Source organism: Diabrotica undecimpunctata, chromosome 2 (genome assembly GCF_040954645.1).
Source record: "Diabrotica undecimpunctata isolate CICGRU chromosome 2, icDiaUnde3, whole genome shotgun sequence".
Taxonomy (NCBI): domain Eukaryota; kingdom Metazoa; phylum Arthropoda; class Insecta; order Coleoptera; family Chrysomelidae; genus Diabrotica; species Diabrotica undecimpunctata.
The window spans coordinates 156,292,021-156,409,904 of NC_092804.1; the positions used below are offsets into that span (position 1 = coordinate 156,292,021).

Genomic DNA, 117,884 nt, shown 5'->3' on the forward strand with positions numbered 1-117,884 from the left:
GTGCACGTAAAAACAATTTCTCACGTAACACGGTAAAATAAACATACCTGTTAAAAATATAAAAATAATCATTATAATCCGAAATATACAAAAAATACTTATTATATTTTCTCACAGGTATACATCTACCACTTTTAAGTCTAATTTAGACATACTACAGAGTTAAAAATACCCGCTGTCAGTTAAATCACACATTTAAATGCTTAAATTATAATAATATATTGGTATTATGCTAGCATTAAAATGAATTAGTACTCAAAAGTAAATGGGTTTATAGTTTGAGAGATATACTTTGACCTCTATTAGCTTTGTTATATACAGTAAGCGCCACGCGACTAGACACACGGTTACCTAATTGCTTGGCTTATTTGATCCACTGGGCTAATCCGGCCCGCTCTCACATGTGACTTCAGCCGTCGTCGATCACAGATAGGGGCGCATGGCATTTCATTTATGACTGATTTCTGCGGAGAATTAAGTGGGTAGCGAAACTATTCAGAATTGTTTTTCCATTTAAAAAAATAAATTTTTAATTATGGAATATTCAGCTGCGGAAAAAGTTCAAATTGTCAAATGGTATTACCAAGGTAATACGCTTCGACAAATTCAGGAATTATTTGCCGATGCATTTGAAGACCGTCCAACTCCTGCATTAAAAACGGTATCGCGTGTGGTAAATAATTTTGAAAGGCAGGGATGCGTCAACCCTCGCAGTCACAAGCGTGATCCTGTTTTTGATGAAAATCAGGAACAGAAACAAGTGATGATTTGTGCGTGTGTCAATGGAAATCCTACAATGTCCTGCAATGAAGTTGCTGAGGTAGTAGGCACAAGTGCTACTACAGTTAGAAGAGTTTTGAAGAAAAATGGTTATCGATCATATAAAATCAAAAAAAGTCATGAAATATTTCCTGAGGACAATATTCGACGCATGTTGTTTTGTGAAACAGTAATGGAAAAGGCTAACCATGACGATAATTTTCTCAAAAATATTGTTTTTACGGATGAATCGACATTTACAGTACTAAATCGTCATAATTCATCCCGCGTACGTTATTGGTCTCGGGAAAATCTACATCGTTTTTTCGAAGTGCGAACACAGTATCCCCGAAAGTTAAACGTATGGGGTGGAATTTTGGGAGATAATATGATTGGACCATTCTTTATAGACGGAAACCTAACTGGAGCAAAGTATTTGGACCTACTACAGCAGCAAATTGTTCCGGAAATTCGTAGAATCGCTGGCGACAGATTTGATGACATCTGGTTCCAACATGACGGGTGCCCTGCACATAACAATTCTTTGGTGCGGCGATATTTAGAGATTACCTTCCCAAATCGACTAATATGCGGAAGACAAGGAACTATCTTGTGGCCGGCGAGATCACCGGAATTGTCACCCAATGATTTTTTCTTATGGGGACACGTCAAATCATCCATTTATGGTCATGACAGAGCTACTAATTTGGAAGAACTTAAATTAAAAATTGAACGTGCGTTCCAAAATATTAGCCCTAACACGCTTGCTAATGTACGGTCAAGTTTTTATGACCGTTTGGGTTACTGCCTTGCCCAGGAGGGTGGACTTTTTGAGCATATTTTGTAAATATTTTGTTTGTATTATTTATTTATATTTATGTATTATTTTATATTTCTTAAATTATATTTTTAGTTTGGAAGAATTTCGTTGATTTTGTTTCAAAAAATAAACTTATCAGAAAGCCCATTTTCATATTTTTTGGATTAATTACTTGTAATTTAGTATAAAATAAATCACCTCGAAAGTATTTTTTTTTATTAAAATAGTATAAAGTACACATATTTTACAATACAAACTTTTGAAAAGTATCATTAATATTTGACGCATTTTGTTTTGTTAAATTGACATAAATAATTATATTAAATTAGAATTGTTTTTCTGATAGGTTTTAGGAGTAAAATAATATCAAAACAAAACATATTCATAGCACTTTTTTTACAAATACTCGACCTGCATTGAACTGAATTAAACTAACTAAACAAGTTTTGCTAGTGTACTTTTCTCATCTGTCCCCTTTTCGGCATAAACAGTGCAACAAGTGTTTCGGCCCAGGATTGTATCAGCTCAATGTGCCCGTGTGTCTACTAGCGTGGCCGGTACGGTATATATATATATATATATATATATATATATATATATATACTGTGCCTGGTATTATGTTTGAAAATATGGGCAGTCACCCAGTTGAAGTTTTCATCAATCAAAACATCGAATATCGCTATTATTATAAATCATAATGCGTTATCTTTTATCGGCAGACCTATGCATTCTTCCAGGATATAACAATATTTGCCTGAGCGACCGAAACCATAAAATAGTTTATCAGGAAAAATCACGGTTCACCCGTCCAGTATTTTGCATTTGGGTGGGTAGGTAGGTATATTTTATTTTTAAATCAGCGAAAGCAGATTTTGCGAAACAAGAATATTTTTAGTATAACCATAACTACTAGAGCGTTCAGTTAAATTTAAATAGCGAATTGCAAGTGAGTTTGGTTGTGACTTCGTCAGTGCTCCTTCTAAACTTCTTTTACCCTTTTACGAAGATACTTTTAAAATGTGGCGTCCGTGGTGTGACAATAATTCTGCAGGTGAAGAGCCAGTGAAATCCTCTAATCAACTGGTAGAATACCTCTCTGATGATGCCAAACGTATGATGAAGCATGTTTATGAAGGGCTGTGTTCTGAATTATCTAAATCAGAAGCAATTGCAGAAACATATTTTTTAAGTAGAGTGCCCAAAACGACCTGCTACAAGATTGTAGGAGAAACATCTTCTTCTAGACAGAGAAGAAAGGAATGTGGCAAATTCAGACAAATAGAACACACACACGGTGTTAATAACACCGATATTTTTTATTTAAACTTTATAGAAAATGAAACTTTTTGGTAAAATAAAATATTTACTGATACCTACATAATTTGAGTATATGCGACGGTCCCATTTACACTTAAAATCAAATGTTTGCAAAATAATAATTTTTATTTAATTTAAAATTAGATATCTACGCTACTGTTCAGTAGACTACTGGTCACTCAAACATTGTTGCCAATTTGTTTGTATCTTACTCGCTCTTGTTCCCGTAAATTTTACAACAAAATTACGTGTCTAATATACCTTATACTTTAATTATTTCACAATACAATTCCATACATTCTTTATTATCCTGATAATATGGCAACACTGTACAAAAATGACAACGTCAACAATGAAATGACAAGCAACGACCAATAGGAAATGACCAATATATAAAAGTCAAACCAAAGCAGTCTCTAGACCATTCCGTTTTATGTGAAGACATTTGTGTATAGCCCGTTAGACAAAAAATATTCTCGTATGGATTAATGAGTGTTACAAAAATCTTTCAGAATGGCAGGATGACAGAAAATTAGCTGCAATTAAGTTGCTACTGAAAGCGAAGTATAAATGTCTAAAACGCCAAAAATGTATTTAAAATGCAGATAATGGAAATTATGTTACTCTTGAGTACTTTAATTATAGTATTTAATACCATAATACCAACTTAAATGTATCTAACTTACCAATCGATAAAATTCGTGATAATTTCTCACTTCTTGTGCATTAAAAGAATTATTAACAAACATTCTATCATAAGCAAATATATTGCTTATTATCTACATATCTACATCCCAATATACATAACAAAACCATAAATCAATTGTACTATACTAATAGATTTGTACTTTTTATTAAATTAAGTAGAATATTTAAGAAAATTAAATATATTTAGAACTTAAAAAGCGTTATAAACTAAACAAATAGACTATAAACAAGATTTTAATAAATTTTATTGTGCGATCACTCATTACTTTAAATGCATCACCAGGTATCTATATATTTTTTGATTGTATATTATGAACCAAAATATAATATCCCCGAATTTAATGTTCCATTCTGATACTGCCAAGTACGTGATCGTTTCTTTCATATAAAAAAATAATAAAAACTCCTGAATGTTAGTCGTGACAGTTAATAATACACTTAACATAACTTAGGTATAACTTGTTTTTACTACACCTTATTTGGTTTTAAATTAATGTTGCATAGCTACATACTCGGCCTTTGACTGAGTGCAGCATATGAAGTTAATAGATGAATTAAAAACCATCAATTTAGACAAAAAAGACATTGAGTTTATTAAGGCTATATACTGGAACCAGAAAGCAGTCGTAAAGGTGTACACTATATAAACAAATAATATACCGATTGCGAGAGGGGTCAGGCAAGGATGCGTCTTGTCTCCGACGCTTTTCAACGTGTACTCACAGGTCATATTTAGAAAAGCTTTATGGGAAAGAAAAGGGGGAATAAGAGTTGGTGGAAAAATCGTAAACGCCATGAGATTTGCAGATCACACGGTAATTATGGCTGAGAGTATAGAAGAACTACAAACTTTACTAGATGCAATAAATAGTGAATGCATTCAAAACAGATAAGGACCAAATTTATGATAGTATCAAGGAGTCCAATAAATAATGAACAACTAACTCTTGGTGGACAGCAAATAGAGAGTGACAAAATATAAATATCTGGGAGCTTACATCAACACAGAATTAGATCCAGACCAAGAGATCGAGGTACGAATAGAAATGGCAACCGTAGCGTTCTTAAAATTCAAGCAATTGTTCTGTGACAAAAATCTGAATACTGCGCTGAGACTGGGGTTTGTTGAATGTTACGTCTGGTCCCAACTATTGTACGGGGTAGAAACATGAACGTTAAAAGCGCAAATAGTTAAGAATCTTGAAGCCTTTGAACTTTGGATATACCGGAGAATGTTGAGAATTCCATGGACTGCCAGGGTCACCAATGAGGAAGAGCTGAGAAGGATGGGTCGAGACAAAAAATTGTTGAGAACAATAAAAGTACGCAAGACTGCATACCTTGGACACATACTGAGAAATGATAAATATAGTCTTCTGCAGGTCATCATGCAGGGTAGAGTCGATGGCAATTGTTTGTCGAATGCATTTGTTTCTAAAAAGACTGGAGATTACCCGACACTTGTAATGGGTGCAACAATATGCGAAGATTGAAAGAGGTGACATTTTTAAACCATTATTAACTGAAGATAACCCCCCTAATGTAATATTTTTTAAAAAAATTATAATTATTGGCAAATTAAAGCGATGTAATAGTTTATGTTACTTGTTTAAATACCAATATAAAAATTCCACATTATCTTACTAGCATAAATAACACTAAACAGCGCAGCAGTGACCTTGCTGGTGCAACAAGTAGGAGTGTACCAAACTATTGTAGTATTGCTGTATCATTTAGACATTACTTTAATATAATATTCATTTCTTGAAGTTTTAAACTCGTAAATATTTTGAGGTTAATGCATTTAAATGAAGAATCGGTGACATCATATACTTAAACTATTAAATATGCTGACAATTTTTAAAGAATTATTGTTTCAAAGTATATTAAAAATCAAATACTGACGTAATAATGTTCTAACGTAAATTAAATTAATTATATTGATCAGGAAACCATCTGATTTTACAAGAATATTAATAATATTTCTCATACAGACATACAAGGCATAAAATTGCAACAATCTTGTATATTACCAAACTTTTTGCAGACTATCGCCTACAATATGTAACATAAATATACATACTTAAGACATACTGTCACAGCTAGTTGGATCCATGATACTATGACTAAGAAGATAAGATATTGCGCATAAGTCGTGACGTAATTGGAGAGTTGCACGTTCGTAATGTCAGTTTTTTGTATGTATCAATAAATAATATTTAATAAATAGTTTGGAGATATCCTTTTGGGTACGATTATTGTAATTATGAAACCTTTATTTAATATTATTATTTTGCTAATTGAATAATTTCATCACAGAATGCATACAAATCCCATTTAACTTTAACAAGAATTCAAATTCTACTCTCCAATGACGGCATGCGCGAACACGACCGATTTTGTGCTACGAGAAGATCCTATCTTGTTAGTCATAGTATCATGGTTGGATCAATACTAAACATTTTTTGTACGGAGATGGATAAATAATCAGATTACAAAATTCTCAAAAAATAGCTACCACATATAATTATTAAGAGAAAAAAGAGAACAACAATTATGACCAAACTTTAAAAATGGAAAACAAAAATAAAAAAGGCTTCTTAGGTTGTTAAACGTATATAAACAAGTTTTTAAATAAATAAAAATTGAAATAAAATGGCGAATTGGTAATGAATCGATCTATGACGTCCCAAATGACCTGCATTGGTTTTAGATCGTATAAATTGTTGCTTTCAACATTCTTATTAAATCTTTCCGAATTAAAAACCTATAAATAATGTGAGATCGAATTATATAAAAACTGAGATAAAAATAATTGCCAGAATTTTTCCAAATCAATTAGTCCTTTGGTTATTATCTTACAACAGCAAAAATTTAAAATAAAATAACCTTAACTCAGTTTTTTTCTAAATTGCATTTTAGTTTTAAACTTTTCATTCCAAACATTCCACACTTAGATATATATGCGGAATGTACGATTTTAATTTAATGTAAAAATTCCCTCCTGCGGTTTCATGAAATACGGTTTGTAAGGTTTGTCGTAATATTCTTGATTCGTCGTGTTGGCATCACTCACGGATGCTTTAGTATCGTCAGGTTCCGTTTGGGTGGTATTGCTATGCATTTTGAACCGTTGGGGAATTACCCCGTGTTTTACGTGAATCCACCTGGTGTCTAGAACTTCACAGTCAATCTGCATGAGAGGTATTAACGACGATTGGGATCTTGTTTCTGAAATTTGATTACATAATTTAATATTTTGTTCTATAAAATTTGTAAGATTGTAATTGAAAGTACAATATGAAACTAAAATATTATTTTCCCTTAGCTATTTAGTATTCATAATGGTTAATTAGTTTTAAAAAAATGTAATATATCTCTGTAACAAAAATACGCTAAGTGCTGTGTCTCTTTCTAAAGTGGCTATTGGATGTCCAATGCTAGTTCGATGTTGAAGTAAATTGTATATTTTTAAATTTGAGAAGAAACTTTATTTTCTAAATACGTGGAGTATACGTGAATCGCGGTGAGACGACAATAAAATAAATGACAATTTGCTACAATTATGGTCTACCTCCAATAAAGGAAGAAAAAAATGTGTACTTACTATTTGGTAACATAGATGGCATTATTAACGACATTTTTGGTCTCCTCGTTTTGTTGTGATGTAGCGCAGGTAAAAGCATATGTTGATCCGTGAACGACACTACGTAAAAAGTATCATCTTGTCTGTTAATCGCCTCGAAGAAATCCGAATATAGCTGATCCGGTCTTACAGAAAATACCTGAATTTCATGTTTAGGCGAATCTTCTTCTTGGCGGTAATGTTTATACCTATAAAAAAATTAGTATGTTGGTTATGTATTCAAACGATAGGCATTTAATAAATATTTAGTTTGCAAATAAAACTCTGATATCTTCTTTCTCTTTCTTTAGACCTAGAACCATCTGTGGCTGTTGACTGTTCAACAATTGTACAACATTCCTTGATATCGTGGACGATTGTTATACAATTTAAAAATATGTAGATTCTTAGTATACAGTTTCTGATATACGGATTCTGTAGTTGCTCGTGAAGAAGTCTAAAATATTTTCCTTATCACTTTTCATTCGAGACGTTTCAGGTCATACCCGTCTTTCTTCAGGAGAGTAGCTGCTTCAAAACCGTAGGTCACAATGAGTTCTATCAGGGGTATCAGTTGCTCACAAAGAAGTCTAAAATATCTTCCTTATCACTTTTCATTCGAGGCGTTTCAGCTCATCCTCGTCTTTCTTCAGGAGAATCCATGTTTCAAAACCATAGGTCACAATGGGTCCTATCAGGGTTTTGTTTATCTGTATCCTAAAATGTTGACTTTTAGAAGTTTAAAAGTTTCCTTGTCAGTCTCATTTGTTCACCTGAGATAGGTGATAGTAGTAATCAGTCTCATTTGTTCATCTTTGACTTTATCTCTGTACTTAAATAATTGATATCCGTCATTAGAGTTTATAAGTATTTGAACTACGTTACATTTCAGAAACTGTGAAGATCTGCTTGAAAGAAGCTTCCATCGTGGCTTCGTCTTCTTACTGTAAATATATATGGTATATATTTACTTTTATTTTGGTTTACTGGTAATTATACTTCTTGCGTCGCTCCCCCAAGATCTTTAAAACTCATCTCTTCATGCTATCTCTTTACGACCTGGTATAATGATGTCACCAGCATAGGTGGTAATTTGCCTGGTCTTGATTAAGAAGTATCCGTAGATGTTAAATTTGATTACGGCTACGTGGAACAACAGGTTAAACAATTGAGCTGGAAGGGCATCTATTATTTACTTAACATCATCATCATCTTTCTAGCTTTACAACCCTGTGTGGGTCCTAACCTCCTCAATAATTTCTCTACAGTCGTCCTTATCCATCGTCTTCCTCCGTCAAGCACGTATTCCCATATTTCTCATGTCTTCATCGATGTTATCAAGGAACCTTGTTCTGGGTCTTCCTCTTCTCTGACCAATGGGTCTATCAAGGAGCGTTTTTCTAGCTGGATCAGTTTATTCCATCCGCATTACATACCGTAGCCATCTCAGGCGTCCTATATTTGCTATCTGATCATATATCTGGTTCCTGGTATATTCTATAAAGTTCTATTTGTCTAACTCCGTTATTAATATTGAATTATTGATTGATATTTAAGTATACAAGTAGAGGTACACAGTCTTTATATTTTGTATTAGTACGACTGCTTTGTTGTCAGTAAGAGTAATATATATCAATCTAACTAGGTTTTTTGGTATGCCCCTGAGAACCAGAACAGATTTTTAGTTTCGTTTTCGTCTCTTAACTCTATCAAAACTTTCATCAAATCGATAAATGGGCTGTTCATATTTATGTTAATTATGGCTCTATTCTAAGACTTATCCCAGCGTGACATGATCGATTGTAGATCGGTTTGGACAAAATCCGCACTGGCAGTCCACACTAATGATGTCTTACGCATAGAAAATTTTACTACCAGAAGCCCCGTATTGTCCTCTCTGGCGAACTTCCGGTACATTTTTCTCATCTTAAACGTTTTCATTAGAGGAACTTGAAAATATGCTTTTCATCTGTTTAGAATATCAGGTTATTTCACTCTCTCCTTACATCGTTCCATTTCCTGTATCTTTTTGTATGAATTGTTTATCGCTATAATTTATTTTAGATCGTATATATAATTTTTTTCTTTATATTGCCACTATCCTTTTAATGTTGTAATCTTTCCTTTTCTTTTTGTTTCGTGCTGTAAGTAAGTTATTCTCATTGGGTTCGTCTGCTTTATCACGACCATCTCTTTTTTCCTTTCTGGATCTGCTTACTTCGTTCTGTCGGTCGTTCTGTGGTCGCTGAACATTACTAGCATATCGACAATGATGTCCGAGGTACCTGGTCCCAAGGATGGGCCTCGTCTCCTAGAGTTTTTGCATGAGCGTGCATTTGACTCATTGTGTATCGAGCTCTACAAAACTATTGAAAACCAGCCTAGCACAACATCGTCGACATAATATTAGTGTTCAAAGACCCCCAAAATCCGCCGAGTAACGAGTTTGCATTGATTTTGTATTTCCATTAAACTCCAGGAGACGAGGCCCAGGTGCACTAGGTGCCTCGGAGACCATCGCCGTCATGATATTCGTGTACCCCAAAAACCTCCCAGTAGTAATATTAAACTCATTTCTTTCAATTATTTCCGAATTACAAATTTATCATTTTTCTTCACTTATGGATACTCACAGACACTTTTACGGGTGTCTGTGAGTGTATCGATCTTCACACTAAGTACCTAAGATTTTAAATTACCTAAGGACATAAAAACGTTTAATATAAAAAAATATTACCTTTTATAAGAGGTTAAAGAACTATCTATCCTATATTTCTTCTTCCTCTTAGGACGTGCTTTCTTTGAATTCCCTGTTGAGTTTATAGGAACTGACGAATTTAAATCTAAAGTAACTTTTGTTGAAAGATCGGCAGGTTTACCTATCCACCTAAAAAACATAAATTATAAAGAATATATATTTTTTTTTATTTTAAGAGGAAAAAGTAAATAATATACAGAATAATTTTGAAATATTATATTTATATGGCATTAAGCCACAATTGATCGTATTACAAATTACATTTTACATTTGTTTTTGACATTTGGATTTCTACTCTAAAAATCGTTTTCAAACAAAAGAATAAAAAAAATAAATTAAGGAGTTTATTACCTGTTGGCAATAAACTTTTCTGGAATGGAAATTATGGCCTCAACAATTTTGCTTTGATATAAAAGTAGATTCGTGAGAGTCCACTTCCCTTGCTGCTCATTTACAATTATCTGCCTACATTGCCAAGTTAGATGAGAACTCACCAAACTATCAAAAACCTTAGCAATAGAAGATTGCAAACAAACCCTTATATAGTTTATTAAATTCTTTCTCTCCCCCGACTTAAAAATATGTACATAATACTTTTTATTATATATTTTTCATTCATTTATGGTTATTCCTTATATCATCAATCAAATTTTTAGGTACGTCATTTAGGTATTTTTATCTCTGCCACATTTGTTACAAGTTGTGATTTTCGGTTTTTTGAATGTAGACATCCTGTAGATTATAAGTGGATTGCATAACATATTCTTAATTTATCACAAAAATAATTGTGGGTATTTAGTCGTGCAAAAACGTAATACTGCGTTTTATCTCTTGTTATCACTTGTTGTAATGTGTTAGATAATTCAATAACTTGAACGGCAACAACATACAGTCTATTCCACGAATATACGACTGTTTTGAATTCGGTATGAAAGTATTGATTTAAATGGTCCACTGTGCTTAATTGTACAATAGTAAATTCTCCTGATTTTTAAAATACGGTTATAAGTGATGAAATTGTGTACATTTATAGAATATTCAATTAGCAGTACAAAAACAAAACAAAATTACGAATTCTCTTCTTCTCCTAAAACTATTATCAACCATCAGATTCACAGTCATAATCCGATGCGATTGTAAATTATAACAGGATTGACTGCTTCGATGCGACATTCACGAATCCACCATTCTTTAATTAAAATTTCACATTTTTTTACAATGTAAGGTAGCGCAAATAATCCTAATCCCAAAACCTGGTAAACCTCAACACGAGACAACTTCTTAGCGACCAATAAGTCTAGTGTCATAGTCTGTCATGTCGAAAATTATGGAAACATTGCTAGGTAAGAGACTTAAATGATTGCAGAAAAAGAACTTCTACCGACACACCAGTTTGGATTTAGAGCAAAACATTCAACAATTGAACAGATCCATCGACTCGTAGAAGTAATCCAAAACTCTTTTGAAAGTAAACAACATTGCTCAACTTCATTCATCGATATGAGTCAAGCATTTGACAAGGTGTGGCATCAGGGACTACTGTATAAACTAAAAAAGGATCTAAAACAGAACGTGTATGACATACTATTCTTCTTCTTATTCGCGTGCCATATCAGAATTATCCGACGTTGGCGATCACCATTGCGAAGGCTTCTCGATCTTCTGCAATATGAAATAATTGTCCTGCATTTGATATCTGTGTCCATTCACCAATGTTTTTTAAACAAGAAACTTGTTTTCTTCCTACACCTCTACGGCCCTCTATTTTGACATATTATGACATACTATACTCGTACCTAAAAGAAAGATATTTCCAGGTAAAATATGAAGACGAAATAACCGGTATACATCTCATAAAGGCAGGTATTCATTAAGGTAGCGTTCTTCGGCCTATTTGCCGTGACTATTTACCTCCGATTTGTCTACTGACAATAAAGTACATACAGCCACATTTGCGGACGATACCGCATTAATGACGGTACATTCAGATCTGGTTGTTGCAACAGAACAACTCCAAGAAAACTTAAATAAAGTTCAGCAATGGACTAAGAAGTGGAAGATAAAACTCAATGAATCGAAATCAAGTCACATAGTATTCACTAAATGCCATAGCGAGTCACCTATATTACTCAACAATGCTCCCCTTCCAACGGTAGATACTGTAAAGTACTTAGGCTTACATATGGACAAGACACTCACCTGGAAAACTCATAAATGGAAAAAAGAAAATATCCTAATAACACGTATTATTGGTTACTCACAAGAAACTCCCAGTTGTTGTTGCGAAACAAATTACTCAAAATTCTTCTTCTTCTTCTTCTAATGGCGCTACAACCCTTTGTGAGTCTTATCCTGCTTAACAATGTTCTTCCATTCTGCCCTGTCGGATACTTTCCTTCGCCACTGCCTGATGTTCATGGTTTTAAGATCCCTCTCTACGTCGTCTATCCATCTTTTACGGGGCCTTCCTCTTGTTCTGTTTCCTTGGGGCTTCCATCTCTGGACTACTTTTACAGCTCGATTATCTGGCATTCTTTCTAGGTGACCAAGCCAGTTTAGTCTTTGTGATTTTACAAATCTGACAATATCTGCGATCTGCATTAGTTCATCCAGCTCGTGGTTCATTTTAATTCTCCACGAACCATCGCTGCATTGGGTTGGTCCAAATATCTTCCTTAGTATTTTGCGCTCAAATATTCTCAGTTGATTTTCATCAGTGGTTGAGAGGGTCCACGTTTCACATCCATATGTGGCCACTGGTCTAATTACTGTTTTGTAGATTCTCAGCTTAGACTCACGATTCAGTAACTTACTTACTCAAAATTAAATAAACTAAATACTGGATTATCATTTCTCTCGAAGACATCTAACAACGAAGACAGAAAGAACTAAGTCACAAAACATATCAAGCAGTTATCAGAAAAATTATAAAAATTGACATATTTACCCATAAGCTGTAAAAAAAGTTATATTGTCTCTACAATATTATTATTTAAATAAATTAATAAATCTCGAAAATATTTTTATTAAATGTTCAAAAATAAATTTATTAACAAATACATATTAACTAAAAAAAAAAACAGATGATATAAAAAAACAGGTGGATATTCGAATGCATCGATAAAGAGATGCGGGTTGTTATCCTCACAATTTCCCTTGCCTTTGTCTCTTCGGCAAATAACCAGATCTTAGTAGGAAGTGTATTGCCCTCTCGGCAAAAATCAGATAGTAAAAAAAGGTCTGGGGAAGCGTAGTGGCATTCAAATGAATTGCCAGTCGGACTCTATAAATATACGAAAAAAATGATCTCTTAATATTGCAATTCATTAAAAAAGCAGAGGATCAACTTACCACATAATATGTGAGTTCTCGATCACAACAAAACTACATATATACACGTCTGAATTCATCTTGATAGGGAACTTAAAAAACTGACTCACAACTGAGAATGAAATTGGGTTTTGGTTCTTTTATAAGTTAGCCAAAGCTAATTCATTTTTGGGGAGGGATATAAAGTTTTATAGTATTAGTTCTCATGAGAAAATCTACCACTTTTAGCTTTAATTATGGCCAAAACTAATAAATTATGAATACTCTACCCCAATCATAATTTCTTAAGAAACGGGAACTTTTAAGCACACACACTTGACCTATTCGAAGCAATAAAAAACAATATTTAGACAATAGGTTAACTGAAAACTACAGTCTCGTAAAAGGTTTTCAACTTGAAGAAATTGAAACATCACAATTTTAAGGCTCTATTCACATTTAAATTCAGGTCAATAAGGCACAATTTCTCTATTATTTCTCTTCCTGACCTTGCGATTAAGTAAACACCATCTGTAAACACTAGTATTTACACACTTTTCCATATTGTCCACTGTTGTAATTGGTTTGGACAAGCAACATAGCAGACTAAATTTCTTTTTATGTAATACTACAAAAATTGTTTAAAATTTTGACCATTCAATGATCAACACACTATAACAAACAAAACAATACATTGGAATATTTCTAGGTTGTAGATTGGTGACAAATAAACTTAATACTATTGCCGCCTCCGCAGTTTTGGTAGTTGGACTGTCGATTTTATTCTAACGCTTTTATACTCCAGTGTAAAAAGTTTCCTAATGGCATCTTCAGTGTCATAAGTTTCGATTATATTTGGGCCAATTCTCGGCTGCCTTGATCGAAGGCAGATTGTACTTTGGCTTGATACGATTGTACGAAGGCTTAATACGATTGTAAGCGCCGAGTTCAAAGCAGATTGGGGTATCATCATCATCATTTTGGCTTTACAACCCTGTGTGGGTCCTAGCCTCCCCAAGAATTTTTCTCCAGTCGTCCCTATCCATCGCCTTCCTCCGCCAAGCACGTTGCCAAGCCAAGCACAGATTGGGGTATTTTCCCCCCAATTTTGGGGTAATTTGAAAACGTCTGGGGGAATTTTTATAAGATGAAACGGTTGGGGGATTTTTTGGGAGGAAACATCGGTGATGATTTTAGGGGGCTATGTTTTTTAATGATAAATTAAATGTTTACATCATTTAATTAATGTATATAGAATTGAAAAATCACTGTTCCTACAATATGCACCAATGTTGTACAATGTGTTACAGTCTATAGTCTTTTTGAATTTATAAAAATTGTAATTATTTTAAATTTGAGGGATTTGAGCTTCAATTTCGGGGAATCTCAGTTCCTAAGTAGGGAATTTAGAAAATCGCATCTGGCGACTCTTGTTAAGTTCCTCTATTTGAAGTACTTGTCTAAAACCCCCCTAGGTAAAGCCGTCTTGTCAAGGAATATTCGTTTTCGTGGCCGTGGTCACGAAGGCCTACTCTACTTGAAAAAGCATGTATTTCATTAGCGAATTGTTTAATGACAGAACAGGAAACATAAATAAATTTTATCGTTTTAAATAAAACAGTAATATATAATATGTAATCTATACTCAAGGCGACATTGAACAATTTCCGAACATATAATTACGTATCCGTATGGGATATTGCTGACTAGTATAATTATAAAATATTTAATTGATACATTAATAATGATGGAAATATGATTAGATATTTTGCGATTTATGTATTGTTTACTCTCAATCTTAAAGCCATTATTGATAATATATGGAATCAATGGCAACACAAAAACGTATAACAAATTGTAAAATAAAATAGTTTATTCGGCGTTTCCGTTTCCAGAGCAACAACCGTTTTCAAAATAAGATTTTTGTAAAGAAATATAGTGAAAATAAAACAAATTAATCGTTCCTATGTTTAATCTTCTCTTTCACATTTCATATATGTAGTAGTTCTTTATTATTTGAAAAGGCACTAACATTAAATTGAAGCCCGCGATCAATACTGGAAGTCTTTATTACACAAAAAACACAAACTGTAGTGTTGTTATTTACAGGTACAAAATTGATATTGATACATAAAAATTACAGAGAATTGTTTCGAATTAAAATCGAACAAACTTCCCTCGAACGTCGTTAACTCTTTCGTCTTTAAATAGCTATCAATCGACAATATTTTAGGGCGTGACAATCTTAGGTATACCCCTTTCAGGCCAAAACTAAAATACCGACTGACTAGACTGATAAACAAATTCGCATCATCAAATCGCCAACTTTACGCATTCCAAGTACCGACCGCCGGCCAAAATGTATATTCCCTTTTCCCCTCAATGGCGTCTGTTGTCTTAGCATTATCTATCTATATATATATATATATATATATATATATATATATATATATATATATATATATATATATATATATATAAAAGATTGCATTTTATTCCAATTCAAATCCCACCATTGTTCTACACTTGTTTCGAGTTATATAAACTCTCATCATAATTGGCCATTATAATAAAAATAATATGCCTGGTACGCTAGCAGCGTCATCCATACGAAGTTACAACGTGTCGGGAAAATTCACTATCGAAAAGAAGTCTCCCGACTTTTTGTTGCTTCGTATATATATATATATATATATATATATATATATATATATATATATATATATATATATTTATACTTATGATATCCCCATTTGTTTGACATTTCACTTACTTTAGCAAATTTTGCAATACACTACAAGTAACTAAATTCTACTACTTTCTACTGAAAAGTTCGCGAGTGAATTTGATTTATTTAGTAAAATGAGGGCAGCTTTTCAAATTTTTCTTTTTGGATCAAGATAAACTAAATAATAAAAAAACACAACATTCTGTTTTAATTTCTACAGAATAAGTAACTTGACATGTTTTCTTGCGTTTGCATCAACAGCTATTGGAGGTCTTCCTTACTAAGCATAACGAAAATTTATTAGATCAAACAGACAGCAAAAAATATTCTGTTATGGAGTATTAAAAATTATTTTGCACACTAAAATAGTAGTTAAAAATTTCTCTTGTGAGGAAGCTGTTATACACTGTGTAGATCTGTGACCGTGAGTCGGACTCAACAGCACACTACGAAGGACAGGCTGGTGGGGAAGTTCTCATCCCCAACACAAGGTATTCCAATGGTTAGTAGGGAACAGGCTATGGATATATAGGACAAGTATATATAACTAAATAAACACCCGTGGATTAACTGTGAACATGACATGGTACAACAGCTATGTCATTAACTGTAGATTTTTTGATTAAACATAAAACACACTCATACATAAACATAGGCGCGCACATACAGCCAAACACAAATATATATATATATATATATATATATATATATATATATATATATATATATATTTATTTATATTTATATATATATACCACATGCACATATGCCCCAGACTCAATTAGGAAATCAACAGTCAGCCACAACACAACAGGCTCATAATACGGTGAGATTTGTTCTGTTACTACTACGCTCCCAAATTCCGAGATATAACACCACCGTGGTCATGGGATGTATGGCTCAGAGGAAAAGGTTCTAGTCAGATAGAGTTGGAACCTTCCATTTTAAGAGCAAACATAATTAAAGCAATGGCTGAAACAGGTATTAAAACAATCTATATAAGGGTAAAGTAATTCCTTCAGCTCCATTCTTTGAACTCTTCTAAAGTGCCATATTTTCCTTTTTCCTTTTTAGACCATAAATATCATGCTCCATTTCTTTTGAAAAACGTTTCCAGTGTTATAATTTGTTTTACGAAAACGAAATGTAATAAGAAATAGAAATATTTGTTTAACAATAATTAATATAATAATTAAACAATATAAATACATACAATAAAAACAATATGTGTTTAACAATTAATATAACCAGGGATAAAAGGCTGTGATAAATTTATAGCCTGGGATATCGAATACAGTGTACAATGTACAGATGCATCAATAATCATGAAAGAAGCAGACATGACAGAGAGAAAAATCAAAGAAACAGCTCTCATCCTACTTAAAAAAGAAAAATGTGTAGCAAACCTATCAGCAGAATGTAGCAGGCTTTGGTTGCCAATACTAAAAGAAGAAGTCAATAACAAGAACATACCAACAACAGCGGATTAAACGGAGTAGCAGACAACAATAAATATGCAACACACAAACACATAATCTACGTTTAAACAAATTTTTTGTCAACCAAAACAGGCTATTGCCTACAAGATCGAGGCAAGTGTCAACAGCCATTTTTGGAAAAACATACCCAACTATCAACTTGCTGGTTATAGTTTTCGCACAATTTTTTAAATATCTTTTTGAAAACGATTTCCGGGGTGAAACTATAATATAATATTATTAAAATGTAATTTTCATTACAATTAATTGTGGCTTAGCTCCATATAAACATAATATTCAATTAATTTATGTTCTATATTTTATACTGAATTTCCGAAAACATAAATATTTATTTTTTCTTTTAATTATATGGTATTGGGTCCAAAAATATTACAAAACTGAAATACTTAACGAAACTTCGAACACATTTAATAATAAAATTTTTAAACTGAAAATAGAATTTTACCTTTCTAGTTCTAAAACTAATCTAGCACTTTCTGTTTGGTTTATCGTGGCAGGACACATGAAAAACGGCGAAAAGGGGGAAGTTTTATTCTCGTTTGCATCGTTTTCTTCCGCCCATAACAAACCTCTTCCGTGGTGATCTGTTAACCTAGGTATATTAGAACGAACTAACTCAACTTCTGTTTTTGTACTAAAAGGATTCCTGAAAAAATACATATTAATTACCAAAAACTGTTAAGGTGAATAAAATTGGATAAAAATCGTAAAAGATTCGATATATTTTGTAAACTCAGATAAACTTAATTAACGTAAAGAAACGATACATTCTCAAGGGTCCATGATATTCCATTTATAGCTGAGTGCTTTCACTGATAGCGGTTTTAATACTAAGTTAAAGTATTGAATGAAAAAGATCTTAAACTTCGAGTTATGACGAAAACGTACTGAGAGATAGTGGGAAGCATTCAACCAGTTAAATTTAAATTCGGTAACTGAGATAACTCAGATTTTATCTAATAAAATCTACAGTACTCTTTCCAATAATGTCTCAGGGAAATAAATAAAAAAAATATGTTAACCCTTTCAGTCACAGAGTCCTCCTAAGAGAACACATACTTAATAACCATCATATTGCCGAAAACTGGCAATAGTGACAAGTGGACCTTACGAAATAGCATGTTCCCTGTAAAAGGACAGCACATATACCCATTTATGAATGATAGTGCTACCTAGAAACGAACGCAGTACCAATGACACTGTAACATTTTTTTAGTTTACTTTTTTATTTCCTTCAACATACAACCGATACGCCACTGGTCGTAACTATGTTTTGGCAATAGCGTCTTGTACCCTATTGCCTTATTGAAGGCGTAACAAATTACTGTAGTTAAAATTTATCTGCTTGAATAGAAAAATTCAACCCTTTGCGCGATCAACAGTTAAGATTCGTTACGCCATATATCTTCAATAGAGTTGGTCCTAATAAAAGTATAACGTTTTTTTTATCAAATTTCCGAGTAGGAAGTTTCTGTACGTATCTTTCGATGAAATGAGAGAACGGGAAATTTTATTTTGGGAACAGTTTGTTACATTTTTGAGGGAACGAAAACACTTCGGTGTGAGTAGTCAAAGAGTTAAGTCCTCCGTAAATTTCTTGAAGTGTGATCAGCAATTCTATCTTAGAAAGTACCTTAATCTAAGCTATATTAGATAAATCTATCTATATCTATTACTAGCATTAATTGTTGGTAATTTAATTTGCTCCATTCTAATACAGTTAAGTATAGTATAGTAAGTTTAAAGTCAGTGGGATTTTAAGTGTGCAGATCTGTAAGACAACTGTAAGTAATTATTCATTATCATATTATCATAAAAAGCGGAGAGATTGCTAAATCTTTGGTGATGCATCAGCTATCTTTTTCACCTGTCTTCAAAAGTAATTAATGCTGCTACCGGATTCCTTCTAGAGTCATCTCTAGTTATATATCAATTTTCAGCCAATCAGAACATTTACGAACATTTTTAACATTCAGTAAGAACATTTATTTCATTAAAAACAGTGCGAAACTTAATTTTAAAAAACAAAATGCGGTTCGTTTGTTTGCGCAATAAAAACTTTGGTGTTTTTTGTAATTCTTTAAATTTTCAATAGTATTATTTCATTTGCATTATTGAATTTAGAGTTTCTTTTATCTCGAGATATGTCCAGACAGTAAAGAGTCTACATTTTTTTCTCTTTTATTGAATTTTTAATTAATAGCATCTCTCTTCACTGATCGATTTACGTTTACATCCATCCATCCAATGGCACTACAGCCCAAATCGGGCCTTGGCCTCGTTCAACAGGCTTCTCCAATCATCTCGATTTACCGCTGTTCTTTTCCATGAACGCGTTCCTAGGCAGTTCCTGGCATCCTCATCGACTTCGTCTTCCCATCTCTTTTTAGGTCTTCCAACAGGTCTTTTCCCCTGCATTCCTGCATTTAGTAATTATCTGGGGATTCTATTCTCATGCATCCGGACCACGTGCTCTGCCCACCGTAATCTCTGCAGTTTAGTGTGTTGTGCTAGAGTTGGTTCGCTATATTGCTCGTATATTTCTCTATTATACCTAATTCGCCGGTTGTTGTTTTCACTTATTGGGTCCAGTATCCTACGTAATATTTTTCTTTCAAACACATCTAATGCATTGGCAGATTTCTGTGTCACCACCCATGTTTCACAACCATAACTTACTATGGGCCTGATTATTGTTTTATAGACCCGGAGTTTTGTTTTCCGGTGTACGTCTCGCGATTTGAATATGTGGCCCATCGCGAAATAGGCTTTATTTGCCAGCATAAGCCTTCTATTTATTTCCGGTTCTTCTTCATTGCTTGCGACCAGATCCATTCCTAGGTATGTGAATCTATTTACATGTTCTTGTTACGTTTACATGTATTTTCTATATATTGTGTATGTTAAAGCTAATAGTTTACCGTTTATTTTTTTTTGTTTGGATTCAACCATTTGTTGAATTGTTGTTCAATATATTGTTTTTGTTCAACTAACGCATTTTATTTCTCTACTACCAACACGTTCCCTGATTCTTCTTCTTAAGGTGCACTCTCCATTACTGAAGGTTGGCTATAACTACAGCAAATTGCTCTCTATCTTGAGCTGTTCTTAGTATAGAATGTGTGTCCATGCCTGTCCAGTCTCTTACATTTTTCAGCCGGGAGTATTATCTTCTTCCTGGACCTCTTTTTCCTTCCACTTTCCCTTCCATTATCAGTCGTAGGAAGTTGTATTTTTCTCCTCTGTAAATATGTCCTAGATAACTCGTTTTTCTGGTTTGTACAATATTTAGGAATTCTCTCTCAGTCCCCATTCTTCTCAGCACCTCGTTGTTGGTCACGTGCTCTGTCCAAGAGATCTTTAGCATCCTTCGAAGAGCCCACATCTCAAAGGCTTCTACACGTCTCATACTTGTAATACCGAGAATCCATGTTTCCACTCCGTATAGTAACATGGAATAAATTAATGTAATTGGTATCGAATATCCAGAGTTGATTAGGAATTTTTTCATTCTTTGAAAAGCAGACCTAGCACACTCGATACGAGCACGTTTTTCAACTTCGTAGTCAAGATCGTTTGTTATCCAGCAACCAAGATACTGGAATTTTTGAAAGGGTTCTATCTGTTTGTTGTAGATACGAATATTAATGTCGGCATTTGGTGCACGTGTAACAGCCATTACTTTTGTTTTATTTGTGTTTATATTCAGCCCCAAGCTATCTCCCTCTCTGGTTACAGCATTCAAAAGTCGTTCCCTAATTACATATTAGATTTAAGCATTTGCTTTGCTATATTTCGACCAGAAGAAAAGATCAAGCTATATCAGTCTTATAGGTAAGTCAGTGGACTATTTCCACCGAATATATTTTGCATTTATTTATATAGTGTGTTGACAATGTTTAACCAATAATTAAACTTCCATATCTTTTACATATTTGGCCTTCAGAAGATAGTTTCTTGTTTCTTATATTTCTTCGACACCGAAGGTTTGTTAGCTTTCCCCTTTTATTTACAAAAAGTTAAGTGACACCCTTTTTCTAACTTTATCTACTTTTCTATGGTAATCTTCCATATATTTCTCTCTATTTCTATATCGATCTATTTATCTATCCTATCTTATCTTATCTTTGATAATTTCTTCTGTTATACAACATACCAATTCCAAAAGCTATTTTTGAACTCACGACTCGCTCTCCATCAACCATCTGGCTGCCGTTCTCAGAATATTTATTGGTGACCTTTCTAGCAATATTCAAAAAAAGGTTACGCATGGTATAACCTTAATGACGGTATTCGACACACCAGCTAATTGGTTACTCAGCAAGTAGGAAATTTTATGTGTACTCTACTACTAGCGCACTCACCGGCTTGTTAGCTTGTAAACTCTCCCCGTGTACTCGAGCCTTTCCGGTTCGTTACGTTGTGGTAGCGCTCACAAGTCACCAGGAAACGAACAGAATAAATAACAATCAGAATGCCCAGTTTCAGATGCCGCCTTTGAAGTGTGTCAGCACGCGATCGCCATATTTTAAACGGAAACATAGGCTCGAATTGAGAAATTTGTGACAAGCTACGACCGAACTGTAATTTAAATTTTTAGAGATTAATAATTTAGTACATTTGAAATAATTTAATGTAATGTCTATGGTTGCCGTAAATAAATTAAACCGGATTAATTTTTCTATGCACACCAGATAAAATGTCACTGAACAGCACTTGTTCCGTTTAAAACATGGCTGATTCCGTCTGGATTCAGCCATGTATTGAATGAGATGGGCGTACTTATTTTTTCAAGCAGAGTGGACATTCTGATTGTTTATTATTCTGTGCCAATAGCGAAAATATTCCATTTAGAGTTTTCGGGGTGAGTCGATGTGCTACATTTCCGTAATTGCGTGCTGATTCATTTGAAAAAACATTAAATTAAAACAAACAAAGACATTAAATTGCCGATCGCCATGGTGAGTTTCGTTGCCGGCCGGTTTGGTCATGCGCGCGTACCTTAATAGTACAAATTACGAAAGAATGATCCAAATTTAATGAAACTACTGGAAAACTGCAAATAAGAATAATTCAATAAAAAAGTACTTACCTAACGAAATTTAAGTTTACGCCTATAACTAACAAACATATATACAAATATACACTGGGTTTCACGTTTCTACTTCCTTTACTAAGCGGGTTTACTTCATACTTTATCAATGCTTCTTTTAGCTGAATATTTTCCTGAAATAAATAATCTATTTTAAATATTTAATAGAATATTTGATCTAAATTCATTTTACAGTATTCTCCAAAATATTTACATAATTTACATGTTCAAAATGTGCACCATTGCGATGAAAATAAGCTGTATAACGATTTTTAAACAAAAAAAAAAAAACGGGTGTGGCAGTCCAGTGGGACTGCCGGTAGAAGTTATACTTCTATACACGCGTTTGCCGTTAAAAATTTATATAGAAGTCAATCTGCACAATCATTACATATGTAATGCTATAGGTAAGAGAGAGCAGAAAGAGAAAAAGAACTAGTTATATAGGTATATGATACATCGTTTGCTGTATATAAACATTTGACCTGTAATAGGAGTATAGTAAATGAAGGATTGTATCAATATTTTAATGAAAATATATATTTTTATTTTTATATATGTATAAAAGGAGTTGAATGCCAAAAAAAAATTTTTACACATAGTCTGCAGTAAAATTCATTGTTTATTTTGTTATTAATATAAAAATTACAATACAATAAATCCACTGCAACATAATTCAATATAATAATACAATATAAATTAAAATGTAATATTCATAAGTATTTAAAACTGCCAATATACATAACTTACTTTACGAAGATAAAAATAAAAAACCAACAACTCGGATTATGTTGTAAATTTTCATTTTATTTTAAAATTTATGTTTTTTGCGTATATTACATATATTTAATAAGATTAACGTGAGGTTTTTAAATATGTCAAAAATAAAAAAGAAAATTCATGATTGGGATTCGAACTCACAACCACCAGCGTACGAACCAAACACGTAAAGGATTTGCCAATTAGACATGACACTAACGGATTTCAAAATTGACAGTTCTCGGTAAAACAGTGTTTGTTTTGAAATACAAAAGCATAAAATAATTATAAACGTTTAATTTTAAATAATACAAAACATATCACATAAATTATAATATTAATACATATTATATTATATATAATATTATATATATATATATATATATATATATATATATATATATATATATATATAATATTATATATATAATATATATAATATTAAATATATATACAAAAGGAACATTTTTATTCTCGAGAGAGGAAGAGAGAGAAAATATATCATCTGTCTCTCTCTTACTCATTATCTTACATATGTAATGGTTTCACAGATTCACTCTCATGCAAATTTCCAACGCCGACCGTGCGTATAGAAGTATAACTTCAAAAGTTTTTCTACCACTTATTTATTGCTTTGAAGTAGGGGCGACTTGTGTGTTATAAACTAATTAAGCTACAATGCTTCCTATATAGTACACACATTTTTAACTTATCGATCCTTATAATTATAATATTAATTATTATAATTTAATTACGAACTAAAATTAGTGCCATTTAATAGATAAAAGGCTTTACAAGACTATTTTTCACAACATAATGCACCATATCAACGACACATAATCTTGATTTATTTATTAATCTTTAATTATTATAAACTATAGTAGTTTGCCCATTCGTTTCTACCAAAGAATGATTTTATGTATTGTTGACCTGTAGCATTTGAGAACTCGAAGGTCCAGCTTCATTTGTTGTTCTGAGATTTTCGATCAACTTCTGCTGGTGACTGGAATCCAGCTGCAGATATGGTTTTAGAGAGCTGGCATTTAAGTGATCCCTTAATTTAATTAACTCCTGTTCGGAAACACTTTGCTTGAACAAGGCCGACACAGCCGAAGATCGATGAGAACGGTTTTTTATTTTATGTTTTTTTGTGTCTATTCCAATTTTTTCAACTCAGGACAGTTTTTGAATCAAGATCCATCCTTCCAGTTGGGATGAACGGTAAGAAAGAGTCTGTCTGATAAAATCTTTGGTCCCCTTTTTTTCATTAATTTCAAAAATAATCTAACGGCATAAATTTTCGTTTGATAAATTTCTTACCAGCCATTTGCTGCCTACCAAACTTTTCGAACCGCCTTGATTTGTTTTGGAAAAAACGCTGTTGTATTCAATTCGGCCCGTAAATTTTCCCATAACATCAAATTCCTTCTGGAAAAATTTAATCTTGCAGTTTACGGCCTCATTGCCTCTCCAAGCAAGTTCAAATGAGCAAAGGTGAAAAAACTTTTTTTGTGCTCCATCGGGGGTTTCCTCGTCGTAGTTTTGGATGATTTTTAATAGTTCTTCGGTGGATAATGCTTTTGAACTGAGTTTTCTTTTTTCTTGAACACTTTGAAGCTGCCTCCGCTTGGTATCTCTGGCCAATCTTATACATTTGAAAGATATATCTGTAAAAGGGTTGATTTTTATGCCGTACTCCGTAAAATATTTTTTTTTAAATTTCAAAATAAAATGTTTGCTAGTTCCGTTATTGTAGCACATCTTTCAAGCGTAAAATTTCTCATCCCTAATAACTCCGAACATTTTCCGAAACCAACTTTTTGATTTCTTCACCTGATTGGCATCCAAATCTTGATTTTTCGTCTGGATTCATTATATCTGTCCAAAATTGATTACGCCTCAATGACGTTTGTCAAACTGACAACAATAGAATTACCAGACACCTTGGTGACGGATCTGTCATAATTTTGTCGCTGAGAAATCACCAGCAGGAAGGAGTTTTCTAAGTAGGAAACGTGGCGTTGCTATAGTCCATTTCCATCATATTGATAGCACATTATGTATGCAAATTCCTAAACTGTTGATACGGGTGACTCAATGAAAAATAGATATTTGTCAAGAAGTTTACAGAAGTATATAGGAAAACAATTTTAAATTGAGTATGACCACCAGGTATAAAGGTTGAAGCAGAATAGAATACAATAGTTTTGAGAGTTACTAATCCCTAAATAAAGTTGCCAGTGTCGGAGTGATGGAGATTAACAGGTACTAATGAATTTGCAAGAAATGTAAGATGTTTATTTTATTGGTTGTATACTTATAAAATAATTTGTGGCCGTAACAGGGGCCGATTTGTAAAAAAATGAATATTATTTTAATCAAATTCCATTTCAGATTCACTGCTTTCTTCAGAATCTAAGGAATCTTCAACTCCAATGTTAATTATTACCGGTTCCAGCATTGCATCAGTCATATTATCCAAATTCCACATTTTATTTTCTTCCTTGTGAGCATGACTAACAGCATTTTTTAAATTTTCTGGAGTTACTTTTGATAAGGAATGTTCTAATAATTGTTGTAAGTCTTCTAATTTAAAAGTTTTGTTGTTGCGTCCGACTTCACTCTTTACTTGAGACCATATATTTTCTATCGGATTCAGATCACAGTGGTATGGGGGTAAACGTAAAATAATTACATCACGGTTTAATGCCATTTCATCAATTATATATTTTTTATAAGCTGCTTTATGTTGCCTTACAATAGGTAATAATTCCTTTTTTGTCGAATTCTCCTTGCACTCAATTGCGTGTTTATCCAACCATTCGATTATCTCTCCTTTTTTCCATGCCGTTGTTGGCAATTTTTCTGCTAGTCTTGAATGATAACTAGCATTATCCATGACTATGACAGAATTTTTTGGAATTAAATCCAACATTTGCTCAAAATATTCTTCAAAAACGTCAGCAGTCATTTCCTCGTGGTAATCTTTGGTTGATATTGAGGCAAAACAAAACCGTATTCGTTTCCAATATGGGTTATTATGAGTCTGCGTCCTTTTCCAACGGGAATATTGTTTATTCCAGTAGATACACCTTCGATGAATGCCTGACGGGAACTTTTCACATTTGTATCAACCCATAGATATGGTACAGTATGACCTTCATTTAGCCAAGTCTCGTCCAAATAAAAAATTGTTTTCCCTTCTTCTCGGTACTTTTTAATAGTTCTTAGATAATCTCGTCTCCAACATACAATGTAATCTTTTTCAATTAAAACGGATTTTCTTCTATTCTTTTGCCAACGAAATCCCATCTCTCTCAATAGTCCCCATAATTTCTTGTTGCTTATGATTGGTAACTCTTCGTTTTCTCTAATTAATGTTTGGATTTTGTCCAATGTTGGAAATTCTTTGTTAAAAAAAAATGAGTGGACGCTACGTCTTATCATGTTTTTATGTATTTCTTCAATTTCCAAGGGTTTACTCCCTCCACCCTTCTTGGGAGATGAAACAGTTCCTCCTTTTCTTTCTTTTAGGAATCTATAAATTGTTGCTTCTCCAACCCCTGTCATATTTGAACACATGTTAACGATTTCACGAACATTACTTAAAGGGCGTTGATGTACAAGTGCATCGTGTACATTTAATATTATATTTTTCTCTCTTAGACTGAAGGCACCTTTAAAACTACACTTAACCGGGATAAAACCTGTTGTCGACGTCATTTTTAAATGCAAATGACAAAATATCGACATCAAAAACGTGGGTAAGACATGAACAATGTACATTGTTCTATGAACTTCATGAACAACTAAATGGAAGATGCAAACAATTTCTAATTTATATTATTGGCACAAGCTGTAATGTGGCATAAAAACTACTTAAATTATCATTAGTGAAGCCTTATCAGTAATTCCAGGTAATCGTTCAAAGAAGGTATTCTTTTTGTGTCAGGCGATAACTTGTATAGAAAACAATAATCATCTTTAAATTACTGTTTACATTAATTTATTTCGTGAAACATTGAATTCTCTCGTTAATCACACGTGTATAATTAAGTTAAGAATAATCGTGTGGCATATATACCGACGTTTTTTACGCACAAAAAAGGTATAGTGAGATTAGTGGACACTTATTTTACAGAAGATTTTTTAAAAGATAATGAATTGTTGACGGCATCTTAAAATATTAATTTTTTTTATTTATTTCAAAACAAGTATAGGGTGACGTCTATGGTTTTTTGACCTGTTAAGGATTTGCATACATAATGTGCTATCAATATGATGGAAAAGGACTATAAGGCGTTTTATCAGTTAAAAATATTCTAGTGAAATAGTCCGTAATATTTGTATAGAGTAAACAATGAACAGCATAAGCTATTTTATCGTATTAAATTACCCCTAGGAAAAAAATTTAGACCCTTTACATCATCGTTCGCTCTCTCAATACAATCCTGATGTATTAGCATAGTACTATCATCGTTATAGTTTCAAGGTTTTTGTATTATCACTCTTTCCGTTTTTTCTATATACCTATCAACGTGCAACGTTTCGCAAATTACTTTAAAAATACTACTTTTATCTATTATTAATCAGTTATTTTTCAATGCCGGATTCTAATAGGTATACTACTACTTCAAATTATCTGTACGTGTGTAATATAGTTGTAATATATACAACTTTTATTTATTTCATAGTAACAATTTAGACATTATCAGTTTGAACTGGATACATTATATTTTCAAATGAATATTAAATAATGGTTTAAAAAATAATCTGAAACTACAATTGAGTACAATGTTGAAGATTCGTAGTGAACGAATCTACATATTGTCCCTTTTTGTATCCCTCTGTGTCCTCAGCGTTTTCATTTTATTTTTTCTGATTACTTACTTCGTAAGTTCAAAAAAACAAATAAATAATAAATACTTCAAAGGGTACCCCCCATTAAGATAAGCAATATGCCCTCACTCCCAGATTTTTTCATTTTTTTACATTATATGTGAAAAATAAGGCTCAGTGGAATTTAACCCGCCATCACCCTCCTTCCGTCCCTACCTCCAAAAACGTCAATTTTACGTTTTTAATCATTTTAGGTGGGAGGCAACCAATTTAAAAATTTCAAAAAATTCACACGCATAGTTTAGGCTTTTACAACACTTTTTTTTTCGAAAAAAGCGTATAATTTTTTTTTCAAGGTGGTAGCAGGTCCTGTTCAGACTTTTCTGTAAATTCTATTTTGGCAACGTCGGCAACGCTGCATGTGAGCTTCATCGTCGATGTTGAAGGACAACAGGTGGCCTGACGGTCTGACGCGGGACATTTTGTCGAGACTCCGTAAGTGGAGGACTTACATATTTTTATTACAATTTTGTCATGTTGGTTTGAGAAATAAAATTCAAATAAACAAGTTGGTTTTAATTACATTCATAGTGCAATCAATAGCGGGAAGAAATCCCCAAACATAGTGGTCATTCGAGCGGATGGATGGATGTAAAATATAGTTGGTCAGTCATAATATTAAATATTATATTGCTGGAATTCCGAAATCAAGTTATGGGTACACGTGCTGTTGGATTATCGATTTTTTCAATACCGGTTCACGACGACAAAATTAGAGGTCAGTAAGATTGGAAGTTAGGTGAGTCCTTCTTTTCCTGATATTTCCTTTTAAAATATATTTTATATTTGAACTAGTTGGTTTTTGGTTTATTAAGTAATATTACATTTATATTATTAATAAGATGGCGGAAAGTTTAGTACGAAAGAGGGGAAATATTAAAGCAAAATTGACTAATTTTTCAAAATTTATGGATAATATTAATATTTTTGAGGGTAAAATTAATGATGAGCAATTACTTATTGAATTAGAAAGTAGATTATCTAGAGCGGAGAGATTGTTAGATGAATTTGAAGAAATTGAGGGAGAAATAGGGCTGTTAGATGAGAAATATAATAGTGAATCTGAGATAGTAAATTTTGAAAACTTATTTTATAAAACTATTTCGAAAGCTAGAAAGATTGTGAATGACAGTAGAGATCTCCCTAATAGTAATGATAGTCAAAGTGTGGTCAGTGAAGTACACGGTGGGGGGACTAAAATTAAATTACCTCCAATTCCGATACCAACCTTTGATGGTACTGTAGAAAATTGGTTAGAATTTAAAGATTCTTTTGAATCTCTTATTCATAATGATAAAAGCATTACTGACATTCAAAAATTTCATTTTTTAAAACGTGCGTTACAGGGTGATGCCACTAAAGTTTTGCAAAAGCGACAGACTACTTCAGTTAGTTATAATATTGTTTGGAAACTTTTGTGCGAGAGGTATGATGATACTCCTATGTTGGTTGATTTTCATTTAGATGCTTTGTTGTTGTTTCCGAATTTGGTAAGGGAATCAGCTGATCAATTAAGAAATATGTTGGATACTATTACAGAAACCTTGTTAACGTTGGAAAAACTTAACATTTCAGTGCAAAGTTGGGATCCCATAGTTATACACTGCCTAACAAAAAAGTTTGATGATAATACATTTAGATGTTGGGAGGAAAAACGACCAAAGGGAATAGTAGCTACTTTAGATGAATTTAAAGCATTTCTAAATGAGAGGGTAGATACTTTGAAAAATATTGAGAGAAATTCAAAAAAGGTCAAGGAAAATAAGGGGTATAGTGCTGGTAGCCACAATAACAGGAATGGAAATAATAAGTGGCAACGACATAAATCATTTGTGAGCACAGAGTCAAACTTAACAGAAACTAATACATTCAGTTTGACAAATCAAGATCCGTTTTGTCATTATTGCAAAAATAAACATTATATTAATAACTGTGAGGAATTTGGAAAATTAAGAACATATGTGAGGTATGAACAAACAAAAAAGTTGGGACTTTGTCTAAATTGCTTAAAAAAGGCAAATCATACAAGTAAATACTGTAAATCAGGTAACTGTAGGAAATGTGGGCAAAAACACCATACACTGTTACATTACGATACAAGACCAAATACAGAAACGGTAGTTGGCCGACCTAGTGGTAACAAGGAATACAATGGAGTGAAAGTTGGAGAAGGTGACAGTGGAGCTGGTGGTGGTTTGCAAGTTGGAACGTCTTCTTCACAGGCGTTAGAGGTTCTACAACACGTTGGGTCAGTTGTGTTGGATAATGGGATAGAGGTACCAGGCGAGATACTACTATCAACTGCATTGATACAGGTAATGGCAAAGGATGGCTCATGGCAAACATGTCGTGTTTTATTGGATTCTGGGAGTCAGCCAAACTTGATTACTTCTGAGTTAGCTACTAAATTGGATCTTCAACAAGATACGGTCACGATGAGAATTTTTGGTATAAATCAAAAGTCTTCTGGTGTTAGTGGTAGATGTATGGTTTCATTTAAGTCAATTCATAGTTCTTTTCAGAAAACAATTTCATGTTTAGTTGTCGCAAAGATCTGTGGTTTTATACCTAGTCAAAATCTAAATACATGTCAATTAGATATACCCCCTCATTTACCGTTAGCTGATGCTGGATTTGGATGTTCGGCTAAAGTGGATATGTTAATAGGGGCTGAGATTTTCTATAGTCTTCTTTGTGTAGGACAGATTAAACTATCTGAGTTTCAACCCATATTACAGAAGACATTGCTGGGGTGGATACTGGCTGGACCAATGCAGAATCTACAGACATTTAACTCAACTATGTGTAATTTAAATGTAGTTGACATTCAAAATCAGTTGGAGAAATTTTGGGCCGTGGAAGAAATTCCTCAGGAGAAGCAGGCATTGTCTGTCGGTGAATTAGAGTGTGAAAGGATGTTTGTGGAAAATACCAAGAGAGAAAAAGATGGTAAATTTATCGTTAGAATTCCATTTAAAGAAGAGTTGGCACAGTTGGGGGATTCTAAACTTGAAGCTAAGAACAGATTTTTGGCGTTGGAAAGAAGGTTAGAGAAAAATGTTATGCTGAAAGGTATGTACGACTCCTTTATGAATGAGTATATATCACTGGGTCACATGTCATTATCGGAACCTTCAAAAAGTGTAATATCTTATTACCTTCCTCATCATGGAGTGTTGAATGAAAATTCAAGCACTACTAAGTTGCGAGTTGTCTTCAATGGTTCAATGAAAACAAACATGGGCGTGTCTCTAAATGATATTCAACATGTTGGACCAAAGCTTCAGGAGGATCTTGTGTTGATTTTGTTAAGATTTAGACAACATGCTAAGGTGATCTGTGCAGATGTAGCAAAAATGTACAGAATGATTTGGGTATCACCTGATCAACGGTCTTTGCAGAAAATATTTTGGAGAAGTTCTCCTAGTCAACAGCTGGAAGAATACACTTTGAACACAGTAACATATGGGACGAGATCAGCTCCATATCTTGCAATCAGGTGTTTGAGACAGTTAGGTATGGATGGTCAAAAGGAGTATCCTAAGGCAGCAGAAGTAATTTTAAGAGACTTTTATGTTGATGACGTTTTAACAGGAGCAGAGACAGCAGACGAATTATTGGAAATATGTAACCAGATGGTGTCAATACTAAAAGCTGGAGGTATGGAATTGCGGAAATGGGTATCAAATGATGTAGAAGTTCAACGGAAGTTAGACAGTTCAGTTTTGGTTGATCAGGTACATTTTGGAGAGAAAGAACAAAACAAGACGTTGGGATTGTATTGGAAATTTAGGCAGGATGAATTGTTGTTTGAAATTGACTTTTTAGTTGGACATGGAAGGCACACAAAAAGAAATATTCTGTCAGATGTATCGAAAATATTTGACCCGTTGGGGTTGGTCGCACCTAGTGTGGTTCTAGCCAAAATTATGTTGCAAAAACTGTGGAAGCTGGATTTGAAGTGGGATGAGTCATTACCTTGTGAATTGAACGATGAATGGTCTAGATTAAAATCTGATTTCATTTTATTAAATAAGTTAGCAATTCCTAGGCAGGTCGTATGTTCTGGTGCAACGGTGGTTGATATGCATGGCTTTTGTGATGCCTCTATAAATGCTTATGGTTGTTGTGTTTATTTAAGAAGTGTGAACGAGTGTGGAGATGTTTCAGTAAAGTTGTTGTGTGCAAAGGTTAGGGTGGCACCATTAAAAAGCTTAACCATCCCCAGACTGGAACTGTGTGGAGCCCTGTTATTAAGTAAGCTGGCAGCTAAGGTCAAACAGGCAATGACGATAAACTTTAGAAGAACGGTCTTTTGGTGTGACTCTACTGTTGTTTTAAGTTGGATAAAAATGTCACCTAGTGATGTTCAGGTATTTGTGGGAAATCGAATAAGCCAAATTCAGGAGTTGACAGACCCAAAAGAGTGGAGACATGTGAGGACGGATCAAAACCCTGCAGATATCGTATCTCGAGGAATTTTTCCATCAAAACTGGTGGATTGTCAAAGATGGTGGTGTGGTCCAGATTGGTTGGGTTTGGATGAACAAAAATGGCCTAACTCAGTTCCTGAACAACTTAGTGATATGCCTGAGACTAGAGTGCATGTTGGAAATTGTCAAAATGCTAAGGATGTATATAAGTTTCCATTTCATATATTTGGTCATATAATTAGAATAAAAAGGTCTTTGGCCTATTGTCTAAGATACTTTAAAAAACTCTTGCATAAAGACACATTATCCGGTGCTTTAACTCCTGCAGAGTTAGCACATGCGATGGATATTTTGGTTAAGTTATCGCAAAAGGAATCATGGGCGCAAGAGATTAAAGAATTGTCTAATAAAAAGCAATTGTTGTCTAATAATACCTTCCGCAGGTTAAGTCCTTTTCTTGATGCGAATGGTATCCTCAGGGTGGGGGGTCGGCTGCAATTGTCTAGTTTGGAGTATGCGAAGAAACATCCAGCTCTATTAAGCTCTAAACATCCGTTAACAAAGTTGTTGGTTGAGTGGGAACATGAACGTCTGTTACATGCTGGTCCACAGGCGGTTTTAAGTTCAATCCGTGAGCAGTTCTGGATAATTGGGGGTAGAAATTTGGTACGATATGTCACACATAGGTGTGTACAGTGTTTTAAGGCCCAGCCTGTTCCACTTTCTCAAATAATGGCTCCTTTACCTAAGGATCGAGTAACGCCATCACCTCCATTTTATGTGACAGGGATGGATTATGCTGGTCCTTTCCAAATTAAAAGTAAGTATGGGAGAATCGCTAAGTGGTCCAAATGCTATGTATGTTTGTTTATATGTTGCTCTACTAAAGCAATTCATATTGAGTTGGTGTCGGAATTGACAAAAGAGGCGTTTATCGCGTGTTTTCGTAGATTTGTTGCCCGTAGGGGTAAACCATTAAAAGTAATATCCGACAATGGTACACAATTCGTTGGAGCTAATAAAGAACTGAAATTATTGGGAGATTTTTTATTGTCTCATTCACCATCTTTAACAAATGCTGTCAGTAACGAAGGTATTAATTGGAACTTCATTCCAGCAAAGTCACCAAATTTTGGTGGTCTATGGGAGGCGGGAGTAAAATCATGTAAAAAACATTTGAAAAGAATTTTGGGAAATTGTACTCTTACATTTGAGGACTTCTATACCACTCTAGTTCAAATAGAAGCTATCCTAAACTCACGACCTTTATGTCCTCTGTCCTCAAGTCCTGATGATTTTGAATCTCTTACCCCGTCTCATTTCCTTATTGGACGACGACTCACCTCATTACCGGACCCTGATGTTCGAGAAGTACCTATGAATCGACTATCTAGGTATCAACACATCCAAATGCTTCAACAGCACTTCTGGACAAGGTGGTCTTTGGATTACATTACTAAGATGCAACAGAAGGGGAAGTGGTTTACTGAAAAACCAAATTTAGAAGTTGGACAATTGGTGGTGCTGAAGGAAGATAATCTTCCTCCATGTCAATGGAAGATGGGACGTGTAAGTGAAGTGTATGTTGGGCCTGATAACAAAGTTCGGGTTGCGCGTATTAAAACTACAAATGGCGAATATAAACGCTCAGTTTCAAAAGTGTGTCCCTTACCAATTGACAGCGTGTAACCTTATTTTTATGTACTTATTTTTTTCTTTTTTACAACATGTTTTGATTTTATGTGACATTTATTTGTGTTGAAATAATATTTCAAGGTGGGGGAATATGTTCAGACTTTTCTGTAAATTCTATTTTGGCAACGTCGGCAACGCTGCATGTGAGCTTCATCGTCGATGTTGAAGGACAACAGGTGGCCTGACGGTCTGACGCGGGACATTTTGTCGAGACTCCGTAAGTGGAGGACTTACATATTTTTATTACAATTTTGTCATGTTGGTTTGAGAAATAAAATTCAAATAAACAAGTTGGTTTTAATTACATTCATAGTGCAATCAATAGCGGGAAGAAATCCCCAAACAGGTCCAATTTTTTCTTATTTGGTGTATTTGATCAAAAACTATATATACTCGTTTTCATCGTTCTTGGCGTGTGCCTGAAATAAGCTACTACAGAATTTTTAATATTCGTCTCTCTCTGATACACAGATGCGTAATTCAATTGTGCGAGTCACGTTCGTCATGGTAAAGTGCGATGAGAAGGGAATGAAGAGGCCACTCACGTCTCCCAGTATTGTAGCAATAACACCGATGCGTTTGGCCGATACAGTGTCGGTGATAAGTTCGGCCTCTTTACGAATACAGATAGCTGGCAGTGACGTGTTTTTTTTTAACATGTTACCCTGATCTGTGCAGGTTTGAAGTAGCTGATGAAATAGTTTTTATAAGTAAACAGTTTTTAATTAATTAATAGTTTGAGCTCTTACTGTGTGGAATTCCATTACATAAAATAATACTCTCGACACCTTAAAAATTCCAGTTTATTATAAATTAACTCTCTCCGATACCCATTGTAATAATGACTTGTGGCATTGTTCTTGAATGAGCTGGATAATAGGTTTATAATTGTAGCAATTACCATTGATATTTTATGTTGTTTTAGTCGATTTTAGTCAATCATTGTTGGAATTTGTTCCGAACAGTTTTACTTATTATTTTTTGTTGTGAATAACTAATTGTTCTATTTAATAAAAAAAATGCCGGGAAAAACGATAACAGGAGAAATGCGACAATGTGTAGTTCATTTATTGGAGTATTTTAAAAAAGAAAAAGAAAACAACGGACCTTTGCTTTCGTTATCATCGGTACATGAACGAGTAGCGGACGCTTTGAAAATCAGTCTTCGCACAGTGACAAGAATAAAGAGTGAATACAAGACAAGGGCAGCTCTTACTACACCAGGAGAGTCACGTAATATACAAAAAAAAAGACTAATGATGTCAGCGATACTATAAAAGGAGAGATTAGAAATGTACTGTATGGCATGAAAGCAAAAGGAGAGCACGTTACAATTAAAGTTCTAAATACACAATTAAGAAACAAGCATCTCTATGACGGTTCTGATACACGTTTGTGGCGTCTTATGAAAAATTGAGGGTTTTCATACAAACTAGAAAATAGTAGACGAGTGCTATGTGAGAAACCATGTATTGTCTCCAAACGACTGTATTTTTTGAGGCATTATATGAGAAATTTTTTAAGTCCAAGCCCACTTCAGTTCGTTTTTTTAGATGAAACATGGATATTCCTAAAAGGGACATATAAACGTACTTGGCAAGGTGACTGTGTGAAAAGCATCAGAAAAGGACACGAAAATACAGGTAAACGCTTTGTTGTTTTACATGCCGGAAGTAGGCAAGGATTTGTTAAAGATGATGGATTACTGTTTTCTACGAAATCGAAGAGTGCAGACTATCATGATTCTATGGATAAAGAGTCTTTTAAAAAGTGGGTCTCCGAAAAGCTGATACCAATGTTGGAGGAACCATCTCTAATTATTATGGATAATGCCTCATACCATAGCTCTTTAATAGAAAAGTTACCGAATGCCAGTTGGAAAAAATCGGACTTACAAGAATGGTTACGAGCGAAAAAAATAATTTTTGACTACGATTCGGGCAAGACAAAGCTATTGAGTCTTTGTCGCCAGAATAAACCACAAAATACCAGGTACGTTATAGACGAGCTACTCCAAGAACATGGGCATCAGGTTTTGAGATTGCCTCCATATCACTGTCAATATAATCCGATTGAGTTGGTCTGGGGCATTTCTAAACAATACTATGATCGTCATATTCTAGAACATGGACGTGGAGATGAAACTGTAAAAAAAGTTTGGGGCGATGCATTAGCTGAGGCAACACCTGCAGTGTGGGCGAGTTGTGTTAACCATACTGAAAAATTAATTCAGGAGGACTGGGCAAAAATGGTCACATATGATGAAAATGAAAGTAGGATTATCATCGATTTGGCGGAAGATTCCAATGATGAAGACAGTTCCAGTGAAGACGCTGACTGATTAGCTAATTAATCAAGGTCAGTACGTTGTAACAGTTCAGAATTCGCTACAGTGCTTAAAACTTAAAAAATCTGTATCATTTTTTAATTAAAGTGGGTTAAATAATTAACACTTTTTTGGGTATATTTCAAAATCCTTTTAAAATGTACTTTTCGTTATATCCTGTTGTACTGCAAGCTAGAAAAATACTTCTTCGCAATTTATACGTATATTCCGTTATTAGAAATTTAATGAAAAATAATTTATAATTTTCTTTTATAACTATTATTTCGTTTGACATGCTACATTTTGCTCCGCCACTGGAGGAGGTAAACGAATCGAGCTTAGACAAGGAAAGACAGATGAAACAACTTATTGCAAGTGTTTTTACACGCACACGCCAAGAACGATGAAAACGATTATATCTGATTTTTTCAGATTTTTCCGTATGATGTGCCATCTTAAGAGTGCCATTTTAAAAGAGTTTCTTCAAAATTACTGTCGCCTAAACGAACTTTTTTCCATGGAGCAGCCATATTTTTAAAATCTGCTGCACCGTAAACAGTTACACGGACAGTTCGGCGTCGACTGAGTGTCTAATTTTAAAATAATATTCAGTAGACGTCTTTAACCATTGTTGCCAATCACAAAGTTTTGTCACCGTCTTATCCTGATTCATTAGAAGAAGGAATAAGTATAACTAGAAATCGGAGTTTGATGGCTGAAAAATATAAAATATATTTATGAACCACAGTCTGAGAGGCGACAGCGGGCCAGTTAGGTTTAAAAGGAAGTAAAAGATAAGTTTACCATCAATAAAGTATAAACATATAAAATTGTGCCAAAAGTAAATAAGTACTGTAAAATAATATTGACAACATTCTAAAATTATCGCACAAAAATTACTGAGGTCGTCGCAGAAATTCGTTTTAAGAAATACATTCAACATCATTTTAAATTCGTATAATTTAGATTTCAAAATGTATATTAAAAATGTGTATATTGTAGCTAGATTAGGTAAAATCAAGATAATATTGAGGTAGGTTGGTTACCTACTGTTATTATAATTCAGATAAAATATTCGTTTAATGTTCACATACTCAATTTATATTTTTAAACTGCAGAATCTGTGAGTAGTCGAATTTATGTTTTTGCAAATTTTAATATTTTTATTTAATCAATTGGTTCTATTGGTAGTGAGAGGCAAATTTTTCAAGTGCAAATACTCAATGTGCCTTTTAGTCTATCTATATTATGTTTGTTATCTCAAATAAATAAAAATAGATTAAGTATAACGACAAGTATCTTGTATTTTATTAATATACTTAAACTTTATTAATTTCAAAATTAGGAAATCAAAATAGGTATATCCATGAAAGGCAACTGTATATACGTATTTCTGACTATTGGTCGTCTTCAGTACGATGCAGACAAGTTAGAACAGGAGCATGTTAACTTGGGAATATATATATATATATATATATATATATATATATATATATATATATATATATATTCCGACCAATTTCCGTAATAAATACAATATATAAACCTAAACAAGATTAATACTAAAACAAGATTATTTATTATAATCAAGATTACAAATTATTTATTAATTGGAATAGTATCAGAAGCACTAAAAATTGGAGGGGATGTATTACTTGAAAAAATTAAACAACTTTTCAATATCTGCCTTCACAGCGCCAATATTCCAACAGACTGGAACAACGCTACTATGATTCTATTACACAAAGCAGGAGACAAAGCAAATTTAGAGAATTACAGACCGATTAGCCTCCTCAGCCATATATATATATATATATATATATATATATATATATATATATATATATATATATATATATATATATAAAAGTTGTTTACGCGAATAGTAGTTAAGAGAATGGAAAGAAAATTAGAGACTTATCAACCAAGGGAACAGGCAGGATTCCGAAAAAGTTACGGAACAAATGACCATCTACAAAGTATAAAAACCCTAATAGAGAATGCAGTGGAATACAATAAACCTCTAGTTCTAATATTTATCGATTTTCACAAAGCCTTTGACACAGTTGAGCTAAGCAAAAGGCGCTTAAAGAATGCAGGCTAGATTATAGATATACTAAACTATTATACAAAATATACCTGCAGGCAACAATCACTGTCAGGTTACATACTAACAGTAATCGCATAAAAATAGAACGGGGGGTTAGACAAGAAGACCCAATGTCACCTAAACTTTTTAATACGGTGCTAGAACATGCTTTTAAGAATTTGGATTGGATGACAAAGGAAATAAAAATAGATGGAGAATATCTAAACAACTTACGTTTCGCCGATGATATACTTATAATAGCTGAAGATCTAGGTATGGCAAGAGAGATGGTACAGGAACTCGTTGTGGCTACAGAAAGTGTAGGTTTAAATATAAATATCTCGAAAACAAAAATCATGACCAATTTGGTACATAACCAGAACATCAGTATCGGTGGGAAAGAAATAGAACTCGTAGATAGATATAAATACCTGGGACATGAAATTATGATTGGCAGGGATAACCAGACTCATGAACTGAAGAGAAGAATTGGCCTTGGGTGGGCAGCATTTGGAAAACTGAGAGAAACTTTTAAAAGTGAGCTGCCCACATGCCTAAAGAGAAAGGTATTTGATCAGTGCGTCCTCCCAGTCTTGACGTACGGAGCAGAAACACTTACCTTAACAAAAGCAGCAGCTACCAAACTGAGAGTCACGCAGAGAAGAATGGAGCGATCCATGTTAGGAATAACTCTGCGAGACAGAAAAACCAAGACATCAGGAGAAGAACCGGAGTGACTGACATCATCGAGAAGATAGCCAGACTAAAATGGAGATGGGCAGGACACAGCCAGAATGACAGATGGGCGATGGACAAAGAGGTTATTGCAATGGAGGCCAAGGGAAGACAAGAGAAGCGTCGGTCGACCACCTACAAGATGGACTGACGATTTAAGAAGACTCAATAAAAACTGGATGAGAGCGGCGCAAGATAGACGGGGTTGGAAACATGAGGAAGAGGCCTATGTTCAGCAGTGGACTTTTGAGGCTGGATGATGATGATGATGACAAGAACTAATATTAAACTCGACAGTCTTCCGGGTTGAAACTACTACACTGATCACTAACCAATGCATTACTGCCACTGCAGCTAATATTCGCGCCAAACCCCGCGCCCATCTCCACGCTCACCCCCCGACAACGACCTCCACCCAAACCAGGTCAATATCGACGGTATAAATGAACCGTCCTCTGTTCCCAACGGCAGTAATGCATGGGTTAGTGATCAGTGCAATAGTGTCTGGGGGCTCGGGAGACTAAGACTTCGGAAGGCCTGAAAAAAACATCAAAGAGGATGGCGAAAGCTCGGCAGAATGATAATCGATGCGGTTCAACCCGGAAGACTGTTGAGTTTACACATTTAGTCGAACTTTCCATGTATGAATTGGAATCAGTAGACTGTTATACCGTTATTTCTGTATGCCCTACGTCTTCAGACAGTCGGATAGATACAAAATGAGCCGTGTATTAGTTTGTATCTACCAGACTGTCTGAAGACGTAAGACATACAGAAATAACGTTATAACAGTCAACTAATACCAATTCATACACGGAAAGTTTGACGAATTGTGCTCCTTTCGCCGTTTAATTTTATCTTTTCGGCGTCTCAATTCTCAAAGCCGTAACAAAGCTCTTGCTAAAATTTGTAAATCTTTTTACATTTTTTACATTATTTGTAAAATTTTGTAAAGAATACACCAAACCGGCATATCTGTTTCGTGGAGCTTAAGAAGGATTTTAACCTGGTCAAATTTAAGGACGTTATCCACTTCTTGTACGCAACAGAGATACCTCTAGGAATAATCAAAACGATCGGGTATATCTACCAAAACAACACAATAAAAGTAAAGTAGTAGTTCTTCTACTGACCCTATTGAAGCTGGTAATGGGATAAGACAGGGAAATTCCCTGAGTCCTGTATTGTTCAACCTGATTATGGTGAAATAATAAAAAAAGTAAGAACTAAAAAAGGATACCAAGAATAAAAAAGGAAAAAATGAATGTTTATAACAGCAAAGTTACGCAAAGGCGTAAATTAGAGCTGGAAGGTCCGATAATAGAACAAGTGATGGAGTTTAAATATCTAGGCATCACATTATCTAGGTACGGAAAACTCAAAACAGAAGTGGAAGATCAAGTGAATAGAGCAAACAGAGACGCAGGTTGCCTGAATGAAACAATATGGAGAAATAAACATATCGGGAAAGAAATGAAAGGCAGAATTTACAAAACAGTTATCAGACCAATAATGACATACGCGGCAGAAACACGACTTGACACAGAGAGGACAAACAGGATGTTAGAAACAGCAGAGTTGAAAACACTTAGAAAAATTGATGGTACAATACCAGGGGTAGAGCTAGAAGTACAGTGATATACGACTTATAAGCAAGGTGGAGAACATCAAGGACTGGGTAAGAAATAGAAGAGTAGAATGGACTGATCATATAAGCCGAATGACAACAAATAGAGTAGTAAAGAGGGCAAGAGACGGTTCCCCAATAGGAAGACGATCAGTAGGAAGACCACGAAAACGATGGAACGACAACTTACTGGAGGTACATTGAAAAGCAGACAATCATGTCTACATAAAGAGAAGAAAAAGAAGAAGGAGACCAAAGCTTTTTAACATATATGTTATTAAATAAATGTTACTAAAGTTTTAAATAAAGACTATCTAAAATATCGTGGATAAACCTAGTTGCCGATGAAGTATTGCGACGAGTTGGAATGGGCTGAAATCTGTTGTGTCGTGAAACAACGAGAGGTTTCTTATTTGGGACACCTCTTACGTGTAACAAGATATTCCCTTCAAAAACTTATGCTCACTGGAAATATTAACCAAGAAGACAAGGAAGAAAATTATAGTTTAAAAACGTACGAAACTGGTGTGATGTGTGGTGCTGAGTTTATTTTCCCACTGGTTGAGGAGGGAAACTTCAGAGTAGTTGATTAAGACAGTGACTGAAACGACTAAAAGCTGCTAAGCGTATGGCACAAGAAAGATATATTAATATATATGTATAAACATACTCGTATAGCTTTTTACGCTTCTCCATTTATTTCTCCTACTTTATTTATAAGTAAAAATGCAGAAAAATACGATAAATTTATTAAATAACATAAAATTATAAAAATATAAAACAAGTGTAGATTTCTTTAAATAATTTTATAGGTAAGATCCTATCTTTCTGGCTTCCTCGTCCTTCTTGGAATTATTCGAAATGCGTCGGGAGAATGAAAAAAATTGCAACTTTTTAATGCCTGAAACGATATAAAAATATTTTTATATTTTTTGCAACTTCCGTTGCATTTTATTAACGACGATATCATAATTATGTAGTAGGTAATGTTATCACCCTACCTTATAATTTTACTAACTTTAAGATAGAGGACCTATACAAGCATTAATAACCATGTGTATGTATATGAGATACAGGAAAGCGAAAGTTATCACGTTGACAAATACAATTCTTCCTTTTAATAATAAAAAATCGGTTGCCTGTAAAGTCGGTTTTACGGGCGAAGATTTTACGTGACAACGTCTTTTTCTCGGTAGAATATTTATTGATATGAATATTATTAAATTGCACAATAGGAACAAGGAATTGAATGAAAATAAGAATTGCACAAATGTTAACTATAGAAATATATTTTGTTTACTAAAACATTGTACATGTAAACTTAAACTTAACTAATTTCTATTTGAGTGATTTTGTTGAGGATAGGACGATGATAGGAGAAATATGAAATGAAAGGAAGTGTTTCTGCTGTAATGTGTCTTGAACGCCAAGAACGCTCGAGAAAGACAGAGACACAAGCACGGAAGCACGCACCGATTCAACGCGCCTAATTCTCTAGTGCTGCGCGCGCAGCGGACCGATCATGTTTGAGTGGGAGAGAGACGCAAGGCATTCTTCTCTCTCGTTCGGTGACTCATCGTAACAGACGTGAGCGGGCGTTACACTTTTTCATGAATGACTCCGAGCCACAACCTAATTTAAGACGTTGTCACGTCAAAACATAAAGTCGTTGTTTGAAAACTCCTGTACTGACTTTTAAGTCATAACTAGTACTTTATCGAAGCAAATAAGCGAGTTTTAAGCCAGGGCTTAAAAGGCCAAGGGCCCAAAGATGCTTAGTAGTTACACACCTCTCTCCCAGCTCTGTTATTTCTTAAACTATACAAGAGACTCACCATGTAAGAAATATTGACAAACACCTCATCCTATAAGAAGGGGAGTTTACGCCAACGCCAAGTCCTATACCGATAAGCTTCTCGCACTAAAAGAACGCATTGAAAAGTGGTTTGTAAGGAACTTATAATAGTTGCCTTCATACAGGACAGACGTTTACCCTTATGTTGGCGGGCAAAATGGAGAGACAAACAAAACGGCTTAACAAAGAGAAGTGTTTTAGCACCAGTGCTCTTTAACATATATACAAATGACCAACCTACGCCGTCCCACACCAAGCAATTCCTTTACGACGATCAACTTCCAACTGAAACAAAATATTTGAAGTATCAGTAAAGAAACTTAAAATGCCATATATGCATTTAAGACTGCGTATTGCCCGCAAAATTCCATAAGGCTCAATTTTTCCAAAATCTTTCCCACACCAAGACTGTGTTTTCCACCTCCGTATAAAATAAATTAAGCAAAAACTTCAAAATACGTGTAATTGGAACACCTTAGAAAACACGGACCAACCTAAATATCTCGGCCACTCCCTAACCTACGAATAGTATTGAATCAAAACGAGACGGAAAGATCAACTAGAAATAATATATTGGTAGTGGCATCTTATACAGAATACTACAGCTTGAAATGGTTAATTACGATTTTGTACCCCTGAACCCAAAAGTCCTCATCCACATTGTCATATAGTTCTCTCCAGTGTCTCTTCCTCTCGGCTCGGATCTTCCTATTCAGTGCCTTCTTTCGCGCATTGTATAATATATCCATTCTGCTAGCTTCTCTTACTTCTGTTCTACCTCTTGTCCTCGTAGCCTGTCTTCTGATGACAATGCATTCCCTCCTCTTATTGGCAATGTCTTCGACCACCAGTAAGGCATTTTTCTTTTTTCATCTAGCGCGTTTATGCAATTTCTCATAGTCTCTCTTTTCATTGATTCAAGTTCTGCCGATGGCGGTTGGCATCTTCTCTTTATCACCCATCTAGAATACTCATCAAATGCTAGCCACCTCTGCTTCCTGTTCGGTTCGCTGATGGCTCCACGTTGGTATTCCCTACTCCGACCAACGAAAAGCGAATGTAGCGCGGCAATCTAGGCAGCACGGCTCAGTCTTTAATTTTTATCGTCGTATTCTGTGGCACAGGTGACCTCGACATATGAACGCGAATTTCCACTCATGAACGTTGGTTGCCGACCATTATTTAAGACAACTAAGTCCAGAGTTCCTATTCACTCCATAAGCATTTGTCCACGAGCGTCCGTTCTGGGAGAACCCCATTCCGCCGCTTTGCAGTTGAAGTCCCCCAGCATTACACACTCTCTTCCCAATAATCTTACCTCATTAATAATCTCACCCAGACTATTTTCATAATTCTCCGCTGTAAAATTCGGTGAAATGTAACAGCATATCACATTTACTCCATCCACACGTACTGTCACAAATCTCTCATGCGTATCAATACCATATACCCTCAGTCTTCTATTAAGTATCCTCACTCCTACTACCCGACGTATCCATGAACCATTCCCTATTGCGCACTAACGTGGGGTTTGGCTCCGCCGCTATCAGGATGCCAATTTCTTTTTCGGTTGCAGAGACCACAGCGAGGTCGTGAGCTAGCCTAGCCGTCCCCACATTTGTTTACAATACTCTTAACACAGTCTTACTCTTATTCACCATTTCGTCGCTCAGTCAGTAATTTCCTACCTCTTCCACCTTCCTCTCTCGCTCTTCTGATAATTCCCTGAATTTGGGAAATCAAGTGGACGTAGATATATGACCTTCCTCGTCACAATTGAAGCACTTTACAGTGTTACTTTGACACTGGAATTGCACATGGCCCTCCATCCCGCACTTGTTATGCATAGTTTCCTACTGTATGGTATAGTAGCTTGGATGTTGTCAATCAGCTCGTTCCGACGCTTAGAGAACTGTATAACATTAGAGACAGATACCTTTATAAATAAAGAAAATTTATAAATGAATAAAAGATCGTGAACTCAAAGACATTATCAAAAACCCAAAACATCTTACCTCGGACATAATATATTTAGATATGACAGATATAATTGCTTACAGCTGATAATGGAAGGAAATATATAAGTCCTGGAAGACAACACGTGACTGGCTACGTAACATCAAAGAATGGGCAGGATTGGACCTCCAAACGCTGATAAAATAAACTCAATTGTTTATTACTTTCATCACAGAAGTTTCATCACAGCAAAAATCAATCTTTCTATTTCTCAACTTTTTTTGTATTTTGAATTGTACTGATATAGTTAATTTGTACATCTAGACATCCGCCGGACTATTCGCGGTTATTTTATACGAGGATTTTATGCCAGTTTTTATCAACGCGTTGCAAAATATTTACATATTCTTAAGTACCTAAGTAAATGAATTTCTCTTAAAAACCCTTCTACTTCACTAAACTCTTTTGTACACTATTCTTATAATCTTTATTTGCGTGCAAACCGAGTCAGACAAAATAAACTCTGGACAAATATTTTTTATATATTATATTTAAAAATACTAACAAAAGATTTAAATATAGGTATTTCTACGGCTACTGTTTAACAAACATATTAACTTTAAATTACGTTTATAAAAATGGGTATGTACACAAATGTTATTCTTATCTTTAAAAATGGTACTCCATATTATCTACATACTTCAATTTTACTACACTTGAATAAATTTGAATTTCTAGTAACGTACTAAACTTGAATACTTCATTCTACTTGAAATTAATTATTGTAAATAAAACATAATTCTGATAGAAATTGCAGCATATGAAAATGGTCCAATAAAAGCAAATAGAGTACCTTGCTATTTTCCTTTTCATTTATGTTTCCACGGTTCTCCTTTCAATACGACAATCATCATCATTGGTGCTACAGCCCTATAAAAGAGCCTCGACCTTCCCAAGTCTATTACGCCAGTCAGCTCTATCCATTGCCAACTGTTGGCCAGTTTGCTGCGCCTATTTGTCTACCATCCTCATCTACACCATCCCTCCATCTGAGTTTTGGCCTACCCCTACTTCTACTTCCCACAGGTTGCGACATAAGGATTCTTCTGGGAGGGTTGTTCTGCTGTGATCTTGCCAGATGTCCTGCCCATCTTAGACTTCCTATTTTTATAAAGGATACTACGTCTTTACCACCAAATATATGTTTATATCTGTGATATATCTCGTAGTTGTACCTCTTTCGTCAAACACCATTTTCACAGATGCCACCGCATATTCTTTCTAAGATCCTTCGTTCAAATATAAGCAGGAGATTTTCATCTGCCTTGGAATTGGCCTAATTATGGTGTTATAAATGTTCATCTTAGTTTTCTTAGTCACTGTTTTGCTTTTCAGTAATCTTTTGTTTGCAAAATAAGCTTTATTCGCTGCTAATATTTTTTCTTTTATTTCGGACTTCCCTTCTCCGGTTTTGCTTATTGTAACTCTTAAGTATTTGAAGTATTCTACTTCTTCAAACTCAGAACTTAATCTTAATATTTTTGTCTTTTCTTGATTTAATCTTAGTCCCATTACCTCCCCTTTCTCTCTTATTTTTTCTAGCATTTCTTTTATTATTTTCCTGTTCTTTGCAATACTAGTAATATCGTCTGCATATGCGATTATTTGACCACCTCTTGTTCTGAGATTTCCTTTATTTATATTTCGCAGTACATATTCTAATACTAGATTAAATAGCGTTGTTGATAAGGCATCTTCTTGTTTCATCCCTTTATTTATACTGAATTCCTCTGTCTCCCCTCTTTGTGTCATTATGCTTATTTTTGTAGTTCTCATTGTCACTTCTATTAATTTTCTAAGTTTATGTGGAATTTTTAATTTTTAAGTGTCATTAATCATTTCCTTTTAATTGAATCAAATGCTTGTTCGAAGTCTATGAATAAAATTTCCAATTCTAATTTATATTCGTTTGCTTTTTCCATTATTTGTTTTATTGTGTGTACTGTATCTATTGTAGATCTTATTTCTGTGAATCCACATTGGTACTGTCTACTGTCTTCTTTGTGATCTTTGTTAACCTACTTTTTATTATTGATGTCAATATTTTATATGTTGTATTTAGTAACGTTATTCCTCTATAATTTTCATAAATTTGTTGGTCTCCTTTTTTAGGTATTTTTATGATTTGCCAAACTCCCAGTCCTCTGGCATTTTCTCTTCTTTTCATATATTTTTCAATAGTGCTAGTATTTTTCCTCTCAGTTCACTTACTCCGTATTTTATTAGTTCCATATTAATTCCATCTTTACCATGAGCTTTTCCATTTTTGCTTCTCTGTATTACTTCATACAATTCCTCTAATGTTGGTTCTTTTGAAATTTCGATTTCTACTTCATCTGCTTCTTTTTCTTCTTCTGTTGTTTCCTCCGTCAAGAGCTCTCTGTAGTAATCCCTCCATACTTGCTTGTATTCTTGATCCTCTATTATCACTGTTCCCTCTTTATTTTTTATTCCGTTTGTTTCGCCTTTGTATTTTTTGTTTTGTTCTTTAATCTTTTTGTAAAAATTTTTCGTGTTTCTGTTTGTTCTTTCCTACTTTATTTCTTGCATTTTTTCGTCTACACATCTTCCTTTATTTTGCCTGATCACTTTCTTAATTTTTCATATTTTTCTCTGTCTTCCTCTTTATCCGTTCTTAGCCATTTAATTCTGGCTTGCACTTTTTGTTCCGTTATTTTATTCCAAAAAACTGAAAAATCTTATACAGGTATTTAAAAATTCTAAAAGGTATATGAGGGATAGCTGATGACAATTATCTCCAGATCTAGTAGGTCGATTTTAATAAACCTTGATGCATTTTGTTTGTTTTGGTTTTCCCTATGATATTTTACCACAATTTGACAAAAAAAGATAATAAAAAAATTTTTCTGACTGAAAAAAGTCGAAAAATGATCATTTTTTAACAATTTTTTCAAATGTCCGCCATTTTGTTTCTTTTTAAGAATTATCCACTTTTCTGGTAAATTATCACGTAAGGGCACTTCTTTTTTAAAACTCTCCTCGAATTTTATATTTCAGATTTGCCGTTCCAGCGATTAACTGTCCGCCATGGAGCAGTCATTTTTGGACGAAAAATATTTGGCACCATCTTTAAAACACACGAACAATGAAAAAAATAGAAAAAAGTTTTTTTGTAATCTTCAAAAGTATAATAATATAAAAGAAGTTTAATTGTCATATATAAAAAATAGGATACAAAACAATTAAAGATACAAAAAAATGAGCCACTTATAAAGATGTTCGTAGTTTTAAACTAATTCTTTTTTTATGATTATATTATTTTTATTTAATTCCATCTAAGGCTTTTCGCTATAAATATAGCAAAGTTTTTGTTACTGAGCTGTAAATTTTCTTGTAGAATAAAAATAAAAAGTGATAAATGTGAAAAGTTCGATTTATTTTTTTAATGAAAGCGTTGCTAAAAATTATTTTACAACAAAACTAATAGCGTGTATGGGCTCCTATAACTTGCCGTACTTTTGCACAACGTCCAGGCATGCTTTCAATCACATTTCGAAGAGTCTCTTGATCTAGATGTTGTTCCCATTCTTCCACGAGAACTTCCTCGACATTTGTAGGTTTCTTAGTGGCTGACGATGATTCAAGCGCTTCCCGAGTGTATCCCAAACGTGTTCAATGGGATTTAAATCTGAACTACTCACTGACCACTCCATAACCTGAATATTTTGGGTAATCAAATAATTTTGCACTATCCTAGCCAGGTGCGTTCACGCATTATCTTGCTGAAGGATAAATTCTGGACCCATATTTTCAGCAAATGAGACATGTGGTTCAAGAACTTCGTTAATGTACCGCTCTGCTATCATCGCCCCTCGACAAATAACTACTAGGTCAGAGCGGCCATTTAAAGTTATCCCAGTCTAAACCATAATTGAACCTCCGCCAAAAGCCTGGGTTTCTTGAATTGTGGAATCCAAAAAGCGCTCGCCTGGTCTTCTCCAAACTTTAACACATCCACCAACATGATTTAAAAGAAATCTGGACTCGTCGGTAAACATCACGTTACTCCAATGTACCATGGTCCAATTGATGTGTTCTTCTGCAAACAAGCGTGTGACTCTACGATGTGCAAGGGTCAAAGGAGGTACTCTAGCTGGCCTTCTTGCATTCAACCCATGTTCGTGAAGCCGATTACGTATAGTTTGAGTATTAAGTCTTGTACCCGTAGCTTCTACCAACTCATTTTGTAGCGTTCGAGCAGTACTTCGACTATCTCTGACGACTGATTGTTGTAAACGTTGATCTTTAGCTGTAGTCGCCCTTGCACGATGCGTATTAGGTTGTCTTCTAATAACTCCATACATTTCATGTCTCGTCCAGGCTCTATTTACTACAGCACAACTAACATTTAACATTTCTGCTGTACGACGTCTTGAGTAACCTTCTCGAATTAAAGTTATTGTCCTAGAAATTTGAATCTCTGTGAGAGACACTGCACCTTCGGGGCCTTCCAAACACATTTAACATCCATCATTAATTCTTAACAACCTTAACGTAAATATCGACAAACATTCAATAATGGAATAAATATTCCAAATGTTATTAGGTTTTGATTTTGTAGTGAATACAAGAAAAACGAAGATAAGAAACTTTTTTTTCTTTTATTTATAAAAGCTATATGTGTCTACTGGGTGGACGTACATATTTAAGTTACTACCTAATACAATAAACAATTTACATTAAAAAACGAAAGCAGAAATCCGAAGATTTCTATTGACGAAACCAAAAGCCATATTTTTGCTTTAATCTGTGCCTTCTAAAAATTACAAGGCAAAACAGACGATGCTAAAAGATGTAAAGAAAGAAAATGAGGAATCTAAAAGTTGGATTCCACAACATTTCTCCTCATCTAAGCAAAAATCCTTAACGAATTGGTTTCTAGTACTCATAAAGAGTATATCGAAATAAAAGAAAGACAGCTAATAGTTTATACGTATTTTCGATGGAAAAGATTTGTTTTCACGTTCAGAGCTTCTGTTACAGTCACTCTGATGAGTCCTGTTATGATGAAATACGTATAAGCGAATATAGAGAGGCACTATACGTGAAATCAAATCTTAACTGTCTTTTAATTTACATTAAATTAAGTTAGTGACTCCTTTTTCGTTTTTATCAGTGTATGTATATGCAGAAGTTCAGAAATATACTAATTACACGAAATCAGCAGACTAGTTGATTTAAAACTTCCCACAGTGAAATCTTAACAGATTTTTTAGACCTGTTGAAAGAATGTTCTGAAAAATAAAGTTCAGATTTACATCCCACCTTAAACATATACGTTTTATGATAGGAAAAGCTTAACAATCATTGCAAAGAGAAGCCTGAAGATTCAGTAAAGTGCACAATCCTCACCTGTTTTTATTAATTATAATTTTAGTGGTGTAGTTTACTAATATGTCTAGATTTTAAGACGCGTATTATGATTGCAGTTTCATTTATTTATGCATTCTTAATTAAAATATTAATCATTTTGTGTAAAGAGATTAAAATATTGTAAATCTGAATAAATATTTGATAATTTTCTACATAAAACACCTACTATATTTGTATAACAATTAAAAATAATAATTATTGTAAATTAGGAATGTATTTCTATTATTTATGAAACAATAGATGTTTACAGTAACAGAAACTGTTTACACTTTTTAAAAATAAGATTGATTAAATATTTATAGAAAAAAAGTCAAAATAAAAAATATGTACAGACGTGAACACAAATTGCACAAATTCATTTAAATGTATCGGGTTTGCTTTTGGTAATAACGCTCAAGTATGATGATTAGATTAGATTTTTGTAGACTCGTTTTTAAATTATAAAATTTAGGTACATAAGTGGATTCCCAATAATTATATATAACTTCAACTAACATTGTTAATAGAAATTTTGTAAAATCCAGAAAAGAATGAACGCATCACTTGATTAAAGTTAATATTTATATTATTGGATAATCATGAGTAAGGTATATCCAAAAATATAGTGCCTTGACAAAATTATGCATTTTTCTTCTTAGGGTGCCTGTAAGTTCCGAACGTTGGCGATCATTCTGGCTATGATGACTTTGTTGGTTGGTATACAGAATAGCTGTGTTGAGGTCTTTCTATACCATGCTCTCAGGTTAGCAAGTCAGGATATTCTTCTTCGTCCTGGGGCCCCTTTTCCTTCAATTTTTTCCTGCAAAATGCATTGAAGTAGCTCGTATACTCGGTTCGCTATTCCCAGACCCAACTGTCTAGTGAATTTAGTAATTATATTTTTGCGAAGTTAGTTACTTTTTGACAGACTAAAAGTGGCTGGAAATTATTATACAACCAAGCACACGTAAGCATAGCCAATATTAATGGTAAACAAACTAAATAGTAAATAAAATAGAACTTTTCGAATTACCGACAATCAATATTTATTTATCTGCACCATATAATAAATAGTTATGTTAAATTATAACAACTAAAATATATTTTTTAAATATATACTACCCAAAATTTGTTGGGTTTAGTATACACTTCCACTATTTAGAATAATTCTTCTTTTTTTAAAGAAAGAAGTCTACAATAGTTGGATACTTGAGCTATTAATACAGAGCAGTAGGAATTGTTGTGTTGTAGGTTTCCGACAGTGAATCTGCCAAAATATGCCCGAGCTAAGCGAATGGAGTATATCTGCCTTAATATCTCATTATATGTCCCAAGTAATACAGCTTACGGCCCTTCACGATGTTGACCAAATCCGCGGTTGCGTTCATCCTCCGTAGTACTTCTTCATTTGTGACTTTGTCTGTCCATGGTATCTTCAGGATCCTTCTATATAACCATAGCTCAAAAGCCTGAAGTTTTGATAGAGTTTCCGCCTTCAATGTCCATGTTTTTACTCCGTATAGAAGTACTGAGTACACGTAACATTTAAGGAGCCTTATTTTTGTTTCTATGGTGAGGTCATGGCTCTTGAACACAGAGCTCATAGTCAAGAATGCACTTTTTGCCTTTGCGATGCGACATTTAATCTCTTGGATATTGTCTCACGACTCATTGATTATAGTTCCCAAGTAGTTGTATTGTGAGACACGTTCAATTCTCATTTGATTCACATACAGATCTGCTCCAGTTATGTTTTCCTTACTGATGTTCATTAGCTTGGTTTTGCTGGTGTTTATATCCAGTCCATATGTTCTACTTGTTTCCGTTATTTTGTTCATTAAGTTTTGCAGCCCTTCTATGGTATTGGAAAACACTAGTGCATCAGCTGCATACCGCAGGTTATTGAGCTTGACTCCATTTATTGAGATGCCTTCATCAATATCTTTTATGTAGAGTCTCTTCAAAAATGTGCTCCGAGTACAGATTGAATATCAGTGGTGAAATTATGCACCCCCGTCTCACTCCCCTTAAGATTTTGACCTGATCTGTATATTCTCCATCTATTCGGAGCACCGTTGATTGATTCCAATACAGGTTAGCTATTAATTTTAAGTCTTTTCCGTCAATCTCTGTCCTCTTCAGCACTTATGCACAAATTATGCATAATTTTGGTAAATTACCAAATAACCAAATTTTTCAAAAGTAGTTGTAAGATACCTGTATCAACGATTGTCATGGGAAAATTGTTAGTTCCCTGGTCTAATATGTTTTAGCACTATGTTATAAATTTATTTAGATTAAATGTATGTCTATTATTAAATTTGCTTAACCCGGCAACTGTGTTGTGGGGTGAAAATCACCCACGTCCTTCATTAGCGCTTATTAAAATAGTGGCAACATCGCCAGATCCTTCTGGCACCACGAGTACCTTCCCATAATATAACAGACCTTGTATTGCATCACAAATTTCAGTATATAAATAAGATTTGAATGAGTGATGTCGCGTTCTGGGGACTTGTGGTTGATTTAGACCCCACTACACAGTTGGAGTTCAGTATTATTTAGTTTTTGGTAATTTTCACCCCACAACACCGGTTCATTTTTAACAGGCAAGTTCTTATACTATAAAAAAAATACCACAATTTATTTTGATTTTTTGAACAGAAACATAATTGAATTGGTAGGAATATTGAAAATTAATTAGATATTATTAATTTCAGACATATAAAAATATGTGTAGTTGGGAGAAAGAACAAGAAGCCCTCTTGAAGCTTTGGCAGGATGAATTAACTGGATCAGAGTTAGGATTAGAAAGCGAATCTGAAAATGAAAGTCAGCAGATTAGCCTTCGTCCCAGTGAAGATGTTTTAGAAAATCAACTTCAATCAGTGGAAAATTGACAGCCTAGAACTTCTAATAAGGAAAGTCAATCATCGTCGGAAGAATCTTTTCAAGACAACAATATGTTTGAAGATGATAGAGTAAGACAATCTAAGTTTTTTATCGGATGGGATGGGAAAACAAAATGGGCAAAGAACTGTCCTAATAAATCGGTTAGAACACGACAAGAAAATTTAAGTAATCTCCTTCCCGGTGGTAAAAATAATGCAAAACATTGCAAGTTGCCATTTCTTGCTGGGAATTATGCATGGATAATATTATTGTAGAAGATATTGTCCAATGCATTAATAAAAAAATCAGTTTAGTCGTTCAGAATTATAATGATCAACATAAGTATATCAGTCGTTTATAAAGCAAATAAATTAAATCTGGAGGATCTTTGAGCTACAGATAGAACAGGAATTGACATTTTCAGGCTAACAATGTCCCTGCAAAGATTTATATTACTTATAAAGTGCTGACGATTCAATAATACCGAAAATAGAGAAGAGCGGAAAATATTAGATAAACCGGCAGCTATACGAGCCGTTATTGATCGATTTGTATCCAATTGTCAATAATATTTTATTCCTAGTCGATACCTGAAGATCGACGAAAAATTAGAATCTTTTCGGGAACGTTGTTCCTTTCGGCAATATATCCCCAATAAGCCGTCCAAATATGGTTTTAAAATATTTGTCTTAGTGGATGCCAAAACATTCTACATTTTAAATTTAGAGGTATGTGTTGGCTCACAGCCTGAAGGACCTTTTTAACTCAGAAATCGACCGTTTGATGTAGTAAACAGGCTTGTAAATCCAATACGTGGTACTAACCGCAACATTACATTCGACAATTGATTTACCAGCATACCGCTAATAGGACATTTGCTTAGTGAACATCGGTTAACATCTATTGGAACTATTCGTAAAAACAAGAGGGAAATACCGACAATCTTTTTGAATTCCAAAAACAGAGCTGAAACCACGCAATTTTCGTATTTAAAAAAGATATTTCTTTGGTGTCCTTTGTCCAACAGAAAAATAAAATAGTGTTAGTAGCTTCTTCACTTCATCGTGATACAGAGTTCGACCACAAATCAAATAAACCTGAGATTATAGACTTTTATAATAACACAAAAGGTAGCGTGAATATGGTTGACGAAATGTCTGCGTTATACACTGTGTGTCAGCCAAACGGAATAAATTGGCTAATAAATAAATGAGGGAATATTCGAAAAAACGGTCGAACACGTCGATTGGTATTTATAGTCGCGCATTTTTTTCAATAAAAACTTTTTATACGGGGTGTATCAGATAACGGTGGACCATACCAACTTGCTTATTTTAAATAGAACACCCTGTATATTAATTAATTTTTAGATTCCTCAAATCATTTTAGACATTTTTTGAATACAATGTCCTATACCTATCTATGACTGTTTTGGAAATATTAAGTAAAATGCAAAAATTCACATGGAGATAAGACACGGAAGCAAATGGAAGTAGCTCGTTTATTTCACGAAGCATTACTGATTTGCCGCACATATCTCAAGGGACAATTAGTAAAATAGAGAAGCAATTCTACGAGCTGGACCATATTAGGAAGGTAAAAAAAGAAGTTGCCAATGCAATGAGTGAGGATACCAAATTGGCTATTATGCTTGAGTTTGAGGAAAACCCACATACATCTGCTCGAAAAGCAGCCCCAGTACTCGATATTAGCTATTCATCGGTTATTCGAATATTACAAGAAAACAAAATGCATCCCTATAAAATTATGCACACTCAGGAGCTCATGGAAGATGATTTTGACAGGAGAACGAATTTTTGTGAACAAATGGTGGCAATGTTAGACAGCAATGTGATCCATTTAGAACATGTTTTGTTTTCTGATGAGTGAACGTTTACTCTTAACGATCATGCTAATCGGCAAAATTGCCGCTATTGGTCCAGGGAAAATCCTCAGTAGATGAGAGAAGGCAATACTCAATACCCTGAGAAGGTTAACGTGTGGGCAGGACTTATTGAAGATCAGATCATAGGTCCCTTTTTCATAGATGGCAATTTGAATGGCGACAATTATTTAGCATTGCTCCAAAATAATGCAGTGCCAACGTTGGCCAACTTGTATCCTGATCCAGGAAACCCACAAGTTCCAGCCAATATGATATGGTTTTAACAAGATGGAGCATCACCCCACTACCAAATCCATGTCCGGTAGTACCTCAACCAAATATTTTCAAATCGGTGGATAAGGAGACGAGGATCGATGGAATGGCCACCACGATACCCCAATTTGACGCCATTAGACTTTTTCTTATGGGGATATGTGAAAAGTATTGTATACAAAACTAAACCCACTGACTTACGAAGACGAATTACGCTTGCGAATAGATCGGTCACATCTGAGTTGAGTAACGTTAGAAGACATTTCTATTCACGGTTAAGGTGTTGCCAAGACGTTCGTGGGGAGCATTTTGAACATCTCCTACATTGACATTATTGTTTAGATTTGTATTACTTAGAAGTTTTTGAATATGTAGTAGCGACTTTCGACAAATAGATAATTTTCTTTTCTAAATGTGAATTTTTGCATTGTCATAGATAGGTAGATTTGAGGAATCTAAAAATTAATTAATATACAGGGTGTTCTATTTAAAATAAGCAAGTTGGTATTGGCCACCGTTATCTGATACACCCCGTATAAAAAGTTTTTATGGAAAAAAATGCGCAACTTTAAATACTAATCCACGTGTTTGACCGTTTTTTTATCGAATATTTCCTCATTTATTTATTAGCTAATTTATTCCATTTGGCTGACACACAGTGTATAATGTGTCTCGTAATAGCAAACGATGACCTCTAACATTTTTTTTTCACTGCTTAATAATGCAGGATAGTTATGTTATTTATCAACATAACAAGCCAACTGAAAAACTAAAACGCAGAATTTTTTTAAAAGAACTTGGTTTGACACTATGGAATAAATCATATATTGAAAAACGAAGTACTTAATACCATCAGATATAAGGGCGAAAATAAAAAGAAACGACAGCGGAGAGGACACTCAAGGACCTCTTAACAAGAAACAATGAACATCATCCAGATGTGGAGTGTGTCCCCATGAAAAGAACAGAAAGTGTCAAAAGAAATGTGCGAAATGTGACATTTTTCTTTGTCTTGAACATTGTGTATATTTTTGTTCTAAATATGCAACAAATTGTTAATTATGCTATTTAAACAAAAGTTCTTGGTTACTTTTTATAAATTTTGTATTTTTTTTATTCTCTGTCTCCAATAAAAATTTTGGTTAATAAACTAAATTGTAGTATCTTTTTTGAATCATTGAATTTTTTAATGGAAATTTTTAAAATGATATAAATTTCACAAAGAATATATAACAGTATAACCATGATTTAAAATCTTTAGGTTGTATGTAAAAATAAATATTTTCTCAATTTTATAAATAAAAAGAATGGGGTGACAATCACCCCAACACACAGCTACTGTCAGAAAATGTTACCACACAGTCGCAAATTTATTTGCATAGGAATACTCTGCGTTTCTTGAAGTTTTTGGAGGACTGTATTTCTTTGTTAAACTATTATTTTGTTATCTACGATAAATAAATAAATATCTTACAAAATAATTTTTACTTTCTGCAATAATAAATTCTGCCTATAAATAAAAACATAAACATTGGTGACCTCCACCAACATGTAATAAAATGCTCTCTAATATAATGGATGTAAATGTATTCACTGAATAACACTGCTTAAAACAGAAAAATAAAAACAAAACAAACATTCTCATACTTTGTATAAATGAATTTATAACATATTTATCTGTACACTAACCTAGATAAAATTTTTGTACAAGGCAAGAAAAATCAGACCAATACTATAATTTATTGCTACTTTATTCTGAAAGGAAAATTTATTGCTGTAGCCGTTTCCAAGAAACAGTGGGATGCTAACTTTACAGTAAAGCTAGCATAGCCATATCTATATCTCGGCAACGAAAAGTGATAAAGGTTTTTGAAAAAGCGTGAAATATACTATAATCTATGTTAGTTATTATTTAAGTGTATACAAACTGAATCACTGTAAATAAGTCTTACCTCTGCCGAGGTTGAGACACTACTAGGTATTAAATACTTATGATCAATTTTATGCTTTTCAGGTAAAATGATGTATTTAGTAATGAAGACCAGTTCATACATGGTTTTTATTTAATTTATTGATGCAGAATCTCTGATCGAAGCCTTTCGATCACTAAGGGCGTCTGCACTGAGAATGGGATTAAAAATAAAAGCACAGAAAACCAAGTATATTTATTGTACTAGATCAGGCAACCAGATACCTAGACTATTAATTGATGATCTGGAACTGGAAGGTGTGGATACCTTCATCTACCTGCGCTCGCTGCTGACCAAAGACAACAATGTCAGCGAAGAAATTAAAAGAAGAATAGTGCTTGCCAATAAGTGCTATTATGGCTTGAGGAAACAGATGGCCCCAAAACTACCCAGAAAAATTAAAGTTACCATACATAAAACACTAATAAGGCCAGTGTTAACATAAGGATCAGAAACGTGGTCACTTACACATAACGACCAAGGATTGCTTATACCTTTCGAGAGAAAAATTCTAAGCAAAATATATGAGGAGTCCAAGAACAGGGTTTTTGGTATAGGTGCTACAACTTTGAGTTATACAGAAGTTTTGGGGAACCTGACGTTGTAAAATGTATTCAATTAGCACGCCTTCGATGGATAGGACATGTAATTAGGCGAGATGAAGATGCAACGATCAGAAACAATTTTGACTGAAGAGGACCAGTGGGAAGACAAGCCAAAGGAAAAGCAAAACTTAGATATCAAGATAACATAGAGGATGATCTAAATCTATCGGAGTTAAAGCATGGAGAAGAGTTGCCAGAGACAGGGGCGAATGGAAGATTGTTCTGAAGAAGGCTTTGGCTCATAACGAGCTGTAATGCCACTGATGATGATTGATGCAATTCAACGCCAACAATGCTTTTTATTGCTTCACCTCTTTCCAAAACACAAAAATTATTGTAGTTTCATACTTAAACTACAACACCCATTGTTTCTCGGAAGCTACAGAACTCATTGTTTCTCAGAAGATGATGAATTAATAAAAGGCTAAGAACTACAGCAATAAATTAACAAATATGGATAATGTGTGTACTTATCTTAAAACTAGTTTATCTCCATTTTTTGTGAATTTAAGGGAGTGAGATCGGTAGCACACGGTGTGAGGGATACTTTAAATTAGCAAAAATATAGCAATAAAATATGGACTATTTCTCGTAGCTGACATATTATATGCATACTGTAGCTTAAGAGAAATATTGTCTGGTCTATGCAAAGAATATAGCAAAAAGCATTTTTTTGTTTGTTTGTAACAAAACGTGTTTTGTTAATTTTTATAAACTGTATCAGCAATATTTCGCCTGGGATAAGATTTGCATTGAAGGACGATGGGAACAAATTAGCAAAGTATTTCTTGGCATAGAAGTTCAGCAATAAATTAGCAATTAATTCATAGCGGTTCACATTTCTGGTTTCAACGTTTTTGTCCAAGAATGAGTTTTGCAATAGGGGAATGATGAGGTAGTTTTTGGAGATTAGTCAATGTACCAATTAACAGAAATTAATTAACAATAAAATATGCCGCCAAGATGGGCCATATACCCCTTTTCCTTGCTGAGATATAGTTATGGCTATGCTAGCTTTACCATAAAGTTAGCATAACTACTGTTTCTCGGAAACAGCTACAGCAATAAATTTTTTCTTTTCGTAATAAATTATAGTGTTGCTAAATGTTAACTATACATACATGGAAGGGCCAAATGGAACAAATTCCATATTTCAATAAAATTCATCTTTCAAAAAAAACTGAAACACGCCAATCTTAGATTTTAAAAATAATTTTTGTTGCATCAAAATTTCAGCCCCAACTTTAATACCCTTAGAATGAGGGTCGCGACTCTTAAAGTTTTAGTATGAAAATATCTCTTCGTCACCTATTCAACAATGCTATTGTTATCAAATTTGATACAAAAATTAATAGTAAAAAAATAAAGCCATCTGTTTTACGAAATTAACTTTTGTAAATTAATTATTTTAAAACTCTTTAAGGTCCATAATAAAATGCAATGGAAGTAAATGGATGTATTGTCTGGAGAAAAATGTATGTCTAATTTATCTGTACAGAATTTATTTCTGTACAGATAAATTATTAATGTAAGCTGTAGAGAAAAAACATGCATTAATTAGTAAATTGTTGAAAACAGCACAACGATATAAAGGGCAATACCTGGAAGGGTTTGCATCTCCAAACTGTTGATTATAATTTTTTTATGGCACTTTTAAGATGCAAAAACGCTCCCTATACAGTACACACATTTTTAACTTATTGATTCTTAAAGCTGAATTCAAGACAAAGATTAAAAAAAAAGTTTTCTACGAACAATAGAAGTGGAGTTAGCTTAATTTCTTTAAACAATCACAGCTGTTGTGTATATAACAATTAAGAATTAAAATTGGTGCCATTCAATACTTAAAGGCAGCATATATTATATGAAGATATAATTTTTATTAAAAAAAAAAAACTGAGATTTATAGTCAAAACATGAGTAAAGTTGACTGTTTTTCGCGTAGCCGAATCGGCTCAGTTTTAGCTGATTTTTCAGTCTGCCCGGCGCACTAGTCCAAGCTGTAGAGATAAAAATGAATGATTTATAGAAAATAGCTAAGCTCAAATTAAAGCTTTTTTAATTACTTTTATTCAATATTCGGCTCATTTTATCCTAAGATTTATTTGATACAATAGAAATAATAAAAAATACCGTTTTTTGCACGTTAAAAGTGCTGTAAAAAATTATAACCAACAGATTGGAGTTGCAAACACTTGTAGTTTACTCCAGGAGTTGCCCCTCATAACGTTGTGCTGGTTTCAAAAATTCACTAATTAATGTTCAAAATTATTCATTTTTGTCTCTACAACTTGGACTATACATTAAATAAGACTTTTATAGCCCTTTATAAGTATTTCATATTGGAATTTATAAAAAATGTGAATCTTTTATGGGTGGCACGCAGTTTGGACTACATGAAGGTTTCAGAATAAGAGAATCTTTATTTAATATTCAGGTTCTAGTTCAACACTCTTGGGTTGGGTCATTGCCAATATATGCTCTTCTTTTATAGACTATGAAAAGGCTTTTGACATGTCCAACATGTAAAAGTTAACGATTTAAAAGATTTGAAGTTTATTAGAGTTAATTAGAAGAGGTGGTTGTCAGGGTTACATATTATATCTGCTATTAATCAATGTTTACAGCAACAAAATAATAGAGAATGCACTTTATAATTGCAAGAAGGCCTGACCATAAATGGTAACATAAACAACCCAAAGTATTCTGAGAATACTGTTGTAATTGCAGACACTATTGAGGGTTTATAAGAGTTGCTTGATCGAGTTGCATTCAAAAGTTCTGATTCTGGGCTTAAACTGAATATATATAGGAAAAACGAACTGGTTGATGGTCTCAAAGAAAAATCACATCAGGGCATATTGGCAATCCTATAAATATCTAGGTTGCCACACTAATGAAAACTGGGATCATATGCAAAAAGTTCATGCAAGAATCGAGCAGGTGCTATGAACTCAGGTGCTACAAAGCTAAAAATATTGTGTATGCCAAATGAGTTTACAACAAAATCAAATTTTTGCTTGTGTCCACCCAATTGGGTATACAACAAAGAATTGATGTTTGCATGAAAATGAAGTTTCAACTTTTGCCTGACCAAATTAATCTATCATAGGTTTGACGAAAATTCTTTAGTCAAAAGCATAAGTAATAACAGAAATATGGGATAGTTGGTTTAGATTTCACAGAACGAATAGTGCCCTGTACAGAGTTTTGAAGGATGGTTGATGGTGTTTGGTTTGGTTTAGTGTATTTGTATAAAATAATCCACAATAAAACATTTTTTCATTATGTTTTCACCAGCAAGTTTTCCAAGTCAAGCTTAAATTTGAAGCCATATAAAAACATTTATATCTTCAGTAACAACTAATAAACTTACTTTTACTAATTAAATAAATCAAAAAGGTACTTACTGCTTGTAGTCTCTTATTCTCTGCACTTAGTTCTTTAACTTGTTCTTCTAGGGAAGTGACATAATCTTTCTTTTTCTTTCTTGACAAACTAGCTGATTCTCTATTCTTAATTTTTCTTTGTTGTCTCTTCAGTATCTTGGGATCTATGTTTCTTCCATTCAAAGAAAAATTATTGGTTCTATCTATCACTACTGAAGGCACTGTCACAGGCTTATTAAGGTTAGTGACAGTATTTACTGGCACATTAGGCACAGGTATCTGTGGTACAGTAGTTACATTCACATTTTCAACTAAGACAACATTGTGTGGTTTCACTACAGGTTTTAAGTCAGTGTTAATAACTACTACATTGTTTTTTGAGACTGGTAATGAATAGTGAGCTTTTGGAATTATAGGGATATGTTTTTGAGGTAAATTATGTGACTGTGATAATAATTTTACTGGCTGAGCAAAAATCACATTGTTGGGCACTTCTTTTACTGTGTTTATAATGATTGGTGAGGCAGGCGGGGTTTTTATACTAACTTCATCTTTTATATGTTCTACAGATATTGGGGAAACTGATTTGCTCGATCTGGGACTATCGACAGGTTCATTTTTAATATCAGAATGAAGATTAGGAAATGACTCAGGACCACATTGTGAAAAATCCATTTTTTGCAACTCTGAAATCTCTTTAGGAAAGTCATCTTCTGGAATATAAGGCGGTGAAGCTGTTTCTGACAAAATCTCTTCTGGACTTTTGTCAAAGAGTAATGAATTTAACATACTAAGTTCATCTTCACCTTGGTTAAGTAAAAGAGGTATGTCTAAATCTGCTGATAGTTGTGTAAGGAAGTCCTCATCAGAAGTAACTTCCATAAAATCTAAAAATGTAAACAATAAAATTAATATTTTAGGTATACTTCCTGTAAGAAACTAAATAGTTTAAAACATAATTTAATAATTATGTTTAGAATAAAATAATAAATACTAAAGACTGTCAATAACCATTGAGTCTTTGGTGTAGTTAATTGTGTAAATGATAGTGGGTGTTTCATTTTACCTGTAGAATTGGAATGGTCACTACAAGACTCTGGAGAACTTTTGAATACATAATCGTCCAGTAAAAAATCATCTGTTGTTAACATGTTTTGGTTATTTTATATTTAACTAATTGTAAAAAAATAAAGCCGACAAGAGTACGTCTAACCTATCGCATGTTTTACGCCGTGAATTATACTTTTGCTTTTGGTGACGACTACAACACATGCACTTACAAACACATACCACATACATTCACTTTTTAGGAAAAATAAGTGCAATAACACTTTGACAACTAACCTAACTTCCTATCTGACAACATGGTTATGCAACATATAATACAAACTAATTGAATTTATTATCTTCTTGATAAAATGATTTATTGTATATCTTCATATACATGTCTTTATTCAAATTTAATTTCAGACGAAAAACTAATTTAAATGCTTAGGATATTATTTACATATGATATTAATAATGAATGTTGAAAATAAACAGCATCTTTAGCTTTTAGTGGAACAATTCAATTAACAAACAAATTTTCCTGTAATACCTTCAGAAGTAATTTTAAATTCTGTTTAAATCAAAAACTGTAGTTTTTGTATTCTATTTTATTATTAACAATATAACATTTTTTAAATGAAATAAGAGATGAGAAGAGTTTTATAACTAGATAAGAGTGGAAATATATTTTTAAATAAGGTAATTGAGACTAAAATTTCTAAATTATTTGCTTTTATTGAGTTTTTTTTTGTATAAAATAGGTATGCTTTCCTTATAATCTTAATAATTTAATCTAATTCAATAACAGCACTCTTGCTATACCATTGTTTCTTATTTTCATAATAACTAATGACAATTTCTGGACATCTGGCATTCACTTGATTTGCTGGAACTAGATCAGCTTCCTTACAATTTTTCCACATCATTAAAAACATAAGTTCACCACTTGCATCTGTTGCCCCCACAATCCTATGTGGTTCAAGTCCTCTATCAAAACCTCTTGCTCTATTGTCTTCAGTAATATTCTTTCTTTTTGATTTTTCTGGATCATCTGCAGTGCTTGTTAGTTCAAACTGAGCCTCATAGGCTGCTATTAAATCTGGACAGTCAAGGTTTTCTTCTGGCTCCCAAGTGTTGTCTTCCCTAAAAAATACACAATAAATGGTACTGATAATTTTTTGTGATTACTTACTCATTATATCCTTTCCATTTCAACAAATATTCAATTTTACCATTTCTTGTTCTTTTATCTAAAATCTTTTCAACTGAAAATTCCTCTGTGGTTCCAGGAGTGTCGGTTGCCACAGGTACCACCACCTCTGGATTATCTTCTTTACCTCTAGCTAATTAAAAAATAATTCGATTTGTTTAATCATGTTTTTAAGAAACAATGTACTCACTTTTAACCATATCTTCTTTCTGAATTCGATTTAAAATATGTTTAAAGATTTAAGTAAAACAAAAACCCTTGTAAACTTAGCTTTAACATAAACATAATCGATAACATAACATAACCTCATACAATAATTCTTCTTTTTTAATTAACTTCAATTATGTCAAGTTTCACCCACATAATACCCCTAATTTAATTTGTGTTATTTATTTATATAAAAAGTTTCTTATTAAAATCGGTAAACTTTAATGGAAAATTTTATGAATATCTTATTTGTTTGTACCCAAGATGTAATTTTTTTTTAATTGCTTTTTTACTTTTACCGCGTTCCGCGTTGTCTTCCTCTTCCTTTATCAATGTTGTCTGATTTCAAAAAAAGTTACTTTTGTGGCCGTTATGCTGGATTAAGTTTAGCTAAATAAATAGTAATAAAATGTTTTTTTTTTTACTTTGGAGCATTTTGAGCTTTCTTATATAAAAGACATAAATCACATCTTTATCATTTGCTCGGATTACCTAAGTAATAAATTTTAGAAACTATTGATTGTAATATTATGTTAAATTCTCTGGCAACAGTGTAGGATGTGCCCCACCTCTTTAATAACAGTTGGCGGCAATGGCAATTGCGTCTTGTCCTTGCGCCCTTGCGTCTGTTCCTGTTACCATATACCAGCCATTATTGTATTATTGAATTTTAGTGTTATTTAAAGTGGAAGCGGTTTTAGTAAGAATAATAATTACATTTTCTCCATTTTAAATTACGCCTTGACCTGGTGGTTTGTAAAGGTTCAAAATGAAAGGAGACGATAATAAAGTAAGTAAATTTTATTTTAATGATCAACATTGATGCTGACGCGGCATATTTAAAAAAAAACTGGAAAAGAAAATGATTATTTTAGAACAGTGTGTTTTATATATATTCTAAGTGGAAATTTATGAATTATATCCTACGTTTTGTACAATAATCTAGAATTTTAATAATCTCTAATTTTAATCGTTCAACCATTTATACATTATAAAGTAATTTAATATAAAAGAGGTGAAATTATATGTATATATATACTCTATTTTTGTTCGATGGCAAGATGTTCTAAATTAGAACTTGTATCTAGTATTTGAAAATAACCCAGTGACAGTGAATCATTTTATTTCATTATTTTACCAGTTTTATCAAATATAGGCAATTTCTATTTTTCATTGCAGTGTTGCCAGAGTTTCAAAACTTGCTTAAAAACAATTCAAACTAAGCGAAATTATACAGTTTAAATATACGACCAATATATTTATCAGAATAACATGTTATCATTTTGAATTTAAATTTAATAGTAGTCCTCAATTTTTAAGATGTTAGAATTTTACCTTAATAAATTATGTCCCATAAATAATGGGTCTGCTGTAAGCTGTAATATTTCTAAGAAAATATAAACTTGACAACACTGTTAGGTACCTTATAAGCAACCATGGTACAATGAATACACAAGGTATGATACATAATGTTCCAAAATCGGTTCGCTTTCGCGCATGACGTAGTCAAGATCGCTTATTCCCGCAACATTTGAATATAGTTGTATAGGAAAGACTTTTAATTTTAAGTTTTTTTATATAATTTGGCTAATTTAATTATAGTAATTATAAAGAGATGATAAAATTATGTTATTATAATATTTATCCTTTATAAAACATAGATATCCTTTATAAGTCAAGTTTTAATTATCTTTTATTACACGTAGGTACAGGTTAATTAACTTATACTCCAGAGTTCGATATTTCAGATGTTTAAAAAGATACAGAAAAGTGGTAATGGAGGTACACAAAATTTGTACGTATATATACCTACTGAACTAAACACAAAATCAAAATAAATAATGACAAAGTCAACTTTATTTATATCGAATGAGCTAGCTGGCCATCGAATATGAGTGTAGTGAGGGCACACAATATTGCACAACATTTAAAATGACATTTTTGTAATATTCGCACATAAAATTATCTTGGTATGGTTTATAATAATGATAACATTGTATATTTTAATAATGATAACATGATTTAACAAAGAAAAATACGTTATTTTGGAAGATGCTAAATTGATTTCCTCCGAAACAGTTCTTATTGCAAATTGCATAGCAGGCTGAGGCTAATTTCTTACTTAACAAATCGATATGAAAAAACCATTAAGGTTTCATGACTAATAATTAATAAAAATAATGATTTAGACTTACGTCGTTGACCTAGAAGTAGTAAGAGGCTGCTCAACATACTTTTTGGACTCTCTGTGTTCGCCTCCTTGTACGCGTTTCTTTTGGTTGGTTAAAAGGGTAGCCGATGTTGATTTAGGCAAATAAAGACTAGGTACTGCCTCATGTTTCAGTTTTAGACCCTTTTTAGGAACGTAATTTAAAAGTTCCTGTTGTAGATTTCTTTGGTAATCTTCAGTTTTAAAATGTGTATACCAAATTCTTGCAGTATTACAATTAAAATTATCCTATCTACAACAAGATATAATCCACAGTTTTCTGGTCACGCTATCTTTAGGAGATGTATGAAACCTAAAGATTTTATCTTCATTGTCACTATTGCAACAAGCAATTGCACAGCGTACTTTGAAAAAGGTACAAAACCAGATATACAATGGCAAATAAAAACTTTCAGTTTTACAAAAAAATACTATACAGTATAAATAAATAGTAACTAAACACCATTTGTATAAAGACACATATATAAGCATATATCTAAATTATTTTTCTATTATAAAATAGATGACTCAGTCAGTATTGAGATACTTTAAAATATATTTATTATCTCATAACTTGCAATTTGCAATAGTCACCATTGATAACCGATATTATTGTTGAACTTTTGTTTTTATACAAGCTTTCTGTCTTGCCGGTGTAAAGTCGTCTGAAGTCGAAATTTATTGTGTTTTGCGTTTGAACTAATTTGTGTCTTATTTTCATATTATTATATTGTTTGATAAGTAAATTTTGCATATAGTAATCGGTAGGTTATAGTAATGTGTATATTTTTTATTTTACTAAATTTCATTATAACTCATCTAAAATACCATATTGAATTGTAAAACAGATTTTTCTCTATTGTACTCTATTTTGTTTTTATTTCAGTAAAACTGCTTGGAAGTGAGTGACAGTGAATCAGAATAAGCAAATCTATTACTATTTACCTATTCACAGTATTTCCTCTGCAGAAAATTTTTAAATTTCAAGGGATTTGCATACAAAAAGAGTACTTATATTATTAGTATATGTATGAAAACAAAAATAAATATTTTGCCTGAATCTCTAGGAGAAGTAAAGGTTTTACGCTACTGAAAATATATTTTTTATTCAATTATAACCAAAACAAAACATTTAAAAAAAAATAGATCACTTTTTAACCATAATTTCAAAATTAATGTGTACGTTAAGCTGTAATAATGGGTTCGAGGTGGTTCAGGCGATCTTAACTACGTCACACTCCTGGGCCAGCTGTCAAATGTCATGCGCAATATCATACCTTGTGTATTCATTGTACCATGATAAGCAACTAAAGGACAAGGTTGGGGATGGCGGGATGTCTCATTTTTCTCAAGTCTCAAATCTTTTCTACAAGTTCTACCTTCTTTTTCCCCACAGTGTTTAACTAGTCAGACGTGTTTACCAAACTTTGAGAAAAAATGGCGTGCACCATATGTTCCATTTCATTTTTTGAAGCTGTAGGGTACACGGATAAGAAAGACTTCTTAAAGTTCTTCTATGATCATGGTGTTCTAAAAGAAACAACGGTGTGTCGATGTGGCAACGAATTAAAAGTCGATAGCCAAGGAAATTTCAGATGTTACAAACTAGTAAGCAAGACCAAGCAAAGGACAAAGAGATGTGGATTTTTTCTCTCTGCAAGAAAGGGAACCTTTTTTGAGGAAGCTAGTGTGCCGATAGAGAAAATATTTCTTATAGTGGCCACATTGTTACACATGGTACCCCCGAGGAAACACTTTGTGTGGTGTGAGTTAAAGATTTCTTCACAGCCAATGATAAATTGGGTCTGGTTTTGCAGGGAAGTTTTTCAAAGTTTTGTTATAAACAATTCCGTGAAACTTGGGGGGCCTAATACAATTGTAGAAATTGATGTAGCAAAGTTTGGGAGGAGGAGGTACAAAGGAGATCGCCTTTATACTGGACAGTGGGCAATTGGTGGATTTGAACGAAACTCCAATAACTGCTTTTTAGTACCTGTGAAAAAAATTGATGCAGATATTTTACTTAGAATAATTAGAGAATGGATTCTTCCCGGGACAATCATTCATAGTGATTGCTGGAAATTGTATGATTGTTTGAACCACGAGGGATTTGTGGATCAGACTGTTAATCATACTAAACATTTTGTCGATCCTGACACTCCCAGCATTAATGTGAAACAATTATGGAGGGAAGTTCGATCCATTATTCCTAGACGTGGTGTAGAGCAAGATCACCTTGTAGGCCATCTTGCTGAATTTTATTTTAAAAGACGATTTCACATTCATTTTGAAAGGTTACATCATTTTTTCATTGCTGCAGCCAAATTACATCCGCCTGCCTACTAGGGTGAGTAGTTACTCAAATGTACTGTTATTGCGAATTTAAATTTATTATTTTTATCCTTCAACAAATTGTACATTTGGCAACAATGAGTGTCTACATTGTTGCTAAATTTCACTTAATGTCATATATGGAATTGTCTTTTGCTAGTTGTATGGATTATGGTATCAGTACCATTGGTTCTTTCCTTCCTAGAATTCTAAGGTTTTCTTTTTATGATGTCTGTTTCTTTTTCCATTGTTTGTTAACATAGAAATCAGAAAATGGTTTTAATGCAGTACCAGTTATGAAATATGCTGTCATTACAGTGAGTAGCTATTACATCAGGGAGACAACAGTGCTGACCAGTCTTTGGACTTCAATTTATAAAAAACACAATTACTGTCTCTGAAAATGAATGGTTCCATAGTAATCTTCAAATGAGTCTTCGTAAAAATCAAGACTTATAAATATTATAAATACTGTTTTTTTTTTGTATGAACTATTACTCTAAAGAGTTACTACTACTGTAAAGAGTTTTCAGTACTACTACTACTACTGTAACTACTGTAAAGAGTACTACTACTGTAATAACTACTGTAAAGAGTTTTCAATTTCCTCTACTTGAGACATCAGTAGCAACAGAAAAAGTAACTGCATTTCTTAAATCTGACTGCACAAGTTTCATTGAATATGAAAATAAAACTTAAGTTTATCGAAGCCATAGATTTAGTACCCTCCTATCATATGCACTATGATATCTGAATCAAAAATTACTTGCTTTAATACATTTAAGGGGCAATCTAGAGCAACATAAGAAATGTCATGCTTGATACTATGGTAAACCTACGTTAGTTCAGCAATACTACAAGCTTTTTCACTTTGTATGCTACCTTTGGACATCATTCACAATTGGTCTGGGTGAAGGTGGAGCTACAAATAAAGCTCCAGAATGAAATATTGGTGTTTGGCAGTATTGCCATGTCCTTATAATGTATTTTATATGCTTAAAATACAAAGGGAGAAAGGTTTTACAAAGTACATTTTTATTATATTATATATGGATTCTGCAATTTTGTAATTTATATAAAATACTAACGAATAAATATTTGTTTCTTTAGATTAATTGCAGTTAGTTATTAAATTTTTTGACAATTGCCCTTATATAGACTTGGCAGTTGCCCTTAGATATATTTGGCAATAGAGTCAAAACCTTGAAACCACAAGTTGTCAGATTGTAACAGAATGTCTTTTTAACTTTATTATTCCCACTGAAATTTTACTATTATTCTAAACTATTAATTTTTACATGCATTTATTGCTTTTGATTGCATTTTTAATGTAAATTTCAGTGCTGCCAAACACCAATATTTCATTCTCAAATGGCTACATCACACTTATTTAACACTTTTGCTAGGGAAGCGCTATAGGCATCTTTATTATTTCCTAGTCTGTACAGACAGCCCTCTGTTTAGCCCTATCTATATGAACAACTATATAAGGAGACAAACTAAAATATACACGAAATTCAGATAGTTGACAGTTTATTTTTTTTAATCATGTTTTTTAATATATTACTATGTAAATAGTTAATTACTAATACTATAGGTTCAATTAGGAACACAAAACAAAATATAATTAGTCTACCAGAACTAATCAATAATAAAGAATATTTATTTTGTTGGCAACTAAATATAGGGAAATAGAACTAATATTTATTTTTAAAATGAATTAACATCACCCTTAGACTTAATGGCCACTCAAATTCGATTGGGCATTTACTTGACTAAGGATCTGCACTGTTCAGAGGAAAATTCATTGCAAATCTGCTCTATTTTGACTTTAAGTTTCTGTAATGTCCGTTGTGGGTTATTTGTTAGTGTCATGTTTCATTTTATGCTATACTGTTTCAATGACATTTAGGTCAGGACTGTTAGAAGACCAAGAATGAATTAGAAGGCCAAGATTTGTATTGTGGTTTCCAAATCAGTTGTTTGTGGTTCTGCCCGTATGACAGGCTGTTTCATCCTGCTGAAAAATATAATTTCTGTCAGCATTTAATTTCAAAACTCGTTAAATTAAAAACATCCTAACCCTGAAACTGCCATACAACCTTAAATTATCACTCGTTTAGAAAATTTTACATTCCATTTCAAATGGTCTTTGTAAAAGGTCTCATGTTTAGTGTGAATAACTTGTTTGCAATAATCAGCAACACATACATCGAATTTTGATTCTTCATTAAAAATTGCTCAGGACCAATCTTCTACTGACCAAGAAAGTTTAGATTTTACCCAAATGAGCCTGGCTTACTTTTGTTTTGCTGTTTGCAGTGGCTTTTCCTTTCCTTTGTCTGGAAGAAAGTATGTTAATACTAAACTGTGAGTACACATTTAAGCAGTTTCATGATTCCATTCAGCTGTAACGTGCCTTGGAGTATTTCTTCAATCTTTTTTGTAAACTTTTACTAATATTCTTCTATTCCCCTATCAGAACCTATGTAGTTTTGAACTACCCGCTTTGACATTTTTTTATTTAAGATACTTCATGTTTCCTCATAATGCTTAATTATTTTTCACACTGTAGTTGTAGGAATATTAGTTCCAGTAACTTAAAGAATTATTTTATTTTGGCAATAATTTTTACACCAACTCACATATTTTTGAATTTGTAGAGATACCTAGTGCTATTTTAATGAAATAATACAATGATTCACTAAATTTGACAATAAATTAATTGTAGAATATATTTGGATGTTTGTTAGAGTATCTGGCTGAATTATTTTCGCAGCCTAATTGTCTTATCTGGTATGGTTTTTTAGCAGTTATTTCATACTGTCCCATTATTTAGTTGTTACTAATTTTTACATATTTTGATGATCCTTATGACATTAATAGGTTATGTGGGTTGTATATAATAATATTAATTCCATTTTGTGATTATTTATAATTTAAAATATTGCACATTTAGCATTATTATCATAACTATTAAATAACAAAAAAAAAATAACAGTCAAGTGTCTGAATTTGTTCTATATTTATGTTATAAAATCATGATTTCATCATGATTATAGTGGTTAAACTTCCATTTTGACACAATACATGCACACAAATGCAACAGAAATACAATTAATAAATTATTAACCTGTCACACAAGAAGAAAGATGGATTAGATCAGTGGTGGGTAAGGCAGTGTGTGTTATCTATCTAACTACCTACAATCCTATTTATTGTAACTTTTATTGACTGAACAAACATGAAAAAAACTGACCATTCTGATCAAGAACCAGATGCCTGGCCACCGGAAGCACAATTCTTGTTACAGTTTCAGGTTAATAAAACAATCTAAGTTAATACAGAGTTTTCCCAAACAAATATTATTAGAATGTTGCGTACTATAAATGTTTAGATCCGTATCAAGTTTTATTTTTTTATGGTTCTTTAACTAATAAAATAAAAATTAAAGGCATATATCTTATAATATGATCTCACCTTTGTAAGCTTTATTATGAAAAATTTCCAATAACTTATTTAATTTTAGCCACAAGAACCTGAGCAGTTCAGGAAACTTTTTATTGGGGGTCTCGATTTCCACACTACTGACGAATCTCTAAAGGAACATTTTGAAAAATGGGGTACAATTGTGGATGTTGTGGTAATGAAGGATCCTACAACCAAAAGATCAAGAGGATTTGGCTTTATTACATATTCAAAAGCCCATATGGTTGATGATGCTCAAAATGCTAGGCCTCACAGAGTTGATGGTTAGTACAAATGATGTTATAGTTACACAAAATATTTGCATTGTGATATGCACTTTACAAGCTATTAGAGACAAAACTGTAAAATGGGTTAATGGCATGTACTTGGGACTCACTGGTTCCTTTTTTAGCTGATAATGCCATCAGAATCAAATAAAAACTTCATATCTTTTAACATTGTTTTTCAAATTATTATTTTTTGTAATTTAAAACTATTAATCAATAAAATTAGCCAAAGGTACTTAATATATGTCACATTAACATTGATTTCATTCAAAATCTGAGTCTCTATGTATGTCATAGTAAGGATATAATTTCCCATGAAATTTTATGGCAATATATTATTAATATAATTAATTTTAGTCAAGTTATTACTTATTCATATTTATGATTATTAGGTAGAGTAGTTGAACCCAAGAGGGCAATACCAAGACAAGACATTGATAGACATGATGCTGGAGCAACTGTAAAAAAATTGTTTGTTGGTGGAATGAAGGATGATATTGAAGAAGAAGACCTAAAAGATTATTTTACAAAGTTTGGTAACATTATGTCTGTCAGTGTTGTTTGTGACAAAGATACTGGAAAAAAGAGGGGATTTGGATTCGTGGAATTTGAAGATTATGACTCTGTCGATAAAGTTATCTGTAAGTATGTTGAAATTATATTCATGGAATTGAAATTAACATTTTATGTTTGTGTACAGTACAAAGAAGCCACACAATCAAAGGTAGGAATGTCGATGTTAAAAAGGCCTTAAGCAAATCAGAGATGGATCGTGTGTCAAATAGAGGAGGAGGAGGTGGTATGGGTGGTGGCAGGGGTGGAAACTTCAACCAAGGTAAGCAATGGCTAATATTTTAAAACTATTCAAATATACACTTCCAATTTAAACAACTTACATCATATAATAGGTGGTGGAGGTGGAAACTGGAACCGTGGAGGTGGAGATTGGAATCAAGGTGGATCAGGAGGTTATGGAGGAGGTGGTGGTGGTGGACCCTGGTCTCAAGGACCATGGGATAATAATCAAGGTGGGCTTGATGGTGGACAAGGAGGATCTGGAGCATGGAATCAAGGTAATTTAAAATGTTTGTAAATGTAGAATATGTAACAATCATTTCAATTTCATACAGGAGGATACAACAATCAAGGAGGTTCCGGACCATGGGGACAAGGCGGACAAGACAACTTTGGTAACAACTATCAACAAGGTTATGGAGGTGGGGCTATGAGAAATAATTATCAGCAACAAAGGCCCGGACCATACAATAGTGAGTAGTTGCTATTTTTGTAACAACATTTCCTAATCTTGTGTTATGTATCTTAAGATTCATCAAATTCTGGAAATAGTGAGAGTGAGTATCTACAACATTGAAAGCAGTGTGTAATAAATAATATCGCCAAATCAATCAAACATAGCAAGTTGAGATTATTAAGCTTTTTTTAAGCAAACTGAGAAACTTCATTGTTCTAACAATTCAATTCCATTTTTTATGCATGTATGATTATTCTATACAGTTGAGATTTTGTTTTGACTAATCAATCATATAGATGCCTAAAGTACTATTAAAATATATGCCATACACATTTTGGTATATGTAATCCATAATGTATTTAGTGATATTATTTGATACACAATGATCAAAAGAAAATATTTAATCATCCAATCAGTGCAATAAAAGAGATGTTCAAATACCTCATAGAGCTGTACATTAGAGACTTGGTGATAGTCAGTAGTACTTCTGAGAAACTGATAGGTCTAATGCATTAAGAGAAGTATAAGCATGTTTTCTTGGTTTATTTTATTAGTTCATATTTGAATTGTGATATGTTGGTAAAACTATGATCACAGGTAACAGCACTTATCAGATAGTGCTGTTATGTAGTTGTAGTTTTAATAACAAAAATTCTAAATGTATTTAATCACCTACACTATCCATTATCACAGGAAAAGTTCACCTGTGTTAATTTTCTAGTTCATACATTGTCATTTGCAATAAGCAATTGCTTGTAGTTGTTGAGCTTTTTTTTATAAGTTATCAAACCACGAGATGTAAAAATAGGCTTAATGTACAGAATCCCTGATATTGATAGTTTGTATCTATCATTCACATTAACCTTATGGTATTTAACTTTACAGCTTCAGCTTTTCATTTTATTCTGTATCATACCACACTGATTATGTATGCTACCATACCAGATTATGGTATCTGTATTCCATATATTATTGATTTTCCTCTTTCCCCTTATTAGTAACCATCATATTTTCTTCCCATGATCTCATTGTGCCATGTCTAAATAATTAGTAAAAAATCTTATGTCCAATGTAATTGTCTTTGATCCTTGTAACACAGATGCCATTCACTATCAAGCATTTTTTAAGACACCAAAATTTAGTAATATGGCCACAATAATTTATGGAGACCAGCTTTTATTTCTAATACTTTTTTGACTTCTTGTTATTGAGATTGTTTAAAAATTTGTTGAAATAATTAATTTGATATGGTGTGAAAGTCATGTTATTTTTTTTTTGCTTCTCTATCCCATAGATTTTATTTAAAGACACATCACTCTTTTGTTACTTGTTATGAGATTATAATTCGTTATTATTTTAATTTATTTTCTGCCTATATTATAAAAACCAGTGCATCAATCACACAAGATTCACATCAATATTTGGGTATATTCAAAATGCTCCAATTATATTTGAAGCTTTATAAAGTAAGCTTTGGTGGCAAAACAAGTATTGCACTATTTATAATGTAGTAATCAAGGGTATAATACAATAATTTAATTTCCAGTTAATAACCGCCAATATATTTAAGCTGGTCTTCTATTCTGATGTGTATCTTTCTGCTGCACTACACATCTGATTCTGACATATCAGATGTGTAGTGATTATGAATTTTGATTTTCTTCCAGGGTTCCGATTTTACCCTTTTTACACTGATTCTTCAACTTTGTCTATTCCGAATTGTTCCTAACTATGTGAAATTTGCTGTTGTATCAGTCCATCTGTCTCTTCTATATTCCTTCTGTTTTTCCTGGACTATTAGCACTTTTATATTGTTTGTTCAGGTGAAGGTTTATTGCTATATGTTGCTGTGAGTTAATTTGCTCAAAAACTATGTGTTCAATCTTCTGCTTTACGTGCTATTTCTGCGAAGGAGGTTGGCAATCATGATGGTTATTCTGATCTTAGATGCTGCCGCTCTGAATAGTTCGATTGATGTGCATCCATACCATTCCCTTGTTACGCAACCATGAGATTCTTCTCCTTCCTACACTTCTCTTGTCCTGGATTTTCTCTTATGTAATTAATTGAAGTATGTTGTATCTTTCATTACGCATAACATGCTCCAGGTATTGCAGCTTTCATGTCTTGATGGTTTCCAATATTTCCATTCTTTTGTTGACTCTTCTCATGACTTCGTTGTTTGTTATATGCTTGGTCCAAGATATCTTCAGGATTCTTCTATACACCCACAGTTCAAATGCTTTTAACTTTTTAGTAGTCGACGCGTTAAGTGTCCATGCTTCTATCCTGTAAAACAGAGTCGAGAAAATATAACACCTTGCCAGCCTAACTCTCAAGTATAATTTCAGTTCCCTTTCACAAAGTACCTTTCTCATTTTATTGAAGTTTGTTCGTGCTTTCTCTATTCGAACTTTGATTTCTTTGGAGTAATCGTTTGTGTGATTAATTATTGTGCCAAGATAATTGTAGTTTTCAACTTTTTCTAAAGTTTTGCCGTTAATTCTCAGGCTTTTATCATTATTTTGGGTTTTTGATATCCTCATAAATTTAGTTTTCTTGATGTTTATTGCTAATCCATATTCTTCTCGTTACTCAACTATCTTATTCATTAGCTTTTGGAGGTCTTGTAGGTTGTCTGCTATTATGATAGTATCTTCCGCATATCTAATGTTGTTAATTGGTGTTCCATTGAAATTTATTCCTGCCGTTTCTCCCTGAAGAGCTCTTTTCATAATTTCTTCAGAGTATCCATTAAATAGTAGTGGTGACAATACACACCCCTGTCGCACAACTCTTCTGATGTGTGTTCATTAATGTGTATGTTTGTCTGCTGTTTATAATATAGATTTGTTATAATTCGAAGGTCATTGTATTGTAATTGTTTTGCTTTGAGGATGTCCATTAGCTCTTTGTGCCGGACTTTATCGAAAGCCTTGTTGTAATCTATGAAACAGACGTACATATCTTGGTTCACATTTAAGCATCTCTGCAGACCTGCACATGTTACTAAACACAATTTGTGATACCGGGGAACAGTTTGGTTTAACAATAAACACATCCGATAAACAAAACCATGGTTACCAGTAAGAGGGGCAAAGTCATTACAAGAATCCAGATAAAAAATGAAGATATTGAGCAAGTGGACAAAATGAAATACTTAGGAGTCTGGATTACGGAAGATCTGAATCAGAAATCAGAAATTCGCTCAAGAATCGAGCAAATAATAGCAGCCTTTTTGAAGATGAGGAAATTTCTGAGTAACGAAAGACTCAATCTGCAAATCTGATATCAGATGGAAATATGTTATATCCACTCTATTCTTCTTTATGGTGTCGAAGCCTGGATGTTAATGTTGACTTAATGAGAAAACTGGAAGCTTTTGAGATGTGGCTTTTTAGGAGAATTTTGAAGATGCCATGGACCGATCATATTACGAATGAAATGGTGTTCCACAGAATGGGAATAGACAGAGATCTTTTGACCACCATTATAAGGCGAAACACAGTATATGGGGCACATACTTAGAAATGATAAGTACGAGTTGTTGCAGCTGATTATGAAGGGTAAAATCGAAGGAAAAAGGGGTCCTGGTAGACGACAAATATCCTGGCTGAAAAACATTCGCGACTGGACCGGGTTAAACACACAGACGCTCTTAAGAAAAGCAGAAGATAAAGACGAATTTGCAATGGTTATAGCCAACCTTCATTAGTGGAGACGGCACTAGAAGAAGACACTAGGTTAATCTTAGTATTTTGTGTTTATTTGTTTTCATTATTTTTTTGTAAGGTTTGACATAGCTGTTCTTCCAATCTGAATACATTGTTGAATTTCCTGCTTTTTTTCGTTGTTGATGGCACTGTCAAGAGATATAAAATATTAGATAGGTACTTTATATTGACATACTGCCACCAACCACAATGACAAATAGCTTCACCATAAATTAAGCCAATTATGATAAATGGAGCTTATATGTGCAAATTGTTAGCACAGTATATTCTGATGCTGTTGTTAAACTCTTGTATTTTTGGGATTATCTTCCTTTACAATTCATTCATAGATTTCAGTTCTTTAGTTAGAAGCTTCCCCATTTTCGTTTCAACGATGGTAAGATCAGTATGTGTAATGTTTTATTTACGAAATGCTTGTAATGATTTTTTCATTAATACCTTATATGAAGGAAAGTATTTTGTCTTCAATCTTCACCGTTTGTATTGCAGATAATAGTGGCTACGGAGGTGGCAGCGGCGGCGGCTACAGCACCGGCAACCAAGGTGGTGGTCTAGGAGGCAACAGGAGATTTTAAGACGTAAGTGCACTGATACACTGCTGAAGTTATTCAATGCTAAAAGTATATCACTGCAGTGAAAGTGTACCTCATATCGCTAAGCAAAAATTCATCCCATCATTTTATAAAACCACAAATTACTAGGGAATTCATAAATTCGTCAGTCAGTGTTAGGAAATTTTAAAGTGACAGAATAGACTTTCGTTTAGTGTTTCGGTTTATTTTTAAGGAACTTTTTGATAATTCAGATATAATTTTAGAATGTCGTATGACTTACTTAAGATAGTAGTTTTGTATTGTGTGACCTATTAAATATTGACTATACCTCTATCGAGATAGGTGTGTAGGTTAAATATTGTATTGTATTTTCAGATTAAAGATATGTAGTAAACATAATTTCTATTGTTTTTGTCGAATTATAGTTATATTAGGTAACAAAATTGTAGAGTTATGGATACAGAATCAGGTAGGATACTTTATCGTCTTGTTAATTCAAAGCAAACGTGTTCATACTATCCGGCATATTAATGACTATTCTATAATTTCATTATGGAATCCATGGTTTTGACATTTTAACTTTTTCTAGTAGTAGAGTGACTACATTTGAATACTTTCTTTGTATATCAATACTTTCCCTAGCCTTTTTCGTTATAGTTCTTTATGATGTTATAATTCTTTAAGCACATATTTTTGCACAGGTTTTCATTGCAGTTACATCAAATCGCTCTCTTAAAGACATCTTTCTTCAGTATACTTCTTCATAAAAAATTTTCTAGATTATGAGTACAAGTTGATGTTTAACTCCCCGTCACTTACCATAAAAACTAGATTCATCACAACTATCAACCAAAATATACTGAGATATTTTGGACATATAACTAGAAGAGAAGGGATGGAGCGAATGATAGTTGAAGGTAACGTAGCGGGTAAAAGATCTCCAGTAAGATGGTCGGACCAAATAAAGGACATAACTGGTTACTCATTCTCTGAAGCAAAACATCACGCACAGGAGAGAGATAATTGGAAAGAAATAGTTAAACAAATTACATGACGCCACCACATCTTTTCGAAGGAGAAAAGATAGAGGAGGAGGATAACATGTCCAAAATATTGAAGTTTTTGACTTTTGATGGTCATCAATGACTCTTGTCTCATTCTTCTGAGTACCTCTGCATTTGATATTTTATCAGTCCAAGGTATTTTCAATATTATTCTATAAGTCCATAGTTCGAATGCTTCTATTCTGTTGCAGCAGTACTTATTCATGGTGCTTGTTGTTACTCCATATAGAAGGATAGAAAAAATAATAATATAAAACAATAGACATATTTTTAGTTCTAAGCTCGTCTTGACTGGTTAGTACTCTTTTCATATTCATAAAGTGCTTCTCACTTTCTTAATTGTTATTGTAATTTCCTTCGTGAAATTTTTTTCGGTAACATATGTTCCCAGATACATAAATTTTTCAATCTTTTCATTGTTAATTTGGATTTTCATATTAATGTTTTCCTTCGATACAACTATAAATTTAGTTTTCTTTTATGTTGAGTGTTAGGCCATATTCTTCGTTTATTGCTACTTTCTTTTTTTTAATGGATTTTGTATATCATTGGGGGTTTCCGCAACGATGATGGTATCTAATATTTTAAATCGGAATTCCATTGATTCTTATACCATATTTTTGTTTTCAAGCATCTTCTTAATTATGTGTTCTGAGTATGGGTTAGTAGAGTTGGTGATAGAATACAATCTTGTCGACCCCTCTTTTTATGTTTATTTCTTCTGCTGATTTTTCTTGAATTTGTATGGTAGCTCTCTGGTTATAGTAAAGTTTAGTGATTATTCATATGTCTTTGAAATCGTTTATTTTTGTCTTTAAGAAGTTGTATAAGTTGCTCATGTCTCATCTTGTCAAATGCTTTGTTTTAATCAATAAAAGATACATATGCAGTAAAAAATAAATCTTCTTCCGTCACAACGGTATAGATGGGTTTGACAGTTGAAATGTGTAGTATGAGATGTTAAAAAATACTTTCATCTAGGAGTTCATCAATAACTTATATGGTTTTTGTTCTACAACATATTTCTTGGTTTGGGATTCGATCTCTCATAGAGACAACCAACATCTGGAGTTATATAGCTCTCTGAGTCACGCGAATCTTGTTCTGTGAGTGTCAATGTTTCTGCTCAATAAGTGAGTACAGGTAACATACTCTGGTCAAAGATTTTCCTTTTGAGGCATATAGGTAGGTTGCCCAGGAATCTTATGTGGTGTGGGAGCTCAAATATCTGCTTATCTCAAATTCGGTTGGGCAAAGAATAGTCATTAATTTAATATAAATATATCATAAAATTATTATAAACTTATTAAATAGTAAAAGCTAGTGGAATTAATTTGACGATAAATTCAAGCGACATTCTCTCAAAAACTTCTTCATAATCAGGATGTTATTTAGGTCTGAATGAATAGGATTTTATTAGGACCATCAAAAACATGAAAAAAACTTAGTGTAGGAAAAGCTTAGGATTCAGTTCATGAGAGTGAAAGGTATAGGTATGTATTTTTTAGATTTTGGTAGATAGGAAGAGTTGGGAATAGAGTTTTGCGTTGTCAATTTGTTCAATTTTTGGTTAGATTCTAAACTCATCTCAGATTCTTGTGTTATTGTTTAACTGCATTCATTTGGTGTGTCTTACCTAAATATGTTTGGGTATATTTTTCATAAGTTTTAGTCAATAAAAGTAATCACAGAAATCAACAAATTTATTCACATCTGATATCGGGGGATACACTACTCATCTCCGGCACTTTGTTGTGAAACTTTTGTACCAAAGCCTGTCCTTTCATTAATCTTGACCTTGAAATCGAAGAAGACTTAGTATAAGCATTTCCGACATTTTTTTGAAGTGAATACTTAAGGGTAATACGAAAAATCGAGACGCGTGTACGAACCTTGCGTTATACCGTAATATACATAATATACATACATACATACTTAGTATAATTTTATATATTTTACTGTAAAAACTCGAGAACGACTGGATCGATTTAGCTAATTTTTAGTAATAATATATTTGTATGAAATAAAATAAATTTACATAAAATTAAATAAAATTATAAAAAATAATCAAAAGTTGTAAAAATTAAATCAAATTAAATAAAATTAGGTAAAATTAATTAAAATTAAATAAAAGTATATAAACTTCAGTACGATTTTAAAAAATTATAAAAAACTGTAAAAAATTCTCAAAATTAAATAAAATTAATTAAAATAAAGAAAAGTTTATTTTAGAAATTTTATAGTCGTGTATAGAAGTAGTTACAAATGAAAAGTTTTTAATGAAAATTAATTAATATACCCTCCCATTATTCATGATTATTTTTAGAATATAATGATAATCAGAATTAAATAATTAAGCATTAATACAAGATAATAATGAAATATATATATGATGAACAGAAAATTACTAAAATCATTAAACACAATTTTTAAAGAAAATAATTAAGATTTTTTAAATCATAAAGAACTTAAATGTGAAGTGTTATTATAAAAAATATTAACAATTCAATAATAAGCCGACATAAAATTTCATTAACCTACATATAGTAATAACACGCTATAAGAAGTATTCACGTCTGTCGGCACTCCCCAAATGCCACTCTCTTTTTTTTATTTATATTCCTCTCCTATTGGAGATTGGATATCACCAAAGCTATTCTAATTTTGTTTACAGCTGTTCATAACAACTTGTTTGTGGTTCAGCCACACCCACTTGTTTGTTTCACATCCAGTACAATTTGTAGACCTCAATTCCTTTGTTCTTTGATCTTTTCTTCCATTATATTTTGCAGAAATATGTATTTTTGCCATCCTCTTTGTCTGTTAGATTGCCCCAATATTCAAATTCTCTCGTTTCAATAATCAGTGTTACTTCCGGTTTTTATTCACCTGATGTAGTATTTGTTCATTTGTAATTCTGTCAACCTATTTTTTTCTCCATATTCGTCGATAGTATCACATAGTACTTTTGTTGGTTTTGGGATTCATAGAAATCTTCGTTTTTTATGTGGATTAGTCCATTCTGGTCCCATGATTATGGCATAAATAAGAGGCGGAAAAAGATGTAAGTGTGTTTAAATTAGACAATCATGGAGATTATATTCTTGTTGTCTGTCAAGTTGGTAGTGTGATAATCTGTGTGTGTAAAGCACTGAATTTTAAGAAAGTGTGATGTGAAGAGATGATTTCAGTCAAATGTAAGGTATTTTCTGAAGTATATTTTCGTTTCATTAAGACCCTTAAGTAGAAAAATAATTTGTTCATAAACGTTTACGCAAATCATTTGATTTGCAAACACAATTACATATTAAAATCTTTTTATATTCAATTCAATACTAAATATTAGAATAGAATTAAATCCAGAATGTGTTGTGAGAGAGAAATTTCAAAAGTGATCCTTTATTCCCAACTCTTGTTAGGCTAGAGGTGTTTAATTCACAGGAGTGGTACCTCAAATACAATTTAAATAATTCAGTGTAACTAGTGCCACTCCGAATTATCTATTTAGCTCAGGTTTCTATTTTTATGAAGGCAAAACATTACTGTTAGGTTACTTTTGCTAGGAAATAGGAAACATTAACCTGGGTTAGGTAGGAGCATTTTTATACTAAAATTTCACAGGTTTGAACATATGGCGAGTTTTGCATCATTCACCAAAGGTAGAGAGACACTATATTTAAAATTTGATCAATACTGCTATTCATACAAACTTTGATAAAACATGAGAACATTTTGATGCAACTTTTATCATTTCTTCTTTGGGTGTCATATGCTGCAACATATAGGCATTCATGCTGGTTGTTGAATGTATAGAGTTGCTGAACTATGAATGTTGCTTTCGCCCAGAGCTTCTTGGAGCTTAAACTTTATCCATCAAGATGATATTTAGGAGATTCTATTTGTTATTTTGTAGAATATGGCCAAAGTATGGAACCTTTTGCTGTTAATGAAATCTAACAATTCTGTTAAAACATTAGCTCTTCTTAGGACATTATCATTTGTTACATGGTCCACCCATGGAATTCTAAGCAGATTTCTGAGACACTATTTTAAGTGAGCAGGCCTCACTTCCATATGGTTGAGTATGGATAGGCCATATGTAGCATTTTAAGACCAGGATTCTAACGGTTAAAGGAACTTCACAGCGAAGGAGCTATTTGTCAAATTTAACAAAGGCGTTTCTAGAGACTACTACTCTTCTTTACTACAAGCTCATAGTCCCACTTGCTGTTTAATGTAGCTTTAAGGTATTTAAATCTTTCAACCCGTTCAATAGCTCTATTATTTATATTCAACTGAGTTTGCATATGGTCTGCTGATATCATAAGAAATGGTTTTAAGAAAGCTGGTATAGTCCCGTTTAATGACCAAATTATCCACAAGGATTTATTTGATCCTCAAATTTATCAGCGGGAATAGGTCATTGCAAAGAAGTCGAAGACAATCAATCATACATGGTGAACATTCCTGTTCAAACTACCAGTACCTTAACTACAATTGTCGATCAAAAGAGAAGCAATCATATAATTGGATTTTTGCTATATTGAGATATTACGCCCATACTCCTCCCTCTCCATTTATGATATTCATTAAATCTTGCGGATCCTATATTGTTCGATTTATCCTATATTTTAATTATCACTTCTTATCATTTATTCACTTTTCGTTATTTATTTACTTATAGAGGGCGGTATACTATGCACGAGAAGGCATAAATGCCTGTTCTTTCTATCTAAAAGTTTGTTTTTTGTTCACTGTATGATATGTTTCGTCATATATTTGTCTTCGTCATGTTGTAGAAATTGAAGACAGATTCTGAGGAAAAGACAGCATTTCTGTCCAAATTTCCCATCTTACAAAAATAGATGGAGGCGTCTTAAGTACCGGAGGGCATTAACTCATAGTTTCTCTCCAAGATTCGTTCACACAGTGTTTTCTTTTGGTCTATAAGGAGCCATCTCACATGTGGTACACGACAGACTCGGAATTCCTGACTCTGCTTTTCATTTTACAAGAATAAGCATGCTGCTAGTATTGTGTATTATAGTATTTGGTATTTCCCTGTAATCTATGTTCCATTCATTGGCTAGAAATCAACTAATGAAGATGTGGTTATTTCTTAAAAAATAGCAAGATTGAGCAACATTTTACAAAACTGATTGATGAGTTAGAATAGCTAGTTCGTTGTTTATATGGCACAAAAAGAGTGTACTGACGATTATATTCACCTCCATACAACAACTTTCCTAGACTTACAATAATTACTAAATACTCAGTCATATTCGGTTGAACGAAAATCATAGGAAATACAAAGAAATAGTACCTTACATTATCATTGTACGATCTTCATGACAGTTTTTCCGAGGAAAACTGACCTTAAATAATTTTCTAATATGATTCACAGTGGAATGCCCTATTTCTAGAAACTCTCCTGGGCAAAGTATTATAAAAAATACTGTATGTGTCAGTCATAGTGACAGTCTCTCCGCGGAAAACTGACCTTAAATCATTTTCCAAAATGATTCACAGTGGAATGCCCTATTTCTCGGAATTCTCCCTGGCAAAATATTGTAGAAAATACTGAGCGTGTCCCTATAGTATCATTGAACGATCATTTTGACAGTTTTCCCGAGGAAAACTGACCTTAAAAAGTGCCACAATTAGCAAATTAATTTTTTTTAATCAATTATTATGTTACCTGTACGAAAAGTAACGACGAAGCGGTGTTATTATGGAATATTATTGAAACAAAAAAAAATTATTTAACAAATATTTCTTAATAAATTTAGTACGTATTGCGTATAATATGTTATACGTCATTGTCAAATCTGTCTGTAGGAAATACATGACAGCTGATGAAAAGTCCTACCAGATTCACGGCGGAATGGTTTATTTCTCAAATTCTCGTGGGCAAAATATTGTAGAAAATACTGAGTCTGTTGTAAGTGAAAGCAATTCGGATTGTTCCTTTCTGTGATGCTGTAACTAGACTAGGTTTGGTCTCCCATATGTACACTCCCTGACTTGTGAGTCCTTATATTCAAAATCCGCGACACATTTTAAGAAATTGCAGATAACCACAACGAATTGCAGAGTTTGTAAGAAATTATGTTTGATTCATGTGTAACTTTGGGTTGATCAAAAAATATTCTCATAATTTTCTATATATACTGGATCATCTATGTCTCTCTGCCTTCTATAATACATGTTCATATATATTATAAACATAATTGTTTCAAAAGTGAAACAAGTAAATCTGGTAGTTTATTTTTGTTTTTAGACTTTGCTTTTGTACTAATTCATCACTGCATATTATTTATAAAAAATTAAAATCGACATTTTTTAATATACAAATTGATGTGAAACATAATTGTAGATTTCACAACAATCATTTGGCCTCCGTTCTCACTGCTGCCTAAAGCATTTTTTGTTTATACCTACCCTAAATCTATGTTTTACATCAAAAAGTTTTTTTATTCAAGCAGAGATCAGGAGGACGTGTGATACAATGCATATTGCAATTTTGGGAGTTTTGTTGAAGTGAGTACTTCTTATCGCTCGATATGATGTTTTGCACGGGCCCGAAATCCTATTTAGCGTGACTCGAAAAATTGAGACGCCTGAAGTAATTGCGGTATACCGTAATTATACATAATAGACATACATACAGTGAACGGCTAAATTATGGAATATTATCATTATTTCGAGAACCGTCGAGTTTTGGGGGAAATCCCGAAACAGGTCGATTTTTGTTATAAAATACCCATCTTATAACGTACATGGAGTAGGGATGACGTCACCGGTGTGGGTATAGTGATATAACCGTTAATTTTTTTAAATAGAAATTGGTATAATGCGGCACCTCATTTGAAGGAGAATTTATTTCTCTGTTTAACGATATTACATTTTTAACTAAAATATTTTTTTAAGTTTACAAAAACAATTTTTTTTAATTTAAATTCAACTAAATTACAACTGATTTAATTCATAATGTACTTTAAAGTAACCAAATTATGCATAACAATTATTTTAAATTAAATTTTCGAAATGCCATCCATCAGTTCTTGCCATGACTTTCTGAAGTAAATACTTAAAAAAGCAAAAATAAGTAAAAATAATAATGGACACAAAAAGTTATCTCATAAACACTGAAACTTTTTGTCAAATGTTAATTCAAGCAAGTGATAGTGGAATAGTTACTGTAATATTTATTGACGTAAATTTTTTGATTTTGTGAATTGTCATCAGTTGTCAATTGTAATTTTTACTTTTGAATACTAAATTATGGCTCACCTAAATGAAACACAACGCATAGAAATATTAATTCTTAGCGGATGCGAAGACAAAAAAGAACACAGAACGAGGTATGCAATTTATTCAACGCAAAATATCCAGACAGACCCATCAGCCAATTAACAGTAAGTAAAATAGTCCGAAAATTTGGAGAAACTGGGCAAGTTAAACATATTCCAAACGCTGGGCGTCCTAAAATTGAAGACAATGTGAAACTTGATATTTTATTAAGACAATCCTCACAGTAGTTCAACACAAATGGTTGAATATGCTGGAGTTTCCCAACGATCGGTATTACGTATTAAAAAAAAAAAAGAAAAATACCATCCCTACAAAATTCAACTACATCAGGAATTAAACAACGACGATCCCGATCGCCGGCTTCAATTTTCTGAAATTATGCAGGATTTATGTATCCGCAATCCACATTTCATCAATCAAATCATTTTTTCCGATGAAGCCACATTTTTTATACATGGTACCGTGAATCATCAAAATTGCGGATATTGGAGTCAAGAAAACCCACATTGGATGACTGAGTCACACACGCAATATCCTCAGAAAGTAAATGTATGGGCAGGGATCATTAATGACACAATCATTGGCCCTTTTTTCTTTGAAGAAAATCTAACAGGAGAATGTTGTTTAACTTTTGAGAAATCAACTTACCTGTCTTTGCTAACATGTATCCAAATGCCAATAATCCAAATTTACCTAGTGAAAATATCTTGTTTCAACAAGATGGAGTCCCTTCGCATTACGTACGTTAAGTACGTCAATTTTTAAATCATTGCTTTCCCAGGAGGTGGATCGGAAGACGAGGTTTTATAGAGTGACCAGCAAGGTCGCCAGATCTAACACCTCTAGACCTTTCCTGTGGGGTTATACATAAAATCTAAAGCTTATGTCAATAGACCCCAAAACTTACAGGACTTGAAAGATAGAGTTAGGCATGAAATGAGTCTAATTACTTCAGAAGTCATCCGCAATGTACTGAATGAATGGGTCCGTAGATTCGCATATTGTCAAGAAACCGATGGATGGCATTTCGAACATTTAATTTAAAATAATTATGCATAATTTGGTTACTTTAAAGTACATTATTAATTAAATCATTAGTTGTAATTTAGTTGAATTTTAATTAAACAAATTGTTTTTGTAACCTTAAAAAAATATTTTAGTTAAAAATGTAATGTTAAATAGAGAATTAAATTCTCGTTTAAATGAGGTGTCGCATTATACTGATTTCTATTTAAAAAAATTAACGATTACGTCACTACACCTACACCGGTGACATCATCCCTACTTCATGTACGTTATAACATGGGTATTTTATAACAAAAATCGACCTGTTTCTGGATTTCCCTAAAAACTCGACGGTTCTCGAAATAATGATAATGATAAAATTTCATTAACCTATATATTGTAATAACACGCTATAAGAAGTATTCACTTCTGTCGAAGACTGAGGACCGTCATCGTTTTGTTACATTTCGGAATGAGGACTACGTAGATTTCATAGGGGTTTTTTAGCCTCTTACACTTTTTCATACTACGCACTGAAAGGTTTTTTGATGATCTTATATAGATAAATGATAAATTCAGTTAAAAAACTCAAAATACAGAAAAATATACCCGTCCGTACTCCATAGCGTTCAGTCATTAAATGTTACTATCGAGGATACTGACCAGATTATCCCACCAAAAATATGCCCTCTTTATACTTAATATGATGCTGTTATTTACAATCGGTAATCGTTCGATAATCTCGTACCTCATGGAATAGACTTTACAATTTCAACGGCTCACAAAAGCAGGATTCTAATTTATTTGGCAACGCAGCATAACCTACCAGCCTTGTTGTTCCTCAAGTTGTCATGTATCTCGGTTTCAATTCAATTTATTGTTTTACTTTAAGAGTTTCGATCAGTTTTTCCTTTATAGTCTACGAAATGCACATCTTTCTATATCGTTCTCTAACGAACAGTCCACGTTAATTTGTAGAGATTTACAAAATCTGCAAAAGTATAATGAAGTTTTTTTTCACTTTTGAAACCAAGTAGATTACTAAAAGATTTAATGTTCTAGCGATGTGGTGTAATATTAATTGCTTTGTTCTATTACGTGTGGATTAATACACTTTTTTTTAATAGGATCTACAAGAAAAGGATGATCCACAGGAGCCTTACAAACACGAGTGAGTATTGGATTCTACTTGCAGGTAAAGTATATAGGTAGTATAGACCTTTTCATCATCGCAATTTTTTGCGCATGCGTCAGTATTAGCCATATTTTTCGTACGGTCTTTATAAACAAGCATGTTAAAGTAAATATGAAAACATAATTAAGATAAAAATATACTAAAGAAAGTACTTGAAAAACAGAAATAAGAAAATAAAGAAAAAAGTGGCTAAAAAGTGAAACACCGTCAACGATTTTGGTTAATAATTGGTTCAATTGTAAGAAAATACTACGTTCCCATCCATGATAATATAACAAATAAGATATGCTCACTTGCCATTCTAATTTTAATCGACTTTGCGCATGACGTCATAGCGAGACAAAGCCAGGGAACTTGTGTGTATCTTATTTTTACGATGCATTATATGGCAACATTGTTTCTACTGTAATGAACAACTTCTAAACTTAAACTGTTAACGGTACATATACCTCAATGCCATATCTTGCACTAAGAAGTCAATAACTAGTTAGTTTCTGTGAAAACGTGGTTTGAAAATTAATAAGTAATTTGTAAAATTAATTAAAGAAATATATGAATCTTCGATTTGATTGTGTGTATTACAAACAAAATAGATATTGCTACAAAACATAAATTAAATATAAAAGACCGGTAAAATGTAAAGAATTTGAAACATACGGAAAAGCAGGTCATACTTCAGACTTTATGAATATCATTTAGACATTTATTTTACAATCTTCGTGATTTTTCTCTTGCGGATATTGTAATTATCTATATTTTTATTTAGAATTAGTATTTTAAAATACATTTTACATATAAAAAAAGTAATTTTACATCTTCTCTAACATTTACATATTTTGCAGCTTCTATTAGGTTTTTTAAATAATTTTTAGTTATTTTTAATGTGTTGCCATTATAACTACGAAAAATATGTTCCAGTTCACTACATTTAGTTACAAATTCCAGTGATGGTTTGAGTAAACCACCCTCAGAAACGTGGTTTACCCAAGTAAACGGTTTATCGTTAGCGTCCGGAATATATCCCAGTATTTCCTTTTTTGTAACTTAAATGCAATGAAACCGGCTAAATTTTCCAATCCATCCCATTGCCGGTCTTTTATATTTGAATTAATAAAATCTTGATGACTGTCAATTAAATCTTCAGGGTTAATTTATGTATCACCACTAGGAAGGTTTAGCGAGGAAAAGATCTATTCAGTGACAATTTCATAATTAATTATACTATTAGTAGTAATATTCCACTGTTTGTCAGGCAATCTAAATAGTTTTTCTTTTAAACAATAGTCAGCTTCTGTAAAATGTTTTGATCGTATTCTCGCGGTTTCTACATTAAATTTGTCTCGCTGAAAACACTTGAAGACCCATAATTTACGCATTTGTTTGTCTCTAGGAAACACAAAAAAACGGCACTTCTAAAAGTTTTACTTTTTTTATTATAATTGTTTAAACAACCCACCACTGCACAATACATTATGGCAACCAAATAATTAGTCTTCTTTATAAAGTAGCTACAGGTAGTCGAGAGGAAGTTGCGTACGATAAATAAATTAGGTGATATTAACACAGTAAACTGAATGTTTTCACCACAAAATTAATATAACAATATAATATAAAAAGTCTTTACTACATCAATGAATAAATAAAAATCTCATTCACTACGTTTTGAAGCACACAGGATAGCAACAGATAGAGCATTTAACTTGGCATCATTAAAGTTGTCTCGGGCTTACGTCGCAGGTGTGCGAGAGAGATGCAAGAACATGCGCGTTGACTTATCTTGTTAGTTATAGAGTCATGGTTCCCATCCATTGTTGATCAAAACAGTACGAGACTATTGAATTGCCGCTGTTTCAATATGGCCGCTGCGCTTGCGCTCGTCATATGATGAAAAGGCCAATAGGTTTCATCACAATTGTTTTTATGCCACCCAGGTAGTATAGACCATTTTTTTCGTACTGTTCTAAACAAACATGTTATCTGAAGTTAGTAATATAGCTAATGATAAAGTATGTGTTAACACATAATTGAGATAAAAAAATACTAAAGAACGTAGTTATTTAAAAAACTTTTGAAAAAAAAAGAAATACGGAAAATAAACAATAGTGCCTCAATTAGCAAAACAATTTTTTAAGTGGTTATTATTATGATACCTGTACGAAAACAAACAGCGAAGCGGTGTCATTATGGAGTAAGTAAGAGTGCTGCATGCTATAAATCGTTTAAAGACAATACAAATTCTTTTATAAATTTTCCAAAGCCAAAAATGTCTTTCTAAACAGTCTCGGCCTATACCAACATTTTATTTGTATTAAATACTATTCAGTACATGCATTTGTCAATCTTAGTTTTTGGTCAAAATAATAAATGATCTTTGTTATTGATTATACGCAATTATAAATAAATGTAGTGCATATCATCAACGATTTTTTCTAAAAATTCATTGAATTGTGTAGATAATACTGTGTTCCTATCCATTTTTGATCAAAACAGTATGAAACTATTTTTTCAACATGGCGACTACGCATGTACCCTCCACATGATGAAAAGGTCTATTGTTAGTAACTGGATCTGTTGATGTTTGACAATTTGTGTGATTTTGTGATATAAATAAATTTATTTTGTTAAGTAAAACTTGTTTGATTTACTATACCAATAATATTGCTTGTATTTTAGTTTAAATTATTCTTTTTAACTCTGAATAGGAAAAAAATTTAATTTATGGTGATCACTAAATTACAACAAGAAGAGAGTCTAATGATCCACGAAGAACAAAAATAAATTACGTCCAAAAATACCAATATTTATAATGAATAATTAACAACAACAACGACTATACTGAATAAATCAAATCAAGAATTGGACAAGTAAGATATGCATTTACCAAAAGAGAAATATGATCTGTAATACAATTTGTCTATCGGATTAAGAATTAGAATTTTGAGATGTTACGTGTTCTATGTGCTGTATGGAGTGGAGGCATGGACGCTAAAGAAACAGATGTGTGCTTACAGAAGAATGCTTAGAATATGCTGGGAGGACAGAGTTACAAACGACGTAGTATTGGAAAGAATAAGACAAAAAGAAGTCTTAAACACTATCAAGATCAGAAAGCTGTAATATTTGAGCCGTGTTATGTGACGTCGACGCTACGAACTTGCAGGGGAAAATACAGGACGAAGAGCCGAGGTAAAAGACCCGTTTTCTGGCTAAACAATCTAAGAACGTGGTTTAACTGCGGTTCTACAGAATTTTTCAGAGCAGAGGCATCGAAGATTCGAATCGTCATGATGGTTACCAACCTTCTGTCATGTACAGGGGAGATAGCATGTAAAGAAGAATATTTATATCATGTGTTGTTTGAACGGTCCAGATATATATCTCGGTGTTTCGCTACAATAATATGCAGCATTTTCAGACGAAGGATATACTTTTGGTCACACTGTAACTCAATGTAGGCAAAGGAGAAACCATGAATATGATTACTCCCAGCAGTGTGGTAGAAATTAACTCATGTGTTGTTTACATACTTAATAATCCTGGAAGTTCAATTTTACGAAAACATTTTGTGGATTGGGAATTATTAGTTTACGGTTGTTGTAGCGCTTAAACTTACAGAGACTTCTTCGACTAATGAAGATTCATATTAAGGAAATATATAGCTTAGGAGATATTGTGGAAAAGACCTTTGTGTATCGACCTTGACCGCAACAGACCTAAGTAGTATTATGAGATTACGCAGAGCGTTCTTCATCATCCAGGAACCCGGTTTCCTTCTATTTTCCCCTTAATAATTACATGTAGTAGTTCATATTTCGGTTATCTCATCACGTGAACAAAGTTCTCGTATTTCTTCTTTTTCCCTTCTTTATCATGCTAAAGATGATAAAGAAGGGAAAAAGGATCAATCTTCCTGGAGAAGTCCTTATTGATCCTTAACGGAGTAGTTTTCCGTTACTTTCTCCATCTCCATACAGTTGAACTTACACGCAGTTTCGATCACCTTTATATAAAAGATTTATCCTTTAAATAGAAGAAACTCCAACCTGGAGTATTCTGTGCTCTTAGCGTCTCGTTCACCCTAGGCCGTTGGCTTACAAAAAGGACATAACTTATACCGGTAATCGTTCTGGATACTCCTCTATACTTCGTCTAAAAGCCAGGGTTTCATCTCTGCCAAAATAGCCGTTTAGAATATTTTCCTTCTCCCCGTTCATCGCTGTTGCGGCCTTCATCTGTCATCCTAGTTAAGGGGTCATTACAGGATGCTATAAGGTAGGTAGCGAAACGCTAGTTTTTCTAAAGGTATTACTCCTCTGTCACTCCTCACTTGAACAGGTTTAACACTGGCTGCATTCGGTGCATGGCTATGCAATTCACCCCACAACCACTGCAGGTACAGTTAAACGGGGACTGGTTCCTTAAAAGTTTAAATGGATATTGTAGATTTAACATTTAGAATGGTCACATCTACTGTTCGATATCCTCTGTCCTAATCTATTTCTTCTGTATTTGTGACATTTAATTCAAAGTTAATTATTTAAAGTATAATTCATCTACAAAAACTGATTAAGAAAGAAAAAGTTGGTTTTAGTTGGTTAACTGTACATCTTCTAAAGTCTATCTTTGTTCTGTAATAAAATCTTTATTATAGCATTTTTAAAACCTTCAGAGCTCCTTCTTGTTAGTTGGAGCCCATTGGATCACATATAATATATTTTTGTTTATTTGACTTTTCGGAAGAATGGAATATTCCGAAAAGTTTCTTAGAATTTTTAACGTTTGCCAGATTAATATATATTTTTACTTACAAGTTTAAGTAAATAAGCATAAAAGTATATTTCATGTTCAAATAAAAAATTTCCAAACGTTTCTTCATGATCTTTTAATTAGACTATTGTAATGCTGGTTGTCTAATGCATTGGAGCATCATCATTTTGTCTCTCATAGGACCACAGATCACGAGGTTATTAGTGGTCTGTGCATAGGACTTTTTATCCGCCGCCATGTTTTTCGTACAGACAGATTTGACAACGTCAGGCGTTTATAAATTTATAAAGAAATATTTAATAAATAAATATTTTTTATTTAATAAAAAAATAACACTCCTTATAAATAAATAAAGGCTTTAGAAAATTTATAAAATGTATTGTCTTTAAATGATTTAGCCTTTATCAATCTTAACATATTCCATAACAACACCGCTTCGTTGTAGCTTTTCGTACAGGTATCATATTAATAATCGATTAAAAACATTTATTTGCTAATTGTGGCACTTTATTTTTTCAATAACTAGACTCTCTTTGGTATTTTATATTAATTATTTATATTACTAATACCATTCTAATACTAATCTAACCCTAAAATGTTTGTTCGAAAAAAATGGCTGACACTATTTTGTCATGAAAAGTCCTATTGACTTGACAGTTAAATGTCATATAAACTAAGAATATGTCAATGTGTTAAAATTTAACTGTCAGATAGAAATTAATATTACAATTTTTACTACATATGGGAAAGTAGTGTAAATATATCTATTTCAGAATTTTTTAAAAGAATGGCGTTATCAGAAACAGAAAAGAAATCTGATAAAAAGGAAAAACCGTTGACCAAAGTAATTATTCGTCGTTTACCTCCTACGATTGAACAGGAAACTTTTATAAAACAAGTATCCCCAATTCCTGACTATAGTTACATTTATACCGTGAATGGTGACTTTAGTTTGGGAGAAAACGCATTTTCTAGAGTCTATATTAATTTTGTGCATCACGACGATGTGTATAGCTTTAAAGAAAGATTTGACAATTATGTGTTTCTTGATGCTAAAGGTAGCGAATATCCATGTGTGGTCGAATTTGCTCCTTTTCAGAAGATTCCTAAGAAACGTGGGAAAACAAGAATGGATCCAAAAGCTGGTAGCATCGAGTCAGATCCCTATTATCTAGATTTTTTAGAAAATTTACAGAAACCACAAGAGGTAGATGAGAAACCTGAGTATACTCTTCAATTAACAAGCTCAAGTGAGAATAAAAATGATGTTACAACGCCACTGCTTGAGTATATTAAGAGTAAAAGGGCACAACGAATGAGAATCAGAGAAGTTAGAAGGGAAGAAAGGAAACGAAGGGAATTTGATAAAAGGAGAGAACACTTTGATGATAGAGATAATAGAGATAAAAAGAAAATTTCTGATGAAAAATCACCTACAAAGAAATCACATTCTAAATCAGAAAATCCAAAAGCGGAAAAGACTGAACCTGAGGTAATTATTTTTGCCTTTTTTCTCTATTTATTATTAATATGATTATCATCATGATATGTTTTACTCATTGCTACAGATCTTATCCTCTTCATGTCTGAACTTTGTCAAATTTGGTTGTTAAGTTTATTGGCTTGATAATACTAGCTTTACTGCAATTCTTGATAACTATTAGAAATTCACATCCACCATTTTTACTCTGTTTTTATTTTAGGCATCTGCAGTGGAAAAGCCTGAAAAAGAAGAAAGGTACTATGAAAAATCGTATTACAAGAATAAAGACAGAAGATACGATGATAGAAGATTTGAAGATAGACGTAAGGAACCAAAACCAAGGTATCCCAGAAAGGAATATCCTGACTATAAGAGTGATGAACGTAAGGAGAAAAAATATGAGTACAGCAAAAAGGAACATGAACCAAAAACATATCCTAAAAAAGTTAAAAAGTATAGTGAAAAAAGAGAAGAACGAAAATTAGAAGCACAAAAAGCAGTGCAAAAGAAAGTAGATGATGCAAAAGTAGAAGACAAGAAAACTGATGATAGTAGCAATAAAAGTACTGAGCATAGTAGCAGTAATAATAAAGCCAGTGAAAAAGTTCCTAAACCCGAAACACCTACTAAGGAGAAAAATGATGATCAATCAAAATCTAGTGAAGAGAATACAACTGTCAAAGATGAAAGAGACAACAAAAAGAAAGAAAGAGAATCAAGTTTTAATGAGAAGGATGACCACCAAAAAGGTGATTCACCTAATCAAAGAAGAATTAGAAATAAAGACAGACCTACAATAGCTATTTATAGACCAGGAATGCTCTCAAAACGAAAACAAAATGAGGGAGATACTATAGAAAGTAAGGAAAAATCTGATGAGAAATAATTTTGCTTTAATATTTTTTATTGTGATTGCTAATTAATAAAAGTTGAGCTTTTTTACAAAGCATTTAACTATATACTTATTTATTTATAATATGATATCCTTTTATCTTACAAACTACAAAAATTATTGAAATAGTATTAGAATCATTTTCCAAAACAACACAACTACTGAAGAAGAACAAAATAAGAATAAATATTAACCTGAAATATCAAAAATCTTTAAAGATCAAATAATCAATATTTGAAAGTACATATGTGAAAAATAAAAAAAAACTGAATAACTGTTAGCTTAATTTGAGTGTAAAGGACAGAAAAAAATGATGAAATATCAGAGATATTCAAAACAGTCTGGGATGAAGAATAACTAAAGAATAATGTACTGTGTTGGTATTATATTTTATAGTCAAAGAGGGAACAAGGTAAAAAATTACAGATTTCATGTTAAAAATATAAGATATTTATTTATTATGGGTAAAACCCCATTAACGGTTACTGTCAATATCAGTTTGTACTAGATACATTATGAACTAGCAATAAACAAAAAAATGTTATTACTAATTTTCATCTAAAACTAAAAGTAAAATAAGAGCAATAAGAAGCAGAGGATAGTACAAGAAAAGCCATAGTTAATTTGATGGAATGGGATAGAACATTAAACACCATCCAGTCTACTGTTGCTGATAAAAATGCTTTAGTGCTCCAGCAGATTACAACCTATTTCATGGTTTACCAAACTATAAACAAAGGTATGAGCTGGTTAACTTTTTGTATCTGATAGTGTCATGTTGATATTTGGGAATCTGTTAAATCCGCACATATTTATGATTTTCAATAGCAGCATCAAGCTTAAATGCACAGTACTGTAAGAATTTTGCCAAATCTTCTCTTAAGTAGAGACATGTCCTTTGTGATGGGTGATTAACATCTCTACATTGAACATGCCCAAAGGATCTTAACTTATGCTATCTTATTTTGGCATCAATTACATTCGTGGTAATTGGAATTCGTTGTTCTTGTTTAGTTTTAAATGTCCAATATTCTATTCCATATATCATCCGAGTCTTTTGGAGTATTTTAGAATTTTCGCTTCAGTTTCTTTGGAATCTTTCTATGACGCACCATACCACTCGCTTACTTCCACTTCATCCATCCAATCCTAATTCTACTGCATTCATCTTTGTCTATTTCCCCATTACTCTGTAATACTGATCCTATGTACTTAACACTTACTTTTCACAATCATTTCATCATCCAAAGTTATCGTTTTATATGTAGTAAATCCATCTTTAAATGAACATTCCATACACTCTATTTTCGTTATCAAGTTTCAAACCATTTTTTCAAACCACCAGGGAATGTAATTTCGCTGTTATCTGATCCAACACTAATGAGAATAAATAATGAGTAAGTACAAGAGCAATTGAAAGATTTTGAGAAAAGATTATCAGAAAAATACTGGAACCAAAGAGGGAAAACGAAGGGGATGCAAGACAATGGATGAATCACGAAATACAAGAATGGATGGGTAAAGAGAACATAGTTAAAGCAATAAAAGCACAAAGAATTAGATGGTGTGGACACATAATGAGAAGAGAGAATAGCAATTCGTTAAAAGTTAGAATGGAATGGTTAAAAGAACCAGAGGCAGACCTAAACTGAGATGGAGACAACAAGTGGAAGAAGACTTATGGAGTATGGAAATTAGAAATACAGAAAGGACAATCAAAGAGAGAGAAGAATGGGGAAAAGTAGTGGAAACAGCGAAGTCACACAAGAAACTGTAAAACCAAACCCAGAATGGGATGATCCCCCACACAAAAAGGATCTTCAAGAGAAAACAGCTTCAGCTTCTTCGGGAGCGTATAGCTTGTATATATATACATATACAATATTAAGAGTGTATAACTCAATATCTGTACCAAACTTAATATGTAGGTAAGTGAAACATCAGCGAACAGTACAACAGAAAACACGCTAAAATCGATAAATATGAAGCAGCTGACAGAAATAATGGAAAAAAATTGAAGCTGATTGAATTGATTGAATAGAATAGGGGAAACCGGGGGAATACCGCGCACGGGGGAATATCGCGCATCAGGATCTTGGCAACACTGCGTAAGTATTGCAACATTCAACACAGTGTGCCGTATCGTATTTGTTAGCCGACCACATGTTTGTAATATTTGTAGCATTCGTAGTATTGGTTTAGAGAAGGTCACAGATTGTTTGTTTTTCAAGACTTTGATGTAATTTTCGACTTATCTTTAACAAGCGGTAAGTGCTTTTATTATTAATTTTTATTAGAACTATTCAGTGATTATTTTGCTTTATATGTATATATAATTTCACGTACAAAAATAATGCATTTTATTTAGTCATTAACGAACAGTGATAAGTTAAGTTAGGTTACTCACTTAGGGGGAATACCGCGCAGCTGTGTTGGGGTAATTTCATGCTGCGCGGTATTATCCCGTGTAATTTTTGCTGATATAGTGTTTTTATTGCAAAACTAGGTCAATCATTCAATATTCCAGAATCCACTCTACGTGACAAACTAAAGTCCAATAGCCATAAAAAAATAAAACTTGGCAGGAAACCAATTTTTAATGATGAACAGGAATCCACCATAGCCAACCATGTTAAAAAGTTGGCGAATATGTTTTTGGAGTCACACCATCAGAACTAAGGCGTTTAGCATACCAGTTTGCTGAAGAGTATAAAATAAAACACCGTTTCGACTCGATAAAGAAGATCGCTGGTGAAGATTGGTTAGAACTCTTTTTAAAGCGTCATTCAGACATTAGTGTTAGGAAACCAGAAGGTACCAGTCAAAACTGCATTTCTGCATTCAATAAAGATGAGGTTGAACGATTTTTTAATAATCTGCTCACAGTTATGGAAAAGTTCAAATTTCCTGAGAGTGGAATTTTTAATGTAGATGAAATGGGCATTTCTACGGTCCAGAAACCATAAAAAAATTTGGCACCAAAAGGTCAAAAACAGGTACGATCCGAAATATGTTGGGAAAGAGGGAAAAATGTTACCATAGTATGCGCTGTAAATGTTTGAGGACAGTTTGTCTCCCCTATGTTCATATTCCCTCGAATACGTATGAATCCATAATTAATAAGAGGAGGCCCAATTGGAGCAATCTACAGATGTTCAAAAAACGGTTGGATAATTGAAGAGTTATTTTTTCGGCTGGATAAAACATTTTGTCAGCATATAAAGGCCTCGAAAGAAGATCCAGTGCATCTCATATTGGATAACCATGGGAGTCACATTTCTTTGGAGATTTATACTTACTGCAGATCACACGGAATTGTTATGGTTTAACTTCCCCCTCATACCTCACACAGGCTTCAACCTCTTGACCTACTAGTGCGACTTGTATCTGAGAACTCATACTCATGAAAAGATCACACATTTTGAACTTGCTTTCATTTTTAACAGAGCATACCTAAGAGTTGCCACGATGGACAAAGGAATATCCGGGTTCCGTGCTGCTGGAATATGGCCCACAGATCCTAATAAATTCTCTGAAGATGATTTCAGCTTAATAGATCACACTGAAGTTTCAGATATGCACGTTGTAATGAACTTAGAAAACAACGTTACCAATGATAACAGGGCCCTTGATCAGTCGAGATGTGACGAAACTCTGCAGAGAACTCCACCTAGAAATACCGAACCCCAACCGGGACCATCGAGATGTGATGAAACTATACACAAGACTCCATCTTACAATGCCAAATTGAAATCAAACCAGCAAGCTGCACCCCAGCCTGGAACGTCAGGAAATATTAAAACTCAGTCTAGTATACCGATTGAAAAGCTAGCTCCTCTTCCTTCCAAATTTATAAAGAAAAGTTCCAAATCACGTGCAAAACAACACTCAGAAATTTTCACTTCCACGCCACTAAAAACGCAATTAGAAATAAAACAAGAAAAGAGAAAAATTAAGAAAAAAGCTGAAGAGGCCAAAAAAAATGAAACCAATTAAAAAACGGCAGGAACCGTAGGAAAACTGGCTACTAAAGCAAGGAAACGACCTGTACACAAGAAAGCTGGAGTTAGAAACTTACATTTTGATGATGCTGAGTCTAAAAGTTATGATGAGAGTATGCTTTGTGATGATGATGAATGAGATGATGTAGATCTAACATTAGAAAATGAGGAGTGTTTGGTGTGCGGTGAATTCGGACGAGACAAAGAAATTTGGTACTGTAGTGTAATGTTTTCGAATTGGGCTCATTCAGAATGTAGTGGTTGGGACTCAGCAGTTAATTATTATACATGCGATATGTATGCCAAGGTCGAACGAAAGACAGTCAGAAAGTAAAATTATCTCTTTAATGTTTTTTTTTTAATTTGTCTTTAAGAAATCTGTTTTGTTTACAATATTTGCTTTATTACAATAATTTTTTTTTCGAATAAAGATATTTAATTCTGCGTAGAATTACCCCGTACTTGTGGGAATACCGCACAATGACAGTTTTTTAAAGTAAATTTTTTTCTTCAAAATCCGATAAACTTTAGTTCTATTTTTTATGGGAATAACGTTCCCAATAGCCACAATTTTCAGTAGTTAAATTTATGGAAGTTTGTTTGCACACAGGAAACTTTTTGTAAGTATTTTACCTTAGGTGTGCAGAATTCCCCCGGTTTCCCCTATTGATAAAATCAAAAATAAAAAAAAAGAAACTAAACTGGTATGTACCTACTTACACATCAATAGAATGGATCAAAAAATAATAACAAAGCAAAGGTAATGGAATACACAAGGTATGATAAAATAACAAAGTAAAGACATAGAAAAATTGGATAAAATAGATCATGGATATAGGGAGAGAAAAAGGAAAAACCTATCAACAGATGAAAGATATGTCGAAAGATCGGAAGGACTGAAAGAGATGGATGAGATAGAAATAACAATAACAATGTGCCTCCGATACTCGTGAAGGGTATAATATTAGCTTCAAGAAGGAAAAGATTTGTTGTTCGATAGAAAAAATATATTTCTGTCGATTAGGGTTCTGTTAACAAAGTCCGATCCTGCCTTATTGCTACATGCATATCCCAACATGAATTGAAGAAACTAATCATCTCGTTCACGTAGACTCAACAATAAAGTCTAAGACTACTTTCTTTTCACCGTGATTGCTCCTCGCAATCAACAGTCAATCAGGCTACCGAAAAGCATCTCCACTTTCATATGGATATTTGATTGCGACGGAGAATGAGAAAACAAAAAATGAAAATTAGAAGGGCAGAGGTCTTTAAATCCTTCGGATTTAACTTGGGAACCATCCATCTGGATTTAATACTTTCTTTTGTGAATGATCGGACACGCTTCTCCTCTTAACCGCTTCCACAGTGATTGTTGTCGGACACGATATTTATATTGTTAGGTTTTCGTGTAATCAGTTGTAGTATTAAGAGGGTTTTATGAGGAAAAATAATACTCAACAGAACGTAATAAATAACCAAAGCAACTTAATCTTAGAAGGGGCGATTAGTACATAAGTATACAAGTATATACCTAATAATTAAGTTAAAACTATTTACGAAAAAATTATATTTTCTGTTACTATTGCATTTGTTGTTTATTCAGATATTTATTGTGACTCAGGTTATCATTTTTGATATATATGTACATAATTAATTTAAAAAAACGTTGGCAACATCGGCAATATCCTTTTGCAAGAGCAAAAGCTACAATTCTGACCTTTTTACAAAAACAGAAAGTCTCGTGGATATAAATGGAGAAAATAGTCAACACTGAGACGTAACCGACCAACAATTGATAATATTGTAGATTAACAAAGTGATGTCTATGAAACATAAGCAATTAATCAAATGAGCATATATTTTCTCAGATATAAAGAGAGCCTTCAACAGGTGTTGGAGATAAAACATCATTAAAAAGTTGCATGCATCTAATATTCAAGGACACTGCTTAGTCTACATCAATAATTTCTTAGAAGACTTTTATTTCCAAGTAAGAGTTAACAACGTTTATTCAGATTTTTATACTGCAGAAAACGGTACCTTACAAGGCTCAGTACTCAGTCATACCTTATTCCTAGTCGCCACAAACAACATATTAAATAAATTACCTAAAACCCTCAAAGCTCGCCTCTTTGCAGACGATTTATGGTGTACATTAAAGGAGCACAAAAGGACTTCATGTGCAGAATAGTACAGACAGTTTTAGCCCAGCTAGATGAATCGACAGCAAGTAAAGGATTCGAATTCTCCGTTACAAAGGCACCTGATGTGCTGGTTTTGAATTACCAACTGCACCAATCCTTTCTTTTCACAACATTTCCTTCGAAAACTCCGAGAAATTCCTTGATATGTGGTTGGATCGAAAGCTTTCTAGGAAAAAAGCACATACAACACTTGGCGCTAACATGCAACAAAAGACTTCATTTGCGTAATACCCTATCAAATCACTTCTGGGGGTCCGACTTTTCTACAAAGCTCCTTTTGTATAAAACACTAACCAGATCCAAGATCGATTACAGTTCAATTGTTTATACCTCCACAACCAAGACTTCCTTAAAACCGCTATATACAATTCACAATGACGCATTTCGGATCGTTCTCGCAGCTTTTCACACGTCACCCTAGAAAGCTTATATTCCGAAATTGGAGAACCATCATTGCAGTATAGGCGGACACAGCCAAAACACAGATAATGCTGGAAACAGGAGAAATAAGAATAGGGTAAGGTAGTGAGTAGCGCAGTGAAACGCGGTACACAGTAAGGCAACCAATGTTGATTCAAAAGATTTCTTCTTTTGCTTCCAAATCTACATAAGGAGGGCTATTGCATCACAGATGTCGCTACTATTGTTATTTTTGCAATATGGCTTATATTGGAAATGTGTTTAATTAAAACGTGTTTTCGATAGTATATAGTTTGAATTAAAAATGTTGCTGAAACTATGAACAGTTATTGAGTGATCTCAGCTGAACATTGGCGCATCAGGTGTGAACAAGATACGTTGTTGTTTATAACATATAACTTTTACTTTTTTAAATGGTAAATTTCAAAATAACGTACCTATAATAGTATACAGTGAGACAAGCATTACTGGTATACAGTAAGAATGTCTCACTGTGTACCACAAATGAGTATTGCCATTTTAAGAATGGTATACAGGGTGTTTGGTAGGTCGATGGAAATTTTCTATGGGGTAATAGGGGACGCCATTTGCAAAATTTTTTGCTAATAATGTACCGCTCAAACTGTTAAGGTTTCCGAAATAAAGTTAAATTTGTCAATATTCGAAAATAAGGCTACTCGTCTATTTTAGTTTTAAAAATAATTATTTAAGCGAGATACTTCCCTTAGATAATGCATACAAAATGCCTTACATATTACTTGCTCAGATTGCAAAAATCATTCGTTGAATCTTAATGCGTTGTTAAAATAATCTTCATTAATGAAACGGGTAAGAAAGGTAAAACACAACAACGATACATCATGCTTTTTGCAACATTTATAATGCCTTATTAAGTATGTACATAAACTTCAGAAAACAGTCATTGTTGTTCCAAATGAGAACCACCATTCCTAATGCACGCTCTTGCCCTGCGTCGTATTTCTGATGTGGTTACTTTTAACCTCAGTTCTCCCTTATAATGTCAGCTGCTTCGATAATCCTTTCCATTAAATGAGCTCTAGTTCGGATTGGAACTTGATAAATAAGTTCTTTGAATCTGTCCCAGATATGGTAGTCACACGGTGTTAAATCGGGCAATCTAGCAGGCCACAAAATCGGTCCAGTTCGTCCGATCCACCTATTGGGATAGTGATTGTTGAACCAAGCCGTAACATCACGTGCACAATGTGTAGGGCATCCATCATGTTGGTACACCCTTCTTCGTCTGAGGGCGAGGGGTAAATCTTCTAAGAGTGGTGGTAATTCATTCTCTAGAAAGTCTAAGTATACTTGACTATTTAACCTGCCTGGCAAAAAGTAAGATCCTATTAACTCTCGTCCGATAACTCCTACCCAAACGTTGACACTAAATTTTTGCTGAAAAGATGTTTCTTTGGATAGATGGGGATTGTCATGTGCCCAGTAATGCAGGTTGTGAAAATTTGTTATTCCTTCTCTATTAAAACTGGATTCATCAGTTCATAAAATAATTTTAAGAAAATTACCATCGTTGATGTCTGCACCTAACAAAAAGCGGCAAAATTTACCCTTCTAATTGGATCACTGTCTTGAAGACCTTGTACTGGCGTGTAATGATAAGGGTAGCGTTCATCGTTGTGCACTACCGACCAGACTTTCCATTGCGGGACATTTAACTATCGAGCAACCTTTCTGACGCTTGTGATAGGACCATTCGTAACAGCTTGCAAAATTTGGGCGTCTACACCAGGACCGTAACGTCCAGGATTAAACCGGAAACAGGATTGTTAACACTACCAGTTTCACTAATTCGTCGATATGTGTTAATAAAGACACTTACATGAGGAAGTCGCCGGTTAGGGTAACGGCGCTGATATTCTCGACTTGCTGCAGATGCATTTCCATCACTCCAGCTATAGAGAAACAGAATGTCTGCGTACTCTGTATTCGAAAACGAAGCCATCACAACTAATCCATAAATCTCGTTATGCAGATACACAGTCTGGTTGTTCACTCAAACAAAGTTCAAAATCGTAATGCACAAAAAACTCACAAGAAACTCAAAATACAATTCGGATGTCAAAACAGTAAAACGCACCTTTCATACGCATAGAATAACCATGTTTATAAACCAAAATAAACCACTTCATAGCAGGTAGATTATTTTTTGTTTGTTGTGCGTTCGGAGAATGACGATAGCTGATGAAAATTTTATGCGAAGAGTCAGTGTTTACATTTTTATTCCATGCGTAAAACAGGAAGGTAGTACGCCTAGATAATTTTTAAACGTGAAATAGACGGTTGTCGAATATTGACAAATTTAACTTTATTTCGGAAACCTTAACAGTTTGAGCGATACATTATTAGCAAAAAAATTTGGAAATGGCCTCCCCTATTATCCCTTAAAAAATTTCCATCGACTTACCAAACACATTTTATATTTAATTTTTTAAATTTCAATGTTTTACTTAACTTAAAATCAAGATAATTAAAATCTTTTTTAGTAACTTGCTATGTAAGATATTAAGATGGTCATACAATTTAATTTAATCCCTTAATATCTGATCCTATATAATTACCTGAATAAAATGATACCGTTTTGTTGCAAATGCCGATGCCTAGAAGACTAAATTTTCCACGCAAAACGGGCCTTCTGAACAGATGTACAATGCTGTTAGTGCTTTCATTGATGGAATTATGTTAATTAAGACAAGCCGCACGACAATTTGATGTCAAATTCCAAACCCTTCAGAGATATGTGCATAAGAAAAGAAATAATCCTGAAAATTTACCAATAATCATTATGCATCCAAATTATTCGGTGAACAAAATTTTTACAGATGAACGGGAAAATATTTTGTGTAAATACATTAAAACCTGCAGCAATATGGCTTACGGCCTATCCACAGTAGCTGTAAGACGCATCGCATTTGATGTACCTAGCTAAAGTAAACAAATTGAAGATACCAAAATCATGGACAGAACGTAGAATGGCCGGTATCTACTAGCTTCGTGGTCGTGCAATTATGAAAAGAAAAAAGTTGAGCATACGACAACCTGAGTTATGTGGCTTGGCTCGCTTAACTTCTTTCAACTGATACAACGTTCAGCTGTTTTTTGATAATCTTCAAAACATCCTAAATAAATATCCTATTTTAGTTGACTCCACGACCCCAAAAAAGTTGTAACTGAAAAAGGCATTAAACAAGTAAATAGCTGCACTAGTGGTGAATGCAGTGGTGATGGCAGCAGAACTTTTTTTACAAGTATTAAAACATTTTATCAAATACAGCAGCAGTTCCAAAGAAAATCCGTCGCTGCTAATATTTGATAACCACGAGAGCCACGTCACAGTGGAAGTAATCATAAAGGCTCGAGAAGAAGGTGTCCATATTTTGACGTTACCCCTACATTGTAGACACAAACTCCAGTCCTTCGATGTGGCTGTCTTTGGGCTTTTCAAGGCATATTATAATTCTGCTTGTGAGGCTTGCTTGCTTAATCGTCCAGGAACGCCTATCACAATATACATTATCGTTGAGTTGGTTGGTCCAGCACCCGTCCTACAGAAATTGTAGAAGAGGAGTACGCCAATAACGTCATCCCAGGACCATCGGCTGTAAACTCTGTTCCTCTAGACAGTCTAGACCCAAGTCCTGAAACACCCCTTCTAGAACTACTAAAAAAAAAAAAAATGTCATTTTTTCACCAGAGATGTTGCACAGATATTCTAAGCCCAAGGCAAAAAAAGTTAACAGGAAGCCGACAGGGAAGAAGAAAAGTAGTATCCTCACAAGCACACCTGAGAAAGATGCTATATAGGTATACGATATTTTTTTAATACAAAAAAACCGATTTGTTCAAATTTAATAAGTATGTATATGGAAAAATTGTTTATAAATACTTAGATAACAATTTAATAATATTTATAAATAACATTTATTTAATATAATTATCATTTTAATAAAGAAATAAAAAAAATATCAATAAAAAGGCGACTTAAGAAAATATTTGTACATCCTGTAGTTATTAGTTGCTTTGTTTTGGATAATTTTGCAATAAAAATACGAAAATGGTTATTATTTTATCATTGTACCCCAGTTAAACAAAAAAGAAATAGCAGATTTGTTCCATTATAACCCGATATAGGTATGTCATTTTTTTTCCGATCGCTGTATTTTAAAATGTTGTTGGATTTTTTGAAAAGCGTAACTGGCTGGCTGGGTCGGTTACCCTCGTTCATTTTACTCTAGTCGGAACGCAAAGTTCTATTTGTTTAAAACACTCCTGTTTAAAGGATTTTTAATAATTTTGTTTGCTATAAGTTTTGTATTAACGTAACAGTGGTTCTTTAAAAAAAAAAGAGAGGTTTGGCTCCTAAGAGTTCTAGAACATTTTTTTTTTGGTTTTAAAAGTTGTGTTTTTTAACTCCAAATTTTTTCTACGGAGACATTGTAAATGTTTATAAGTTTAAAAAGTGCTATTTATTATTAAATCATTCATAAATCCCGGATTATCGAGATTCATTCAGTCAAATTATCTGGACCAGCCTTAGAAATTATTTCATTTTTCAAAAAAAACCTTATAAACAAATTAAATTTCGCAAAAACTATTCAACCGATCTGGCCCATCTTTTGCACACACTTCAAACACGATAAGATCCCCCAAGTTCATGTACATTTAAATAAATATTAAAACAAGTTATTAACAATATTCAAAAACAGCGATTTTGTTGTTTATTTTGCAATAACTTTTTTGTTTATTATCAGATTTTAATTTGGCATTTCCCACTTTATGTATCTTTTTTTTTCTAAAAAAGTCTCTAAATGGACAAGTTTTAAGTTATACGCAAAATAATGAATTTGACGTTTTGTTTGTTTATTTAATTGATAAATCCCTAGATGAGAGTATTTTTGTAATATCTCATACTGCATATTTTAATCGTCAAATCCGTCTCATCTATACAGTTGTCACTAAGACAGGTTTATTTTGATTAAAGGTTTAAGTTGATTAGCCTATTTCTGAAGATGATTTCCAACCGTTATTTATTTTACAACCCAGGTAAGTTAATCTTTGAAATTATTGACCGTTAACTTGTAAGAGTAGGTATGTCGCCATCAATAAGTTGATCTTTAAATACACCGCGCTCCAAAATTAACGCATAATTTTAAAAACCCTGGTAAATCAAATAATTTTAATGTTTCGATTTTTGTGCTAATATATTATTGTTACCCCCGGTATATTGTAAAATTTATCGAAAGAACGGTAAAAAACGCTGACGTTTTTACCATTTTTTGCAAAAAGTTAAAAACATGCTAATTGTGCTTCATTTTATTTCGAATTTAGTTGGGTTGGATTATGTTGTGCTGAACGTTTAAAGGGGGATTTCAACTGTTTTTTCTTTGAAATGAACCACCAGCAGCAAGAAAATCGAAATTTGTCAGAAAGTGACTGTTTTAGAATCGTTACTCTTCGCGAAGAAGGATAGACTTAAGTAGAACTCGCTGAACTTTTTACCGTCACCCAGTCCACCATTTCAAGAGTATTAACACGTTTTTCTGTTACTGGAAGTAACTCGAGAAGACCCGGTCAAGGCCGTAGAAAGGTTACAACTCCTAATCAAGACCGGTTTTTGACACTTCGTACACTGAGACAAAGGTTTGTTACCAGTACTTCTCTACAAAATGGATTTTTGGATCTTTATAACTTTAGAATAAGCCAAAATACGATTAGAAGAAGACTTGCCGAAAACGAACTACACCCTGGAAGGGCACCAATTGGCCCATTATTGACCAGAGACCATAGAAGGCAAAGATTGCATTTTTCTCGTGAACATGTTGTTAAAACTTTCGAGCAACCCTGTATAATATACTTTTAGTTAAATTTTACCCGACTTATATCTTACACCCCGAGAGAGGGGCTACAGGTAGTTGCGGACAGAAGACAGTCTCATCACAACATCTTTACAATAATGACACTAGTTTTAAATTTATACTTACGAAATATTTTACATGTGCCTTTTTTATATCTTCAATACAGTTTAGTTTTAGTGATTTGTTTTTGTATTACTCTACGTGAAATTCTAATAAGATTTAACTTACATCCCCTACACATGTTGATTGGAATAATGACGATTGGGGAAGAATATTGTTCACCGATGAATCCAGGTACTGTCTTTTTTCTGATGACAGGAGAAATCGAATATATAGAAGGCCTGGGGAACGCTACGCACAGTGTAACACCGTAGGGACTGTACAGTATGGCGGCGGCTCGGTAATGGTGTGGGGTGGGATTGATTTAGAGGCTCGTACGGAATTAGTTAGAATAGATCGCGGTCGGCTTACATCGCAGAGGTATATAACAGACATTTTAGAAGAGCATGTCGTGCCATTTGCACCATTTATTGGGGATAATTTCATGCTTATGCAAGATAATGCCAGGCCACACACGGCAAGAATTGTGCAGCAGTATCGTCAGGAGGTTGGAATTCCTGCCATGGATTGGCCTGCGACAAGTCCTGACCTTAACCCAATAGAACATGTTTGGGACATCATAGGCAGACGACTACGCCAATTACATAATTCACCAAACACATTGAACAAGAAGAAATCAGAACGATTATCCTCAGTATGAGAGATCGTTGTTAAGCAGTAATAAATGCCAGAGGAGGCAATACTCGATACTAGTACACGGTACTAGTATTTTCTTCAACTTTAAAAATTTCAATTTCGTCAATAATTTATAATGTTAGTTTGTTTAGATCAATTGTTAGTTTAGATGTTTAGATTTTTATGATGTTATATTGTTAATTTCAATACATTTTTTGTAAAAAAAGAAAAGTTTTTTATTTAAGATATTCTAAAACAACCATAAAGCAGAAAAGAACAAACAAAAATTTTCATTATATCTCAAAATAAGAATTTTAAAATTATGCGTTAATTTTGGAGCGCAGTGTATTACCATATATTTAGATTTCTTGATATTTTAACTTTAGTTTATATTTGTTGCATCCTTTCATTACTTGGTTTAATATATATCGCAAGTTGCAAGTCATTTACATACCTATAATACGATTATAGAATCGTACGCCCTAAAAAATGTTAAATGCCAATATCACTTAAAGGCACCGTTCATCCGCCCATGGTTAAATAAAATTGAGAAACCCTATAACCGTGTGAAGAAGAATCACGGTTGGTAGATAGACGCTCCTCCCTGCAATTGCAAAACACGCCCTTAGCACGCGCCCTTTGCCAACTTTCCTCATTAGGGCAACAATTTACAATTTCAATTTATTTCTCTCCCTCGTCGTTCAGTTGAGTGTTTGTTTCTCGTCGTGTTTATTATTGTATTCATCCCTTGGCAGGTAGCGGATTCCAAAAGGGTAAGTTTTTTACATGTTAAATTTTATTATATTAATTTTATTAATTTATAATTTTATTATATTAAGTAATTATTAGCATTTTGTATTCTAATACATTGAAGTTAAGATAGTTTAAATCAAGAATAATTGCAGAAAGAATATTATTATTAAATTGCCACAGTACAAACTTTATTATTTTTATATGCCAGTATAATATGCCGTGTGCTTGTCGTTCAGACTATTTACATTTCTGTTAAATTTAATTTATTCATTGCTTGACCGTTTGCCTTTTTTCTCTCTTTTTTCTGTGATCTACGTCAACTCATTTTTAATCACATACATCAGCTAATGTTGTTCTTGATCGATATGTTTCTTTTTTTTCAACTTGTATGATATTTTTTCTTTCACTGTATTGCTTTATTTGACTTATATCATCTCAATTTTAAGCTGTCACGTAGCTATATCATATAAAATTTTGTTTTTTCGCTTTGTTCCTAATTATACCATGCGGTCCATATGTATGGAATAAATTCATTTTTGGCGTTATTATGTAGTACTATCTGAAAAAAACCTGAAACAGATCGATTTTTATTCTTAAATTGACAATTTACAGTATGAAAATATTATCCCCTTTCAGCACCCCCTTTGAATTATAAGCACCCCCTCGAAAATTTTAAATAACAAAGGGAGTCGTGTGGCACCTTGTTAGAAAGGAATATTAGTCCTCTGTTCAGAAATATAAAGTTTTTTAAGTTTGGTGCAATCATGACTGAGAAAATTGATTTTTAAGATGTAAAATTTTGATAATGTCTCTATCACAAAACTTTAGGTTGAATGAAGATAATAATGTCACATAATATTTAGAATGTATTTTTCAATGTAATTTTCAATTAAATTAAATGTTCAAAATGACCACCATTCACCTCTTGACAATAGCCGAGGCGATTTTGGAATTCTCGCACAACATTTTGTACGACCTCGGGGATTATTTTGTTAATTTCTTCCGTTATTCTAACTTTTAAATCAGCAATACTATTTGGTCTATTAAAATAAACTTTAGATTTTAAATAACCCCATAAGAAGTAATCGATAGGATTCAAATCTGGGATCTAGCCGGCCATTCGATCGTTCCACGTCTTCCAATCCACCTATTGGGAAAAACCTCGTTTAAATAATTTCTAACTATACTAGCAAAATGCGGAAGAGCTCTGTCTTGTTGCTAGTAAATAGATCGATCTATCCCATTTGTATGATTGACATCAGGAGAAAAACTTCGTAATTTAGGCACTAAAAAGTTAATCAAAAAATCTAGATAAACCTCACCGTCAACTGTGCCCTCAAAAAAATAAGGACCAATAATTTTATTGTTAATGATACCAGCCCAAATGTTAATTTTTTTAGGATATTGCGTGAGTCTCACACACCAAGTGATGATTTTCTCTGAGTTTGTTAACCGTTCCGTTTAAATGAAACGTCGCTTCATCAGAAAAAACTATTTTGTTTATGAACTGCAAATCTGCGTTCATTCTGCCCATCATCATTTCACAGAATTCTTGCCTTCTATCGGGATCATCTTCATTTAACTCCTGAACCAGCTGAATTTTGTAAGGGTGGTATTTTTCTTTATGCAAAACTCTCTAAATAGATGATTTACTTACATCATTGACGGCTGCCAGATTTCGAGTTGTCTTATGCGGATTTTCCTCAATCTCTAGAAGTACATCTAACTTTTTTCATTAGTAAATTTAACATTTCTACCTGGTTTTTCAATATTTTGTACATGTCCAGTATAACGAAACTTCTTTTCAATTTTTCCAACTGTAGACTGCGAAACTTGTTGACCAGGGTATTTATAATTAAACATTTCACAAACCTCCTTTTGAGTTCTTGTTTTATTACCAATACCAATCATAATTAAAATGTCTATTCTTTGAGTCTCGGACAAATGAGCCATAATTAAATTTAATACGCGCACAAATATTAACTGACGTCTTTTAGTAACTTTAAATACCTAAATGACAGCAGCCTACTAGATTTATATCAATTGTTTATTTGGCTTTTTGACTAACATTTTATTATCTTCAAAGATTTTTCCCTAATGTTTAGCAGAACAGATACGAAAATACCTGATTATTTCTAAAGTATATTTTAATAGACCCGGCAATATTGCTGATTTAAAAGTTAGGATAACGATAGAAACTAACAAAATAACCCCCGAGGTCATACAAAATGTTGTACGAGAATTCCAAAATCGCCTCGGTTATTGTCAAGAAGTGAATAATGGTGGTCAAGTTAAACATTAAATTTAATTGTAAAAATCAATTTTCTCAGTTATGATTTCACAAACTCAAAAAACTTTATATTGCTAAACAGAGGACTAAAATCCCTTTCTAACAAGATGCCACACGACCCCCTTTGTTATTTAAAATTTACGAGGGGGTGCTTATAATTCAAAGGGGGTGCTGGAGGTGGACAATATTTTCATACTGTAAATTGTCAATTTAAGAATAAAAATTGACCTGTTTCAGGTTTTTTTCAGATAGTACATAATAACGCTAAAAATGAATTTATTCCATACATATGGACCGCATTGTATAAACGATTTGTGTGTTCTTCTTATCTTCGTGACGGTTTCTCTATATATTTTTAATTTCTTACATTTTTTTTTTTCAAATACTCTAGTCGCCAGAGATGAAAATGCGACTAAACCTCTAAAAATCATAAGAACAAGCTGAATTTTGCCGATCATGTCAATTGCAGGACGCCAAAAAAGTTGCAAAAAACTTTACATCTTTTACCCCTGGGCTTTTCCCTAATATCTTTTCAAATAAAAATGTAACGTAAGATAATTTTAAACAAAAGTGTATATCAGCAGTTTTGCGTAGCATGAACCGTTCCCTCAAAAACAACGCTTGAAGCGATCGGCGATTTTGAATGTCAGTGTCAGCTACGCGCGCGAAATCAATGTTCAATAAAATTTGTATCATCTCGACGGTAAAAATTCGATATCGTTTGATCCGAGTATCCTATCGACAAAAATCAAGATTCGTTTTAAAGATAAAGAGTGTAGAAAAAAAAACACAGAAGTTAAAACACTTCACACTTGTATTGTGGTATAAAAAACATAGTTAAAACTTTATAAAAAGTGTCGTCAAAATTTAAGTACTAGCATAACGTTTTCGATCTGAACAGATCATCCTCAGTGCCTTGTGTAATTGTAGTTAACAATAAAGTTATATGTGAGACCTCCTATATGGGTTTACATCATTCCAAATGTTACATTTTGATTATGTTGTGACTCTAGGTCGATGACAATGGATAAATTTTATTTACTTTAGGGACTACATGTCTCCCTGCTCGATTTTTAACAAGTAGTACTTGTCAGTTAAAACGACACAGACCAACTGGCTGAGGTGACAGCTGAGGTGACAATTCCTGTCACTGTCCTGTAGTCCCTAAAGTAATAAAAATGTATCCATTGTCATCGACCTAGAGTCACAACATAATCAAAATGTAACATTTGGAATGATGTAAACCCATATAGGAGGTCTCACATATAACTTTATTGTTAGCTACAATTACACAAGGCACTGAGGATGGTCTGTTCAGATCGAAAACGTTATGCTAGTACTTAAATTTTGATGACACTTTTTATAAAGTTTTAACTATGTTTTTTATACCACAATACAAGTGTGAAGTGTTTTAACTTCTGTGTATTTTTAAACGATGGTATACAGCTAACTACGGGGTTTTTCCCATTAATTTTATAAAGAGTGTAGCTTTCCTATGCAATTTTTATATTTTGTCGCGAATAAACTCAGTTTTTATAAATGTGTTAAATTAATAAACGTTAAGCGATTTTTGCCCCTTTTTATGATTTTCAGGAGATCAATACAATTTATCCTTTTCATTGACCAGCCACTATAGCGTTTTAATTACTAGAGCCTAATCTTCAAAACCTATAGCATGAAATTTTAGTTTTTGATTTTGGTAACAAATGTGAGGCATTTGAAATATGCTTAAAAACGCTGAATTTAAACTTTCGCATTACAAACGATCTAAAACGTTTAAACTGTTCTTTTTTGATCACAATATTACGTTTTTTAAAGTATCCAACATCTGCTACAAATTACACTTAAAAGGAGAGAGTCTTCTTGGAGGCATTTCCCGTGACGTGCGATCGTTTTAAAGTAAAAGTTTAAATTCTGCGGTTTTTGAGTCACATTTCAAATGCCTCATATTTTTTGCCACAACTTAAAATTTCAGGTCATAGGTTTTGAAGATTGGTCTCTAAAAATGGGAGTTGACAATCAATCAATTGTGGCTTAACCCCATATAAACATAATATTTTATTCTACCTGTCTTCCTAACTCCTCTGACCTCATTTTGCTTCTTAAATTTAATAGCAAACTATAATATCGAATACCTTGATTTGTAAACGGTCTAGGCAATATATTTTTTTATATTTTTGCTGCTGTTGTTTGATCATCTCCACAATTCCACCGTGATAAGTGATCGTGAACTTGTCCTTCGTTCGGTAATGTTTAATCCTATATGTGATATTACTGCCATATATGATCTTCTAAAGGTGCCTATCTCCTTATAATGTTGGCTACCACATTAATCCATCTTATTTTATTTACGCAGCTCGAAATAGATCAGCTGACGTTAGACCAGTGCATTTCCTAAAGTTGGCCAGTTAGGATATACGTCTGCGTCCAGGGCCTCTCTTGGCCTTATTCTTGCCCCTTAAAATTAACTGTAGAAGTAAGCTAATTTTCTGTTTATTGTCGTATTATCACATATGATTGAACCAGAACACAAGCGGACATATCCTTTGACCACAACTCAATTATTTTGTCGATTAGAATGAATCTAAAGATTCTACTTCTTAGAAATTCATGCATACCAGAAGGCTTAAACATCACAGCACATACGAGGACAAAAAATAAAATAAACGAGAACTTAAGAAGAGTTAAAGAAGGTAATATGGAAACTTTAACTGTTGATCACAAATGGGAAAAATCCAACTTGACCTTACACTATGGAAAAACCCTCCAAGCACTTAAAGCAAAAAGGAAAACCTTGAATGGTAGCAGAAATTGTTGAGCTTATGGAAGAATGAAGAAAACATAAAGCAAAATACCTGAATAAATCTAAAGAAATTCACGAAAAAATCAGGAAGAAAATTCGAGAGACAAAAGAAAGGTGGATCTTTGACAGGTGGAAGGAAATACTCGTACAAGATCTGGATGAAAAGAGTTATAGCCACAGAACAATAACTTTAATAAGTCACATACTTAAAACATTCTTGAAAATTAAATACATACTTTAATATTAAAACTTTTGAATATATGTTCTCACTTAGTGACACATAATTTGGAATTAGAAATGGTATGTTCATTAGATAAGCTTCGTTCGGTTTGAATGTGCTGGAAAAGAGATGCATGGATATGAATCAGGACACATACTTATGTTTGTAGACTTGAAAAGGCATTTGATAAGGTAAAATGTAAACAATAACACAAGGTAAGATAGAGTTAACAACCAAATCACTCAAATATCAAAATATAGAATGGGGTCTCCAGGTTTGTGTGCTATATCCAGTATTCTTTTATGTATTTTCAATTAACTTACGTTTTACAGATGAAACAGTAATAATGACGAATAACAACAATTATTGACTGAACGTAATGTAACACTTTATTGTGTAATGTCATGAATCTTCTTCTTCCTCTTTATAAGCAATTCTGCTTGTTCATTGGCGGATTAGTACCTCTATGGAAGGTTGTCACTCCATGTTTTGCGCGGTCGTCCGATACTTCTTCTGCCGATTGGTGACTTATCTCTTGTTATTTTGACGACACGGGTCTCCTCCATTCTGCTTATGTGGTTATTCCATTCTTTTTTCTATTTTGTGTCCATTCATTTATACACTGTACGTTACATTTTCTTCTAATGTCTTTAAATCTCTTTCGATTCCTCAGTGTATTTCCTGTAATTCTTCTCAGTACTCTCATTTCTGCCGTTTCCAGTAGCCTTTGCGTTGTGGAAGTGTCGGGTCTTGTTTCTGAGTCATATGCCATTATTGGTCTTACACTGGCTTTATAAATTCTTGATTTCATCTCAGTGTTAATGTATCTGTTTCGCCATATAGTGTTATTAGGGCATCCTGCCAGTCTATTTGCTTTTTGTACTTGATCTTCCACTTCTTTGTCCAGGTCTTCATAGCTAGACAGTGTAATTCCCAGGTATTTTATTTCCATTACTTGTTCAATGTTGATGCCATCAATTTCTATTTTACATCTTGTTGGTTCTTTGGTGACTACTATTGTTTTAGTTTTCTGAGATGAGATTGTCATATTAAATTCTTTTGCTCTTATGTTAAATCTGTGGACCAGTCTTTGCAGAGTATCTTCATATGAATCAGAGTATTTTAATTTCTTTGTTTCCCATTCTGTATCCTCTTCCTTTGTTAACGCTTTTGATGATTTCTTTTATGATCAAATTGAAGAGCATGGGGTTCAATGAATCCCCTTGGCTTATTCCGCTGCCTATTTCTATAGGTTCTGTAAGTTGTCCATCTATTCTGAAATTCCATTTTGTTGGTAGATATTTTTGATAGTTTTTATAATATTTAGGGGAACTTTTATACAGAAGATGGATTACATCTTTGAGTCGTACTTTATCAAACGCTTTCTTTAGGTCAATCAGACACAGAAATGCTGGTCTATTATACTCTAGTGATTTCTCAGTAATTTGCTTTATAACGAATATTACATCTGTACACGATCTTCCACTACGAAGACCCTGTTGTTCATCGGTTAAACTTATCCTTTGATTTATTAGCACTTGTAAAACTTTAGTTGCAAGTTTTAGCGTAGTATTTAACAAGTTTATACTGTAGTTTTCTGGCTGTTTTTTATCTCCTTTTTTGAATAGTAGAATTAGTTCGCTCGTTCTCCATTCTTCCGGCATTTTATTGTGTTTTATAATTTTATTAATTAATGTTGTTAATGTCATGAATACGGTCTTAAAATCAATTCGAAGAAAACTAAGTCCATGGTCCTGAGTCATGTTTAAGTCAGTAGGTACAAAAATCCAATTCGTTATTGAAAATATTGTAATTGAGATCGTGGATACCGATAAATACATTTGATAACATCTAATGTAGGCCAAAGCAAAGAAATTAAGACACGTTATAGCACGTACATCATGACAAGTACAATTTAAAAAGAGTCTATGTTGTTAAGATATAATGTTAGAATTACGCCCAATGATGCTTCGATGTTACGTGTTCTCTAATCTACACGCGTAGAGCCGTGGGTCCTAAAAAAAGGCACATACCTAAATAAATTGGACACCTTTGAATCACGGTATGACAGAAAAATTCTACGGATCTAATTGACTGAAAGAGTGATAATCGTGGAGGCCGGAGGGATAGAAAATGAAGAAGAAATAATATTGACTATCAAAAGACGAACATTTGTGTATTTAGGAAATTTGATGAGATTGAAAAATACAGTACTGTGCGAATAAATGGAATCATAGGCTGTCTTAATAAAAAAAAACAGTGTATTTAGGAAAAAGTTATATTTTGACAAAACTATAAAGGCAAACTTACATTATTTAGTAGGACATATGTCTCTCTTTGGGAGCAATTACTTTTTTTATCCGTTTTGGCATAGATATTACGAACTATGAAAGTTCGAAACGACACCGGAATGACCGCTTCTATCATTTTTATTTTTGTAGTACAGTCGATTTTGCGCAGTCTAGCTTTGCAAATGGCCCATAAATTGTCAACGGATTGAGGTCTGGCGAATTACCGTTCCAATCTAAAACATTAATCTTCTTATTTTTGAAATATTCCATCATTTGCTTTGACTTGTGACAAGACACAGAGTTCTGCTGATGAATCGCTCCTCCTTGGGGCTGACATTTTTGGAGTTCTGTGTCCAAACGCTGTTCCAACATGGATTTGTATTTTTGACTGTTCATCATGCCTTTGAATGGTACCAAACATACAATCCCCATGTATGAAAAACATCTCCTAAATATTTTTTTGGCTGGATGTTTTACGGTTTGATCAATATGAGATAGTGTAAGGTTTTCATTGTAAGATTTCCTGACGAATTTCAACCGCTGTCCCTGAACTATAAAGTGAGTTTCATCTGTAAATAGGACTTTTCTCCAGTCGTCTACAGTCCAATTAGTATTTTTTGGCCCACAATAGCCCCGTTTATGCTTCAAAATCTTGCTTACTACCCCCTGACTCAAGTTCTATACAAGTTCATGCGATTTCTCTTTGTGACATAAGTAGAGGTGTGTTCAACGTGATAATCTTTTCACGCTTCCTAGGCGTAATATCCATGATGGAATCGAACGAAACAAACTCACTAATTACCGAAAACAACACAAAA

The 117,884-nt window shown here is 33.2% G+C and overlaps 5 protein-coding genes across 8 annotated transcripts; 3 read left to right on the plus strand and 2 right to left on the minus strand.

The window, feature by feature from the left end:
* Positions 1 to 6,032: 6,032 nt before the first annotated feature.
* Atf6 (bZIP_ATF6 domain-containing protein ATf6) lies at positions 6,033 to 62,767 on the minus strand. The gene is made up of 7 exons (XM_072523822.1): positions 62,503 to 62,767; positions 61,458 to 62,323; positions 22,616 to 22,749; positions 17,969 to 18,169; positions 9,967 to 10,116; positions 7,212 to 7,438; positions 6,033 to 6,835 (listed from the first exon to the last, which is right to left on the minus strand). The coding sequence occupies exons 1-7, from the start codon at positions 62,585 to 62,587 to the stop codon at positions 6,585 to 6,587; spliced, it is 1,914 nt and encodes a 637-aa protein (XP_072379923.1). The 5' UTR covers positions 62,588 to 62,767; the 3' UTR covers positions 6,033 to 6,584.
* Positions 62,768 to 63,196: 429 nt separating this feature from the next.
* Positions 63,197 to 64,142, minus strand: LOC140433526 (chromobox protein homolog 1-like). The gene is made up of 3 exons (XM_072521510.1): positions 63,884 to 64,142; positions 63,676 to 63,826; positions 63,197 to 63,626 (listed from the first exon to the last, which is right to left on the minus strand). The coding sequence occupies exons 1-3, from the start codon at positions 63,891 to 63,893 to the stop codon at positions 63,272 to 63,274; spliced, it is 516 nt and encodes a 171-aa protein (XP_072377611.1). The 5' UTR covers positions 63,894 to 64,142; the 3' UTR covers positions 63,197 to 63,271.
* A 354-nt stretch (positions 64,143 to 64,496) lies between these two features.
* LOC140435114 (heterogeneous nuclear ribonucleoprotein 87F-like) lies at positions 64,497 to 90,944 on the plus strand. 4 transcript variants are annotated; one of them, XM_072523827.1, is made up of 9 exons: positions 64,497 to 64,690; positions 71,970 to 72,192; positions 72,588 to 72,836; positions 72,896 to 73,030; positions 73,104 to 73,268; positions 73,326 to 73,463; positions 73,521 to 73,547; positions 77,671 to 77,759; positions 88,246 to 90,944. In XM_072523827.1, exons 1-8 carry the CDS (start codon positions 64,670 to 64,672, stop codon positions 77,754 to 77,756), a joined length of 1,044 nt encoding a protein of 347 aa, XP_072379928.1. In that variant the 5' UTR covers positions 64,497 to 64,669; the 3' UTR covers positions 77,757 to 77,759; positions 88,246 to 90,944. The 4 variants fall into 4 exon arrangements, with proteins under 4 accessions (XP_072379928.1, XP_072379927.1, XP_072379930.1 ...); XM_072523826.1 differs by lacking the exon at positions 88,246 to 90,944 and having other exon boundaries at positions 64,498 to 64,690; positions 77,671 to 78,134; XM_072523829.1 differs by lacking the exon at positions 73,521 to 73,547 and having other exon boundaries at positions 64,499 to 64,690.
* On the plus strand, positions 67,268 to 68,455 carry LOC140433091 (uncharacterized). The gene has a single exon (XM_072521149.1). The coding sequence runs from the start codon at positions 67,547 to 67,549 to the stop codon at positions 68,453 to 68,455; it is 909 nt and encodes a 302-aa protein (XP_072377250.1). The 5' UTR covers positions 67,268 to 67,546.
* Positions 90,945 to 93,742: 2,798 nt separating the features above from the next.
* Positions 93,743 to 95,522, plus strand: Upf3 (UPF3 regulator of nonsense mediated mRNA decay). The gene is made up of 2 exons (XM_072523830.1): positions 93,743 to 94,572; positions 94,784 to 95,522. The coding sequence occupies exons 1-2, from the start codon at positions 93,868 to 93,870 to the stop codon at positions 95,447 to 95,449; spliced, it is 1,371 nt and encodes a 456-aa protein (XP_072379931.1). The 5' UTR covers positions 93,743 to 93,867; the 3' UTR covers positions 95,450 to 95,522.
* Positions 95,523 to 117,884: the final 22,362 nt, after the last annotated feature.

Bases quoted from the DNA above. Each gene is read 5' to 3' on its own strand.
- Atf6 (XM_072523822.1), bottom strand. From the start codon at position 62,587: ATGTTAACAACAGATGATTTTTTACTGGACGATTATGTATTCAAAAGT. The intron at 62,324-62,502 runs GTAAAATGAAAC...TTACATTTTTAG, and splicing joins TGACCATTCCAATTCTACAG to ATTTTATGGAAGTTACTTCT. The intron at 10,117-17,968 runs GTAAAATTCTAT...TATGTTTTTTAG, and splicing joins TTAGTTTTAGAACTAGAAAG to GTGGATAGGTAAACCTGCCG.
- Upf3 (XM_072523830.1), top strand. From the start codon at position 93,868: ATGGCGTTATCAGAAACAGAAAAGAAATCTGATAAAAAGGAAAAACCG. The intron at 94,573-94,783 runs GTAATTATTTTT...TTTTTATTTTAG, and splicing joins CGGAAAAGACTGAACCTGAG to GCATCTGCAGTGGAAAAGCC.
- LOC140433091 (XM_072521149.1), top strand. From the start codon at position 67,547: ATGGCGTGCACCATATGTTCCATTTCATTTTTTGAAGCTGTAGGGTAC.
- LOC140433526 (XM_072521510.1), bottom strand. The intron at 63,627-63,675 runs GTAAGTAATCAC...TGTATTTTTTAG, and splicing joins AAATGGAAAGGATATAATGA to GGAAGACAACACTTGGGAGC.
- LOC140435114 (XM_072523827.1), top strand. From the start codon at position 64,670: ATGAAAGGAGACGATAATAAA. The intron at 72,193-72,587 runs GTTAGTACAAAT...TATGATTATTAG, and splicing joins TAGGCCTCACAGAGTTGATG to GTAGAGTAGTTGAACCCAAG. The intron at 73,464-73,520 runs GTGAGTAGTTGC...ATGTATCTTAAG, and splicing joins AAGGCCCGGACCATACAATA to ATTCATCAAATTCTGGAAAT.